Consider the following 144179-nt stretch of genomic DNA (forward strand, 5'->3'; position numbering starts at 1 on the left):
TTCAAGGTCAGGTAGATGAGGTGGAGCGGCTGACTTTGTACAGTGTCTATGCACATTCAGAGATCAATTCTCAACTATCAATCACCCAATCAACACATCCTCCCTTCTTATCCTAGACAGATCCCCTCTTTTGCAACTGAAATCCATAATGCATTACAAATGCATTCCCAACATTCAGACTGCAATGCAAAGTTTGAAATAAACCCTTGTGATAGTTCATGGATATTTTGGTACCACTTTACAATATGGCTCCCTTTATAAAGGTTTATAAATTGTTTATAATAAGGTTGTAAATACTTTGTAGGTCATTAATAAGCCATTATAAATGAGTTATAAGACCGTTTTCGAACATCGATGTGGGCTCACTATTTAGGAAGATCCCAATTTTGGCAACCCAATGTCTATCCCTTAACTAGCTATGCTAGCCCATTGCACACTCCCTACTATTCTTGTATCTGTTACTACCAGACCAGAAAAGATTAACCCTGCAGCCACTGCACTTGTCTGTATTTCCAGAGTTGATATAGAAATAAAGAAAAATATATTTAATTGTGCTTTCTTTGTGAGCTAGGTTAGTGACGTGACGACATAGGTCAGAAGGTAACAGACTGTCGCGCCTGCAGCAAATAGGGAGCTTGAGTTTTGAGTTTTGGGGGGGTGGTGACTCTCAGGGTTATTCTGCGGGGGGGCCTCACCGTGTTACGGTACTGGTTACTTTCACAGGTTCTCCCTATGTGTATGTGATTTGTGTATGTTGTGTCTGGATGCTACTGGATGTCCTTAAATTTCCCTTGGGGTATCCATCCATCCAAGATCAAGTTACTGCCTACTACTCATTAATCTTATGAGTTACTAACGTTTATAACTGGCAAAGGGAGCCTTATTGACCATATATTAATCAGTTACTAACATTTATAACTGGCAAAAGGGAGCAATCAGTGACTGGCATGAGGGCTTGTATAAAGGCAGTCATGAAATAGTATGCCTATGTAATGGTAGCCAGCAGGTACAGTGCTATACAGTGAGTAAACGTCCCTCCTGACACCTTAAGAGACATGTCAGCAGACACAGAAACTGACGCTAGCTCCTACTGCTTTTAGCCTCCTTGCATTCCAATGACAACATTCTGCTATGCTACAACCTTTTGGCAAAACATTATGGATACCTGCTTCAAGTATATACCACACTGTTGCCAGAATTGTATGTATTGCCTAAACTGCTTATGAATGAGCGCACACACACACACACACACACACACACACACACACACACACACACACACACACACACACACACACACACACACACACACACACACACACAAACACATAGATGCAAGTGAATAGTGAATGTGTAACGTATTTATCTCTTATTCTATGAATAATTCATTTGTAATTCACACAACTCTCCTCATTACTGAGGGTCTACCAGGTCTGTCACATTCCTCCAACTCTACTCTCTCCTTAATTGCTGTTTTGTGTCAATGTCTGACAAGCCGGGTTTCGTTTCACCCAAATGTTTCCCACCATAGCTTATTTGAACACTTTTTTTCCTTTTCTGAGAACACCAAAATAAAGCATGGTCCTTTGATGGCAGCCGTATTACCTGATGAGTCACTCGCGCCCCCTGTAATCAAAGCCCATTGTTTGGGCGTCCCACTCCCTGCCGCCGTTGTGTGGCGCGCCGCGGCCAGCTGATGATGGCCTCATTAGCGTCCCAGACGCTTGTCGGATGGGGAGGCTCCTCGGGAAGAAGTAGGGCGGCAGACGGAACCACGCTGTCTGCGTGCCGGTATTTATCGTCACCCTCTCAGAGCATTAACTGATTAAATTGATTGACTGCTTCAAGGGTGCTCTCATTTAGGCTTTTCCTTTTATTTAATTTTTCTAAATTCCATCCCTTTTCTCTCTCTCTCTCGCTCTCTTTCTTTCTTACACACTGTCTGTAATCAGTTGCCGTGGAAACCACAGAGCGAACAGGCCTCCATCAGTGGCAGATCAGAGACTTGGACACATGTAGTCACAGTCCTTCGTGCCAGTAGCCATTAGACTTCACAACCAACACAATCAAACATAAGTTTTATATAATATTAATATAATTTGTCTATAATTTGCTATTTTGTCTATTTATTTTATCTATTTATTTTATTTCTTATTCAAATTATAAATATTTTTTATGGCAATGTATATAGATACTTGATTCCTATTCCCACTACCCTACTGCTTTGGCAATTGAATTTCCCGCACAGGATTAATACAAATGTATCCTATCACATCCTCCTGTCCTATGTACTTCAGCAATTAGGATTTCAGCAAACAGACAGACCTTTATGAAGCAGGGGATAAGAATAGTTTGTTGCGTTTGCAACTACATACATCTGAACACAAAATGATTTTGATAGGGATATAGTTTGACTCTGTTAGAACCTCAGTTGTTCATGAAGTTGTGGCACAGGGCACCAAAGGCATGCCGTCCATGCCATTAGTACTCATCTTTGAAATGATCAAGATCCTGAATGTCATATTGATGTGGTTGAAATGAAATGCACAAAGATCTACAACAGTGGTGGAATGTTTTGAAGACTTTTTTTTAAAACAATGCTGTTACAAGATATTGCCATGCATTCCGTGATTCAGCTTTTAATATTTGTAAACACATGCAAGCAAACAAGCAAACAAACACCATCCCTAATTAACTACATTTTTATAATGTGGACTACTGTGCGTTTAGTAAAGGTTAGCGAACAGTTATGTGGGCAGACTGTGTAATCTTTTGGTGGTGGAAGCAGCATAGTTAATTAGTGGTGACTATTTGGTGGTAAGTCTGCAATCGACAGTTTACATGTATAATCATCCAAAATTGCTCTTCCATTCTGGGTTAGATGGGGGGTGCTGTGTGTGTGTGTGTGTGTGTGTGTGTGTGTGTGTGTGTGTGTGTGTGTGTGTGTGTGTGTCAGCGTGTGTGCTGGGGTGTTGCTTCCTGTGCCCTTTTTGTGGAGGTCTGGTGGAGCTGCTGCGGCTCCTGTTTGTGTTTGCTGTTTGGAGCGCAGGTGGAGCCGCGGTGATTTAGGGGCTCATCTCTGCTGGGGAGCACATTTCTGCATCATCATCTGCTGGCCTCACTCAGCGCCCCCGGATCGATACTCCCATTGCCTTGCCGCTTCCACAAGATGGATCCCACCTATGATTTCTTTTCTTTTTTTATTGCGGTGGGAGTCTTTTCTTATTGCTTTCTTTCTTTCTCTCTATCTCTTGTTCTGGCTCACTTTTTTGTCTTTCTTTTCTTTTAAAACTTGTGTGATAGCAAGATTACATTTTTTTTTCTCCTGTGTTTCTCCATCTCCCCCACCCCTCCTCTCTCTCTCTCTCTCTCTCTCTCTGTTTCCCTCCTTCTCTTAGTTGCTCATTCTTTTCTCTCTCCTCTATCTGAGCCGAAACAAGATTACTCTGTTTTCTGTTTGCTGCCCATATAAGCCCCTACTCCTGCTTTGGTAGATATGTGCCTTGTCTTCAGCCCACTCCAGAGTCGTGCATCTCTCTGCCTCTCCTTTAAACATTTCCACCCAGATCACTTTTATCTTTCCATACATTTCTTTTTTTTGCTGCTGTTGCATTTAATGTGTCTCACATTGAGTTTGCATCTGCGTGTGTGTGTGCGTGTGTGTGTGTGTGTGTGTGTGTGTGTGTGTGTGTGTGTGTGTGTGTGTGTGTCTGTCTGTGTGTGTGTGTGTGTGTCTGTGTGTGTCTGTGTGTGTCTGTGTGTGTGTGTGTGTGTGTGTGTGTGTGTGTGTGTGTGTGTGTGTGTGTGTGTGTGTGTCTGTCTGTGTGTGTGTGTGTGTGTCTGTGTGTGTCTGTGTGTGTCTGTGTGTGTGTGTGTGTGTGTGTGTGTGTGTGTGTGTGTGTGTGTGTGTGTGTGTGTGTGTGTGTGTGTGTCTGTGTGTGTCTGTGTGTCTGTGTGTGTCTGTGTGTGTGAGTATGCGCATGTGCCCGCGTCTGTGTATATGATCTAGTATTAGTATCAGTTGAATTAGTTGTAGTTGTTGTGGTAGTACTAGGTCAAAGTAGCAGCAGATCATAGATAATATAAGTAGTCCTCAGAGTAGTATTACCGATTGGCTTAGTAGTACCAGAATTAGCAGCAGTTGTCATTGCAGTAGAAGCAATTACAGCACCAGCAGCAGTACTAGTAGGATGGTTCAGAATGATATCCTATACTTAAATGTAAAGGTCACTTTAGACACATTAAAATGCATGATATTCTCCACACAGCCATATGAGCAGTATGAACATCGGCTGATGAAGAAATGCTTATCGCTGGCTCACTCCATTCTCACCATTTTATTGCCAGAGACACCAAAGCTATCAGTCCTTAATGGGACTCTTTCCCCCGTCTCCCCAGCTATGATTCAGAGTGCAAGAATGTTTGTGCACTGCCATCAAGAGAGCATCAGAGTGGAAATAAACTAGGTTCATTGTGACTGCGGGCCTGCAGAGATCCCTCATGATATGATGATGATATGACATGGTGTCCTTTGCTGTCCTTCCCGCCTGGGATTGCTCGCAGCCATGCATAATTATAAACATTTGGTGGTGGGACTGTTTCAAGTGGTGCTGGGGGTGCCGTATATCACCTCCTAAAAATAACTGACCCTTAGTGGGTAGTTTCATATGACTATTCTGACAAGTATTCCCATTTAAGTGTGTTCCAGTCCACTTTGAGAAAACATACTAAATGTGTTCATGTGGGTCACTGACAAATGCAACAACTAGTTGTAGGTACAGTAGATATACTGTTAATACAAAATACAAACTTCCTTAGCCAGTGGAGTTTGGGAACAGTGAAGTGCTATTGAAATGAGGGATGTTTACACTTAACAGAACATAACAAATAGTTTTTGATGTCCTTTCAGTTCAGTGTTCGACAGGGTGAGGGGGGTGGATAATTTGGCTGTTTATCAAGTGTTTAACAGCGTCCTTTGGTTTTCATCCTTCATGAGAAGCACCATCTGTCCAAACTCAATTTGCCACCGCGCTCCCACTCTCTCCTCACAGTGGGCTTCGAGGACTCGCACAGAGCTCTGTTAAACCCAGCACAGCACACAGCACACATCTATGGAACATGTGAGCAATGCAAAACATCCATGGCCTGAGAGATCGAAGGGAAAAATGAGAGAGAGAGCGAAAGTGTGACAGAGAAATGGAGAGCTAGCATGTGCGCAATAGTGAGAGAGAGAGAGAGAGAGGGAGAGAGAGGGAGGGAGAGAGAGAGAAAGAGATGGAGAGTGTGCCTACTTGCCTCGGGACATTACATCCATAATGGGACGGAAACTTGCCACTGAGCCAAGAGACTTAACTCTGTGTGATACCTCGGCGTCGCCATGTCAGGAATATAAAGGAGGCCAGAGGCCGCTGGGATTTGGAGCAAGAGCATGACAGAGCCGCTCCCTCCCCTGCCGACACTCATGTGTTTTTCGTAATACTCCTAACCAGAGATATGGTGATGGTTAGTGTGGCCCAGAGTTGTAGATAGTTTTTTTGGGGTAACATTTTTTTCCCGCCGGCCTCTTTTTTGACCAGTGACCATCCTTCTTTGGGGATGTGGCAGCAATAGAACATGGAACTGCCACCATTAAACATGTTTATTTTTGGGGGCAGGAGAGTGGATGTCTGTTGGGAGGCTAATACTGGGCCACCTGGAGAGGTTCATCAACTAAATGTCCGTTGCGCTGACTAGGGATAGCCACAGACACAAATTTGACGCGTGTGGAATGTAACCTTGAAAACTCTTTGGGGGAAAGCAGTGTCTGTTGCCTGATTTATGGCATTGTAACAATAATCCACTTAAAAGCCCACAAACCCTACTTTTATCCCTCGAAGTGTCAAGTGCTCAGACAAACGGTCCATTGAACATTAGTGCTCCATTTTGTAACGGTTATAAATGTGTTATCTCACCCAAGATCAGGGGTCACTGCTGAAGTCAGTTTTACCTTTTCGGCCATCAATTTAATCTCTAGGTTTTTACAAGGAAACTATTTCTCACACGATTTCAGTGTTTAGAGAAGGAGAAACATGATGATAATTGGATTGGAAGTGTTTTTTCAAATTAGAGACTTTTTGATACTTGAGAGGTTTTGAGCATTGATAGCAGTAGAAGACAGATATCTCGGACTGAAAACTGCCACAGATAAAATGTATGATATGATATATAATAAATAATTTAATATAATATTTATAAATGTCATGTATCTCTGACAGGGCCCCACGCCTGTGAGTTACTTTTCTTTCTTTCTTTCTTTCTTCTAACTGAACCCTCCTGTCAAGTCGTCAAGTCTTGTCAAAGTGTTTATTTACATTTAAATCTATGTATTTGCTTTGGCTTTGGTTTCGATGATGACTCTCTTGTGCTTGTTTAGTGAATGCTGAACGGAAACATTCTGCAGCTTTTGAATGTTAACAGAGTGTAAAGATAAATATCCATAGGGTCAATTTTCTGTGCTTAAAAAGAGGCTTCACCTATCTTAGCCCTCTTCTCTCTATCTCTCAAAATATGATTCAAAATATATTTCTTTGCAGACTGCAAAACAAACGCAGAAATGTTTTTGCTCAGTTAGCAGTTAGATTTCTACAGAATGTTTCATATTTAAATAATATTGGAAATGTGGGTGGAGCTTGCCCCTGCAAACTTTGGGTTGATAATGACATTTGTCTCACAATTCACTTTCTTTAATTCTCTTATAATTCTCTAATCCTAATCTTATTAAATGATAATTGTGTAGGGCTTATGCTACATATATTTATTTATCTCCCTCTGGAACGAATTACTGTTTTCTGATTGGCTAATGGGGTGTACATTAAGTTCGTGGAACTGCACACCTTGGACGTAGTCCCAGTAGAAAAGTGAAATCGCCGTTCCATATCAATGCTCTTGAATGGTTACCATTGACAACCAACGTAACGTTTATTTTTTGACAGCTAGGATAATTTGAACCAAGATGGCGGCGTGTTGGGACAAGTTAGTGGGCAATGTTTTATGTCAATTAAGCTATCTACACGACTTTTTATATGTCTAAATTGACTCGGTTAGTTGTTTATGTTCTACACAAATGTTGCAGAGTATTGTAATTCTTAACTGAAAGTCTCGAATATTATTTGTAGGCGGCTGTTAGCGCTTAGAAAAAAAAAACATTGAAATAGATGGTAGCTCACACGGCTAACTAGCCGGCTCGATTGTGAGCCTTCGACCAAAATTACTAAACTTGACCTCCCTGTTGCTCTGTCCAACTTCACCATCAACGGAAACGTGGAGTTAAACTATAAATAGTAAAACCTTATGAACAATACCTGTGTCCGTGTGTCCGTTTACTTTACAGAGGTGAGCTCATGAGTGTCACTTTGCAGCAACGCCCGGGGAAACTAAAGGTCCAATTCCATGCACTACTTTCTCACTACTTTCTCTAACGGGAGCACTAGGCTTCAAATCAAGAATTCATCAGGTTATTTTGCATATTAAATGTCCTAAAGATAAAGTAAATTCTAAATAATAATAACAACAATAATAAAAACATTTTTGGATGTTGTAAACGGGAGATAAGCGGGATAACGGCCCTTCGAGCTGTGCAGCTCCGCGTCGTGGTGTTCTTTGCCCCACAGCGTCCATTAACTTCGTAGAACTGCACAGCTCGTCGGCCGTTATCCCTTACATATAACATTTATTATGACATTTATGTATGCAGTCATTTTTTATATAGACTTGTCAGGTGACATGATACATTATGGATACTTTATAAACATTTATAGATGTGTTTATAATGCTTTATGAATACTGGGTTTAAGTAAAGTGTTACCAGTGTGTTGCAGGTAGTATTCAAATTAAAGGTAGGTGGGAGACTTTTACAAACATATGTAGACCTTACCCTAACCTGCAGGAAAGGACACAATCATTAAGGAGATGCTGTGCCAGTTGTTGTGGAACCAGACATTTCTCAATCAAATGACTTGCAAAGACATATTTTACTCCTTTCTATAACTTAAGTACAGCCGACCCATAACTGTAGTGAATGTTCCAACACTGCCACTTATTTTGCGGTAGTTGGTGTCTCAATTGTTATCAGGCCATTTGCATTCTAGTCTGTCACCAAGGCTTAGAAACCTAGTGTGCAGGTACCTGTGTGAGAGAGACAGAGTTTGAGTGTGTGTGTCTGTGTGTGTGTGTGTGTGTGTGTTTGTGTGTGATTAAAGTAGGGAGATTAGGTGAGAGGTGCAGGAAGGGAATGTGTTCAGGAAAATGGTGTAGCGTCTAATCTCGGTAGAGTTCATTATTTTAGGGCTTTAATCTCCGCGACCCAGGCCATTCGTCAGCCTCACTGCATCACTGACCAGCGCAAAGCTCTTAAGACACTCACGACTCAATCCATATCTTTGTAAACACACTTACAGGCCGGAGAGTACATAGTGTCTGTGTGTGTGTGTGAATCTGTAACTGTGGACACCCTCTCTCTCTCTCTCTCTCTCTCTCTCTCTCTCTCTCTCTCTCTCTCTTTCTTACAAATACACAAACACACACACACACACACACACACAGAAATACATGGACAGCATAGCTACACATACAGACACAGTATTCTACTGTATTTTGTCTTCTCAACACTCAGAGAGGCTACCCAACACAATTGCTGTGATTCAAACCAGATGCTGCCCTCTGGCTAAAAATCGTATTTATCGAGGGGGAAGTACAGTATGACATTCTGACTGCGCTCTCAAGGGTCACATGACACTGACCTGAGAGCACCATCATTCAGGAAGAAATCTGCTCAGGGCTACACCACACGATGTAGCATAGTGACCTCAAGGCCAACTGCTTGACCTGATGACCTGGAATTGTTTAAGAAAAATGAAGCTGATGATTTATAGCCAGAGGTTACAAAGTCTTCATGAATGTCTGTCCGTGTTTGTTGCTGGATACAGAGTTTAGGCACCAGCTTGTCAAATACATTTTTGCTTGTGGATTTTCCGATTGGTGAGCTACAGCATATGGCCCTCTAGGCAGAATCCAGGCAGAACACATCTCTTCATAAGCATACGTTATTCAGTGCTTATAAATGTGCGATGAAGTACTTATGTAGGTACCGATTCAAATTATGTTTTAATGTAAAGGGTAATCCCACAGGGCATTTTGGGACGTGTAGCACGTGAAAAAGGCATGGCAAAGTGTAAGATGAAGTGACTGTGATAGGATGAGACAAAAGAAAAGTCTTAGTCCGCCTACACACAGAAATCACCCACCTTCCCTCCCTCACGTTGACCTACAGACAGAAATCAACCGCCCCCCTAAGTACACCTACTCAAAGAAATCAACCACCCTCCCTCACCTACGTACACTCACACACACACACACACACACACACACACACACACACACACACACACACACACACACACACACACACACACACACACACACACACACACACACAGACACGCGCACATTCCATAGTGTCTTGAGGCAAGAACTCGCTGCCCTAGAAATGACATGATAAAGCAATCAACGCTCCCACTTCAAAGTGAACAAGTTCAAAAGTTTTCTCTTCTTATCCAGTCTCCTGATCCTAATGCTCTTTTCTCTCGCACTCATCCTTGCACAGGTAAGACTTTAGTCCAAGTAAACGAGGCGTGTTGACATCTTGACGTCCCTGCCTCTCAGGTGATTGTGGGATTGCGTGTGGAGCCCAGGACTGCTGGCTCCTTGAGTAGTCATGAAACACTGAGAAGTGTGTGACAGGGCTTTGGGTCCTAATTAAAGGCGAGGTGTGAGAGGCCTGGCTGACTCTGTGGGGACTGGTATAATCAGACATCTTGCTCTCATGAACCAGACACACACTCACACACACACACACACACACACACAATACATACACACACCAAACTCACACACACACATACTAACACACACAAGCACAAGTATACATACACGCACAAAACACCTAGACACACACACACACACACACACACACAATCATGCGTACGCCCACCAAACACACACACACACAAACACGCACACACACATAAATAATAATAATAATGCATTTTATTTGTATAGCACACTTTCACAAACAAAGATGTCTCAAGGTGCTTAACAGGGTCACAATAGCAAATTAAAACAGTGCATTCAAAAACAATACAGAAAAATAAATAAAATAAAAAACAGAAACCAGGACTTTAGGAGAAGGCAGATATAAAAAGATGGGTTTTGAGGTGGGATTTAAAAGAAGTGATGGAGTCCAAAGCCCTAATGTTCTCCGGGAGCTTGTTCCAGAGTCGTGGCCCCAGCGAGGAGAAGGCACGATCTCCCATTCTGGACATATTTGTCCGGGGAACAGCAAGAAGGTTTGCTTGTCCGGACCTAAGAGTCCTTGGTGAGAGATGAGGGGTGAGGAGATCCTGGAGATAGGCCGGACCAGTGGTGTTTATGGCCTTGTGAACTAGAAGAAGGACTTTGAAATGTATTCTCTGGTTGATTGGAAGCCAGTGGAGGGAGTGGAGGACTGGGGTGATGTGCTCGGATCTCCGTGTCTTGGTGAGAACCCGGGCAGCACTGTTTTGAACATACTGCAGCCTCTGGATGGATTTTGCTGGAAGACCTGCCAGCAGAGAGTTGCAGTAGTCCAGACGGGAGCTGATGAATGCATGCACCAGCTTTTCTGCAGCATGTTTGGGAAGAGAGGGTCTCAGCCTTGAGATGTTTCTCAGGTGGTAAAATGAAGTTTGACAGATGGATTTGATGTGTGAATCAAAGGACAATGAAGAATCCAGCTTGACACCAAGGTTTGTGACGAGTGAGGAGAGAGGGGTGGGGTGGCCATTGCATGCAATGTGCATGTGTGTGTGTATATGTGTGTGGATAAGAGTGGTAAAGAATTTGGGGGACAACTGGTCTGTAGACTACAGAGGTTTGTTGTGATGGTAAGTGGCATTGGGACAATATTCTCTTGTTGGACACATTCATCCCAAAATAACATTAGCTTGGGAATTGTAACTGAAAACTATATATTATACTGATATTTCACCATCTTTTCACTGTTTAGAACGCATCACAGTTAGTTACCCTATATGAAGCATTGCACACAGTGCAGAGCCTTTAACATCAATAATTTGGCACAGTGTTCACCTGGGAGCATCCTTGCATAACAGATGTCAAGCAGGGGACACGATCCACAACTAACCCATCCAGAAGCTCTGTTCATAGACAAGGCAGGAGTGACGCACAACGATACTTAGAGTACCACCCAGAGCAGATGGATCTGTGCAGAAGGATGTAGAGATCAGTCTCTTCATACTGTTTACCTCTCACTCACTTCTGTGCGTGTGTGTTTGTGTGCATCCTTGAATGCGTGTGTATGTGTGTGTATCTGTGTGAATGTTGGTGCCGATTTGAGTGTCAGTGAAGTGCAGATAAGAGATTTAGGAGGGTGGACTTATCTCTGCCCTTGTCAGGTGTTTTGTTCAGGGAATTGCCTGAGTTTGTGAGAAGTGTGTGTGTACATGAATGTTAGTGCAGCAAAAGTCCAGTGTAAAGGGCAGAGAACGTGCAGAGAGTTGTGAGAGAACAAGAGAAACAAAAGAAAGAAAGCTAGTATTGAGAGACAGGCACAGAGAGAAAGAGACAATCCAATACAGAGCAAGATAAAGGGCTCTAATTTGATAGATGCTCACAGCGGGGATGCTACTGGATGTCCTAAAATTTCCCTCTGGATTAATAAAATATCCATCCATCCAAGATCAAGCTACTGCTTACTACTCATTACACAACAAATCACCCTTTATTAGTCAGTTACTAACATTTACAACTGGCAAAACGGAGCCTTATTGTAAAGTGTGAAACACATCATCATCTAGTAATCAGTTACAAACATTTACAACTGCCAAAATGGAGCCTTATTGTAACGTTTCATCTCTTGTCCTGTGGTTTAATCTCTAGTAACAGATACAAGAATGGTAGGGAGTGTGGAATTGGGCTAGTAGAGCAAGTTAAGGGATAGACAGTGGGTTGCCAAGATGGGGATCTTCCCAAATAGTGAGCCCGCATCGATGAAGAAAAACTGTGTTTATAACTCATTTATAAGGGCTTATTAATGACTTACAACCTAATTAATAACCTATTTATAAACCATTTATAAACCATTTATAATGGAGTCTAATTGTAAAGTGGTACCGACCGCTCTAATACAGCATAACGTCATGGCAACCAAGACAGGCCTAAAGTGAAAAGGAGCACAAATGGTAAAATTCTGTGAATTATTCATTTCTTATTCACTTTTCATTAAACACAGCATACTGAAACCAACATATATAATGACATTTAACAGCATGTCTGTTCAAGTTCAGTAATGTTGCTTGAATTAGGGGCACCATCCACATCAAGCAGTTTTTATATAAAATACAACTACAGTTATAATAGTGGAAGTGTCATGCGATAATTGCCATGATAACATTGGTAGCCTATAGGAATGATTATTTAACCAATGTCTACAATATGTAGAAGGCCAGAAACATAGAAAGCCTCGTCACAGTGAAAGAGTAGGAGAAAGAATGAGATTCATGTCCAGGACCTGCCTGCTTGGTGGAACTCCCTCTGTTTCCATGCAGTATTAATGGATGAACTAAGACACTCTCACTGATCTGACAGGCTCATGAGGCCCAGAGCAGCACTGGGCCACAGGAGACAGCTGGACAGCTATGCTGCTGTGTGTGAATGCAAGTGTGAGTGCGAGTGTGTGTGTGTATCAGTCTTATGTTTCAGTTTGGGTGTATGTGTGGTTGTGTAGATGAATGTGTGTTATACATCTACTCATGTTACTCAGAGGATATGTATTCATCCTTTTATATAAAACGCTACCCGGGCACAAACTATGTATGTATATATATATATATATATATATATATATATATATATATATATATATATATACAGTACTGTGCAAAAGTTTTAGGCAGGTGTGAAAAAATGCTATGAACTAAGAATGCTTTGAAAAATGTAAACAATTAATGTTTATTTTTGTATCATTTACATGGTAAGACTGAGCACAGCAACAAGACACAACATAGTTATACTGCATCAGCAGGGTCTCTCCCAGACAAAGATTTCAAAGCAGACAGGGGTTTCAAAATGTGCAGTTCAAGCTCTTTTGAAGAAGACGTTGAGGATCGTAGACGCAGTGGTCAGCCAAGGAAACTTAATGCAGCTGATGAAAAACCCATCAAGCTTATTTACCTTCGAAATCGGAAGATTTCAAGCAGTGGCATCAGCTCAGAACTGGCAGAAACCAATGGTACCCAGGTACAGACATTTACTGTCCGGGGAAGTCTGGCCAGAAGTGGTCTTCATGGAAGAGTTGCAGCCAAAAAGCTCTACCCCGACAAGGAAACAAGGCCAAGTGACTGAACTAAGCACGAAAACATAGAAACTGGGGTGCAGAAACATGGCAGAAGGTGCTCTGGACTGATGAGTCAAAATTAGAAATATTTGGCTGTAGAAGAAGACAGTTTGTTCGCCGAAGGGCTGGAGAGAGGTACAATAATGAGTGTCTGCAGGCAACAGTGAAGCATGGTAGAGGTTCCTTTCCAGTTTGGGGCTGCATTTCTGCAAGTGGAGTTGGAAATTTGGTCAGGATGAATGGAGTCTTCAATGCTGAGATACAGGCAGATACTAATCCATCATGTAATACCATCAGGGAGGCGTATGATTGGCACCAAATGTATTCTGCAGCAGGAACATAACCCCAAACATACAGCCAATGTCATTAACAACTATCTTCAGCTTAAAGAAGAACAGAAAGTCCTGCAAGTGATGGTATGACCCCCACAGAGCCCTGATCTCTACATCATCGAGTCTGTCTGGGTTTACATGAAGAGACAGAAGAATTTTAGGAAGCCTACATCCACAGAAGATCTGTGGTTAGTTTTCCAAGATGTTTGGAACAATTTACCAGCCGAGTTCCTTCAAAAACTGTGCGCAAGTGTATCTGGAAAATTGATGCTATTTTGAAGGCAAAGGGTGGTCACACCAAATTTTGATTTCATTTAGAATTTTCTTCTGTTCCTTCACTGCATTTTGTTAATTTATGAAGAATTGATGAAAATAAACTGTTAACACTGCCATTTTTGAAAGCATTCTTAGTTTACAGCATTTTTTCACACCTGCCTAAAACTTTTGCACAGTACTGTCTATATATATATAGTATAGTAGAATCCACTCTACAATATTGATGGAGCATTCACACACACTACAACTGTTTCACAATCACTATAATGATGCACAGTAAAGTTGCATAATGATGGTGAGCTCACAAGATGTAATTTTAGTATTGAGTGACCTTTCCAAACAACAATAATAATACACAAGTATCAAAGCTATAAGAAAGTGTCCAATACTTTTTCTCTTCATCTTTGTGCAAACAGCATGCTTTGTGAGTCAGGAATGGTGATAGATAAATAAGTTAGCTGAAATGTACGTATCGTGCATGGACAGTTTGCACAATTGTCCATCCGTAAGCCCTTTCACTGTGCATGTCGAGCTCTTGTTTGTCTTGTATAATGGATGGGTCGCTGGCTGATGTGGCTGCTGTCTGGCCGCCTCAGCTCAACTCTGACCAATCCCCCAGGAAAGGCTTAGGGGACAGCTGGGAGTCGGGGCTGGGATGCGCGACCATCTTTAGCAGCACAGACGCTACCCGGGCACAAACACACACACACACACACACACACACACACACACACACACACACACACACACACACAAACACACACACACACACACACACACACACACACGCACACACACACACACACACACACACACACACACACACACACACACACACGCCCACACACACTTCTTGGCAGTTGACAGCTTACTCTAACAATGCAGGTAATTGAGGAAGTCTGAGGGGGTGACAGGTTGAAATTCTCCAGCAGGGAAAGGTCTAATCAAATGTATAATTAAAGTTCAGTATTAATCATGCATGGAATTCAAGAACGAAACTACTTACCCTTTCTTAGTTTTGTTTAAATAAGACAATAATGACACTTTTTGTGGAATAAGCATGTCAGGGGTGATGGGCACTGCCTGCTGTGTAAGTGCAATGCTGTGAGGCTTAGTGGAGTTTCTAGGGGACAAATTGTTCACAGGGAGCTGAACACTGTGTCCATTGTGACAGACCACCAGTGGCCAAACTCTGACGATCTAACAGCAGTTGGCACATCCCAGAGTCTCCCACATTCTCCCACATTGTGCACCAAGCCGAGAAAGGGAAATACTCTATCATCTGCTCAGTTCTCTCTCTAGTTCTCTGTCTTCAGTTCTCTCTTGTGTTTTTAATCATTGCTTTTCACTTTCACTCAGACCAATCTAATGCAATCCCTACTAAGCTAAACGATTAGCTGCTTTATTTGCGTGCAGTAAACAATGGTGTATGTGTATAAGCCACCTCAGCTCACTCAACTGTTTCCCCAGAGCAGCTGATGAGGTGACGTCATTGGGTTAGGCACATGAGTGTGCACCTGGCCGTTTACTCACACTAAGCCAGGTCTGAATCTACAAGACACTGAATGCACTGGCACTCACATGCTGAAGTATAGGAAACGGATGCCATGTCTTCAAAGTAGTTCTTGCATATTATTAGTAGCCCCATATGATTAGTCTTTATTTCAAATGTTGTAAAAAATTACTTGTTTAAGGACAGATAAATGAGACGTTTGCTGTTTACTGAATTCCTTTTTAAATATGACAGTTTCAATAAGGCACAATTACTCACTGTGCTGTGCAATGAGATGTGTCTCTATGGAGCAGAAAATGAACAGATTGTTATATTAAGGCAAAACCTCTGCATAATTTTAAGGTCAGAGTGTGAATGATTTGGTGTTGATAAATAATAAATGACAACCACTCAGTCTGCCTGAAATAGTATGGTCATGAACTGGGGAGGGGGGAACGACGACAGAGAGACATCACCACAGAGGCCTAAAACATTCATTTATACAATGACAACCACTGTTTTTGAATTAACGACTTCTTAATCATAAATTTAATATACACCACTCAGATAAATCTATCTCTCTCTCTCTCCCTCAATTTATCTGCCTCTCTTCTCCTCTATCTCTCCCTCCCAACTTCACACCCGCACACACTGTGGATGTGGGTTAATTTAAAAGTTCAGTCTTACCACTGTATCAGAAGTGAAATGTCTGGCAGCAATCCGGGGCAAAGTGACATTTATGACATTTATTTTGTGCGATGACAGCATTTTTCTCCAAGGACATGGGCTAAACTTCAGTTCCACTTCCTCTCCCTCCCCCAACAGAGAGTTCCTACAATCCGTTGTAGTCAGCTGTTTTTCACTAGACTCTCAGTAATTAAATGGAGAAATAAAAAATCCCAAATGTTTGAAAAAAGTTGTAAATTTGCTGTAATTTTTCGAACATGACCTAATGTGCCCGCACCAATTAACTAATGCACTCATTTTTTTAACGGGGAAGCAGAGATCATAACTTCCATACTAAGACGTCAACTGTTTCATTTCTAGCCCATAATTTATTCAGGCTTGCTGCCGTTCAGTCAAATCTCACAACCTCTCATAAGGCTGGCGCTAAAGGTTTTCCATCACTCTAAATGCAGTGTATTCATTAAATCCATTTTTGACAGTCTAACTCGATGACAACATATCAAAAATCTGTCTAGCAGTAAGCACATTGCCCCCCAAACAAATAAATACAGGCTGGCAGCATGGCAGGGCAGCTTTGTTAATTAAATTTCACTTGTCCAATCAGAAATACTGATCTCCATCGATGGGGTCATAGGTTAAATCGGCACAGCAGTACATCTCCCCCTACAGTAATTTACAGTGAGTGGCGGGCTTCACTAAAGAACCGGCCAATTAGACCTTTGTCAATTCCCTCTCAGAGATTACTTTTGCACAGTTTTTAAGACGCCATTAATGGCAATAAAGGAAATTAAATTTGGGGACCGTTTACTGGGGCCTGGTAATTGCCACGGAATAGGAAGTGCTGATGGGATCTGCAGAGTTGGGTATACTAATGAAAGTGTATTGCACGTTGTGTCATTGTGTCAGACATGGCTCCTTCAGACTGTAACTGAATGGAATAAGTATCCATGTGGATAAGAGAGAAAGACCCTTAAGGCTGTATTCACTGGCTTTCTGAAATGTGTTTTCGGAGAGTTGGATTCAACAAAGAATCTAGTCAGGTGATCTGTAGGCCTATACTATATTAAAACATATCCATTGAAATATATACAGCGCTATGAGCCTGTAATGACATTATATAGAAGAAGACTAGAGAGTGAACAAAGGACGAGACCAAGGTCACAGAATCTCTTTGAGGTATTTTACCGTGTTGTCCATCTAGAGGAGTCAGTCTAATCTAACGTGGCACTGGAGGCTATTTTTTGCAACACAGATAGAATGAAATGAAAACACACATATACACACACTCACAGGAAAAGCTAAGCATCAGAAGTGATCACCCTCAGGAAAGGAGAGCGTGTGAAACTGGCAAAGCAAATCATACATTTATCCTTTGAGGTGATGACAGATTGAAACCTAGCCATGAACCACAGGAAAGGAAGTCTCAGATACCCTTAGCGACTCCATCTTGAAAACAGTCATACTTTAAAGGAATCCTGGTTAGAACAGCAGTCACAATTTTGGCAAAAGCTTGTTGATATTCCGTCAATGGAAAATGATCAAGGTTTGCAACAAATATTATGAAATAATATGATTTAGTGCAAAATCATGATATAATTATTTTGCCAAATGAAAAAGATTTAAATAAATGTAAAGAATGGTGGGGGACCTGTTCTTAACAGCCAATAAAATGTCATCTCTCACTTCTATGTTCCCTGAAGCAACATGCTGATTGACTGGAACTCTTTACACCTTGTTTTTCCCATTTACAGCACTAGGACTGTGTATGAACTGTGATTTTAGACGACTGTGAGGAACAGTTTTCTGGAGTTGACAAAAAATGTAGTACATTAGAAGCATGAACTCTACCGTTAGTTCAAACGGTAACATCCAGCAGGAAGAATATAATGTGACTAAGGATAGATGTTAAATAATTAATACTGACCTCTTGTTATACAATATGAGATGAATCTATATTACTACTGTTGTTTAAACTTTTACTAATACCAAATGGCATCTGTCATGTCGTGGTTAGATCTCATGTATGAAGGGATGTCCTATATGACAGCTGGTCACTGAGGTTATGACTTCTGTCAAAGCACATCTTGGTATTATGTCACAGTTCAGAACTAAATTTGGATATTGTCGTATGATCAATTCCATGCCTTTCTATTGTAATGAATACAATTTTGTGTTTGGTTTGCTGATGATATTGTGACAGTTGTGTGAGTGGTATAGTCTTACATCAAGTGTACTTATAAGAATGTATATAACAAAAGCATTATTAGCTTTTGGACAAAGTGCATTGCCTTACATGTAACTAAACCTCCATGTATATCTTGTAACAACATACACCAAACTACTTTTTACGCATAATGCAAAGTGTGTCCATGGTTCATTCTGCTTTGCATGCAAAGGACAAGACCCCGAAATGTGTGTGGCAGTGCTCACTGGACTTCATATCTGTAATTAATGAGTACAAATGGACAAATTGTCTGTGCTCTCAAAGTGTATGACTGAAACTTTGTAATAATGAAATGATTTAGGAGAAGTCAAAGTGCTGCCTCTGCACATTGCTCCTTATGAATCAATTTTCGGAAAATTTAAAAGCAAGCTGCAAGTTTCTACAAGAAAAAAGAAGAAGATTAAGCTCAGTTCAGAGGAGGATTTTCTCTGCTTTAAAGTATCTTCCATTTCATTGTCTCTGCAGTGGAGTGGTTTGTCAGCTACATTATATAAGCATCAGCATAGCACATCAAGCGATGTCTCTCTCTTCTTCCTCCAGCGCCAATCTGTTTGACCCAGCCATCACACACATTTGGACTTGAAAGATTGCAGTTTTGCCTTGAAGGTGCTTGCTTGAAGACGGGGTTAATCTTAAGAGGAAGTATTGGCATGCTGTGTTGTCACCCTTTGAAAAATGTAAATGTTCTGGTACACCACCGCTAGACTGGCGATGTTTTTAATCTCCATAGAAGACTTCATGCCCACCGGTTCTTCGCCTGTGCCGCTTCTGCAAGGGAAAGGATTGACCTCGACACGGGGTTTCAATGTTAGATCTGCGCTATATGCTGTGTTACTGGCCTGCAATCAGCTTGCAAGAGCTCCAGATTGACTGAATTCAGTGTCCATGGAGGAAACATCAAAGGCGTTAAGCGTTTGTGAAGCATGCATGTAGTAGTGCATGTGATGCAAAGACACCTGGCTTATGTCTTACAAAAATATTGTTTTTATTTCATGTAAACACATAGCTGAGTGGATTAGACAAATGCGTTTTTAGTATCCAGTTAGGTCTTTGACATATTTTTCAATATCTTATAGGATATCATTTTGATTGATGATATACATTTAGCATAAATTCCATAACATTATTGTTCCCATTGCACTGGCAGTAGCCATTGTGAGATGGAGCACTTAGCACTGTATGAATCTCAAGTAATAAACCCAGACAGATTTTTACTGCTTCCATCAGCAAAATGGGATATCCGTCTCTCATTGTCATTACAGGCTATTCAAATATTTACTGAGCGTTATCGCAGTGCATTTGGGCTAATCACTGAGCCATTCTTTTTGCAGGATTTACACAGATTGAAACTTATTGAGATTTCACACACTAGAGACTTACTGATATTCTCTAATTTGTGCATCACATGGCATTATGATCGAATATAAGTCCTCAGTGAACTGGCTGTGCTTACAGTCATGCTCAGACCTGGGCTGTGTTTCTCAAAAGCTTGGCTGCGCTACATCCATAATTCGATGAGAGTACGATCATTTTGAACACACACTCTCTCTCTCTCTCTCTATGAGGCTGTTCACACCTGAACGTCTTGGGTGATCCGATCTCAAGTGTGCAGTTCGAAGTACATCAGTTCGTACCTGGCATTAGAATGTGTCTACAAATATGGCTTGAGTGAACACTTGTGATCGGATCTCACTTTACTGCTTTTGTTGAAAATAAACACGTACATTATCTTTGTTTGCCAAGACAAAGTGCACAAGGGGCTGGATTACTGTTAATCTCAGTTTTTTTCTTCTTCTTGCAAAACTGCTGATGTGCTGCTTAGAATTTCATAAACTAGCTGTTTAGCTACGGATGGCTAATGTTAGATTAGGATGTGTTTTTTTCTTTTACTTTCTGATTCATTTTACATCGGACTTGGATTCAACAATGCAAAAAGACAATGCTGTATTTTTTTTTTTATTATTTTTACCTTACTGGAAACAAGAAAGCACATGAGGTAAACAGCAGGAGTACCTGTGTGGCTTTTGAGCGAGTCACAGCTATCAAGGTAAAACAGTTTTTGCCTGTCGTTGGCTACTGGAAACCAATGCTATCTTGCAATTGTTGTTCATATTGAATTGCCTTTCAATAGTGATAATGCGTGAGTTTGAGTACTTTCTCACTTGTACTTAATGCTGTCCTCCTGTGATCTGATCACCAAATATGCGTGTTAGTACCAGGTGTGAACAGGTCTATGTTATGATGGTCTAACCACAATAATGCTTTTAGAAAGGCAATGGTTATACCCTTCATTGATATGAAGTAAGATTCTTAAATGGCTGCTCTGCTCCTTCCTGTTATCAAACTGCTGTTTAGTTGTGCAATGTGGTAAAATATGTTGTTTTTTATGGCACCTCTGTGGTGGAGCCTAATTGAATGGTTGGTCTGGTTTAACATCGTCCTGCTTCACAGACAACCTGGCCTCAGTCAGATGGGTGTTTGGTTGCTGACACTTTGGTGATCAATCACTCATCCCAAAGATGGCTCCCTGGAGTGAAATATGGACAGAGCCAAATTAATTGTAAGGCTGTGTGTGTGTGTATATGTGTAAGACTGTAAGCATCTGTGTGTGTGTGTGTGTGTGTGTGTGTGTGTGTGTGTGTGTGTGTGTGTGTGTGTGTGTGTGTGTGTGTGTGTGTATGTGTGTGTACCTGTGTATATGCCTTCCTTACACTATGAGCATGTGTGTGTGTGTGTGTGTGTGTGTGTGTGTGTGTGTGTGTGTGTGTGTGTGTGTGTGTGTGTGTGTGTGTATTAGGTCTCTATTGCTTGTAGATTTATTGTTCTCTTCCATGTATGTTGCTTTGGATAAAAGTGTCTGCTAAATGACTAAATATAAATGTCAAGGTATGAGAGAGAGGGGGAGAGTGATAGTACGCATGGGTGTGTACCTGTCTGTCTGTGTGAGATTGGATGTAATACCCTATGTCTATGTATTCATCTGTGTGCGTGTGTGTGTGTGTGTGTGTGTGTGTGTGTGTGTGTGTGTGTGTGTGTGTGTGTGTGTGTGTGTGTGTGTGTGTGTGTGTGTGTGCATGTGTGTGTGCGCACATGTTCTGCACGCCTTAGCAGTGTCTGAAGCACTTTATGCTTCCGGGATGAGATGATTTTCTTTTCATTGTTGAATGTCACATAACTATTACTGGCCTCCATTCAAGTGACAGTTTACAAACTAGTACAAGTGGATGTATGTCTGTCTTCTTCAGGTGAATAAGTAAGATGAGTGCATATGATGATATTGAATTTCTCTATGATAAAAGGTTATTTGTATCTTTTTAAGGATTAAACCTTGTTACAATCTAGGATTTATTATGTGCGTGAGTTTGTGTGCACACACTTCAGAGAGAAAGAAACAGTTTGGTTAACCATGTCGCTTCCATCAAATCCATATCTCAAAAGAATGCCTTGCTATAGTTGCAAATAGAAAATGTGCATTTTGTCTGTTAACTTGTACTGTTGGCCCCCTATATTATTATTCCATTTGCGTAATGGATAAATGTTATGTATTTGCATTACAGGAATGAGTGCCGTCTGTGTGAAGTTAGGAGGTGCAAATGGCTTACGAGATTTGCATAATGGCTGTCCCTTTTGCTCTGTGGCTTATGGCTGGTGGCTTCCCCATTTCCTTATCCAACTTGTAATACCTATCAATCACAGGTGCAGGGAGGGGGAGTAGTTGCTTAAGCATCCAGGAATCTCTGTTGCCCTGTTGTTTCTGTTAAGGATAGAGAGAGAGAGAGAGAGAGAGAGAGAGAGAGAGAGAGAGAAAGGTGCAAAAGAGTGAGAGCGAGAGAAAGAGAGGCTGGGATAAGATTCTAGCTTAGAGGTGAATATGTGTGTTTGCGTGTGTGTGTTTGTGTGTGTGTGTGTGTGTGTGTGTGTGTGTGTGTGTGTGTGTGTGTGTGTGTGTGTGTGTGTGTGTGTGTGTGTTTTTGTGTTGGTGTATCTGGGATTGTGTGTTGGTGCATGTTCAGTGTCTTCAGAATTACTGGCTCGTATTTAGTTAATATGAGTGAACAAGGCTGATGAAAATTCCCCTTTACTGTATCAAATGTTGTCTTTACTCAGCACATATATTGTATTTAACGTATATATATATATATATATATGAGCCCATTACCAAAAGACACAAAGTCACAGGTGATCGCACAATACATTATATTCAGAAAAACATTTGTGTCATAACTATGAAAGCAGAAGATCATTTCATTTCAAAATATTTTGGCAATTTAGAGATAAAATGAGAAGATCAGTGGAAGCTCTAGCTTAGCTAATGCAATGTATTGGCATACCTGAGAAGAGAGATGGAAAAGTAGCTAACTTTGCCGTGCAGGGCTAGGCTAAAGCAATTAACTATGATGTAGTCATTCTAACCTAGCATCACAATATTTTACACTTTCCCAAGTTTGAATTGGGTGCCATTTGCCTACGATGAGCATACCATATTGTCCCATTACTGCACACCCCATTGTGGATTATTCCTTACGTAAGCTACTTTATTGAACCCCTCCTTTCTCAAACCCCTTGTTAAAACTTTCTTTCTGTACAATTCCAATCCTTCAATGAGCCAACACTGTACCCTGCTTATCCATATGTGAGGGGATTACACCGGGTTACAGAGCCACAACCTCCCTGAATTTAAATATGTTAATAGATGGTGTCACTAGTGTTTAAAAGAGGTTTCACCTTTCTTTGTTCTGCTCTCACCAATTTGAACAATGACATGTTATAATCGTTTCATTTAATTAATATCATGATTTAAACAGTCTAAAAACAACATTAATGCTATTTTGGGGGACTGAATCAAAGTTTTAGCTCTGTTCACAACATTTGCCCCATGTTTGCAATGCATGTGGCCTTCTGGGGGCGCTAGAGAGAGACTTTGCAAATACCTATTTGAAAGAATTCTATACAAGTAACACTGTGACAAATTCTATAGCTGTACTTAAATGCTTTGGTGAGTTATAAGATCAACTGAATCCTGGCTCCCAAGGGTAAAGGTGTTTCTTTTTATAAGGCTAATAGGAGGGTTCAAAGTAATATCAGATAATAATATTTTTTTAAGCCTTTTCAGTAGTCTTTGCAAATGGTGACAATGACTCTGGAGGCACTGTATGTGTATGTGTGTAGTATGTTTATACTGAATATATATATATACTGGTGGTGTATGCAAGTGTGTGTGTGCATTGGCATACTGGATGTTTGTGTCTGTGTCCGTGTGTATATGTGTGTGTGTGTGTGTGTGTGTGTGTGTGTGTGTGTGTGTGTGTGTGTGTGTGTGTGTGTGTGTGTGTGTGTGTGTGTGTGTGTGTGTGTGGGTGTGTGTGGGTGTGTGTGTGTGTGTGTGTGTGTGTGTGTGTGTGTTTGTTCATGTGTGTGTGTGTATGTGTGTTTGTGTGCCCCTAGCTGTATATCACCATTATCTGTGCATTATCTGTACATTATCTGTGCCTCTCTGTTTCCCATCCCTATTGTCCCTCTTCTGGTGTAAGTGAAATTGCATGAGAGTCGGACTGATATCTCTCTGGAGAGCCCAGACAGAAGGCTTAATGGACTCAGATAACTTACTAAAGGGTGGTAGCATGCTCAGTGGTACATTCTAAAAGTATTCAGTCCCCTTTAGTTTTTCACATTTTACGATGTTGCAACCTCATGCTGAAAATACTGGGGAAAAAAATCCTGAATCAATCTACACTTGTATCCCTGTATTGACTAAGCTAAAACTGGAATTAAAACTTTTTGGGAAATAAAATTAAAAAGAAAATGTATATCACATTGACATAAGTATTCAGATCCTTTACTCGGGACTTAGTTGAAGAACCTTTTGCAGTGATTACAGCCTCGAGTCTTCTTGGGAATGGTACGATGAGGTTTGGGCTTTTCTACCATTTATCTCTGTCTCTGCAGATCCTTTCCAGCTCTGTTAGTGGATAGCCATTTTCAGGTGTCTCCAGAGATGTTTGACAGGGTTCAAGTCAGGGCTCTGGCTGGGCCACTCAAAGATGTTCACAAATCATGTCCAATCAGTTGAATTTACCACAGGTGGATTCCAATCAAGGTGTGGAGACAGCTCAGACATCTTTGAGAAATGGGAGGTACCTGGGCAAAGGACCTGAAGACTTCTGTCAACGTGATATTTCAGTTTTTCCTTTTTAATACATTTCTAATGTTAATATTAAGTTGGTGCAGTGTCATTATGCGGTACTACGTAAATAAAGATTGTTCAAGGGGAAAAATGAATTTAAACAATCAAAGTATAATACAGACAGTATAATTGTGTCAAAAAAAGAGTGAATACTCTCTGAAAGCCCGGTATGTTTCATGACGCACAGGCGTTCATCTGGATCACAGCTGGATAATAGCCTGTGTGGATAATGAGTCGCATTTAAGCGTCTCTCGTTATACATAGAGAATGAATGACAAATACATGATTTACATACAACTGATGAGAGCTATTTCTGAGATGCTATGCTCATCTCACCTGAAAAAACCCCGTAGCTATATTCTCCCTCTGAACAAAAGGAGGTTATTAAAATAGCATTTGAATGGATTTTAAATGATACTACCTCAATTTGCCATCCTATTGAGAGCTGAGTCTCTTCAGCTTTGCAAGCCCTTTTTTGCGCTTGCATGGAGATTGTGAGAGTGAAAGGAAAGCCTGTGAATTGTGGTCAGAGAGAATGGCAAATCTCCCCGCGATAATTCAGTTTTCCGAAACATCACGAAGCCCTCTGAAGTCTCTCCCCACCCGGCCTAGATCAAATCACATCACAGAGTGACATGACAATTCCCCAGGAAGAAACCGGTTGCAAAAAGCAAATAAATACGGAGAATACAAGACAACAGCACACACAGACATGACAGGCTAACACACTTCTGTGAGTTTTAGACAAGTCCCAGACACCATGAAAGCATACAGAAAAAGAATGATTGACTGAATCTGAAATGACTTGTTTGTTCTCAGTCAGCAGACACATTGTGTATATGTTTATTTCAGTCTTTTGTTGTTGTGGTTTTTTGGATGGTGAGTGGAGTTAAAATGAGCCAGTGAGTTGAGAATGGGATGACAAGCTGCCTGTTATTGTTGTTTTTGTATGAATGTATGTATGAATGTGTGTGTGTGAGGGTGTGTGCCTGTGTGTGCACATTTGTAAGACTTAGAGAGAGAAGTAAAACATATATTATCACATTAAGCTACAGTAAGTGGGATCAGGTTGGATTGTGAGTTGCGTGCAAACACAGGCAAAAGCACTGTGTACAGTGAATAATGACTATTACCAATGGTGCTGCCATCCACATTTGAAAATCATTTGCTCCTGACACTGTGGACTTGAAAAGGCTGTTCTCATTTATTATTCATACTTAAGTCAATTGTTGTCTGCCATAGATACATGTTTTGTTTTAAACAAGCAGTTCAGCAAAACCCATTCCCTGTGATGATCAGTGATTGTATGGTAATTGACAATTGAATGAATGGGCTGACATCACCCATTTGGCAATGTAAAGCCTGAGATGCATTAATAAAACATGGCTTCCTTTGATACGCCAGTGATGTAAGGTTTTTGTTCCATGTGTCAGAGATTAAGTGCATCTTCACCGCCCGTGGGGGTGTTCTTAATGACTTCTTCTCTTTTCTCTTTTTTCTTCCTGATCATATTTGGACCAGCTCCAGATGGGCCTCACCTCTTAAAATCTCTTTTTATCTTCTGGCAGGAGGTGGGCAGCTGCTCCTCCGGTTGCAGACATTAAGAGTACCTAGAGGACACGTCAAAAGGGGGGGAAATGGTTCATGAGCAGGTTGTCTAACCTAGTATCCCCCAATATATTAAAAACAAGTAACCGCTGGTGCTGTAGGTTACAATGGCAGCAGACAGTTCTATTATTCAAAGTGGTTGTCCATGCATTACGTTTTGTTTATGTTTGTTTATTTTCCATCATTGCCCAATCTGTCCCAGTTCATACTATGTAAAGGCATTCTGATTTGCTTGCTGTCCCTGATTCTGGCAAAAAAAAAACATCTCTGTGCTGCTTAAAGAACTCAAAGTATTGTCCCTCAGCAAGACTTACAATACGTATAAGCAGGGATGTGAATGGCAGTTGCTCTGCCCTGGAAAAAAGGGGCAGCACGTTAATTTTTGTCACCGTCGCTGCCACGCCCCCGTCCCTTGAACGCATATTTTGCAAATATAATTTTCAACTCTCACTAACCGCCGCTGCCACGCCCCGTCCCCTGAACGCATATTTTGCCAGTATCATTTTCAACTCTCATTAACCGCCGCTGCCACGCCCCCCTCCGCTGGACGGGTATTCCGCGATTATTTTATCTAGGCAAACATGAAGTTCTGCAGCCGTAATAATATTTTTAAAATATGTATATTTCCTTCGGAGGGGCAACTTTAGTCGAGGAGGGCAGTTGCCCAAGCAACCTTAGACCCCTCCTGTGCACGTCCCTGGGTATAAGTCTGTCTGTGGAACAATAAGATGACTGCTCCGTTGGTTAACAAACATGTTTCCTTTATATTATTAACATCTATTTTATGTTTTCCATACTATTGATTTTAGTGTTTGATAACAGAGCCTATTCCCTTCTCATTTCTCTGCTCCGTAAACAGCCATGTCATACCATGTGGCACATAAATGGGATATCAGTTAAGTTTGCAACTCTCAGTCAGTGGCCCTTCAGCGCTTGTTGTGAGTTGTATCAATGTTGTTTATAACCCCATAATCAGATCATGAGTGTGCACATTCACAAGAATTGGCAAGACATCTTATGCTTTATTAGAGTCTGTCCTCTGTTAAAAAATAGATATTCCCTTGGGACTTACAATAAAATGTCTTCAAAAAAAATCAAAGAGCTACTCTTTCGCTTAGCAATTATTAGTCCCTTGGAGAAATTCAAAGGAGGGAAGCACCCAGCATCAGTCGTGGACCTAGGAAAGCACACACCTTTAAATGCACATCTTTGAAGAATGAGCTAAGGGAATGGGGAATTGCTGGAGGTAATATGCTTTAATACGGTAGAAGTCAGCTGGGAGAGTTTTAAATTGAAGCTCTTATTCACTTGATTATCCAAACCAAGTTACAGGAAACAGAAGAAGAAAAAAAAAGTCGGGAAGAAGGAGAAGAAAAAAGAAAATGTCTGTGCTGCCGCTGTGTCATTTAAGGCTTTGTTGTGTACCTGCTCGAGGACCAGAAGAAAAATCTATGTTCAAACTTCATTCTGACACAGCCTGTGGCGTCTGTGGGAAGAGAGTAAAAAAGATAGAAGAAGACAGCGCAGCTTTAAAGTTATTTTTTTCTTTTTTTAAACACTGCATTTCTTTCTTCCTTTAGCTGGCATAGAAAGAAAACAGCTATCAGGTGCACTGGGTAGCTTACGGTAGTATATAGGAATGCTCTCAAAACCTTGCATACTAATGTGAAACAATATAAATGATATGTAAAAATATTTGGGTTTTACTGTCAGTGGGCCCCTAGCTCTACTGAAGATAAAACCAAAGGTATGTACATTTTCCAGGGTATACAAGCTGATAACTATACTGTACCTACAGTGGAAGCCTCTTTAGATAAAATAAAGTATAATGAAGTCAGATCAGTAAATATCATGATATTGTTGTGAGACACTTTCTGTGAAGTCCAATACAGGGCAGATGGTAAGTGTGGATGACAACAAGACGTACTACTTCACACCTTGGACCCACTTCAACTAGGAGCATTATCATTAGTAGCAGTAGTTGTAGCTGTATTAGCCTAGTAGTCGTAGTTGTAGTAGTATTTGTCAGTGTTGGGAAACTTTCTACATGAAATAGTTCAGTTCATAGTTCACAAGTTTTAAAATGAAGTAGTTCAGTTCATAGTTCATAATTCAAAATTTTGAACTAAGTTCACAGCTCCAAAAACCATATTTGAGTTTGTGAAAAAGAGGACACTTCGTCACGGGGGAGGTGGCGTGGTAGTGTATATCATACAGATGACACCGCCCCCTCCCCCACGATGAAATTTTGACATATTTCACACACGCAGATCTCATGTGCTGTTGTAAACATTGCAACTAGTGTAAGCGGCAAGGCTCAGTGTTGCCAGACTGGAAATGGCAAGGTATCGTACCAAATGCTCAAAATGATCGGCTTTGAAGGATAATTATCGTGCATCTGGCAACACTGAGAGGGCGGACAACAAATTACAATTCTCTCTACAGTAAGAGCTCGCGCAAGAAAGTAGAACGTAAGGGAGATACCCTTTCCAAAACTTGTAAGGGCGTAAAACTATTTTGTGGGTGACCCAGAGAACCACAAATATCCAACGAGGCAAAATCCCGGACGTTTTGGGAATCCCTGCCGGAGGCATTTTTCTGGTCACCCTACACTAGTTTTAGTAGTAAAAGTAGTAATTATAGAACTTATAGTAGTAGTTGCAACAGAAGTGACAGTACTGATAACAGTAGGTAGTAATAGTGGAGGAAGATGATGCTCTGACGGCAGCGGTGGAAATCCCAGTGGTTCAGCAGCCTGTTCATTGACGTAGTGTGACAGCACTCGATGCCAAAACAGTCCCTGGAGCACAACATCATGTCATGTGAGTGCAATGAAAACATTTACTATGTTTTAGGGCTCCTTTAAACAACACCAACACCTCTCTCTTTCTCTATGTCTCTCTGTCACACACACACCATATCCAAAGCCTAAATAGCCTGTTATCATCTCTCATTCCTGAAATGTGTTATGGATAAGGATGGAGAGGCATTGCCTTACATTTTTTTGTTATTAATTCAGTGAATGGCCCTGGTTAACCAAGGGGACATACAGTATCCAAAAAGAACCCCAGTGGTATTAGACCCATTAGGAAACATTTGGGCTTTGATGTGGAACCACTTATTGATGAAAAGGTTTGGGAGTATAAAAAATGGTTCTCACAGACAACAAAAACGCATAACACTAGTCTTTCGGGAAAACGTCTCAGGAAAACGGGCAATAGTGTATCAGGGAAAAATGAGGAGCATTCACACATTACTGCTCAAGGAAAACGAATGCCGTTCTCGCTGAAAGAAAAATATTTGCTGACTTTCCAAAGTCAATAGCTAAGCCAGAGATTGAACAATTCGTTTGGCTTTGCATGTCTAAGTTGCTGAGACCTTCGTCAGTGGTTAACGGCAGGCTGACTTTAATCCACTCATTTTCACTCTGTCCATGGAACTGACATTTCCATCTGTCACATTTAAATTAGTCTGTTACCTTTTTCTATTTTCTTTTGTATTTTTCACTCTAAAGCATAATTTGATTTAAACTCAGCAACAACAAAAAGAGACACCACATATTGCACCAGACCCTATTTTTCTGTGTTAAAGAGCAATGCATACAGCACAGAAAGTTTCAGTTTGAAATGTACGTTACAAAGGGAAGCTTATGAATGCATTATGAATGCATTACGGTTATTTATGCGTGTGGGGATTTCCATATCCATCTGATATTCATAAATTATACACCCAAGCCATGTAGTATAAATCCTACTGTGTTTATGACATGCATAATTCCTATATTGAGACATCTGATTATAGAAGATGTATTAAAAATGAAAAATGAATGATTGTTAACTCACCATTAAAATTCATCCAAAAGTTCTTATTTCTTTGACACAACCCACTGTGCACTTACAACAAAAGTATTTACAATTTACAACCAAGGTCCATTTCCCTTATTCACTCTTGACCATGACCATTGATGAGGAGTTCCTTTGGCTTATGCAGTTCTCGGCAATGAAACACAGGACCTGGAGAAAGTTTTAATTGTTCTTAAGAGTCTCCAACTCTAACCTAGTTGTCATTACAGTCCAGTAATGAAAAGTTTTCTTGCATCATGTTATTTGCATTAGAGCATTTATGGTTGACAGTTTCACTTGAATCAATGTCATTTCCGAAGTTTTTTTTCCTGAATCTAGCACATTGTTTATTTAGTTTTGATTCAGGACTGTTATGAATGTTTTTGACGTGCTTAATCTCTACAAACCTTTCACTATTTGAAGGGATGCATTTTGTGTGTTCAAATAGCTGTGCAATCTGAAATATAGTATGTTCTGTGGTGGGTCCTTTGTAATAACATTGCCAAACCCCTATGGATTTTTTCATGACTCGTGTTTTGTCTCGGTTGTACCATTGTTAACATGGGAACATTGTAAGGGGTAATATACAGTCCGTTCGTCTTCCACTGCGATGTCCCGTCGTGAATTATTTTCTGATGGTTATTAGCCTACTATGCGGTTACCTTACAAAACGATAAAACATTACAACAATACAGCATTCCTCCAAAATATCTCTTTTAAACTGATTTTGTTGCCATTTCGTGGCCTCCTGAGAAAAGTACTTCACAAAAATAGAACTATAATGATTCAGGTGTTGCATAGCAACCTATTACCTCCTGACTTCAAGTTACACTGAATTTCCATTACAAAAGATAACTAACTGAACTAACTGACGGATTTGAATTAGAAGCACCATCCCGTTCCCATATCAGACGTTCGTGTGGAACTGTGGACTGTGTCCTGGCGTCATTTCTCATTGACCCTTGCATATAACCACAGACAGAACATATAGACCACAGACAAGTCTTCATGAGTGAGGCAATGTTCATTTTGTCAGTACATTTAAAAAACAGGTCACTATGTAATTGTGCCTTTTAATCAAGTCTAAAAGGTGTAAATGTAGGTCTTGAAATGCTGCATTTGTGATCATCTGTGGCTTCATAAACTATTCTTCAAGTCATTTCATTAACTCTGTGTTGTATTTGGTAAGCATGGGTAGTAGAAATAACAAAACAAATCCAGACTGAGGGAAAACAAATGGAACTGTGCAGGTTCCTACAGAGCAATAAATCTGTCAGTAAAATTTGATACAGAAACAAGTTTTACTTTCAAAAAACATTCTTGCACCACTTACAGAACAGTACATACAATGTTTCACAACAGACCCTTTTCCCACTTCTAGTGGGAAATTCAATACACTCCAAGCCCTGTATGCTTGTCTCCAAAGCACTCAGTCATGATGGTTTTGTCTCATTTTCAGGTTTGATCATTTCATAGCCGGTGGTTTTTCTACATTCGCTTTCAGAACAGATGCACGTATTGCATGTACAGATGTCTTTATTTCTACCATGGCAGCTATGTGGTCAGCCATTGACAGCCACTTCTTCATTACCTGAGGAGTATGTTGAAGTTTGGCATCACTGCTGGCAATGATCGTTTCTACACTGTTGCCATTCACTGCTACATGGTCAGATGACTGTTTTTTTTATGTTTTTTCTTTCCAACCATTACCCTGAACTGTTTACAAGCCATCTTCAAGTGAGCTCAAGTGCTGTGGTATGAGAAAGTGCTCCAAGTGCACTGTAGTGTGTCTCCAGAAGAATAGTGCACTGCGTCTCCAAACGCACTTCACCCCATTAGTGTGTTTACATCAGGAGATACATTTTAATCAGGACCACTCAATGTACCCCCAAACCAAGACCCAAAGTGTTTTATAAAGCAAAAACATCCTATTGAAGCAAACACAAATACAGGCTAGTGTTGAGTGAAATAATAAAGAATATAGACCATTAATGGTAATGGTGACAAGGGTGGACATGCAGTAGAACAATTTAAATGACAAACGGCGGAGCTGGGGTGGTGGTGGGTCTTCATTTAACAAGAATGTGGAATGACTGTGGACTGGCTAAAATGGACCACCCAATCTCAGAGAGCGACTGTGGTTGGTGCTGGTGAATCAGTGGAGTGTCAGTGGATGATCTGTGCAGTAGGCAGACTACGGTGGCCAGTCTCCACGCTACACCTGATTTAGGAAAGGGTAAGTAATAGCAATTGTTTCTTTGTTAAGCATCCTATAACTCAAATATTTCTATTCAAATGAACCATTTCAAAGAAACCTGTTTATACTAATAAGCACATATGGAAATATGAAAAACAATAAATTAGTAATTACTAAGACCCTTCAAAGACATTATTGGTGTCTGAATTTCAATAATTGATGTGATCAGTAATCATTCAAGTCTGAACTATGAGAATTCCATAATTTATTCACCATTCCACATTTGTATTGACTGGGGAACTATTGATATGCCCTTAGTTATATATTCAATATATCAGGTGGCGCTCAGAATATAAGATTAACTCATATACATATGCATCTTACTATGAGCTTTATTGCATTACGTACAGCTGCACTTTGAAAATATTTAGGCTGGTCAAGGGTTGAAACATAGACCCTCTGCATTTGTAAATAAGAGAATCATTGCAGGCAACACATCACTACATACCAAGTATAGTATTTTTCTCTGGGACTATTTTGAGCTCCACTTAAAATTAAGGAATAACTGCCTGAGATAGTAAGCCTTAAATACTGTACATGCATATAGTAAATGAAAATGGATGTGATAATGGAAACCAGAACATTTCACAATTAGAGAGACATTTTGCTTTCAAAAACTGTGGCTTGGTGTTTTCTGGCATGGTGTGGTCTTCAAATCGGTTATTGTTTGCACACAAATGTGAATGTGCTTGTCTGTGTTTGTAGGTCAGTTCAGAATTGCAGCCTTCCCAAGCTGAGGCCAAGGCCACTGACACAGCAGAACACTGGACTTTATACATAACCCATTAGATTGGAGAGAAACAAAAAGTGTCTCCTCTATTGCTTACCCACTGATGCCCCCACTTAAGCTGCAAGGCCTCGTTGGGAGAAATTGTACATTAGATTTTCAGCATCGTTAAGCAGAACTGCGAGTTACATTGCACGTCTTCTTCATTTATTCAACCAAGTGGCAGAGCAGAGAGAAGCTCTTTGCAGAACATGTATGCAAATGATGAAACAACACTATATGCTTATGATGATATTCACATTACCATTTTGTGTATGTTGCAGGCTCATATTTGAACTGACAGGCAAGCCATCTGAAATATCCTTATCCTAAGTTTGGGGACATGCATAAAGGATTAGTTATTTTTAGATCAAAGTTGTGAATTGTGTCACCGCCAGTAAAGAGCAGTAGCAGCGCCTCTCTTTATTATCATGGTGCAACTTCCACTTTTCATTCCTTTCCAAATTCACTGCAAAACTTCACTTCTGGGTCTGTGATTACATGGTGCAGAGACTGACTAAACAGCTCTGAAAAAAGTTAGCTAATACAATTTCTGGCTCTAGCTTCCTTCATTCTGTGTTTTCCCAAAAGACATAATTGTTCCTGTGTTTGTTATAACACACACATAGATACAGACATACACACGCATACACACGTGCACACACACACAGGGTCAGATTTTTTTTGGGCTCTGGCCATTTTCATCTGGATCAGCCCAAATCTTCCCCAACACACGCACCACAATATCACCCTATTTATAACATACCGTATAGGCTAAGCAATGTTGGCTGCACATCTGTTGTGTCAGAACCATGGACCACGCTATTCTTGCATTTAAATGCTTTCTTTTCAAATACATTCTGGTTTTGATGGTATTTCCAGACCAAATGAGACACGTCTGGTTTTGGGTGCGCACAATCATTGCAGGCTCCGTATGATAACTCCCCTCTGGCCCAGCTCCGCACTGTCCCTACATGCAATATCACCTGCAAAGTTGTCAAGTCACTCGTCCTCGACAGCGGCCTCCTCTTCTTGCCCCTGCTCTCCTCTGGAATCAGCCTCTGTCCAGACTCTTTCCTCCTCCTCTTCATTAGGTGACAGGTGCTTCATTTCGTCTGGCAATGGCACTGGTAAGGATTTTTTTGAATACATTTGTTAACACTTAAAACATCTTGAGATCTTTTTCTCTCTGACCTTTTCCACTCCACCTCTTCTCTTTTTCTGACCTTTACCCATCTGTATTTTCAATTGCTTTCTTCTTAATTGCTTCTTTCTGTCTTGATTTTAGTTATGTCCTGCCTTTCCTCTGTCATTACATGGATGGACAGATTCACTGAAGGGGGGGGGGGGGGGGTGACGACGGTAGAACTTGCCTTACAGTGGGTAACCTATTTGGGACCATGTAACCTCCAGTTAGTTGGGCTGATGTACTGTAACCGGCAGTTCAAATTTTTCTCCCACATTTTTTCCCCCACATTTCCCACACACTAGGTGGGCCAGCCCATCTGGCCTTGCCAGATTGCCCGTCTGAGCCTGCACACACACACACACACATACACACACACACACACACACACACACACACACACACACACGAACACAGCTAATTGAGGGTGTTTTCCTATTCCTGACAGTAGCTTGGAATAGTCAGGTCCAACACTGTTCACTATTCAATCACCTTCTCAGTCCAGTATACCAACACAAATTCAAAGGACATTCATATTCAAGGTTTTTTTCATTAGAACTAACATCAGGTAGCTGATGAAAAAATAAATAAATGTCGACAACAACTACATATTCTTTTATTTACTTCAATCCATTGGGAGAAGCCTGTATCTTTCCATCACCCCATTTCCTTTAACGCAGAACATCAAAGATGACAGATGAAATATATAAAAACTGAGGATGAGACAAAATAAAATACATACAGATGATATAAAAACAAACAATCTGGGCAATTTCTTGAATGCAGCTGTCAGCTTGCCGGCCAAATTGCCTCTGGCCTGCACCACTTTCGGCAGAGTTCAAGAATTTTCTCTGCTGCTAAAAAGTGCCTCGCTATTTATTGAAGTGTCAAAATATGTCTTTGTGGCAACCATTTGTCACTATTAAACTGCCAGTGACGGTGACGACATGTTTCATTTTGCCTGACACTTCAGGTGGAAAAAAATAATTCATAAGGCTTGCATTTGGCCTAGACTCTTTTCCATTCGCTTCTGTCACAAAACAGTCTAAGGACTTGTGGATTTGAATTTTGCCTTTTATGATGTCATGCCAAGATCATTGTGTCAAAGACATCCAGCATCAAAGTAAATAATAAATCTCTTGTCATTTCTTTTTCTGTACACCAAGTAACCTTAAGGTTTTCCTTCACCTTGTATTGGGTAGTGTGACGGCTGCCGCCGCTGCCACACATTCAGACCTTGCCAGCACGGTAGAGCCATTGGTACACCTGGCCTACTTCCTCCACACGTGATGGATTATCTTTAAGTTATTTCAGTTCATGCACGTTAATAGATATTTCCACTAGCATTTCCCATACTACCCGGTTTTATGTAGTTACAATAACCTCCATCTACGTGGCAGTACAAAGACACACAACATGTTTATTTCTGTTAATCATTCTGAGCTTTATTTAACATTTGAATGTATTAAGTTACAGTTCTTTATATTACGTTTGTTTCATTTACTTACAATGTTTTGAGTTATTTAAGTTACCGTGGCGTGGTGGGAGAATGGCGTGGCTTCCTGGATCCTCCAGCGGTCAAAGGGTTTCCTGTCGGCGTCCTGTCAGAATAAAAGTCCTCCGGAAGTCACCACCAGTCCAGACACGTCATGGGGGAGAGAGGATATTTAATTTGGTTAACAAAGATTAAGTTTATCCGTTGGTTATTGTTTATGTTTATTCTTATTTAAGAAAGATGATTTATTTACTTTTATTCTTATGTTGAACTGGCTGAAATTGTCATTGTTTGTTTCAAGATGTTGATGATGATTTTCTTTACCCCTTGTGGTGTTTATTGGTTTGGCCAGTCTGTATATAGGCTCCTCTGTTTGTTCATTCGAGAGGTCAGTCTTTTGTGTTTGGTTTGCTTATAAGTTGACAGTATGCTTTAGGTTCTGTTCAGTTGACCTCCTATGCCTAGCATTATATTTTCTTTTGTTTTGATATTTGTCTATATGATCTTGTTATTTAGAGAACATTATTTAATAAATCTCATTTTTGAAGCCCTACAAACTGCGTCACAAAAGCCTTACTGCCTGGTCCCTGACAGGTAGTAAGGATGTAATATCCATGTCTTCCCGTTAAGTGTGAGACTAGGGTAAGTCTTTCTGTACTGTTGGACTGTTGGGCTTCCTCACTGAACCTGAGCAATCATATGGTACTGTTAGGGTATGTTCCCTTTGACCGACTTGTGCTGTAGTTTAAAAGGTATACTTTCACAAACTCACTTCATCCACAAGGGGACATCAACTTGCTTCAGGGTTACCTGTAGGGCTAGCAAAATAAAGCCCTGGAACAAATTCAGTCCGGTTAAAATGTAATGCCTGTTCAATAATCATTGTGGAGACTACCTGTAGCTCACCTTTTGGCTGGATATTTGGTTCCTTTGTTTCCTGTTTTGTTGGTTGCTGGGATTTTCCAGGTTGTGAACTTCGTGGCAACAGGGAGGCGGAGCTCCACATGTGGGCTGTTCATTCAATCACCACCTGAGTTGGCCCAGGGCTGTGGAGTTAACCTGCTGTCCCCTTGTCCATTCATCCCCTTTGTTTCTTACATTCTTACACATCTATTGCAAACATTTAGGTTAGGGACTTCAGTTTGGGCAACTTGTGAGTCTTTTGTTGCCAACTTTGCTCCCAGACTGGAGCTCGTAACAGTACACTATGTAATATGAAAGTACAATTCTAAAAACAAAGTTACTCCATTCAGATCTTAAAATTCGACATTAGGCAAATGGCTATACAGTGTAGTAGTAAAAGTATACACACACAACTATGCTCTAGATCAGGGCCTCGTTTCCCGAACGCGCACTTAGCCTAAAAAGCACTTGAAATCGCTCGTAAGAGGATTCCTACGTTGCAGACGGGTTTCCCAACGCCACACTTAGCTTAAGTGTATCTTTCATTGAGAGGAATTCTACGTGTGGTCAGGACCAGTAGTAACTTCACACTTAGCGATGTAATCCACCAGGGGCGTCGTTCGACCGTCGTTCGGAAGAAACGGGAATTTAAAAAAAAAAACATGGCTACTTGAAGCGAGGAATATTTTACATGAATAAAGCTATCTACACAACTTTTTATATGTTTATAATGACTCGGTTTGATCGGAAATGTGCTACGCGACCAATGCAGAGTATTTAGGTCTTGACTGAAGCTTTCAAACAGTAGTTTGATGGCACATTTAGCGCTTATGCCACCACTCCATTGGCTTATATGGTAGCTTCTAGCTAGATGGTTGTATATTATGTAGATGAAATCCAAACAATGTTTCTGTGTATAGCACATCATGAGAATGTCATTGTTTCACCTGCCTATTCCCATCAAAATAGAAATAAAGAATATTGAGTATTTGAAAATAAAGATTAGGCTATACAAAACTAGTGCATAGCCCGTAGGAATTATGCATTCTGTAGTGTTAGCAGACGTAGGGCTGTTGGGTAGTGTAATGGCAAGACATATTTGCACTCCACGTAGGTACAGGTTACACTGAAGTATTATTGTGATGCATGTTTCCTTTTCATTAAGAAATGTGTTAATGGTAGCCTTTTTGGAGAGTTACCAACAAATAAAGTTTGAGATTATGTAGTGGATGCAGTTGAATATACTGTAGATGTCAACGTTGCTGTCTAAACTATTAACTAAATGTCATAAAGAAAGACATTATTTAAAATGAAGTTATGGTTGAAATAGGATCACTTCTTTATTGTAAGGGTAAGTGTAGGGCAAGAATGGTCATGCAGTTGGACTCAAATGTAGGTTAATTTTATTGAATGTATGTAGCCTACTGTACTGTATGACTTTGATGATGCTAGCTTTGACAGCCCACTCTCAGACAGATCGTAATAAATGTCCTTACAATGGGAACACAGTTTAAATAGGCTTCTCTGCTGGAGATGGCGTTACTATCCCCGCCCCGAATTTAGTGCACATTGCACGTTCGATGCATGCATAGGCTAGCTAATTTCACAGCAATTAACGTAAACAGGTTAACCTGACGTAAACAGCTCCTAAGAGCTACTTAAGAACTCGTGCACGTTGCGCTCGTGCACCTGACTTTAAGTTGATGGTTGGGAAACGCACGTAAATACAAAGTGCTACTTAGTGTACGATGTCGCGAAAATCCACGTAGGCCGTTAAGATACATCGTTATCGGGAAACGAGGCCCTGACCTTTACCTATCTGTATGCCTCTGAGGACTTCGTTATTCTTTTTTTCCGCTTATGAATAAGAGACCTTGGTAAACAAGCAAGAGTCTAAACACAGCATCGACAGATGGGACTGCAGTCTCATGTATATCCCCAGCAGCTGTTCAAGAGGTTGTTATTTAGATGACCACGTTTCCACACTGAACTCAATGAGCATGAACAACTTGACATTCAGTCATGCTTTGTGGAACACCAGAGCAACCAGGAATTGGAAAGGGGAGTAGGAGTATGCTGCAAGATGAGCCATAATTAATGAGATTATTGTTGTGACCACACATTTGCTTGTGTTGCTGTGTGTGTGTGTACATGTTTGTATTTGTATATGCATGTGTTTCATGTGTCATGTGCATGTGTGTGCGTGAGCATGTATGTGCGTGTCCTAGTTTGCTTGCTCTTCACGCTCTGAAGTGACATTGGGTACTGGCGGCCAAGGCAACATCATTACCCTCACCATGCCCTTTGGGGAAGAAAGCAGAGGGGCTTATGCACAGACAGAATACACACAAACAGGCCTCAGCCCAATGATACTATACACTCCATCCCTCAAACATTCTCTGTGCCTCTGTCTGTCTTTCTCTCTCTCTCTCTCTCTCTCTCTCTCTCTCTCTCTCTCTCTCTCTCTCTCTCTCTCTGTCTCTCACACACACACACACACACACACACACACACACACACACACACACACACACACACACACACACACACACACACACACCACACCCACACACACACACACCTTCCTCTGTGTTTACATTGACCAGAGTGAATAACAGGGGACATCGTGTGTTCATGTCAATACAAGGCAGGTTCGGGTAACAGAGACAGGTAAAGAAAGCTAACTCAATAGTACTCCAACCAAAGGAAACGAACCATGGGCGGGGGTTCCTTTCTTCTGTGTTTTCCCTTTGTTGGTGTGCGGCAGTTTAGAAATTGTGTGGAACACTTTCAATTACCCAGAAACCTTGTTTGTTTTCCCCGCATTCCTCTCTCCTCATTTAAGACGTAGTGAGAGTAGACATAGAGGTTTTTTTCAAGGACGTTTTTTTTTTTTTTTTCACCTTAGGGGGCTTGAGTTTTACTAAATTTCCCTGCCTCCAAACCAAGGTCGAATACAGTGCCTGTGAGAGTTTTCCTGGAGAACAACCAGGAAACAGATAGGAGATGTAATGCTCTGACTGAAAGATCATTCTTTTTTTACCAAGATGGAGGTGGGATGTTTTGGGAGAGACTCAAACTCACACTCCTCCTCAGTAATATTGCTCACATACACCTCACTGTGTTGCTGACTGAAAACGTGGATGTAGAGGATGTACCCCGCCTACTCTTATTTGGTTTAGAGAGCGCAGGGATTACAAGCATTTTAGAGGAACATATGTAAGGAGAGGCAGAGCCGCAACCCGCAAGGAAATGAACGAGTGTGGTGTCCCTTTCAAACAGTGGTGGAGACAGGGAAATGAAACGACAAAGCTAAAATAAGAGATTACTCTTGATTTCACAGCTTGTGCCATTAAAAACATGCAACATTAAACAGGGTTTTTAGCTGATGGAACTTGCGGATTCATTGCAACCTCTTCCAACACATCCACCCCTGTTCCCCCTTCTTTGCCGGAAGCATACCCCAAGTACTACAAACACTTACATGAAATTATACTGGTGTGGTTCATTGACATGACAAGCACTGTACCATGTGCCTGTCACTTAATCAGGGCAGCAAGGGCTTGTGGGCACCCTCAGGCCATGTGGAAATGAGTTGTTGTTCCCCCCCCCCCACATAGTCCCGCCCCCCCCCCCCCCCCCCCCCACATGTGATCCCTCTAAATGTGAAAAAAATATTATCGGTCCAATAGTTTAATAGCAAGATTTTTGCATGTGAGTCGTAAAAAGCACTGTTCGATCTATCTCTATCCATCTATATATCTTTCTGGGCAATAAAAACAACTCTGGCGTTAAAAACAATAGGACTGATGTTTTGCCTGAATTTCTTCAATTCTTTTGAATAGGGGGCTTAATAACAACTGTTTTCAGGTACTGAGGAAATGTACCAGACATCAAGATACATTTTTAATCATAATCTGCCAAGTGGTGGAAAACGGACAACCGCGGTGCTACGAGAATCAGACTGGCCTTAAATTAGGTTACTAATTATGCAAAGGTGGATGTTATTGATGTGGGTCACGTTGATTGGCTGTTGAAGGTGTTTTTGTTGCTGTCGAAAGGAATTGTGGGGCATTATCAAGTAGGTTGCTTTCCCGAGGTAGAACAGCTGCAGAGAACACTCTCCACTGGGTCGCCATTGGACTAACCCTTCAAAATGCTGGGTCAAACTAGTCCTTCCAAAGGGGTTAACATGGCTTTTTTAACCAAGCGATTGGATAAATTGGGTTAATTTATGATTATAATACGGGTAGATGAAATCAGGAATTCTGATTGGTTGAGAGTGAGTCACAGGGTGTACTGTATTGAGCCATTATGTACTGTACCACCAGTTTACATTTACCTGAGCGTTCCATATCAGTGCACACTCAAAATAACGGTAGATTCGAAATCGAACCAAGATGGCGATGTCTCGGGAGCCTGTTAGTGGGAAATATTGTATGTGAATTAAGCTATCTACACCTTTTTATAAGTCTTCATTGACTCGGTTAGTTGTTTATACGCAAAAAAACTTGGTACCACTTTACAATAAGGGTCCCTTTATAAAGGTTTATAAATGGTTTTCAATTAGGTTATTAATTCGTTTGTAAACCCTTTATAGGTCATTAATAAGCCACTATAAATTAGTTATAACACCGTTTACAAACATCGATGCAGGCTCACTATTTAGGAAGATCCCCATCTTGGCAACCCACTGTCTATCCCTTAACTGGCTATAGTAGCCCATTGCATACTCCCTACCATTCTTGTATCTGTTACTACCAAACCCGTAGATATTACTCCCACAGCCCCCACATCGTGCCCCCCCCCCCCCCTTCTCTTGCAAAAAAGGAAAAGAAAAAAAGCAAAGTACCGTTTATTCCAATGATCCCCAAATAGGCAAGAAAGAGAGGATATACTCCATTAACTGGCCACAGGCTCCTTACAGAAATCCTCCAGTTATTCTTTTGTTTGGCACACACACTGGCTACTCCACCTGCTCGGGAAAGTCTCACAGGTGTCCCACACGTGCACTTCCTTCCTGTTTCCTCAGGTGTGCTTTTTATGAAAACTTTTTTTTTATGAGTCCCACCTCCTTTTAGAATCAGTAAAAATCCAGATAGCAATTATGCACAGGGAAGTAAATTAAGAATACAATTATACAGGGACATAAATAAAGACTACAATATCGCTGTTTACCAGTAACTTATAAGTAGAGTAGATTTCCCAAAAGACTTCATCAAGCCTCTCTCACTACTACCGCAACAGTTTAACGTACACTTTGCTAATTAACTGGGGTATGTGTGAGGGTGTGAACTACGTCCTACTTAAACTGTGGCGCTGCAACAAATTAAGTAAAGTCACCAGATGATGACTAAAAATAGTGACTGATGTTGACTGCACTGAAAAGATGATTTGAACAGTGTGGCTAGTCCCTCTCAGTCTTGCAGCACTCAAGTGAAATTTGAGGGAGCTGACTCAAGGGTGACTACCATGAGGGTAGTGACACCGCTTGCTTGATCAAATGATTGTGTGCAGATGATTTGATTATTAAATGTCTCACAGCAGCCTCATCATTCCCCCTGTGGTGGGAGTGCAGGTTGATCAGTCCACCTCCACAAATCACACTGGGGCTCATTTTCCTAGAGGACAAAGCGAGGCACTATTTGTGTTTCCTTATTTACCTGCTTATTTATGTCGAGCAGGCAGGCCCTGACCATGGCCTTTAGACGACTCCCGCCATTACTTTGTTCCCTTCATGCGCTGGAGGACTCCAGTCCCGTTGCAGGTCAGTGGAGCGTGACATCATAAGATTGTTACAGAACATTGAGTGTAGCTCATTTCTTGCCTCAGTGCACTAGGTTAGTAAACCCTAATGCCATAAAGGCTCCAAGCTTTGAGGGAAGCGCTTGTCATTTTTTTTTATTTTACTCATAGTGTACATTGAGATTATTTTATTTATTTTACGTTTTTTGGTTCCCTTGGGGGGCTGTGGGTGGGTGGGGGTGTTGCACATTAGTAATAGACTTAGTGAGCACCACACAGAGACAATCCTTTTAGCATGAACCGTATGTTGTTCCCACAGAAACAACACTGGTCTCTGCTGACAGGGTGCTTGTATATGTTATTTGTGAAAAGAAATAGGATTAGGCGGGCGTGTTGTTTGTCCTACTTAGTTTAGCAGTGTGCATTTTTGTGTTTGTTTGTATTTATTTATTTATCTATGAATTTATTTTATCCCTGTCCTGCTTTTGGGTGGTCCAGAAGAAGCTGCAAATTTGACTCATTTGAATTTCACTTCTTTTATTTAATGTTTAGGGAACGTGATGTTACCCTAATATCCATAATTGCTCTTTTTACATGAAGATGTTTTAAATTGTTCATTTGACCTGGGCAGAAAAAAGCTAAAAGCAAAAACAAACATACAAAAAACACACACAGAATCTTGAGGCCCAATAGGGTCACAGCACTATCTATGATGTCACACTGAAAAACATTATCAGGAACAAGGAACAATCAGTCTAAGGGTGTTACCTGCTGTCTCTCCTCATTCTGGCACAATCAGTTCATATTCCTATGCAGAATCACTGCGCATAAATGAAGACAGAACTGGGCATTGGGAAGGACATGATCGATCGAGTGCCACGCAATATAAAATTTAACGAGAAAACATCAAAAACATTAGTTTGCTCATCTGACCTTCGGCAGCCTTCTGGCATGCCTTGCATTTCAGTGACACATCAGGGGTATATGGTCAATTCCACCTCCCAAGCCTCACAGACATTGGAATTCAATGCAGGGGTGGTAAACTACATTGATTTCACATCCCATGGATGGCTATTACATCAAGGCTGGCACCAACTTTAATTTTGCATGCCATTTTTTTAGGAGATATTAAATAGATCTGTGCCTCTTCTTGGTGACAATTGTAGATTTCGATCACCGTGTTAAAAATGATTTAAGATAAATTGATGGAATGCGTCTCCAAATGAGTACCGTTTCAAGGTCACGGTCCAGATCAAGGTGAATATCATTCCATTTTAAGGATTTTTTTATTCCCTTTCCTCCCCTTTTATTCATTGTCCCTTGCGCTGTCCAAGGCAATGCCTCAAACTGTGGTCCAGATACAAATGAACCTCCTAGGGCACAATTTACTCTTGTGTGCCTTGAATAACATGCCAAAGTCATAGTATTGTCTTGTGTGCTCACTGTCAAGTTCAGGTTCCTCTTAGTCTAAAAATCTCAGATGAGACCAAAAAGAAGTACTGAGTATGTGGATGCCCAGTCGCCTTCCCCACAGTCAGGTTATTCTGCAACTGGCAACCCCACACCCAGGAAGTGAGGAAAAGCGCCTGGTTTGGCATCTGGCACAGCTGAAATCCCTATTCACTGAAGCACAGTGGAAGCCCTGCAGTCACCCCTCTTATTTTTTTCATGTTTTTTTTTTCCTGCCAGGATAAAGGCCATCTCTGTGGTTCATCTGCACTATCTCTCCACCCCCTCAACAACCCATTCTCTGTACATCAATTTGAGCAAGCGCATTGCAAGATGGAGGGGAGGGGAAAAAAATGACTTGATCAGACAAAACCCGATCTGTCCATATTTTTTTTCCAATTTTTTTTCCCTTTCCCTTTATGTCACCCTTAAAGATGGATGAACATGAATGTACTGCGACTGAAAGGGCTATTCAAATTCCAGGCCTCCTTGGTGCACTGGTCTATTTCAGCCCTACAGACAAAAAAAAAAAGCCACCACTTCATTACTGGGAGGTCTAACTGCATATTGGTTAAATATTTATGGCGGACCCATTAACACATCATATAGTCCAAAGTCCCCATATTAACCTCTCATTAAAAGGGGGGGACAACAGTACAGAGGATCTAATGGAGCTGTAATTAAATTAGCATTTCAACCTTCAGGGGAATTGTAGAGTGAGGAAGAAATGTGTGGTAGTGTGGTCTGTGTGTGTGTGTTGGTGTGTGTGTGTGTGTGTGTGTGTGTGTGTGTGTGTGTGTGTCTTTGTGTGTGTGTGTGTGTGTGTGTGTCTGTGTGTGTCTGTGTGTGTGGGTTGGGGGGTAGGGGTGTGTGGGTGTGGGTTAGTTAAGTGATAAATATGGCCTGAAAAGCCACCGTCTAGCCATTTCCATTTTTTTTGTAGGCTTCAATCACCTCTATAAGTGGCTGTAGTTACAGGGTGTTATCTCCAGATGGAAAGCAGTTTACGTACATGAACTTTAATGGGATGTGATTATGCACTTTGAGACAGGGAAATGTCATCGTTATGCTTTTTGCAGTCACTTACACTCACATGGCCAGGCGAAAGGAAAATGAATGCCAAACTTAATCTATTCATCCCAATGCCCCATGAGCAAGTAAATATGGGGCAGTAACACGGAGCTGATTCCTAATTCAATCTGAATGTCTGAGATAGGAGTAGGTCATAAATAGATTATTCCAAATTACCAAGGGACTTGGATTAACCACCTCATAACAGCCAATCATTTGGAGGATTATCCAATACTGTTATCATAAATAACAAGATTCTGTCATCTTGCCCTATTTATAAAGTTTCCCTCTGCCTGTGTGTGTGTGTGTGTGTGTGTGTGTGTGTGTGTGTGTGTGTGTCTTTGTGTGCGAGAGAAAGAGAGAGAGAGTGAGTAATTTAAAGGAAGTGCTTCCGCAGAGCCATAAACGTACAATTTTATTATTCGAGTATTCGAACAAAAAACATAATTAGCTTTCTACCGCTGTACAAGAACTCCTGCGCAGTATTGACCTATAACGCGGCATTGAACTGTGTGAAACTCCCATTAAAGTTTTGAAGCTGAATTCTCCTACAAGCTCCTGGTAAATAATTCACTTTCAAAAGAACATAGTTTCTATTGCGGTTGATACATCTCTCTGCGGGTGCAATCAGATGGAAACTTATAAAAAGTAAAAGCAGGCGCAGAGCAATGAGAAATGTACTCATTAAATCCTCACAGGGCGATAATTCAATCTGTGAACTCCCAGGTCCCAGGGCAAGCACCGACACAGTCTGTGCAATCATTATGCAATTAACACACAGCCATTGCTATTAATGTCAAATCGTCAGAATCCATCCAGAGGAAGTCACTGACATGATTAAACTTAATAGAGAGGTTCTGGGACAATTCATGGGGTCAATTTGCAGAGGCAATCCATGGGGTTAATCTGTTAATTGGACAACTAATTTGAAACCACTCAGGACAGCTCATGTGACAATTAGCATACGACAATTGTGCAACGTATTGCTCAAGAGCTGATTGTATTGCTCAGCGGGTGCCGGTGGCCAGAATGGCCAAATAATTAGTAAGGCAAAGTTTTTACAGTACCCATATATCACAGAGAATTCTGGCTCTCTGCTGTGCAATGCAACTGTAATGGGCAGAAGGAGGTTTTGCCTCTGCAATACCCTCTCTTGGCTCAAAGCACTAAGGTCTGGGTGTTTCTAGCCAAGACACCAAAGGTAAATATAAGGGCCAGTAAGCAGTCAATGAAACCTGCCATTGATTACATTTGACCTGGGAATATGCCTGTGGTAAGGCGCCATTGCACAAACATGAGAGGCAATATTGTTCCTCCCGCTCGTGATATCTGCGCTCATGCCGTCTCTCCCCATCTTGCTGGTCCCTCCTCTGCTTTTTCCATTTTATAGTTGTTGAAATGTCAACATTGATTTTTGTCTGGCAAAGCACCATAGGGATATAGCATGGGGTGTATGTGTGTGTGTGTGTGTGTGTGTGTGTGTGTGTGTGTGTGTGTGTGTGTGTGTGTGTGTGTGTGTGTGTGTGTGTGTGTGTGTGTGTGTGTGTGTGTGTGTGTGTGTGTGTGTGTGTGTGTGTGTGTGTTTGGCTTTAGGGCCGAGAATGTATTCATGACCTGGAAGAGAAAGGCATGGTGGATGTGTGGGATGGGTTGCATTCCCATAGTTATCAATAATGGTTTGGGAAGAGAGATGAGACCGGGATAGGGGTATTTCAGAGGACCGAGAGAGAGAGCGGGATGGAGAGAGAATTGTGTTTGGTCTGGCGCGCAGGGAAGCACTGTATTTGTTGTGTGAAAAGAGATCCTGTTGGGCTTGAACCTGAATCGATTGTTCAATGCAAAAGAGGCAGAGTTGTTCATTTGTTGTCTTTGGCTGCTGAGTAACTCAGCCCGACGAGGCAGAAGAAATTAGATTCCCTTTCTCATCCTAAAACACTCATCCAGAGAAGATAAAGTTTCAAGCTGAACCAGTCAAGGGCCTATTCAGATACAGAGCACTTCAAGTAAACGACTTTGCTTTTGAAAGTGGTGGTTACTTAGGAGAAGGAGGTGGGGGTGTAAAAAGAAGGTGTAATTGTGTGCACTGACAAAAGAGGGTCGAGGGCTGAGGTTTCTCATTTGTTTTAATCTTGTCCACAGATGGGAAGGAATGGTTATAAACCAGGGGAGGTAAGCCTGCAATTTAACAGTATGGGAGAGAAGCAGACAATAAAGGTTCCATTTTAAACCTCACAGAGGAACCCCTAATACAGGTATTTTAGAGAACCAAATTCAACAAGTGGAACTGTCAAAGTCAACTGCTGTGAGGCACACTTGGCTACGTCTAATTGCCAGCTATTCTCCTTTAGCTGAGAATGAACCTTACTTTGACTCAATTATGGGGTAGAGACAGAGGAAGAAAAGAGGTTGGGTTGCAGAAATGTCAGGCCAGACGTGTTCTTGAACAAAAGGGAAAACAGTATGTTTTCTGTCTAAAGGTATTTACAGTCTGTTTGTGCGTGTGCACGGTGTAACAAAACCATGTAACACCGTAATGTCTTTTGTCAAAAACATAAATGCTTTAGCATTTATATTGTGCTCTCATTGAAGAGAGCACATTATTCCCTTAACAGATAAACATAAACGGATGATTCCTTTCTTGCACTGAATTGACTGTTGTGCTTTTTAAAAGGCTGAATGCAGTTCTCACTTTTTGAACATAACAAAACAAATTTCATAGACAAAAGTAACTCTGTCCACATAATTGATGGCCAAGGCCAATATTTATACTTCTGTGGCATAAAATATACAATGCACTATACTACGATCATTGTGTGCCATTAAATGTTATTCCACATACAGTAACAGTTCTGCTATAATACAGAAAGTATGATGTGAACGGGAGAGCTTTGGTCCAATACAGAAAGCCGTCCATCCACGAAAGCAAAGGCTGCTTCAATTTTGATAGATGAATCCATTTTTACTTCGGATGGCAACTGCCATCCACTGCCATACAGTCATGAGAGTATATCATTCTCACAACTATCATCCATATAAAGTGCTGAGATTATATCATGTCCTTAACTGCCATTCACAGATTGTGCTGAGAGTTTTAGTTTTAATTGAAGTATTACTGCATTTGCTTCTTTTTTTTCTTCTTTTAAGTATCTTTCAATGCCATACACTGTAATTATTTCCTCTGAAGAACTCGAATAGATTGATATAATTTCACTGGTGTAGGCTCCGTGAAAGGATGATTACGTCCCCCTCCTTATTTGTCACCTCTGCGTTATCTGTACAGCTGGGATTTAATTAAAGTGTCTATTGAAATATTTAGGGAGATGGATGAGTGTGTCTATAGCCTGTCGCAGCCCAGTGTAATTACCGTCGCCTGGCATCTTTATGTATCTTTTGTGCGCACTCATTTTTTTCCTTCTAGGACTGGCTTCCAAGGAAGCCTTGGACGCAGATTATAAAAATCATTCACACCACACATCCCATTTGCTTGCTGGAGAGAAGAGGGGAGAGGTAGGGCCAGTGAGAAGAGTTATTACGCTTTGGAGTTTAAAGGTTGGGGTCTAAAGGGGTTTTTGCTGTTGTTGTTTGAGCGGATAGTAAGTGAGTAAATGATGACATAAATTATCAAGCTCATTTTCACAGTTCACCTCCGCATTTCCCCTCTGTGGATGAAACAGCTCATTTAAACGTGCCTGTATATCTTACTACAGCATAAGTTAGGGTTTGAGTGAAGGCTTACAACAGTGGCATGGACCATAACCTCCGGGGGTTTGCAGGCACCGACATGCTATCCCACACGTGTGCAGATGCGTACACATATGATCTAAAGATGTCCGCGTTCCCCAGAGAGTTTAATGCGGTGATGAAAGCCTGGGGATCACATGTGGGCATGCATATGCATTCATGCATGTTTAACCGCGTTACCAACAGGATCTGTCTTTGAGGGTGGCATGCATTTGAATCTGTGCAACAAATCACCGTAATCCCGATCCTCAAGCAATGCACTCCTAGCAAGTGTGTGCCTGTGACAGTCAGAAGTTGTATATGTGTGTGTGTGTGTGTGTGTGTGTGTCTCTGTGTGTGTGTGTGTGTGTGTGTGGTTTGTGGCTGTGTGTGTGTGTGTGTGTGTCACTCTCTGTGTAATGTTAAATCCCTGAGAGAGACATGGAAGGGTGTAGGTGTTGGGAAATGGGGGGGGGGGGGGGGGGGGGTGGGGGGGCTGTAAAGGGAGGGTTGTATTTGCGGTTGTGAGTGTGTGTTTGTGTGTGTGTGTGTGTGTGTGTGTGTGTGTGTGTGTGTGTGTGTGCGTGTGTGTGCGCGCGTGTGTGTAGGGGGTTGGTTTGTTGAAAATGCCAGGTTGCCGTTCACAGTAGATTAATGAGTCGTAGGAATGATGTCTCTTATCACGACGCCGCACATGTTGAGCAAACACGGGCAGAGCAGTTTCCTTCCTTTCGTTCCCCCCGCAACTCTCTTCTGCTTTTTTCCCCCTTATTCTCCACACACACACACACTCACACACAAACACACACACACACACACACACAAACTCCTCTGTTCCTCCCTGTCTGACTCAGCCTCCACTTTCTCTTTCTCTCATCTATTTTCTTTCATCACTCCCTCTTTCCCACCACTGTTACCTGTCCTATCGGGGCCGGTATTTTCTCCGGCAGTTTCCACCTTCCCAAACCAACCGCCTCCTCACAGTCAGGATGAACCTCAATGAAAAATTCAGTTGGGCATTTTCGTTTGTATATAGTCAAATAGTGGCTATAATACTGTACATATGTCTGTGTAACAAGTTGCATTTAGCTTTATTTCAACATGCACTCTCTCTCATCTCTATCTAGATGGTTCATACAGCACATATCCATGTTGTTTATAACTGTCTCTTTTAATATTTACACAGAAGTCATACATTGTTAGTGGAGATGTATAAATGCATCGTAATGTAACCCACAATCTTATTCCCATGGAGACATGAGGCCTGGCCTGAGGAATTGAGCCTAGCAAAGGCAGCAGGGTTCTGCGATGTTTAATCCTGTGCTCCACTGAAGACAGACTGGGCTTTGTATTGGAGACGATGGGTACCCAGAAGGGCTGAAACAATAACATGTTTTTTTTGCCATGCCTTGTGAGCTCCCTCCTCCCTCCACCTCTTGTATCTTACTTTAGGACCGAGGCTCCTCAGCTGGGGCAGTATTGATAACGCGGTCGCTCGCCACCCCCGTCCCGCTCAACATCTGGAGTCAGAATCATTGCCGTTTATTGAATTCCATGATGGGATTTTTTTTTAGGTTTTCACAGCTGTTGGAGATTTATTGGACATCAATCATGTCACTTGTCCTCTTGATCTCTGTCTCTGTCTCTTTCTATTGCTGTCTTTCTGGGTGTCTTCATTATTCCTTAGCAAAGTACAATTTGTACATGAAAGCACTGTCATCCCACAACCCCAGTGATAATTTACTTTAGGTGGGTCAATGCTTCATAAATCTCAATTCATTTTAAGTTTTTGATTGAGGGATGATTTTTGAAATCAACGGAAAGTCATCCCCCTGTAGTGTACACACAGGCATCCATGCATGTTTTGGCATACTTTTACCATACACATGCCAGACCACATCATAGCGTTCAGCCTCCGAACACATCACCTAAAATTCAATTACGGCTCCTCCAGACAGTCCCTGAGCTCCCCGAAGCAGTCCTGTCTTGATGAAATGTCCGTTTGGATTACTGACCCAGCTGATATCACTGAGTGTCAGGGAGTGAGACAGAAACCCAGGGGGCTGTGTGGGAATGGGGGATCAAATGGAAGTGAGGAGAGTCCATCATCTTAAAACAGCTGCCCTCTGTCCTGCCTGTTTTTTTGTTTTGTTTTTCAGGTTGCTCACCTGATAGGACTAGACAGGTGAGTGGATCACAGGGGGAGTTTTTTTGCATGGTGCAAAGTAGTAACTTATGTTTCTTTCTGACAGGTTTGTATAACTCATGGTCATATGGTTTGTATAACGCAACACTGAGAATGTGACACTGAAAACAACAAATGTTTATGCAGAGTACATCATTGCACTCACTGCTGGTCACACTGCATCACTGCATCCATTTTTTTAAACTAAATGCAAATTATAAACAATGCATACAAACATTTTGGGCTGAGAGAATTAATCTAGTGAATATTTTGCATAATTCAGTTCAGACAGGAGGGGAAAAGATAATTTTGTAACTGCCAACACAATACAATGCAGATTGGCACACATGTGTTAATGACTCCTTAAGCAATTATCAAACATGCATATAACCTCCCTAAACAGCGCCACTGAACAGATAACAATTAGTGCCTATATGCAATCCATGGTGTTCCTCTGTGGACATGCATCTCCAAGCCTAGGAAGAGCTCTCATCTAGGCTGTATTCCATTACTCTCTCCTAGTAAGTAACAGTGTGAAGTGTTTGCTGAAGATGAAACGATACTTTGAAGATGATTTTCCTCTCATCCCCTGGTTATCTTTATTGCAGTGCTTCTGTGAAGTGAACAGAGAGAGAGAGAGAGAGAGAGAGAAAGAGAGAGAGATAGAGGAAGAGGGAGAGAGGATGCATGAGAAAGGAATAGAGAGATGAAGAATGAGTGGGAGTAATTGAGAGATAGACAGGTGTAGAAAGGGAGAGAGAAAACACAGGGAGGGAGAAACTAATGAAATGAAATAAAAAATGTTTCAATTTAGGATGTAATAAATCTTTTTTAATGACAGGGTGAAGTGGAGATTTTAATCTCGGCACACGATAACGGTGTAGTTCGGTACGAGTACCTGGGCCATCATCCGTCTAAGAGATGATGTGGATCAGAAGGACGGCATTTCCCTCGAGATTCAGATCAAATTACCCTCTGCTTTTGCATTAAACCACAACACACGTCTTCTCTAACACTCCTCTACTATTCTGGACTGATTATATATTCATACAGTTAACCCCCCCCCCCCCCCCCTCTCTCCCTCACATTGTGTGTGTGGGTGGGTGTGAGTTAACTTTAACTCTCCAAACAGACACTGGCTTATCCATTCGAATCAATTATTATTGCATTATTATTATACATTATTGAATTGCAAATGCTTGCACAATGAATGTCAAACTTGAATTCAATAATGCACACAGAGCCTCACACACACACACACACACACATGCACGCAGACAGTCATACAGCCACACATACACATACACACACACACACACACACGCATGTATGCACGCATACAGTCATAGAGCCACACACAAACATTCTCTCTCCCTCTATTTCTCTTTCTATTTTTCTTTCTCTTTCCCCCACACCTGCCCCTTCGTCTGCACCCCAGTGAAACCCCATAATCCAAACATAAGTCTTCCACAACCTACCTTTTCCCTCCTGTCTCCTCACACAGATTCTCCCCTGTGGAATATATCTGATGCATTTTGCAAACAAATCCATTGCTGGCCATAGGCATCATCTCAGGGACGTCATTAACCTGCCCAAGGCTGCCACTGATGAAAGACACCCGGCAGCAATCAGGCGCTGATCAATCTCAGGCTCCGTGCCACACTCTGCCTGAGCTCCTTGGTTAGAGCGAGAAAACACATTAAAGAAGGGATGATTGTTGGGGAAGAGCATTCCCTATGAATTCAGCTGTCCACAACAGATGCTTCATCGTGACAACAATTGGTTCAGGTGAGGGTGTATATCCTGACCCCATCGTCAGGTAATAAAGTGTGTCGAGGGCCAGATTATACAAAGAGAGACCGGAGGGCTGTACTACTGTGGGAGTTTAACCTACCCAGATTGAACTCGTGGGAAGTTAGGGTTGACAAACCCTGATTGCGGAGGGTAGTGTTAAACGGAGCTATGATTAAGATGATTAAGAAGTTGGCATTAGCTATATTGGGCCAAGTTTTCTAATATTATTGCTGAGGTCTTCTAGAATAGAATCATATTTTCCATTTGTGCATCAATGTTTTTAGTTAAGCAAAATGTACAAAAACATCAATGAAAGACAGACAACTTAGAAAAGTCTAAAAGGCCTTGGACCTTAGAGTGTTAAGGACACTATCAGAATGTTATCAGAATGCCCCTTGACATGCCTGACTGTGACAATAAAATGCTGGACAAACTGCGAATAATAAAAAAAAATTGCTATATTTCTTTGTCCCTCCTTTGATCGATATGTTTCTTCAATATATAATCTTTTTATTTTCATTTCCAAAAAAGGAGACAATGAATGATGAATGAAGAGAGGAGAATAAATACACTTTTTGGGGGGAGGGGGGATTTATTGTTGGAAAAAAAGAAGCAACAAACACTGTTAAAATTGTTATCTGCATGTAGGCCTAGCCTATGCATATTCAAATTAGATCAAGTACATTGATATTGCAAATGACCCATGATCGCATACAAATCCTTTTACATCTCTTGAGTGCTCAAATGGCCAGGGAACACAAACAAATACATGCAGCAGTTTATTATGAGCAAGTACCACGTTGCAAACAGTTTTCTGCTGGCAAAATTAATTCTCTGTTGGCAAAATAACACAATCCAATGTAGGCTGCATGTTCAACGGTGAGTGCATTACTCTGGCAAGTGGGTTTGGAGACATCTGGTCCTAGAAGCTGCCACATATATCACATTCACTCAGAGGAGAATTGCGATCTTTCATATAGAACATGGGGATAAGATAATTTGGGAAAAGGATTTTGACAGTCTTTAAACACTCTCACCCTTCTGTGTGAGTCGCTCTCAATCCTTGCACCAATGTTCGTTGGGTCTTCCAAGACTGTGGGCGAAGGGATGGTGCTTATATTGGGTAACATCGAGTTAAAACGCATCCTCCTTTCAAAATATGGGTTAATCGGGATGTTACACCCTACGTCACAAAGTTACTCCTGAAGTTACCTGCGTATGACAGTTACTTCGCTTCGTAGTGCAGCCCTCTGGACTCCGTATGTCTGCCTTGTGTTTTTGCTTTAAGCTCACACTGAACAGGCACTGAGCCTGTGAACTATGTACATGGTTCACTGATTCTCACATTCCAAGTGTCACTATGAAACAGCTACCTTGGAATGAGGAGAGATATCTTGTTGAAGTAATGGCCTGGCGCTGATTACACACATGTGGACATCAAGGTGCATTACATTGGGCATGGCCTCTAAGTGACCTTGTGTGCTAATATGATCTATATTTGAAAATATCGAGCACATTTACAGCAAAAATAAAGTTTTGACATGCTGCTCTGTTCTCTCCTGCGGGAGTAACCTTGATTGTGTGAGAGTTTATATTACAAGCCAGGTCTTTAAGGACACCCATCGCTAATGAAAAATGTGAAGTACAAATATTTATCTTCACCGGTACTTTTCAACAAGGTCATTTCCACACAGCTGTTGGAAACTGGAAACCTGAGAGTGGTCACCAGAAGAACATTCGGTGGTGCAGGCAGCCCATGAAGCCTCTAGCATTCTACAGTTACAGAATGTATCTGAAGCCAGTCTGTCAGCGTTTTTGAAACCTGTTTCCTCATTGTATGCGGGAAGGTACTACCTTGTTCGTGAAGGCAGGTGAAACAAGATACTCTACATCACATCTAGACATAAATGAGATGTAAATCAGAGTGTGTGTGTGTGTTTGTTGTTGATGTGGGAGCTGTGGGAGTGAGGATGCCAAGACCAGTGTGGATATTTGAGAGCAAGAAGTTGGAATAGTAAACACTCTAAACACGTCAGCACCTTTAGAGCCCTGTCTGCAACGTCTGTTTTGCCTGTAGGGAGTTTGACCTGAAGGTCATAATTGCTCACTCAGTACACAGATGAAATGCATGATGAGGGGGTATAACTGCCTCCAGAAACAGATATTAAAAAGATTAGCCCAATTAGCCTCCAAATTCAATTTACATCTACGCAAGTAGAAGTATGCGGGTGTGTGGGTGAGGGTGAAAGTGTGAGGGATAGACTGTGCGTGCATACATAGACACAAGGACAGAGACAGACTGAAAGAGAGAGAGAGAGAGAGAGAAAGATAGAGAGGGAGAAAGAAAGGTGCAGCGAAGGTCAAGGCAGTAACCCATGTGACACACGCTGGTTTGACAGACCAGCGAGGGCGCTCAGCAGTATTGATCCCAAAAGCCCTGAACAGACAGATTGTATTAGCTCCATTTTTATCTATCAACAGTGGCTCAGTTACCACACATCAGCACATTTACACAGAGAGGTGTTTGTCTTTGACTATATTACACGTACTGTCGGCAGGAGGCCGGGGAAGAAGGCCTTGAGAAAGAAAAATCATTACAGCGGGTATCTTACATTACCATAATAAGCTGCACTCCCTCTCTCTCTTACTATCCCTCTTTCTTTTGCTCTGTCCATCTCTCTCTCGCCTTTTCTCCTTCTTATTCTCCTCCGCATTTTTGTGGGCGGAAAAAACATTTACCCAACTACAAATCTTTGATACAGTTTTGAGTAGCGTAAAATGTTTACGCTGTATAAGTCCCAAAGGGAAATGATGCAACATAGATGATAAACACTGAACTGACTGTATACTTAATTAGAGGGGTGTGAAAGTTGTAAGAAACAAGTTACTAAACTCTCAGAGAAGGTGAAGAGGGTTTTTTTGTCTAGTTTCTGCCCTGCAAATGTAACAAATGCAGATACATGGAATGAAAAAAAACATGACAGGGTTTCTGCAACTCCACTTTTTGAATTTGATACTTGTAGTATTTCCTAACAACAGTGGATTTATTGCACAGGCAAAGTCTTCAGTGCAGAATTGATCAAACCTAGACCCTGCTAGCCTTCATATATTTATAAACTCTCAGAAGCACCCTCCTTTTTCAAACCTGTTTGAATAGAAATCACACACTTTTTCTTCATTCTTTCTGTTGCTTTTTTTTTTTATTTACCCCCTGGTCAAGACTGTCCCTGAAATATGGCTATCTGGATAAATTCATCAATTTCATTTGTAGGCTGTTTCCCTCAGCTATTCCCGGATAGATGAATGCTGCTGTCATATTCACCCTTGCAGGAATCTGCCAAAAAGAGTTCCATACCCCAGGGACTCTGACACACAGAGAAAGAAAGAGAGGGAGAGAATGAGAGAGAGAGAAAATGAGATAGAAAGAGAGAGGGAGAGAGATGTTGTCCCTGGAGACCTACCATAGGCCACTGAGCGCTGTCTCCATTGCCTCTGGTTAAACCGTAAAGCAGAATAAGAAGATGATGAAGGATTATTTTATTCATTTATTTATTTGATTATTTAATCTTCCCCTTTAAAAAGCTGATGCAGGCCTCTCCCTTGTTTTACAGGATTGGCTCAATGCTCCTGAGCAATAGAAATAGTAACTGGGGGTTGATGGAGCAAAGCTTTGTCAGATGCAGTGATGGATTGATGGTTTCAGTTTGAGATATGGAGCACTGCAAGCACATTACCTTTTATTTCAAAGAAAAAGAGATCAGGGGTGGTTCCCCAGATATGGTGTCTCTTAGCATTTGATGAATACTCAAAAGGTATACCTTTCTAAAGTAAACATTTCTACCAACCCATCTCCTAAGACAAACCAACCTTGTTTCTAGAACGATTACTCTCCTTCACACAGGTCAAAGCATTTGTGAGACGAGTATGAGTCAGATTGGAGCGAAGGTGATCATTATTAGAAAGAACATCAACATGAAATACTATGCGAGTCAAAATAGAAAAGTTCCCAAATGAGGTTAAATTGCTAAAATATTTCTATTCATAACGGTTTAAAAATTGTAATACAGACACAACATGTGTAGGCTCTAAATTTGTATTTGTTTTAGTTATGTATGTACAAATATTTTGTGGATTTCAATTATTTTCAATAAAACCATTAAAAGTAGGCATTACCCCTCTATGGAACATCTAGATAAATAAAACACATCTTCAGGTATGTCTTATGAATGGCTTTACGAGGGCTCTGAGAAACACGCCCCAGATACATTTAAGGATCACAACACATGAAACCAGTCACCTCTGCCTAGGACTTTAAAAGTACATTCCAGAGTGCATTACGATCATATAACAACCGCCCCCTTGGACATCGTTTTGAATCATATACAGTAGTGATCTGCATAGCTTGGATGCCTCCCTAACAGGGTGTTGATGACTTTTAAACAGTGGAGGGTAATGTTGCACAGCCAAACAACATCCCGTCCATCTTCATGGCAGTCTCAACGCTGACCTTGGACACACGACTCAAGTTTCATGGTGATTAGGTCCATTAAGAGTCCGTGAAGCTTAGGTGATTAAAGCATTACAGCCGAGCTCCGTGTTTGACATTGACTGTTGATACATTTGTTATGTCAAGTGATGGGGGAACGACAATATGACTGTGTTTCTCTTGCAATATTCCTGTATTTGTGTACGTGTGTGTTTCTGTGTGTGTGTGTGTATTTATACGTGTGTGTGTGTGGTGTCTGTATGCTTGTGTGTGTGTGTGTTTTTGTTTGTTTATATGCATGTATCTATGACTGTGTGAGTGAATGTTCATGTGAGCTAATGTACAAGTGTGTGGGTGCGTCTGTGTGGGTAGGACTACAAGTGAGCTCGTGTGAGTCTGTGTATACATGTGTGCACACTCAGGGCAGTTCAATTTTGACCTGTCCCACAGTGCATCCAATCCATTATTGATCTGTACCAAAGTTCAATACCGTGATGGTCTGCTGCACGTCATTTGCTCTGAGGACCTTAACCTTGCCTCGAACCTTGATCCTTTCCTTTACCATAACCCCAACCTTGAGGATACGGAATGGCCTTAGTTTCCAAATGAGAGCACAAGAAGATGTATTGTTTTCGTGATGGTCTGCCAAAATATTGAGTTACTACCACATCCATCACACGTAAAGTTGGGCGAAATCATTTGTTGGTAATTTCTGTAGACAGATTGACCGTATTAGCGTATTATAAATGCTACGTATTAGAAATGCTCCTTACACTTTCCCATTTATATTTTACCATATTTAATCTAAGGAACAATTTAACACACCTTTTATCAGTTTAATGCTAGAGCCAGGTTGCAATTTGCCAGGGGGGAAAGGAGGGATTACCCCCCCTCTGGTCTATACATCCCTTCCTCTGCTGAATTAATTCTATCCCTGGTGAGGACAAAATGTATTCCCCACCTAGTGGTTATAAATGCTACCTCACCAATAGGCCATATAAAATACCTAAACATTTTTTTTTTCAGTCTATAGTGCAAACAACAACACATCTGATAATTTATAGGTATTTTACAAGACCTCGCAACTAAAATGTGTTATCCTTTCCAGTGATTTACTGGACCTTAGTGTCCATATAGGCTCTTGCCCTGTTGCGATTTGGGAAAAAATCAGATGGGGATGCTTTTGAAACGTTTTTTAATCATGTAAATAAATCACAAACACCACTGGGCTATATAAAGTCGGCTATGAAGTCTATTAGGCTGTGTGTTGCAGCTGTTAAGGCATGTGTTTGCTTAAATAGCTACCATAAAGGACAGGTGTGCATTGCAAGTGCTAGCCAGCTGCTTGTTTATGTAATTACTATGAGATTTTTTTCTCCACTGAGTTTGCTGAACTGACGGATCATAAGAGTGCTTTCTTTTGGCCCTCCGCAAATTCTTAACAGGTAGTTCGCTAGACAGCAACTTGAATAAATCAAGCCTATCGATTTGGTTACAGCAGATGCCAGACAGTCACTTTTGAAGAATTCACTTTTGAACAGAAAAAAAGGAATCTGCCCCATGCTTCACACTAATGTGTTAAAAGGTATATTTTACTGTTTGACTTGTCCTGCCCTGTAGTCACATTCTCAGTTATAAAATGAAATAATGGTAATACTCAGTTGTGAATATGTCCTATAAAGGGTACTGATTCCATGATGAAGGTTACATATTATGTTATTATATGTTATATTATATGTTATTATTATATTGTTAATTAGATATTTACTTAATTATAATGAATTGTCACTTGATTATCATTTATAAGATTAAAAAAAGAATAAAGTTTTTAAATCTATTGACAGTAGTTACCATTTATAAGCACATGTGCTATGCATGAATTCATCATTTACAACATTTGTAAGGGTCTTATTAACTATTTGTAAGTAGTATGCAATAACACTGAAATATGCTCTACTAAGATTTGTCCTTGAAGATTTGGGAAACCTCAATCAATGCCTTTCACTTGTAATATATGGGATGTAACACATGTGATGTGAATATGTCCCTTTACCTTTCATTCAAGGAGGTCTTGGAACCTCAGTGAGTTTAAGTGAGATATTTCTACAAATATTCTTCAATGTGATCTTTCAGTGTTTGATTACTGAAAGAAATTACATTTAAAATCCCATTTTCATTTACTGTCATACCAGTGAAATAGTGCCTATTATGTTACCAATAAGGTTTTTAAGTATTATGATGGACATATAAAAGATAAAAGATCTGAATTCAGCTTTCTCCCTAGCAGAGAGAGTGCAGGACAGTTAGGGCTGCTAGGTTATGTGAGGTCACATCCTCTGGATGATGGGGTCATTTCAAGTATGTTGACTTTTCAAGTAAATGTTCTGTTAGAGAGCCTAGTGCTAGTTGTTGTCAAGGCAACCTAGCAGGTATAGGTAAACATGTTTATCGGCATGCTCTTTCTGGTTTCCTATGTTCTGGGAATAATGTTGTTCTGGGTCTTTATCAAATCAAGGAATGTCACAACACTGTGATAGTATTATGCTATGGATGCCAGAGTGTTCTGGGAAGAGTTGAGATAGTAAGGTTTTCTCTAAAAGTTAACCAAACCAAGTTTTAGCCAGTTACAATTAAGATGAGATGTTTGTTCACAAGCTTTGAGTTTCAAGATGATGCTGAGATTACGTTGTTCATTGTTCGTTGCATGACTGGTATGACAGCACCTGTAGGCAGTTAATATCTACAATATTTTATTCTGTTTGCTGAGATGTGCTTTTAGAAAAGCCTGAGGGGATGGATTTTCCTTGCTTAGTTGCTAAAGACCTCTGTCCTATAATCATCTTCTGACTCCCGCATCGAGCGATTCCTGTCATAACTTCAACTTTGACCAGTACCTGCTGACAATTGCTATGGTCAGATGACATTTCAGTTTATTTTTTCAGTTTTGCATTACCATCATTTTGCTAGGAAAAGCATATTCTAAAACCTTTTGAGCTTTAATATTACCTGTCTTTTGGATGGACAGAATTGGTGCCAGAAGAATTTCACAAAAGGCACTTAATAGCAACTGACGGAGAAGTAAATTCAGATGTCCACAGTCAAACATGTCTGTCTTGGTTGAGCAACATTCCTCTCAAAATCGCATAGCAATTTGACAATTCCTTCACAGGCAAAACAAAGGCCTCTGTGTATCACTCTCTCTATGATCTATAGAGGTGGCTGGCAGAGGTTGCATATCGACAAATACAGTATACCCCACTCCTGGGGTGTGCATGGCAAGGAACCGTTCACTGTCACACAAAACACCCAGGGGAAAACAAGGGAAGTCCAATCCATTGACGTAAAAGTTACCTATCTCTGTGGCTTGGGTTTTGTCACCCCTGGCAGAAATAGGGCAACATCTTCCTCAGATAAAGGTCCTTGATTGGGACGTCAATCATCTGAGTGATTGTGCAGGTCAGCCCAAGGTCAAGCTTCCATCTGGCTCTCGTGCTGTGGGGCAATCTGTCATCCAAGTGACTTTTAAATGTGAGACTAGGTGACATGTTACTGCTCACATGTTACAAACCACACATGGGGGGACATTGCATTTCCATGTGTGTATGTGTGTGTGTGTGTGTGTGTGTGTGTGTGGGGGGGGGGGGGGGGGGGTGTAAATGAGGAGGGGGACACAAAATATGCCACCTGATGTACTTGTATTAAATGAATATGGAGGAAACCCTTGTTACAATGATCTTTACAAGATCATTGTATGGTAAACAACGTAAGGGGTTAGCATGCTCAAATGGTTTAAATACATTACAAAGTCATTACATATGTGTCACTGTTCAGTAGCGCTACAAGAACATACATCAATACAAGTAAATGCTTTGCACAACATTCACCCACATGTTTATGGAGCAAACAGTCTTATTCCATTGCCAATGTGTGTTATTCTTCTGAGTGGTGGAAGTAAAGAAACATGTTTGACACATATGCCGTCTGGAGGTCAGCCACCAGTGAACCACAGACACGCCGACCAGGCTGATGTGTGTGGGGGTGGGATCTGGGAGAGCAGGCAGCGGACTAAACCACTGTAAGGCAGTCCCCCCGGGAATTCAGCCTTTGCAACAATATGGTTAATACCTAAGAGCACATTGAGATAATTTAGACTAGACCCCCTGTCCCTAATGAAAATAGGGTAGAACAGCTCCAACTTTACTTTTTCTAAAAGCACATTAAAGTGCTTTCTTTAAAGCAAGATACATAAAAAGTACCCGCAGTCCACATTCTTTAAAGCACATTTATCATGATGCTCAATTATTGATCCCGTCATTAGCTTCTTATTCACAACCTTTATATCATTCCCTAAGTAATCCCTTTCTTTTTCATAGCGTAAATTCAGTCAAACTTCTTGTCAAAAAAAGTAATATGCTGCTAGACAACACCTGAATCTTTAAAGTTCTATTAGTGTGAAGATATTTTCTTTTTTTTCAGCAGAACCACAAAATTGCAACTTTCCATTACAACTATCCCTTACATACCACTGGAGTCCACTTTTATGTGCAGCAACTTGCCATACAGGATCTGCTAGCTGAAAGATAATACAGATATTTGCCAAACAGCTTAGATTAGTTTGAACATCAGTATGTCCTCTTCTTAGAGCTGGTTTGGTATACTGTCTCTTCAGTCTTGATTACGGTGATATGTGCTATTTTGATTAACCTTCTGACCCAAGACAGAAGCCTGAGTTGTCTTCTACACAGCCTTAAGGACCTTACAATTCTTCAGAAGAAAGGAGGCGTCTCCTTGATGTCTTTGCTAAAGCTTAAGGGTTAGCCTCTTTCAGCCCAGCACCCAACTGGGGCACAGGGAGCATATCTCTGCTGACTGTAGGCGTCTCAGGTCTGCTTTCCCGCAGATACTTAATAAAAGGCTATGCATTTGATCAGAGAACACTGAGCTCTTATTCTTAATGCTACTCTGACATCGTTTGATCTTCCTGTCTCTTCAGCCCCACAGTGAACCCTCTTTATCTGAGGTTGAATAAGGATACTTCCATGGCATCCAAGTTAATCCACTTGTGAAGTAATTACACTGATAGTCTATGTAGCTTTGGCATTACATAGACTTGACAAAGGAAAGGGCTCACAATGACTATAAACTGCTTTGAGTCTTCATATGCTTGAATAATAATGCATAATAATAATGATGAATTTCAATTGGTCAGTTTCAGCAACCCCATACCTTAACCAGATGCTGTCCTCAGGGTCGGTGATGTTGAAGTATTAAAAATTGCCCTGATAGAAATTGTAAATAGATTTTGTTATTATAATTTGTTCAGGTGTTAAAAAATGTATTGAATGGTCATGGTTTAAAGCAAGACACATATGTCCACAGTCATCCAGGCGTAAGAGGCGTTCAAGACAACATTTAGAAAATCAATACCATGATGCATCCGTATGGTGCAGTACTACTCATAGTGACTGATACATGAATGTAGACAAAGATAATAATGTATTGATAAATCTATATAACACAGTGTTCATTTGAAGACTCCAGTGCCTATGCTCAGATATTAGACAAAAAAATGCCTCATTTTACATCAAAAAAAGGTCTCTGGGTCTATGACAGAAAGATACTGTTGAGTCTGAGCTTGTACCCATCACTCAAGTCCAGGCATCGGGGAAGAGGCATATGGTGGGATTGTTTTTTTCTACTACACCTGATGCCATTAAATCCAAGGCTATTGCATCTGTGGCTGTTTGGACTGATGTCCAATTGTATGAGACCTCAGACTTGACAGTATTGTTCCTGAGACCTAAAGCCTTGTGTTCTGTGCAATGAAGCCATTTTATCGGATTCCTGAAAACTGACGGAGGCCGAAAGATGGGAGGCTGAAGGCCGAATAGGTCCGCCATAACTGCAAAGCAATCTAAAGCATGCCAAACACATAGTATTCAGTGAAACACTTGCAGATGTAGTTGCTTTCATGAAGCATAAACTTAACAATTTTTTAAAAGTTACACGCCCTCAGAAATGTATTGCGCTGAACACTATACAGTATTGTCGGAGATGCTTGCATGTCAGATAATCTGTCTTTAATAAAATTTAAAAATCTGAAATAACTGCTCATGGTCTATGAAAATAAATTCAACTTATTTCTCCTCACAGCTCTCTAGCGGTCTGTTCTGCTAGCGTGCTCCAAATGAGCTCAGATGTTCACACACAGTCCTGTCTCTGTAAATGGGACACATACAAAGCGGCTCAGACTGAGCCATACACTATTCCAGCATATCAACCTCTTGCTTTTGGAGCATGAAGGGTAGCGGTGTCATTTGATTGGCTGCTGAGATCCAACATCAACAGCATTTTGCCAGATTTGCGGATTGTACCTTTAAGTAATTTATCTTCTGGATGTTTGAATGTGTTGTATTGCCAAACCTGGCTCAGACTCTCTTTACAGAGATCTGATTGTGAGGTTGTGCTTTATATCAGTGTCTTATTTATGCGTTTTGATTAAACTATTGATGCTCTGCTCTTTCACAGTTGGGATGCGTTTGCAGATGCATATTAGTTGTGTACGGATAATTGGACTCTCTAGGGGGGATCGCTCGCTTGCTGCACTTTCTCTTACTCAGCTTGTTTGATGAGTCAAGAAGGAAACAAAAAAGACCTAACAGGATCTTAAAATAATCCCTGAAAACAGGAGACGCAAGCATTTCTGACACCCCCTCAAACCCTGGACTCAACACCATCAATTAAACGGGAGGGGTTTGTGTGCAATTTTCACCTCATGCAAGTGTGGGTGATCTTCAGACAGATTTTTTACCAGAGTTAAAATGGCAACCTCCAGCTTGATATTTGATTTAATTCACTGGCTTTGCATCTTTTTTTCATTGAAGTATTTCATGTTAATTTGATTGGTGTTTGTTTTGTAATGTTTCTTATTGTAAAGCAGAGCATAAACCATATTCCATTGTCTTGTCAAAGTCGCTTCTCTTCAAATCCTTTCTTGTACTGCATATGAACCAGACTAAAATTGCAAATGGTATTCTACAACTCTAATTAAGAATCTGAGTCTAACGAGGTGAGCTCTAGCAGAATGAGGTCAGAAGAGGCAAATGAGGTCAGAAGTTGTTGGTCTCACCTGGATAGGTATTAGGGTCACATTCTTCCAGCTTGCCACTGACAATTTCAATTACCAGCCCCACCATTGTGCTCGCCGACTTGCTCACAGCATCTTTGGCTCGGAGCCCAAACGGTGCCTTTTCAGAGCGCACGCACAAATAAATGTCCCCAGATCCCTCACAAACACCACCTGCCAAGGTGATTGGGAGAAGTGCCAAATAAAAAATCTACCCAATTGTGGCAAACTGGGCGCTGTGCTGTGCTGGCGAGCAGCTGTTGTAAATAGGATATTAAAAACATGGCAAACTGGCTGTAACCTCTGTGTGCCATTAACATTACACAGGTATGACTCTGGAGAGGCGCTCTGATAGAGAGAGAGAGAGAGAAAGAGAGTGGGAGAAGGCATGTGAAAGACAGATTGATAGGGAGGAGAGAGACGGAGTGAGAGAGGGTACGTGTTTGTGTGTTTGTGTGTGTGCGTTAGCATATTTGTATTTGCGTGCATGCGTGTGTGTGTGTTTGAGTGCGTGCGTGTCCTTGCGTGTGTGTGTGTGTGTGCCTCTGTGTGTCTCTATAGAGAGCCAGCTAATTAGCATTCCACATTGGTGAGTGTGCTTGTCCTCGCTCTCATGTCCCTCTCCTCTGCCCTTCTGGAGAGAAGATTTAAATAGCTGCCTATTTATAATCACTACCAACGTGCTACTGCAGACACTGCAAATAAAGCACAAGACAAATAAAATATAAATACATACATTTCAAATGTAGAAAAATGAACATAGAGGATTATATAGATTGGAAATGAAAGGTTTGTATTGCAGGTCATCACGATAGAGGTGTCTTAAGCAGCGCTCCACGTCATCCAAAAAGGGGAAGGACAGAAGGAAGGGAGAGATGGAGGGAGGAAGAGAGAGAAAGAGGGCAGAAAAAAAGAGAGAGGTCAGTTATGAATATATTAAACTTATCTCTGATGGTGAAATTAATGTAATTTTATGGCATGGCTAGGAGGGTGTCCAACGGCAGTGACTTGCATACCCAGAAGCGGACATGTTTGAAGAGAATTAAGATAATTAAATGTTTCACGCTAACCATACCAATGTATATCCAATCTCCCGCTGATTGGGAAGGTCATTCTTTGTTAAATTAAACTTGATGAGAGAAAGAGAGAGAAAGAGCAGTGGCTAGAGAAAGGGTGAGATATGCTAATGTGTGTGTGTGTGTGTGTGTGTGTGTGTGTGTGTGTGTGTGTGTGTGTGTGTGTGTGTGTGTGTGTGTGTGTGTGTGTGTGCGTGTGTGTATGTGTGTGTGCGTGTGTGCGTGTGTGCGTGTGAATGTGCGTGTGTGTGTGTGTGTGTGTGCATTTATACACTTGTGTTTGCTTTAGACAGAAGCCAAAGGACTTGTCCATGAATTGCATGTAAATAATCAGAAACGCAGATCATTGTATTTGAGGTATAGTTATACATTTTCACACACAATACAATCACATATCAACAAGTTAAAGCCACCAGCAGGTCAAATTATCTTCCCTTACTTTTGTATCTCTTGATTAAGATCACATAATTTGAGAACAAACATAGATATTATCACTCTTATTTTACCTCTCATGTATCTCTGTACCGCTCTAACCATAGTTTTATAGTTTTAGGTATTTCTTGTTCACGTAGCCATGTGCTTCTTGTTGACTTTCTTGGTTGTCATGTGATTTTGTTTCCCCTGTTTCTATCTCCGCCTCTATCCCTTGTGTCACTGTTCTTGCCCCTCTTGTTACTTCCTGATTCCTTGGTTCTTGTTAATTGATCCCTGTCCACCTGTTTCTCGTTACCTTGTTAGTCCTGTTATTTAAGCCCCTGTGCTTTTTCAGTTTCTGGTCTGTCAATGTTTGTATTCCTACTGTTCTTAGCTGCTCCCTGAAATCCTGTTTTCTATTTGTGACTGAAAGTTAGCCTTGTTATTTAGTAAAGTTTCCCGTTTGTTATTTAATCTTGCCTTGAGTTGTGCACTTGGGTTCAGCACTAAAGCAGATGTTATACCTATGTCCAGGTCAACAATTTATCCAACCATTTGTCAGGTGGTAATTGCATTTAAGTCAGTGAGTCTTTCTCCCTGCTCTCCAAAATCAGTGACTCCTGTGACTTCATTGAGAAAGCCTCTGGGGCTGCAGCTCTGTGCAATGCATTGTGGGTACTAATTGGATTAGCATCTCATTAAGCACAGCTCTGAGCCGTGAATTGCAGGAGACAGCAACACAGCCGCCGCGAACCCACAAGTCTGTCAAGAGTGCGATCTTGCTTATTTGTCTGGCTTGTTTACTTCATCAACAAGCCTCGGCCTGCGAGTACCACTACAGAACAAAACAGTGGGATGTGATCATGGTTCAGGGGAGACTTTCATGGCTTACGTGTCTTTCAATTGAAGCACTTAGGTGTTGATATTACAGCTGTTTGATGCAGCATATGTTATCCAGATGGTGGCACACATCAATTGCTGGCAAATTGTTGAGGTAAACTACAACACTATGTGGGCAAGGCAGACTCAGTAATGGGTATAAACATTACAACATGACAAAAGTAAATACTAGTGGACTGAATTGTTTTTGTATTATTTTAATTGGTTCCTTGATTAGAGCCAGGATATTTGAACCAGTAGTTAAGCAACATTAGGTTCCTGATAAAGTCATATAAAAGTCAGCGCATAACCCTGCTGAGTTCTGTGTTGTTTTTCTACTGCTACTTTTTCTTTTTTTTTTTTTCCTCTCTAACCCTTAACTACACATCCTCAGTCCTACTGGGAAAAATGATTGATGGCCTGAAAACCCACCACCAATCCACAGGCAGCACGACTTGTTCACCGTCTTCCCCTTGCCAAACAGAACTGGGCCACTCCTCAGTCCCTGGCCGAGCGCTCTGTCTCCTCCATCATAAATCTGTGGGCAGCAGCAGGAGCCATATGCTTTCCTCGGGCCCCAGACAAAGCTCCTACAGCAGGCAGGCTTCCCTCCCAGCATCTCCCTGATGGATTTACATACCCACTCACTCAACAGGCCTCATATCTCACCCTCTATCTCCACTGCGCTGCCCCATGAGAGCATGGCCTCTGGCCCAGTCTCACTGTTTCTCACAGGGGGGTGCTAAGTGCCTGCATCAGCCACTAATGGTGTTTGTATGACACGTGTGTCATGCGTGTATTTGGGATAAAGACTGGTTGATGGGGGTGGCATTTCGTTTCCATCCCCACTCTTCATTTCATAATCATCAAATTTAGCGACTGGAGAGAACAGTTATGTAGTGTTAATGTAGTGGCAATGTGCCCCCTCCTCCACAATTAATTATACAGTGTTACAGTGTACAATGTAAACTGTCATCTGGCCTGGTGAGTAGTAATGAACAAGTTCATATTCCCTCTATATACAGTATATATATAAATATACTAGTTATTGGTATGGGTTTACATTTGAAATGTAGGGTACATATGAGTGCAAAGAACAGAAGTACACATTGACAATTTATATGCCATACATTACCTCATGGTTCAATTATAATGTGACAAGAGCACTGTACAGAGCTCTTTCTTTGCTGTTGACACGGCCATCGTTCTAATCCCTGAAACTGTCAAACAGTGCTTAAGTGGCTTTGGACAATATACTTCAACAGACCTAACTGACAGTGTTTGGCTCTAGAGAGCTTTGGGCCAGTCTCACAGACTTTGCAATTTCACAAAAACAAAATGGGACATGGAGCAAGCACATGGTTCTTAATCGAGACAAGCAATATAAATCACTGAAGACAACAGTTAATAATAAGTGATTTAAATCAGTCACATCTGTCTCAAAACAGCATTATCAATGACCTGCATGACCTTTGACCTCAGTTATAATTGGCCATGGAAAAGAAGCTTACAGTTTTTTACAATTGCTAAAACACTAAAACCCACTGGCTGAACAAATTTCTTAGTTGCCTGAACTCATGAAGCTAATTGGGCAGTCTGTTGTTAATACCTTAAACTATTTCTCATAGTAAAACACAATTTACAGGTCTCACTTAGACTTTTCAGCAAAACTCTAAACACATTCTCAGTCTTAAAACACATTCTGCACTCTAATTCACATTTCATCCATACTGGTAAACACAAGTGGCAACAATCAAATACAAATAGAGAACAAATGTCATTGATTGAACACAACCACTCAAAATTGATTTAACTTGTATCAAATGATGTGACACAACCAATATGAGCCAGTTTAGGGAGCAAACAGGTTGTTGAAGGTGGGAAGGAGAAAGTCTGAGAATGAATAGAAGAAACAATGTGAGGGGAGGAGGACAAGTAAACACCAAGTTGACTCCTTTGATTTGTGTCCCTTCTGTGGTAGTGTATATTGTAGTAGGCCTACAGTGCATTGTAGGCTGTATAAGGACAAAACGTAAACAAGTTGTATGGCCCTGAACATTGTGCTTTCTATTTGGTACAGTAACAGTACTGATTGCTCAATAGATTTTGACTGGTTGCAGGTTCATATCAATGAAGAACAAGTGAAAGATGCAGGGTACAGTACTATGGGGTACAAGAAGGAGAAAGAACCAACACAAATTAGAGCAAAGCAAAGTAGTCATTTGTGATACATTTGTATAGCTACTATGAGAGAGTACATGTTTTCATTCATCAAAGGTCAATGATAGATAATTATGAAATTTGTTTTGAGGTAAAAACATTTTTTTTTACTTCTCCCTGAGAACTAGGCCTATGTGTTTTGAACAGTGTGTTTTCAATTTTTTGGTGTATTGTTTACTGACTGATTGAAAGTGTATATAATTTTGAACACTTTGTTTATGATTTGACCGCAGTGTTTGATTTTGAGCACAGGTAAAACTGTTTTGAGGCGAAAGTTTCATTTTGCAAGAGGATTCAGAGGTTTTGTAAATAGTGCTTGAAGATGAGGTTTTGTGTTTAGAGTTTAGAGAAAATGAGTGACTGTTTCAAGAATGTGTTTTAGCAATTGTAAAAAACTGTAATGCAGTTTTCCTGCTTATTTTATATTCTCAGAAAGGTATCCTAAAGACACAGAGAGACAGAGAGAGAGAGAAAAAGAGAGAAAAAGAGAGAGAGAGAGAGAGAGAGAGAGAGAGAGAGAGAGATGAGAATGAGAGAGAGAGAGATGAGAATGAGAGAGCTATACACCATCCAGTTTCTCATCTCTGTTGGACTACAGAACTCTCTGGCAATGTCATTCCTGTATTCTTGCACCTGTGGAGAAAGGTGATAATTACACAAACATCTTTAGCATTATTCTTTGTGCTATTGTGTAGGTGGCTTTGGGTAAAAGAACATGTAGAAGGAATGAATGAATGCAAATGTAATGCTTTCCTTAACTCTGGGGGTGGACACTTTGAAAAACCTTTTCATCTGTCAGAAACTGGAGAAATGACTCAATGCCTATTGAAATCACATCAAGCCAGGCTTGCCTTTTCTTTTATATAAAAGCCGTCACTTACATACACTTATACAGTGATTTACATAGTGAACAGTAACAACAGGGTGACTGACACATGTTTATAGACAACTGACAACAGTGCCCAAGTTGAATTAGATATAAATGCTGCGAGTTGTATGAAATACCCTGGGTATTTATTAAAGCATGTGAACTGCCTTATACTTTAAGTCTTCACATGTCTCAGCCTTCCAGCTGAAAGTTTTCTGCAATTCAACACTTTGTCGGCTACCCCAGAACATCCACATATACCAAATACATCACAGATGGCAAAGTCCTAACAGAGAACTCAACCATGGGAAGAATGACTAATACAAAATATATATAAACAGAGAGAACACAAGCCTCTTCAGCAAGCCATCACAAAATGACACATCTGAATCATGTTTCACTGCTAACTGGGATGATTCATGCAATCTGTACTGTCCTTTCGCATAACACTTTGTTCATGAAGATGTCACAGAAGTGGATCAGAAGTGCAAAAGATGAGCTACATTGTGTCATGTCATGCTGATTCAACTTGGTGTCTCTTAATTTTTTCCGCGGCTGTATATAAATCTTACACATTTTAAATTCTGCGTGGCCTCCCTTTTATGTTTCGTGCATTGTGCCGTACACGTAACAACACACCCATAGACACAGTAGACAGACACACATCACAGTAATGATGAGGTCATGTTTAGACAGCTCAAACACTCATATAAACATTTACACAAACTGAGTCATAAACACATAAGCATGCCTACTATGAGGCACACACACACACTAAAGGGGCTGATCAGTTGTCAGAAAGTCAAGATTACCACAATTTGAGATTCAGTCTTCATCTCCAGATGTAATCTCTGACTCGGTCCAGTCCTACGTAGATGAGGGTCAGGTGCATTTCATAGTCAGACGCTGTTTCACTCCAAATCACAGTCTCATTTTCGCTCTCTATACGCTAATTCCGTTAACTACCGCGGAAGCACGAACAGGCTAAATCTAATTCATTTTCAGGCCTCTTTCAGGCTGATCATGGAATGCGGCTCTGTGATTCACACAGATGTGGCCCTATCTTCTGTCTGAGTCAAACATAATTACGTCTTTTAAAACATCCCTCATCAGGGCTGCCTTAACCCTTTTAAAACACCCCTCATCACGGCTCCCTTAGCAATGTAAGGCATTTAGGGCCAACTGTGGGCGTTTGAGTGGGATCGACTTTTTTTACCTTTTTTGGAGGTAAATGGTACACTTCCGGTGCTCACTGAAGATCTATGTGATTGCTTTAAGAACGGGGCAATGTATGCTTATACCCAGCAGGCTTGAGGGTTTGTTCTACATAGCTTCTGTTCAGCTATGCAAAATGCATATAGAATGTACAGAAATGGCATTTTCCTGTCTGGCAAATTTACGATTAGTGGGGCTTTAAGGAAAGTGCTTGCTTGCTGCCTCCCTTCAGGAGGAGGTAAAGAAAATAGCTGACTGCTGTTTTTGAAACTACAGTCTCTGTTGACTTTCTGATGTAGCAGCAGTCCATGTTGTGTGCCTCCCATGGCAAGTATGAGAAATTTCCTTTTCAGTCTTTCTTGAAAGGGCCATCAAGCATTACAGCGTCATAGTGCTTCCAGTAGGTGGTTCCCACGTCACTGCAGGCCACTCTCTCTACCTCTATTCTCTATAAATAAATATGTGTGAAAGTGTCTTGAGGTGTCAGATGTTTGTACCTTTTAGCTGTAGTCAGTGCCATTTGCTGGCTGGTGTTTGACAGTTAGAACGCTTTATTTGCAGATGGTAATAGCTTGGGTGAGCTGTCACATCTTTGAGCCAGACTGAAAAGACTCAAATCTAGAGTCAGGTCTGATAAAATAGAACAGTGAACAGGCAGATAGTCAATCCAAAATGTATCTAATCTAAACTTATCTAGAGTTAGAGTTAGCAGGAGCTACCCACAAGGTACAAATTAAAAAAACTGGACATGTTACACAAGTTATGGTTGCAGTGAACAACGCATTTTCAGAGAGTTCAGAGGAATTGTTTCCAATATAAAGGTAATAGTTATAGTTACAGTAAACAAGAACTATCCACAATCCAGATGTTCATGACTGCATTCTCATGTATGACAATACCGTTCACAACTGTTTATTCACTGCTCTTATTTGTGTGCATGCATGCAGGTGAGTGAAAATCAGTCAGAATGTTACTTGTTAGAACAATGAGTGAATGACTGAATGAATTAACTATGTTATTGAATGTGATAATTGAGTGTGAGACTAACACTAGGAAACCAGCGGAAAACAAATTCAAAGAACATCAGCCATTAAGCAAATTCCTGTGACGCTGGGAAACCAACACAGTCCGAGAGACACTGACAGAGCACCATCATCCACATGTCCCTCCCAATGGCCCACATCCCCGCCCGTCCAATCAGCTGACAGAGGCCACTGATTGTCCAAGTGTTTGGGAGTAATTAAATTCTCGTTCGGGTGCTAAACCAGTGCATTAATCAGTCCTGAACTCCTTTCAACCCCTCCACTGGGTGACACATTAGCATGTGAAGGTTAACAGGGTGTCTTCATTAGCGGTAATTAATCCTGGATGATGAGTCACCAGATTTCACTCGTTCCCTTCCACACTCTCTGTCTGCCCTCGGGCTGTGCTAAATAACAGCCGCCACACTATTCCCTTCCTGGCTCAACGTCAGGACTTATGTGTGTGTGGATGTCTGGAAGGTGATGCTCAAGGAGATCGGCATGAGTGCTTTTCTCACATAGAGTCTCACACTCATACACACACAGACTGACACAGATTGGCAGATAGACATACAGGCGCATGCACACACACTGACACAAACACCCACATACGCACACACACATACAAGCTAGCAAGCAAGCACCCAAGTATGCACAGGCATGCACACAGACAAACACACACCGCATGGAGTATGGGGTAGAATAAGTGTTCAGCAGAACGGTGGGGATGGGTGCATGTGGGCCGAGGGTTTCTACAAGTAGATTGGGTGGAGAGACTACAGCAGCGTCCCACAGCGAAGATAGTCTAGACATGGAGAGGAAGCAAGAGACATAGTAAGTGGGTAGAGTTTGGCTGTCAATATGCGTAGATGAGGAGAAATGGTGATGAGGAGCAATGTTTTAACACATGCTTTAGCATTTGGATCACGCTATAAGAGAGAGAAAAAATGTGTTAGTACACATCAACTTGATTAACAGATAAGGAGATTAATTTAGGTAGGTAATTAACAGTAGGTAATGTGGCCACTTAATCAGTATCAATATACACAATAGCAATAGGATATAGAAAGAGAGGGAGCGAGAGAGGCTGCTTGGCCATGTGTATGGGAATTTTATTAGCATTTAATGTTGTTATGTTATGTTTAGTTATTGTTGGCTGACATGGTGCATGTTGATTATAGTTAGGATGGCAGGGATGGCAGGATACACAACAGTGCCCAACTGGCTGGTGACAGCCGCAACACTCGTCGTATGCTTTACCCGGGATCTGTAAAATAACAATTATAGTAAAATTATAGTTACTAATCAAAATGTTGGTGCTTACAAAGGGGCTACATCGAAATATGTTATTTTTGGTAAAAAGCTTTACATCTTGTATGTAGAATATAACATTAATTCTGTTGCTTTGCATCTTTTCACCATTTAGACAGGCTCCGTTCAAATGGCAGTATGCTCTAAAATGTTTGGTTCTCGTTTGAATTTGTACCGCCTCTCATCTGTCAATCGAAAAGTGATAAATGTAATATATTATATATAAATACTTTGTTTTAACTAAGTTATTTGAATAGTTACATTACTTGGTACATTTTTATGCTAACTAATAATATGCAAGCTATAACATTTTAAAAGTATCCTCCCCAACCCAGAATGCGACGTATGAGATTTTATTAAATATTTCTGTTACACTTGCTCTGACAACTTCAAAAAAGTTTTTGACCCACAGCTCCACCCTTGATTAGAAGAGTGTCTTTCTTTAATCTGCATAACACAGCAGATGGAAATGTGCACAGATTTGCATTTCTTTAGCCAAATTGTCATAAATGCGCTTAAAATATGCGTATAAACTGGATGGAAACCCAACATGCTTTGTAACACACAAGATGTTGACACACACAGGCTGTAGATAAAATATGGAGAAGTCTGCATAATTTACAGTAGTATACCTTTGCCTGAAGTGTATGGTTGCATGTTTTGTATATACATTTGTGGCATAACTTTCTCTTTCTCTCTCTCTCTCTCACACACACACACACACACACACTCACACACTTCCTTTGACTATCCCTCTTTTTTTCTCCTTTCTCTTTCTACCTCTCCTCAACATTATAGCCATGCTTGCTCTTGCACTCAAACAGAGGCTGGTTGTAAGCTGCAGGCTACTTGTGCTTTGCATTCTTAAAGCATCGATTGGGGAAAGGGCAGACCCATATCTATAAATCACCCGCCCAAGACAGAGCTGCCACCACCGCGCTTTCCCAGGGACCCGCGCTCTCAGCATCATACGCAGATGGAAAAAAGAGAAAAAGAAAAAGAATTACCCCCCACCCCCCCCCCCCCCCCCCCCCCTACTCCCACAGCCCTCTGGTGTCCTGCACAGCAAAAAACAAAAAATTACCTTCAGAGAGCAAAGTCTTTCTTCACTGCCTCTCTTGTGCGCTGACATGATTACCACCAACACCACCTTTATTTTCTACTTCCCCAGCACTTGAGCACACTCACAGCCAAACAAAGACTGCAGGCCAAAACCATTTGTCTCCTTGGCTCGAGGAACTCGTTAATTTATTTCCCTGGGCCTGATAGAGCCCTTTGGATAAAATTAAGAAGCTGTTGGGACTTGTGGCTGGAGTGATTTGTTTACAGTGGGTTTGCCTGTAAGGGGGTTTGTTTCAGCAACTTGGTGGTCTAGGATATGATGGCACCATATCCTGCACTATATTTGGAGTGACAGGGAGTATAGGCATACCTAGAGGGTGGTAAAAATAAGGCTTGAACTGAAGTATTTTGGAACTGATGACAAAGGAGACCACATGCAGTCTCTGGATCCCTAATGACTTCAAACTGCCCATCTCTGTGATGAGATAAGATAGCACAGGGACTGGCAATGGCAGGTCACCCTTCTGTCTATATAGGGCTGAGGTATACAAATAGCAGCAGTACACAATTTCCCCAGCCATTTGTCTCTGTGATTTGAAAGGATGAAAACAGCACATTAAAATAGTTTATTTATTTATAACTAATTTTAGCACCCCTTGTTGAAACCCCACAGACTTTGACTCTAAAGTGATTCTAACTTCATGAAGGGAACTGTATGTAAGACTGACTAGCTGTGGGCTAGTGAGCTAAACGATTTCTTACTGCCCACCTACCAAGTAGTCTAGGGTAGTATATAATATATATATATATATATATATACTGTATATATATCTGTGTCAATGACAGCCGTCTCAACAAGGTCACCTAAGATTCCTACCTCTTACTTCGTATCAGTAATACCATCCATGAAATCACTGGGTCCAGCTGGTTCAGATCTCTCGACCTCTGCATCGGCTATTGGCAAGCTGAGCTGATGCCAGCAGCGTGCCCGAAGACCGCCCCTTTCCAGGGGCTCTGGCATTTCTGAGTGCTCCAGTTTGGGCTGTGCAATGGGCCAGCCACATTCGAGCGCCTGATGGAGAGAGTTCTGGCTGGTGCTCCTTGGAGCCACTGTGTGGTTCACCTCAATGACCTCATCCTGCATGCAGCTGTCTTCCGGACTGCCCTGGCTAATATGAAAGAAGTCTTTCCCGGCCATCCGCTCAGCTGGCCTGTGGCTACATCTGAAAGATGCCCCTTGTTCTGGAGAGAGTCCGTGTTGTCAGCGTAGCAGGCATGTCCACCGATCCAGCAAAAGTGGCAGCAGTGAGTGACCAGTTCCCCTGTGATGTCAGAGAGTTAGGGAACTTCCTGGGACTGGCACCTTACCCCTACGCTAAGTTCAAGACTTTGCTACAATAGCTAGCTTACTTCATCGACTGTCTCAAAAAGGCAGCCGTTCCAGTAGGGAGGAGGCTGCACTGCTGCATTCGACTGGCTCTGGGCGGCACTCATGCCCGAGTGGGGGAGGGTGTACGACTGCCCTGGACAGCCATCTTAGCCTTGGACCCCAAGACAAAGGCTATCCATTACCAGTGGCCTGACTTTACCATGCAGAAGGGGCTACTGTATTGATGCTGGAAGGCTCCTGGGGTTCAACACGACAACCTGCTACTACTGGTGCCAACCTGCCTGCGTGCCCAAGTCCTCCAGCCGGTCCATGCTTGGCATTCGGCATTGTAAGAGCACCCAAAATTTTACCAATGACGGAAAACACCAGGATGGAAGATTATACGTAGATGTCGAAACCTTATGGGACAGTTAAGCATTAGAGTGGTAAATAAAGTAGAAACACTGGGAATCCGTCCATTGTGTTGGACCTTAATCAGTAACTGGTTTAATCTGGAACCTTCCACGTTCCTACAGATGTTGTTCTCCAATCCTGAAGAGCACACCTTTCTGTTCACCGGCTTTTCCCGGTGAAGACCTACCCTCTTCTTATCTAGTCGCTGCTCAGAAGGGCAGGCCTTTGCTCTCACTTGGCATACAATCCTACGTCAACAACAGCCTAAGATATCTTGTTAGCCAGGTATGGAGACAGAAGATTTCCTTCGGTGGGGCAACTTCAGCCGAGGAGGGCAAACTGGCAGTTGCCAGAGCAACCTTAGCCCCCTCCTGTGCACGTACCTGCTCACTACCTGGCTAAGCTTATAATACCTTTACCATGGTTAATATACTTGATCTGTCTTGTTCACCGAACATAACTGTTGATATTGTCATAGTTAGTTGGTAGTTGGCTTTGCCATACCATCCAAGGGTTATCATTAGTATGTCTTCTCAGACACATAGGGTGGTCTATTTAGTGTTGGACAAGAATGAATGGTGCCAACCTTAAGAGTTTCAAATTGATAATGTAATTTATTTTCTGAGACTGATATATTTAATGAGACTGATTTGTGGGTGATCTTTATTTTGACCACTGTGGAGGACACTACCCTTTGTGTGGCGCCCCTTGGGAGTTCAACTTAATTGATCTGCCGTTGTGTTGAGTTGTTGTTGAGTTGCTGAAATCCCCCCCCCCCCCTCCAAAAATCACTCAGGACTCTGAAACAAACTGTCTCTGCACCTATCACTTTTTATCACTTATCACTTTTACCTCTTTTAACTTGCACTGCTAATCCGTTTATCTGTATGTTCTATTTAGTGATATGTTATGTTAAGTTATGTAATGTCTTGTCTGTATACTGTATACTGCTCTAAGTAATGTTTATCTGTTGTTTATCTGTTGTGCCTGTGCACTTTATATGTTTCACTGTGGGGAGAGTGGAAAACGTTCTTTCGACTGCTTTGTATGTTCACATGTGAAGTAGTTGACAATAAAAGCTACTTTGACTTTGACTTTGATGCCTGTCCAGTCAGGTGAGACTACTAACATATTAGTGCTGTTGTCAGGATAGTACCAATGTGTCTTGGTGACCCTCAGGAAGGCCCTATGACTGTTTATACACAACTGCACCCGCATTTACCCGGTGCCTGCTCACAAAGTGAGCAGGTAAGGTACATTATTTTGGTGCTCCCATGTGAGGATGGTACTCATTGTACCTACAATATTGTGGGAAACACAATTGATCTAACTCCATTCAATTATTTGATTACCTACAATATTACCAAAACAGTATATACGCCAATTGTTCTTAAATCTTAATTAATGTAATGGCTTGGCAAAGAAGGAGGTGATGAATGACTGATGATGAACTGCATCTGCAGAGTGATGGACTAGTTGAACGATTTAATTGCACTCTGGCAAATCAGCTAGCGATTCTGACCAACTGCTGTGCTGACAGTGAGACTGGGACCAACATCTGCCCCTGGGCCTACCAAACGACAGTGCAGGGGTCTATGAAGTGCACTCTGCAGCCCTCATGCGTGGGAGAGAACTGCTAACCCTCCAGAGCTAGAGATGGATGGTGAGTCTGGGCTGGACTATTTTCACAATCTGCAATTCAGGCTGTGTGAAGCGCACAAGTTGGCAAGGCGGCCACTGCACAAGGCTGGGGCTCGACAGATATTAGTGGGGAAGACTTCTCTGTGGAGAACAGGTATGGGTATACTATCCTGAGAGTGACCCCGAAGCTGGCGAGTCAGTGGCTCGGATCATGTCCTTGTTGTAACTAAACTGTCTTATTACACGGCTCTTCTTAATGCTGTAGAATGCTCCATTCACTTGAATGGGGCTTCCCAACGTTCTGCGGTCAACTATTTTCCGATAACTGACCGTTGCTATGCACTTAATGACCGCTGTCAAGGAAAGTGGCCTTTTTGCCTCTGATTCACATCTTTCGTAGCACTCCGCAAGTAGTACAGTAACTTATCAAGGGAGTTTCAGCGGACGGTTGAGCAGCTGTGTTCTAAAGAATGCTCAACTGTCTTTGAAGTTCAACGTCTTTGGCAAACTATTTCTCTGCTTTTTAACACTACGTATAGTAACAAAAACAAATACATTGTAAAAAGACACACTGTGTTAAGTTATTTTTTTAGTTTTAGCCGTATAATAAGCGGGATAATGTATAGAACATCGGTCATTGTCGGGAAAATAAGCCCCTTCACCACAACCAGATGGCTCCATACTGGCCCCTGGATTGCTTCAATCTGAATGAAAGACATCTAGACGTTAGTGTCTCCATCAACATCGACTTCTGCTTATTTGTATAATTATGTTACATTATTATACATTAACTTAGTCGAGGGAAATATACCACTGTAGTACTTCATATGAGCAGAGCTTTTGATCTGATAAGCTAACCATAAATGTGAACCCTATGCTGTCTAAATCCTGTTTAGACAGGCACCATTGAGGTACTCCGACAAGCCTTGACATTTTTATATTTACCCCCCATCTAAAAACTTTGCTCCCTGCGTGATGCACATTATTTTATTTAGCACAAACTCAGCAACAATAATCTGAGAGCAATGAGAATGTCATTATCATAATAATCGGTTAAATGAACTGTAAACACTCAAAACCCTATTTCCAAAGTTTTTCTTTTTCAAAGCTGCTGAGATATTGTAAAAAAAAAAAAAAAAAAAAACTAACTAAGAGTTTATGGCGAAGACTGTAGAGGTGTCAACATTGTAGACACAAGTGTTAACTACACAGAGGTTATTAAAGCATATTCAGTTTCATATAGTTTGATCGCTAAACCTTTTTAAGTTTAAAGTGACACTGTTTCTTTTGAAAGTCAGTGCCCAGTATCATGCATATTGATGAGCTAGGAGTAAGTCACAGGTAAGCCCTACTCCCCACTGTCAAAGGTAATGGCCAATCTGTCTGGAATGACATTGTGGCTCTCTCTGCCCCCTACATAATCATTTAGCAAAGTCAGTGCAAATTGCAAGAATAGCAGAGCAGGTAAAGGCCTTCTACAGTTTATTGAAAATGCTACGGTCCAAATCCAAACATGCAATGGACCAAATTTTAGTGTATAGAAGATGCAACACAGGAGCGGTTATTTTTTCACACGGTCCCAGTGCCTCTACCTCCACACAGAGCCTTCCAACCTCCAGCATGTGGTCAGAGCTGTAGTTTCCTTTCCCTGCTCTTGAAACCCGTCCCTTCGCTGAGCAGACGGCATTGGGCAGATGTAGAAGTATGTGCCGCCATGCAAGAGGAGCCGCGGTGGTGACATATTGATTTGTGAGTACAGAGCCAGTGGTGTCAGGCCTCATAGTGAGCTGTCAGCGAGTTCACTGGAGGACTGACATGGCTTCTCTTTCTCCCGATGGCTCCCGACATGAAAATACAACCGTAACTATCAGCGCTACAGCACTCTGCCATGAATGCTAAAGCACTCCAAGCTTTGAAAGTTTTGGGGGGCCGCATTTGGGGGGAAAATTAAAAAGTTGGAGGACTTCCTTGCTTTTTTTTTTTTAATTAGCTCTAGCAGTGTTCATTGTGAGACGATTCTCATTCATGAGCAGATGAAAAAGATCATTTGATAGGATTTTTATCAGTTGAAATGTACTTCATGACTGACCCAAAGACATAGTAATATAAGAAATAATTTATAATTTGATATATTATTACACTAGATTTACTAGGGATATGATTATATCTCCATGATATAGATTGATCTTTGAAGTGAAAGCCTTGACATATTTCAGATTTACTCAGACAGCCTGTTCATAAATCCTAATAAAATTGCCTTCATTCCATGATTAAAATAAATAACATCTTGGAATCTCATTAGGAAGAATACACTCAGTTAGCAAACTGATGTGTCTATCCAGATGATATGTGGTTGCAGATTTGAACATACCTATGGGGTATGGTCACCTGTCAGGTTTGAGCTTGTCAATAACACAAGAGTCTACAGATATACATATCACCCCAATTAAATACATTGAGTTCAGTTGAGAAGATGATCATGTTCAGACAACTACCTCCTTGTTCCTCTTCATCACGGTCAATGAATCAAGACCCATTGCGGTTATTAATGGCAAACTAGTTGATCAGGTTGCAGTTATGACACTGCAAGTGTTAAATACAATTCTGAGATGACACCGGCTCCCATTGCTAAGACTGTAGCGTCTGTGAATCATAAAGAAATGCAGGGTTAGGGAGCACTGTGGCGAAAACAGTAGCCCCGTCCATATTCGGGCTTGATGCCCATGGAGGACACAGGTTCGAATCCGGCCTGATGTCTTTTATCCTGTCCACTCCCTACCTGTTCTCTCTCTAATTTCTTGTCCCACTCTTCACTGAACTAACAATTAAAGACAAAAAAAGCCCAAAAATAAATGTTTGAAAAAAAAAAACGAAAAAAATACAGAGTTTACGACAGAGGGCCTGATTTACTAACATACGACAGCTGCTTAATCTGCGTTCGCAAATTAAGGCACGGTGTTTTTGCGCATTTTCCGTTATTTATCAAACCACATCTGCGCTGGGCACTGTGTGCTTACTCCACCCTTTAAAGGACCTGATTTACTAACATTGATTTGCGAACGCAGCTTAATCTGCGCCTTTGCCAGGCTCACATTAACGCACGGTGTGTCCCCGCATTTTCCGTGATATTTATCAAGCCAGATCCTGGGCAATCATTATTTAGCGCACCGTTAAAAGACGGGAGAAATTGCCTGCAAGTTACTGCCCACCATGGAGATTCGAGGAAGAAAAAACTAAGGTTCAGCGGAGAGGAGATAGATATATTGGATCACGTTTGCTCAATTATTGAACCTGATTCAATGGGTTATATTGTTGTTTTGCCCGCCATCACCTACAGCGAGATGTTTAATAGAACACGATTATAAATAATATGCTATTGGTGGCATTAATGCATAAACTGTCTATTATAACAATATAGGTGTGTACATGGCGAGATTAATACGTTCTGGGACATGGGTTCACTACAATATATCCCCACTGAAACAAATACATTTACCAAGTAGTCAGGCCTCTCCAAAATCACCGTTGCTCAATCATGAATAGATGGCACTATTCCGGAAGATAAAAATGTCATGGACAGACCACTACCACGTAAGTAATGGTCATGTTGGCATCACATATGACCTGGACATTCATTGAATATGTGTGCTTTCTGTTTCGGTAAACGTGTTCGTGGATTGAAGGTGGGACTGTTTGCATGTTGGTGCAAGCAATGGTTCCAATTACGTTCGGAAAGTTTGCGATTTAAAAAAAAGTCCTGTTTGATGTCTCTAATTTCAGCTATGGCAGTGGGGAAATGTATTGACCAGCGCACCGTAGCAATGCGTCGAGTACCTGGGTGAATATTTGGCTGAGTGAAGGCTGAGATATGACATCTGCTGATGCTATAACTGTTTGAAATGATCCGATGCCAAAATTTGTAATGTTGTCCTGAGTTTAACAACTGATGGAATGGAATGTGATCTCCGGTTGGAGGCTTCGATGTCTCTGATCTGGTTCAGAAGTATTGCGTGGCTGGTTAACCTGTACCGTCTAATGATTTGTGGATCGCTTAACTGAAAAAGTGTTATACGAGTTGAAAAAAATATTTCTGTGCGCTGTCTCTGTATATATCTTCGCCTTGCTCTTATAACTGGTGCAATATCAATGTTTTCAGACTCAATGGAAAATGCGCTTCCTGGTTAAGACGTGCTTTTAGGAGGCAGAGAATTACCCCGCAAATTGAGACGTGCGCTCGACAGGCAGTTTAAGTAAATACCAGGCAATACATCATTAGGCGCACTTACCTTCTCTCCTCCCATTAAATTGCGCTCCATGCCCACGTTCCACCCAGGTTTCCACCTACGTTTCCGTGCCCTCCCCTGTTCACACCCACAGGCGTTAATATGCGCTGTGCCCCCTTAGTAAATACCGTTTTATGTTTACGACCGCTATTTTACGCCAGAAATGGGAGCAATCCTGTTAGTAAATCAGGCCCAGAGTATTTCAATGGATGTTGGGTTCAAAGACTGAGTTCATGAATAGTGGAGAATGCCCCTCTTGGAAGCCTACTTAACCATAATGATATGAGGAGAAATCAGAGAGGAAAACGGATCATATGTAACTACTTAGTGGATAGAAAGACAAGTTATGCAACTGAAACCCTACCAAACAACAGCTCAACATGAGACCACTTTGAAAAAAATGAAGGGGAGAGAGGATTTCTAGAAGAAGTTAAAATGTAGGTGGCCACATGAGATTTTATAGGTAAGCAAGACATACGTACAAAAAGACACATGTATAAATGAGTGGAGAAGAACTTTTGTTTACAAGAAAAGACTATGTATTTTGTTATTAGACTCTGTACACAAGGCTATATACCCAACAAATGGTGCAAGAGACAAATCCATTTTAAAGGAATGAGAATGAGAGTTTTTTTGTTCTTATGCACACATGTACGTACATAAAACATCTTATCCATATGTGCACTTCAGTATCTTCAAACACAAACACATATTTATACTGTGCATCCCACGTGGAGTCTCATCTCCTCTCAAAACCCATCGCAACAATAATCAAAACTGATTTATTTTCTACCTGTTTTCATGCCTGACCCAGTTTCGAAGGCTAGAACCTCTTCTGAAAAGCTCTGCGGGGCGATGATTACGATGTCAACATCTACAGGTATTAAAAGAGGACCACTTTTTTGTGTGGAGGGCTGTCAATTTCCACCTTCTGCTACCCTCTGCAGGGTGAGTACATTTCTGGGTTACATGCTGAGAGAAAAAAATGTAGTGCTTTTGAAATCTGCTTATAAATATGAGCAATTCAATGATTTGTTGGAGAGGGCAAAAGGGAGAAAATAAATACTCGAACGGCCTATTTGGTTAGAGATTGGAGTCCTTTGCCCCTGCATTCTTCTTGAGATGTATTAAGTGATGCCATTTTGTTAAGGGCCCATGTGCATGCTTTTGATAACAGATGCTTTCAAATGGCCAGCCATCAGTCTTCGGAATGTGGTTATGATGGCTTGGATTTTTCTCCTTTTCTCCTTACATTTCATATACTTCATGTTTAATTGGATTTTGTTCCAGACAAAAAAAAAAAGCCAGATGCGACTTGTTGTTGGCTTGGCATTTATTAGCTATCGCCACGCTGAAGTGGGACTATCGATTTCTTGGGCGGATAGATGGATGATCTTCAGTGGGCCCGTGTTGACATCAGACATATTGAACACATTCTAGATGCAGTAGAATAGGATTCTCCATCATTTATACAATTGCCTACGTGTTACTGCACCTCAAGGTTGATGTCCAATCTTAAGGCTTTTGTTTCGCTCTCTCTCCTCACAAACACAAAATTCCCTGAAATACCCTTTACAACAAATACCCCCTCTGGAGAGAGTGTGTTGTATTCACACAGAATTCTTATACTTTTGCACTTTCCATTTTGTGCAGCACTGTCATTAAAATGTCCCCTTTGTCACTCTTTAGACTTATGTAACTTCTGACTTTGCTGTCCAAGGCTGGTTAATCTCATTCCTGGAAGCCTTCTTTCCGGGGCCGGTCCCCGTGTAATTAAATAATGAACATGGTAATTAATACAGAGTTGGAACCCCAAGGTGAGCTCCTCTGCCCAGCCTTCTGAACTCTATTCTGGTCTTCCCATCACATGGGACAGACTCCTGTTATCTCATTCTTTTTGTGCAGTGGGTTGAGAAGGAGGCGGACATGGACGAGGCTACCCCTCAGGCCTGGCTTAGCTTTGCCTCTCTCATCCAGGCCAGATCACCAGGGACCGCAGGGCTACTTTTACAAGGCCCCTGTAACACATCCATGCAAGGCAGTCATTACCCATCTCCGTTTGTGGTGGAGGGGGGTGCTTTAGAGTAATTGCACCTAATACAGAAATGAGAAGGCATTATTAAATGGTGTTAAACATTAAGTACATTTAGTAATGCTTAAATTGCATTTATGACCATGCCTTCTGTTCAGCCTGTCTGCCTCCCACATTCAGGGAAGGTCTTTGGGAACTTTGCAACCCCTTCTGCAAACTTTTGTGTCCTCACGACTTTTAGAAATATATTTTGTTTGATTTACCCTCAAAAATGTAACCGTGCCAACAGACAGATGGTCGTTTGTTTATGTTCAAACAGTAATGCTTATCATATTCTAGGGTATGCAATAGTGCAAAATTCAAAGGTTAAAGCCAACCTATTATGCTTTTCCGTTTTCACCCTTTCCCTTAGTGTGTTGTATAGATTTCTGTGCATGTTAATGGTCTGCAAATTTGCAAAGCCCAAAGTACACACCAGAGGGATTAGCTGTCTCCCAAAGAAACTACTTTTCTCAGCTACCAGTAATGCCCTTTTCCATTGTAACAAGATGATGCATACCCATAACACAATCCTTATTGCCCACCTAGCTGAAAAATCAGAGCATAGACTAGGCTTGTTGGGAGGCAACAAAAAGACAGCTGTTACATTTCATGTAGATGGCGACAAATAGATATACAGTATGAGAAAAATTATGTTTTTGGAACATTAAAGCATTTAAATCTATTCTAGTGTACATTGAACTATGATCATTGAATTTGAGCATAATAGTTTTTCTTTAAAGTGTGTATAGAGTTGCCATTGTCGCGGGCTGTTTTTTCACGATAACCTTGTCTCTTACCGTTTTACAAAGACTTGAATAGTATGCCTTACTAGTTACACTACACTTTTCCCAAACCATCTCTTGAGAGTCCCCTAAGTGTAACCTTAGGTGTAACGTATACCTTGATTTGTGTCATTTACGATGTTTTAAGCACGTGTGAGATGTGTAAGATGGGCATGACTCAGACTGGACTGGGCTGAACAGCTGGTCAATATTAGACATCAACAACAACAAGAAATGATGAGTCCAAATAAAAAATGGTTCAAAAAAGGATGGCTGTAGGCTATATGTTACTCAAATATTTGTATTTGCAAAGGAGTAATGACTAAGTATTTTTTTTATTTAATGAAGCACATAATATATTGGTCTTACATAGCAGTCAGTGCATAAGTCCAGACACAACGTCTTTAGGCTCTTAAACGTTTGTTTTATCTGAAAACTGTGTCAACGTTTAGCTAAGAGTAGTTCAGACCAATCTTACAAAAGTATCTCTTTCAGAATGTATATTTATCAATGGACGATCTGGGAAACACCCCGAAACGTGAAGGTATAGCTTAAGGTATAACGAATAACGTAGCGTTGGGAAGGCTTTGTGAAACCCTGACCAGGTCAGATAGAACGTTTGTAAACAAATGGCCTATTTGCATTGGTTTATAGATGCCTTATGGCTAAATCATTTGTACACTTAATTTAAACACTGAATACTCCTAAAAGAGCCTGGAGTTAAAATGTTTCTTAAATAACTGTAATACATGATGAACACTCTTTAAGCTAAAATAACAAGCCTAACATAACTGTAAATCCTTCATTGAGAACACATGCTTCATTGAGAACACTGAACATATGCTTGCCACAATAAAACATGAAAAAGAAAATCAGCCTCTAGTTATGTTCCCGGCATGCAAACAATGTCTTGAAAGATTCTATTTTTTATTTCAAGTGTCTGGAATGAATATCTGGGCACGTCTTTGATTATCAGTGACCTTTCCATGCTTGCCTAACGTTGCCCTTTAAAGCAGCATCACAGAGGATAATTTTATTTTTTTATTATCACAGAACTAAAGGCCTGGTTTCAACTACGGAAACAAGTGTTTCCTCTGACATTTTTTATTTGCCTAAGTTGAAAGGAGCAGGGATAGAAAGTGAAACAGGGGGAGAGAGGAAGAGGAGGGGAGAGATATGGTATAGAGTTCCTAGTCATGCTTTTGAAAATAGAGGCTGTCTTTAAACATTTTACTTCAAAGTGTCTGCCACTTCTTCTAGCCGCTGGTGATGGTGCTTACCTTTAATTCAGTGACATTTTGGCAGGGGGGGGCTCTTTGAGGTGGGGTTTATTTCGATAAAAAAAAATCCCTTTTTAACTAGAGGCAATCTGCATGTTCTCCCTTACTCTTTCATCTTTTCTTCTTTGGTGTACTGTGAAATTGAAGACAGAGTGTTGGTAGGTAATTTGAAATGTTCTCACAGCAATATGTGACTACCATATAAATAATATTGGTATGTATGCGTCTATTTGTGTTTGTGGAAATGTTTGTCTTTTCGTGTGGTGTGAGTTGCTTTACCTATAATGTGTTTGTGTGTGTGTGTGTGTGTGTGTGTGTGTGTGTGTGTGTGTGTGTGTGTGTGTGTGTGTGTGTGTGTGTGTGTGTGTGTGTGTGTGTGTTTGTGTGTGTGTGTGAGTGTGTGTGTGTGTAGATAAACACTCAAATGCTTTTATTTTAAGAAGCACATGAAGTTATGAAACACCACTACTATTGTAGTGTATTGTTCATTTCCCCCACTCTCAGTAAAGCTTAGTGAAAACAAACTATGGCTCTATGTCATCTGAGCTGTCTATATGTCCCTCCTATTTCACCATCAGTTTACAGTAATAAATATCTACCTAGTAGTATAGGTGAAATTTTCTACAATCTTCCTTCACATTAAATTCCTCAGAAGGAGGCTAAATTGTGCTCTTGGGTAAATTAAGAAGGTGTGTTGTGCTTCATTAATATTCGCCATCTGCATAATCAATAAATCTTCTTTCGGATGAAGGAGCAATCACCCCTGTGCTCTCTTGAAAAGCCTTGTCTCTTCATCTGCAATTAAGTGATTGCCAGCAAAAAAAAAACGGCCTCTTGTTCTTTACTCTGGGGGAAGACAGCCTGAAGCCATACCTTGTCATTAGGTGAATATGACACAGTTCCCTCCTATTCGCATCTTCACGTGTAAACAGGGGCGTCACCTTTGTGTCACCATAACGACACATCCCTTGTTTGTTCTTGTGATTATTCCACACGCTGTGGCTGCCGGGTGTATAGCAGAACACGGTGCCAAGCATCCACTCTCATGTGCCCATATGTATTGAATTAGTGTTTCAATTAAGAAATACAACCAAACTTACCTCAGGTACCAATGTGACAACATCTCCGAACACATTTAACTGGCTTATAGGACGTAATACTGTAAAATGGTCTGAAGGTCTTCTTAAAGAAAAGTGCCATTAATAAGTCCTCAAAACCAACATACCTTTTCAGGTAACTGTAGTGTGCAAAAAGTGTGACATATTTCAGTGTTGTGTTGTTCACCGCTCTGCTTCTGGAGTTCACTGTTTTTCTTCTATGGAAGGGAAACTGTGATGTATTGATCTGTCGGTTCCATGTATTTTTTTGACAGGCTGTTTTGTCAGGTAAACTATTGTTATGCAGTGGTCACATTCCAGTAGGAAGCCAAGCCACAAATGCCTTCTCACAGTCTCTCTCTTTGTCTCTCTCTCTCTCTCTCACCCTATGTCTTTCTCTTTGTTTTTAAACGGTTTAGCTTTGTTATTGAACAGGGATTGCAAATATATACAGGTTTCTCCTCAGCTAATTAAGTTTACTGTAAGCCAACAAGCTGTGTCAGTGCCGTCCTTCCCAGACCTCTTAACTTGCTTCTGTCCAGGCCCTATGTTTCATTAACATTTATTAGGATTTATTGCCAATGTGATAAAACAAAGCATTATTTCACCAGCATTCACAATAGACAGGAGAGAAAATAAATCCATACAGGAGAACACAAAACTTTTCTTTTTTTAAGCAGATTTAATATCAAGATTGTATTCAAATTTATGAAATGCCTTTCACAATTCTATGAAGAACACAAATAAGTCACTTGAATCAATGTTCTACAAATCTTCAAGAGACATTTTATGAACAAAAGAATTGCGGAGAACAAGAGAAAAAAAGGACCTTTGTTAGTCTCAGTGGTGGCTTCCTTTTTTCCTTCAGGTTTACAGAAGGGCTAATTTATTCCTCCCCCCTCTTTCAGGACTTTCAGTGACTCATTATTGCCCTGTGAGTCTCAAATACAGAAGGCACCTTTATCATTGCGCAACAGCAGTAGTGTTACTTTTGGGGTATTTTTAACAGTGTTTTATGTTGTCACTTCTAAACGCTGCAGACACTGAAACACCTAGCTCATCCTGAACATCACTTTCCTCTCTTCTGGCATGTCATCCTGCGGGACTATGGCTGACTACCCACTCCCAATGTGTGTGTCTTATCCCTATACCTCTTTCCTATTTCAGGCAGTCTCTCTCCCTCTCTCTCTTTTTCTCTTTCTCTCTCTTTGTGTGTGTTCCTGGCAGCTTGCTCTAAATGCAGGAATCTGGAGACTGTATTATCATCACTTCAGACACTTCAGTTTCCCATTCATCTATTATGACTAATGCCATGACAAATGCAGAGGACAGGGGAAGAGGGATAACATTCAAGGCAGCGTCCCAGGGTATTGATTCTTGCCTGTCAGCCTTGATGGAGGTGCTTTGATGAGAAATTGCTTTTTAATGGGTTTCTATGAATGTACATTGTCATAGCAGCGACTTGGGAAGCATGAGCATATATTGGGCCAGACAAGTAATGGAAGATAAACGGGAAGGTGTGGGTAAAATATGAACTGCTCCTTCAGTGTGAAATTACACTATGACCATTTCCTATGGCCGTCAGGCTGTTTATTTGCTTGTTATTTTGGGGTTTGTCTACTTTTTTAAAACAGAAAAAAGGGCTTATGCTAAGGAAATTTTGCTACAAACCCTCATTTTTTTGCTTTAAATAGTCTTTCATTTGCCTTTCAAATAACTCTTCAGTATTCCGCCTCTCCTCTACTCTCCCCTTGCACTGTTCCTCTCCTCCCCCTTTGGAATTCCCAACAATTTATTTTTTGCCACGGGAAGCTGAAGGAGACAGAGCCAACCCAGGTGTACCTGACGGCACAGACACTCTCTCTGTCCTGTCCTCAGCCCAGCTTGCCTTATTAAAGCTCCGCTGTCTCCCAAGAGGACTTTGCTCTGGGGGTTACAGGTATAAAAGCAGCAAAAGGTTGTACAATTACCCGTTCTGACCCAGCCCAGAGAACAGTGTCAGGGGCCAGGGGCCCACGGACCAGAGGAGGGAACGTAATTGACTGTGACAGGTTACAACCGGGAACAGTCAAGGTCCCTAATATGCATAGAATCTGTTGGGATGTACATTAAAAAGAATTATGAGTATTAGACATATGAGACTTCATGTTAGGCTTGTTAAACACAAACCGGGACCCAAACTAGAGGAGGTTGGGAGAGGGGTACAGTGCACTGATATTTTGAACACTGGCACAATTTGAGTTGATAACTAACTGTTAATTCTGGGAACAATATAAACTCTTTACATTTAAAATTAGCATTTTACATTGTCTGTAACTCTGACAATACAGTCATAGCATATGGTGAGAGGGTGGACTTCAGTTGCACAGTTTAACACGCAATTATTGGGCAGGAGTAATTCTGCTAAAAGATGTCATCAGGTTAGAGCTGATGACATCTTTTAGCAGAATTACTCCTGCCCAATAAATTGCGTGTTAAACTGTGTAGCTGAAGAATACGGGCAAGTTTGAAAACTCACGACAGTCCTTGGAGAGCAGACAGTTCTGCACAGCAGGGGGACTCAACAAATGAAGATGCCACGGTTTCCAGTTAATTCATTTGTTTATTTATTTTGCTTTTCTATAGTGTTGAAAGCCACACAGGGCCTATATTTGTAAACAGTGCTGTTATCTTTCAGGTCTGCCAGAGAAGCACCATTGCAGTGGGTGTTTGGCCTGAATAGGCCTTTGTCAGTGTCGAGCCAGCCAGGCTTGGGTTGCTGAGCTCAGCTCTGGCACCTCACCTTGATCCCACACTGTCTGCAGGTCTGTTCTTGATTAAAGTTCCACGTTGCAGCAATTTCTTTACCCCTGCTTGGCAAGGCAATGGCAACATGACAGAAAGATGAAAATGCGAAAAGTGATTTTCATTTCAGCATTTGCATCTCTTATATTTACATAAGCTTTTCAGCAGCGTTTATCATTCACCCTACTGGACTTAAAGTGCAGGTAAGGTAAGTGTGTCTGTATGTTCAGGTCAGTATGTTTCTCTGTAATGATCTGACTAGCTTGCAGATTGTAGTGAAGATGCAAGAGTCAGGCTTTCAGGTCTCTATGTCATTTATTGATTGCACAGGACCTCCAGCTTCAGACTGATACAGAAGAGGGGAAAGGCTCAGGCATGCTATGCCCAGACGCATGTCAAGGGTGACACATTCACTAACACGTAAGGAAACTACATCAGGGCATTACACATAACCCACATGACTCCAAATCACTAACACATTGACATTAGAACACTCTAAATGGAACATTATGCACAGCATTGAGAATTCACATGAATATAAACACACTTGCTAAACTCTGTGAGCACACAAATCCATCTGCATTGTACATAGCCCTAACCAAGCCCATCAATTGCCCCCAGTGATCCAGGTTTGCGACACAAAGTCCTTTAAATGCTAGTGAAGCTCTCGCTGACGCTGAGAGCACCCATTAGGTGCCTAAGCTGGCTGTGGAGAAGTATAAGTCTTTGTGCCCCTCTCTGGACAAGCCAGGGGCTGATAGGGCCCGAGCCAGTCTCAGTGGAGAACCACCACTCGATACCATCCGACCAGCTGCACCCATTACACAACAGCAGACAGTCTAGCTAACACAGTACATGGCTCATTCGCCTAGGAGAGACCCCCTTTTTGGGGGACAATTAAATGGTATGCCAGCTTCTGTAGAGCCCCAGCCTTGGTCAGAGACCGCTTGGCCAGCTCATGAACCTCACAAAGCTGTTCACACGATGTGTTGTACAGGTGGAACACAGGATATGTTTTAACCGTTGGGTCTCATCTAAGGCAACCAGAGAGCTGGGGGACTGAGGCAGATAGGATCCCTATCGATCAGCTATGCCGCTCTGGATGCAAGCCCTCGGACAAAGGCTTGGAGCATCAGCTCTTCCTGCTCATGGCTATCATTGATTCAGGGGTAGCCAGGCCTTCCTTCTCACTCCTTTACATCAATCAGGTTTTAGCCTTTAATTTAAAGTCATAGATATATGATTAAGGTGGGGCATATTGTAGTCTACTTTCATATTATTATTATAATCATTGTAATTATGCAATAAACTCACCAGTGACATTAGTTTCTTGTAAAGAAAAGATGCACAGCGATCTTTTATCTGGGCAAACTTTTCTGTGAACAATCCGTTAATGAATTTTTAAATCGATAACATGGCAAGTGTATCTGTTGCCACATGGTATTGCATGTAATGGTCTTTTTCAACATTTTCAACATTAAAAAGTCTTTCTTACTCAGCAGTTGTCAGCATAGCAAATAGGATTTTTAGCAGTGCCATGTTTTTCTCTTGAGCTGCTCTAGATTGAAGGAGCATTTGTTGTTCTTTCCAGACTAAACGATGTTGAAATCATCTGACTTGTGTGGTCCCAAACATTTCATCTCTCATTTTTACCCGAATAGCAAGGTATTTTATAGTTGACTTGATTAATTATACTGCCTTGCTATTATACTCTGATGACTAAGAATGTCTAGCTGTGTAGCAACCCTGATACTGTGAACAAGGTTTACTGAATGTCTTGTTGTATGTCATTCTGTTATTTAGTATTGGCTGTGGGGCCAACATCCTCATGCACCACAGCTCATTATTGAAAGTGTGTTGAACATTTGCACAGTGTTTTCAACTGTTAACCTGTCTAAAAAATATGCTAGGGGCAGTCTCCATGCTCACCAAAGGAAGACTGCTAGTACTGACCTTTACCCAACAGTTCCAAATATCTTCAAGGAATGTATCAGATAGCACTAATAAACAAGCAACAATGTTATTTCTGTGAGGTTAATATGTGTAGGTAAATAATAATGTATAGCAGTTTGAAAATATTAAATACAAACTAACATAAAGCCTACTGCATCCAAATCAGCCATAGGCCATATGTTATATTAGTGTACTTAGTTTACTGACTATTTCCTCACCAGCTTACCATCTTGCTCTTCATCCTCAAATTCCTTCTTCGAGGATATCCAAAGGCACTCTTGATCTGGCAGCATGCAACTCACAATTGCAAATTGCAAACAGCAGGTTTATATTGGACGTCTTGAGTAGGCCTAATATATTGACACGTTATGCAACAAACAAATCTGAATACAATTTAATATTATAATTATTTCAATCAATCATTTAAACAACATTTTGTAACCATTTTATCTTAAAATAACAGCTTCAAAATCCTTTTTGTAGTACATTGACTTGAAAAACGGAGAATGGCGTCTGTGCCACTGCCACAGTATGCCACAGTATGCCACAGTATGCACTCTGTAACTTTGGTGAACAGGGCGCAACACTTTTCGCAAGAACTACGTAATGCTTTATGGCACCAACTCACCCAACAAATAGATCTTTTGCTATCTATAAGATGAAGCTAGCGCAAGATACTATGTATGGACACCATGGCAGAGGTGACGAAGAAACTGGGGAAGACGTTGTCCGAGGAAGCGAGGAAGAGAAAAAGAGAGTTAACGAGCAAGAGACCGAACAAACTAACAGAACTAAAAGAGACTAAAAGTCAGATGTTGAGTTGGCCTTCTTTTTGTTGGACTAGTCAGTAATACCTTATTAGCTACCTTGCTATGTAATTTTACGCTTGCTTGATGTTTGGCTGTGTTAGGAAAGTTGTTGACTCACTAGCATCCCTGCCCATGTTATTTATGAAAGAATGCAACGTAGGCTGTACCCTTATCTGCGTCATCCCTGTCTCACAGAGATGTGTAGTTTGCCCAGATGCCAAAAGTCATGGACCTCAGTCCTGTCTCAGGCAAGCATCCAGTCTATCCAAATCAACTCATCTCACGCCAAAAAGTTTGATCAGTCTCTGTCAATCTCATGCCAAATAAGCCTTGAAAGTTTGCAACCTTTCAAACCTTAGCTTACAAATGCACTGTCCAATGTATATTGTGCACAATATCAGCCTTTGTCATGTTGCGACTAAAACGGGCATCATTTCAGCCAATCAGCTGTGAATGGAGTTCAAGAGGCAGCTGTGACATCACCTGATATCACCAAATTAGGTGATTTTTCAGCACTTCTTAACAGGAACAACATATTTTAAGTACTATTTAACAGCAGGGCACATGCATTCATGTTACGTACTTGTTTGACAAACCCACAAAAAAAAAAACATTTATGAACATCTGTAGAATCTATTGTAGAGAAAAAACTTGTAACTGCTAAGATTCATCGTTCATCGAAACCTGGCCCAGTTTAGCAGACACAAACAAAAAGGCCAATAACAACATAGCACACATAGTGCAACATGGTGAACATAACTAAATGTCAGCATATATAGCTTGTAGGAACACTTTCATCTAAGTCTGGAATTGTTCAAATATGGAAAATAAATTAAATTTAAACAAAATATAACAATACTAATACATCAGAGAATGCTGACCTTACCATTCGACCAAGATGGTGTTCTTATTTTTCAATTAAATTTAAATGTGATGATTGCTCCAAATAATCCACCCTCTTTTGCTGTCTCTGGACCTGACTACACGCATTAATTACTACTAACTGATCAATACTCTTAAGAATCAACAATAGGTGATTGATGGATGAAGAATTGAGATGGACCAAAGATATTTTGTTCGCTGGTTTGCATTGCATGCTCAGACTACTGATGCCTGCAAAGAGGAAAGTCAGACAGACATGTGAAAGACTCAATTACAGAAGAGGGACTGAATCACTCCTGTGGGACCGTGTCTGCTCTTCAGGAGTCTGGAGTGGGTGACAATTAATGGTGTTTCAGTTCTGTAAATTATTCCCTGTTACAAAAACATACCCACCACAGATATGGGAGTATTTCCATCCCTCCTTGCAGTGCACATATCAGGGAAGTGTGATGAAATGGCCTACCTAGTTCTATTGGTTGTATGAACTAAATTGCATTTAAATTCTTGCTTAGGCATGGCATGGTGGTAAAAGGGTATGATGTATTTCCAAAAAACATCATGAGCTTTTACTTACAGTAGGCATTGAAGCGGAGGCAGATTAGGCTTGTGCTGAGGGCTACTATAGAGGGCTTTTACAGATGAGGATCAACCCAGAGGATGACTTAATTCCCACAAAGTCCAGGAAATCAATCCGGGCATTTATTTCAGATTTAGTTGAATTAATAGGACTTAATCAAGCGTTTAATTAAAAATCCAAATGCAATGGTACCTTGACTCATCCAAAAGGATTTTTCATCCTCCTCCATGGCCGGGTAGAGTTATGAGAAGGCGTTCTGTCGTCAGCCATAAATTATTCATTATGGATTCCTCCAATAAGGCCTGTAGTCAAATTTGGATTGATCCGACAGTAATTTGTTCCACTAGCACAGACTCCTCTCCCTAAACGGCACCAAAACAGCTCTCAGTCTGCTATGATTGCGATAGAGCATTGCATGTATATATTTATATTTAGTTGTTGTATTTGACTGAATTTGTTTCCTTTTGAGATTTGACTTCCACAGGCTCTTTGCCACACTCAACTCAAAAGAGCTCTTATGTTATTTTGTTTTATCTTATCTTATCCTTTCTCATCAAAATGGCTCTTATCTGGTATGGCAAGGTATTACGTTTTTTTGTTGGCTTGATTCATTGTATTGCCTTGCTCTTAGAAGTGGCTTGCATGACTGCATGACAACTACCTATTTTTAATTACAAATTAATTTGTGCAAAATTAATCTAAATCCACAGTTTCTAATCATTTTTTCTCAAATGCTATGGGCAATACATATACAGAGGAAGATGGTTCATTTTCCATTACTGACATTACATGGCTATTTTTTCACTTTCACAAAATGAAATGTTTGCACCAATAGATAAGAAAAGGAGAGAGAGAAAGAGAGAGCAAGAAGCAATAGCAAGAGTCACTGCAGAATCATAGGATGGAAAAAAGGGTCAAGTCTGCTGTTGAATTGACATACTAATCATCCCCATCTGAATAAGTGTTGGTGGCTCTAATGAATGTTTTATTCTGTGTGTTAAAGAGCCGTTGCAGTTGCCTGGTGTCTCTGCTGAGGCCTGGGGTTCTTGGCTAATCAGCAGTTCCTCCACCCCTGAGAGACCGTCAGGCTGACTCAGGGCACTCAGTCGCGGGGTCAGCCCACAAACGCTCCATTCACTGAGGATGGAATTGGGCTGACCAGATGGCCGCAGGTTTTTTTTGGCGGTCGTCCCTGAATTTATTTATTTATTTTGCTTTTTTTGTTGCAGGTATAGAACATAGGCAAAGGCTTTCTAAGGACAGTTAAAGACGGATACAACTACAGCTGTCACTGACACTGATACAAGACTGACGCTTACCCAGCATGTGACATTACAGACACGTTTACAATATTACATAATATAAAACAGAGATTTTACAGTTGGTAGTTAAGTGTGATTATTTGTCACGTTTATGAGGTGCCTTTATGAGTGTGACAGAATGCCTATTTTTGTCTTATAACAAGTCAATGAAAAGCATCAGAAATCCATAAAGCAGAGTTAGTGTATTAATCATGTCTCCTGGTACATTCATTGTTCACAAGGAGACCAGCCGTACTAGTTCATGAATATTACTGCCTTCGGCTGATTTTAAGTTGGTATTGCATGGGTCTAGTCACTAAAGAATTTGGGCACCCCTGGTCTAGTGTGTTTCAGTTATGGCTTGTGCACTTCTTGATGTGTTCTCATTTTATGCTTTAATTTTATGAATCTGAGCTCTTACTGTCATTTCGTGCCCTGTAATTTAAAAATAAAGACAGACAAACAAACTCAACTCACTCACGACACTGTTAGTCAGCAGATGCAAGCTTAATTCATGTTTGTGTTAACTACAACTACCCTGCATTCATCTCAAGCCTTACATAGCATTGTTGGTATGTAGGCCTATTCGCCGTCATAATGTCATTATCAGAAACAATATATGTTTATTTATCAAACCTGTCCATAATGTGAATATGTTTATGTTAACATTGATTCACCTATGTCTTTTTTACATTTCAGTTTTACACTTTCTATCGTCAATAAACCTGTGGACTTTGAGCTATCTTCAGAGTCTTGATCTTAGGAAGAGTTTAGCTGGCTGTCAGTGTATTAGAGCCAACATACCGAAGACGGCACACACACTTGAAATGACAAGTGTTGTCATGGTTACGCCACTCCTGCCCAGCAAGCTACCTGCAGTGCCATGGCAACCGAACGTCAGGAGTTTTCAAATGTATCCACGTCAGGGAGCGTTTTTGAAAAGCATCGTTTTCAGTGTTGGAATACGCTGTTTTAGTGTGGAGGGAAGGGCTAAATGCAGAAATATTTATGCGTTCCAATATTTACCCGGGTTAATGTGGACAGTGCCGCACTAGTAGATACATTGATTAATAGATGGCTAAAAAAAAAAAAAAAAAAATTATTTATAGGCCTACAGTTACAATTTATAATATAAATGTATGCTGGGCTGTGCATTTTTAAGTTGCCTTCATTTTTGGCATAGTTGTCACATCTTGTTGAATTTTTGTTTGTTGACACTACAGTAAATGTGTATTTACAGTCTGTCTGATGTTGTAGGGTTAATCTTGAAGGTATTTACTCTAGTTCTAGAACATATTTTGAGCTTCGAGTTCTTGTAAAACTACTTTGATGGACTGATGGAAATAAGAACAAGGAGCAAAGAAATTCTGTTAGATGTTGTCATATGAGGTGTATCATTGCTGGTATTGCTGGTTGAAACTGTAAAAAAAAAACTGTACACACTGTAAACCTGAACAAGTTCAGAGAACTCAAAACTTTGGATGTAACTGATTACATAAGAAAATTTGAGTACATATATATTTTTTTTTAAGTAAACTTAACTCAAAAATGATACATCGGCTATTCTGATTTTTTATGTTATCATTTTCATAATTTTTGAGTCCTCTGAACTCATATTATTCCAAAATCGTAAAGGATTTAGCCTCGTCCGATATATGTGTTTCTCTGGGTCTTTCTCAAACTAGTTATTATGCCCTCACAAGTTTTTGAAAGGATATCTTCCTTAGGTTCCAAGTTCTTGCGCAAGCTCTTACTGTAGAGAGAACTGTCATTGGTCGACCGCCTTCCCAGTGTTGCCACTGCATTTACATTTACATCTGTGATTTAGCAGACGCTTTTATCCAAAGCGATTGACAAGGAATTTTGCATTCATAGATCATGAGCAGTTTAGGGGTTCTCACTTATACACTTGGTAAGGAGGAGTGGGGAATCGAACTAGCAACCTTCCAACCTCTGGATTACTAAACGACTCCTCTACCTTAAGGCTGAATCCCATTTCACCCCCTACCCCTTCGCCTTTCCCCTTCCCCTCCGTTTTGCGCGTTCATGTGGAGGGGTAGGGCTGTCCCAATTCATGTTAAGACAGAGGGGTAGGGGAGAGGGGAAGGGCTTTCCACCCCTCCAAACGGAGATTTTCCGAGGGCACACTTCAAACGGAGGGGTAAGACTGATTTCCCTCAATGCATTGCGAACCCGTGATCATTAAAAAAGAAACATCGCGCGAGTCCATTTAAAAATGTCGGAAACAGCAGGGAAAGCATCACAAAAATGAAAGTATTTTCTTTGTAATTCATGATTTTAAAACTTGTTTGATGAAATGTTGTATTTACAGTCTGTCTGTAAATTTGTGTAAATAACAGCTGCAGGCGCCATGTTTGTTTATGTCTGGTGAGTGACAGCTGTCGCTCTCCGGTAACGTAACAGCTTACGCAGCTTACTGATGACGTACGTAAGTGTAGAAGGGCTATCCCAATTCGTAAGGCTAGAGTTTAAACCCCTTCGACTACCCCTACGTTATGGCTCTGTTTGAAAAAGCGAGGGCAAAGGGGTAGGGGTAAGGGTAGGGGTGGAGATTAGAAATGGGATTGGGCCTAACTCTGCTGTGTCCGTCTCTCATCGCAAGAGCTTTGCAATGGTGTTCTCAACGACGTTGATGACGTCAGATACTATTTTTTTTTTAGTTATCAGGCAATGTTAACTCAAACAAATACATTCCTATACAATTAAAATGTCTGCACTAATACATTTTAAGTTGGGTCAACTAAATACCAGGTTTTAAGTAATGAATACGTAATGTTAATGAGTTAGTAGAACTGTCTGGGTTTACAGTGCACAGGTAGGATATGGACTAATACGAAACAACTACTATTGTTACTTTTAATACCATTATTTAAAACATTTGAACATGCTTAGGGCTCAACACTGCAAGGCAAGTTGCAAGGGAGCGTAAGGGAGAGAGGGAGGGTGATGGGGCCAGACAGCAAAATAACTCTCTGAAATGTCACTGTTTATTGTCCCCCCCTGCAATGAAATGGGATTTTTGCCCCTGAATGTGTGCCGGAGAGAAGTAGTCCTACCAACAAGTCAGTTTTAACATAATTAACATAATGCAAGTGTGGCAAGTGGGATAATGCACTTTGAGGTGTAACAGCCGATTCGCATCACGGACACATTACCTAATAGGTCTTTGTCCATGATTTGCCCAAAGCACAGCTTCTTATTACATTATAAATACATTATTTATTACACTGCAATACACTAGGTATGAGAACTATCATACAACTACAAGATAATGAACTTACACAATCATGACCAGAAATTTGCAATTTGAGTTCTTACAAGATTAGTTATTTCAAAGACGGGACAACTTTTAGAGGGACAAATTATTGAGGTCTGGATTAATTTGCTTTACATCATTCACATATAAAAGGTCTATACAGAATGTTTTGCCATTGTCCAATTAATCCAACTTATGTATGTTCCCTTCTATTGTAAGTACATATACCTATTTCAAAATAAATCTTTGCGGTCAAAATAATAATAATAATCATTAGTGACATGGAAGACAGAGATTCTGTTATATAAAGTTGCTTTTTCCTTTGAAGGTACCCTGTGGCACTGGCCCTTTCAAACAGTAATCTGACCTAAATGCACATGGCTATCTCATCCAAAACTGGTAAAAGAAATGACAGTTCAGGTGAAATTTACTATTGTAACCCATCTCTGCTCTAATGACTTAAAGTAATTATTTTGTTTTTGAATGCCCAATAAAGAGGAAAAGAGGACGTAAAGGCCGGAAAGGATGCCCGGTGTGTTTCTTGATTGATTTTAACAGTCATCTGTTAGCTTGTGTTCTATGAGCAGGACAGCGTTATCACTTTAGCAGTATTTCATGCTTGCTTCCTGTGCAAACTAGGAAATAAACTCTGACAAATCAATGGTAATGAAACTGATCTATGAGCAGTCTGAAAAGTGGTATATAGAGGGACGGGATTATGTTATCTTCTTCACTGTGATATCTTCTTGAAAATGCAGTTTGTGAAGAAAATAGTGCTTTTAAAGAGAATACAAATGGTAAATTTGTGTGTTTTTCTGTAAATATCCACATTCAACCCAATTACACAAACACGCTTGCCTTCCCATATCTCCCTGTGGCTGTGAGGCAGTCTTAACTAAAAGTTATAGTTATATTCATGTGTAACATCTGTATACATCTGTATGCATGTAGTGTGAGACATGACTTGCAACTAGAGGTAAATACTTGTTTTGAGCTGAACTGCAGAAATGTCTTTAGCCTAAATTATCAGCCTAAAGTAGTTGTGATTGCTGCTGAACCTTTTTTTCACCGATATTTGGTCAACGATATCGTAAACTTAGACTTCATCAATCCGCATGACACTTTGCACGACTGAAGCCCCACATGGCTGATACAGATACATATTAAGTCTGTCTCACTGTAGAGCGCTGTGATAAGCCAATGACAAGACAGAACCAAAAAGTTGAAAAAAGGTTCCGTTTTGAAGAAAAATAATCAACCCACATGAAATGTTACGAATACAATAAACAAAATAGTGTTTTGTTTCTAAAATATAAAAAAGTTAAATCAATAAATTGCCACAAAGGCCTGATGTATAAAACAAGTGTAAATTACTCTTTTCTTCTTTTCTTTTTTTGTATTCTGTCGAAAGGTCCAAAAAACAGACATTTTGTAAAGTTTGTTAAGTTTGTTATGCCCATTTATATAGATTTTCAATACAGTTTTGCATTTCCTATTTTCACTTAATTCTTGCTCATTCTTTTGATTTATGTGGTCATTTGCACAGACGCACCACCAGGGACGTGCACAGGAGTGGGCTAAGGTTGCTAGGGCAACTGCCCGTTTGCCCTCCTCAACTGAAGTTGCCCCTCTGAAGGAAATATATACATTTGCAATCAGGGGACGGGGGCGTGGCAGCGGTGGTTACTGAGAGTTAAATATGATATTGGCAAAATTTGCGATCAGATGACGGGGGCGTGGCAGTGGTTAGTTAGAGTTTTAAATTTTATTGGCAAAATTTGCAATCAAATGACGGGGGCATTGCAGCGGCTGTTAGTGAGAGTTTAAAATTGTATTGGCAAAATTTGCGATCAGGGGATGCGGGCGTGGCATCAGCGGTGACAAAAATGATGTGTTGCCCCAAACAACTGCGCTTCAAAATGCCTGTGTACGTCCCTGCCCCACACTATGCGGTACATCTAATTATGATGACAATCACAGAAACTGCTCCATGTTTACCTTGAGGTCCCATTAGATATGCTATGAAAAATAACACACAGATTGTGTACAACATGGAGATAAGGTGCCTGACTTATTTATTTCTCAAGTGCATAGACCAAAAAGTCCCAAAAGTAATTTTTATTAACATGTCCCTCGTGTAAATTCCCATGTTCTGACAACATCACGACTGATGTGTGAATTGCTCCACCCTTTCATCACACTGTCTTTCCAGAGATAAGTTGCTAAATAGTGTGTGTCCTATTATGGTAATTTGCATAACTATTCACACATAGCAAATCAAAATTGAACGTCCTTCATGCATGTGCACTGCCTGCTTGTCTCTGTTCCTATCTACACGCACAAATGTTTCAAAAACCCATAGAGAAAATAAATAAATAAACTAGAAAATGCATTTCCTGAAGGAAATACCAGTGCATGAAATGCAAAAGTTAGGAAAGGAAGAAGAAAAGAAAGAAGAGTGAAAGAAGGAAAGAAGAAAGGAAAGAAGAGTGGAAGAAGGAAAGAAGAAAGGATAGAAGAGTGAAGAAAGGAGAGAAGAGAGGATGAAGGAAAGAAGAGTGAAAGAAGGAAAGAAGAAAAGAAAGAAGAGTGAAGAAAGGAAAGAAGAGTGGAAGAAGAAAAGAAAGAAGAGTGAAGAAAGGAAAGAAGAGTGAAAGAAGGAAATAATAGTTGAAGAATGAAAGAAGAAAAGGAAAGAAGAGTGAAGGAAGGAAAGAAGAAAGGAGAGTGAAGAAAGGAAAGAAAAGTGAAAGAAGGAAAGAAGAGTGGAAGAAGGAAAGATGAGTGGAAGAAGGAAAGAAGAGTGAAAGAGAAAAAGAGAGTGAAAATATTGAAAAAAGGAGATACAAATGGAGTGAAGAAGAGAGATTGAGTGTGAGAGAAAGTAGACTGAGAGGGATAGAGAGAAAGATGGAGAGATGGAGAAAAAAAAAGTAGAGAATGGAAGGTGTCTTAATGTTCCTAGTTACAGTTAAATTGAGAGGGACAGAGAAGAGGTTCCTTTGATTTGGCGCAGCTGTCAGTGAAGCACAGGTGCAAGCCAGTTTAAAGACCCTATTATGATGTCATAATGGCCCAATGTAAGTCAATGGGAAAATTTAGATTCGTTTTTATTTAATATCTTAAAAAGTATAAAGTTTAGAAAAGTGAAAAATACATAGCATAAGTGTACTTTACAAGACATACGCGACAAAGTTTGAATGAAGTTTCTACGTTAAGCGGTTCGGGCTGAATTAATCGCAGAAAAAGGTAACAAGAATAAGAAGAAGAAGAAGAAGAAGAAGAAGAAGCCTAGGAATAACAATACAGGGCATTTCATGCACTGTAATAAATAAATATATATATATATATATATATATATATATATACATACTGTATATATATACATATATATAGTATATATCATTTTGATAGCAGACTGCAAAACCTTTGAATGAGTATTTACCATGAGAAGCATCATATAAAATGCACCATCTGATTATTTATCTTTTATATCACAGTAATTACTCCAGAAACAGTGTCCTGTCCCTATAGTAGCTTGACACATAAAGCTTCTGAAAGTAAAATAGCAAAATCTACATAAAACTCCCCATGATGTATCATGAACAGGCCTTGTAACGACGCTTGTCAAACGATGTTCCCTGGTGGCTAAAGTATGTTTGCTGTTGATATAACAATTCACTCTGCATAGGAGCCATAAACCCACTCACATCCATATACATTTAGCAGGGGGAGATTTGTTTTGTAGCGTTGGCATCTGCCCCGCAACTGGATCACAGCATCAGCAAAGGGAAGCACTGGCATGAAAAATGTAGGCAGCATGCTAATAAATGCAAATCAGAGAGGATTTTTGCAGGATGCAGCCAACACCACACACACCCCCCTCCCCCCACCCCCCCTAGCCCACTACACCACCACCACCTCCACCAAAAAAAGTGACATTCAATTGCGGCTGTGCTTTCATTGCAACACACATCCTTGATGAAAAACTAGGTCTACTACAAAAGTAGTGTTGCTTTGACAAAAAAGCCTCAACCCACAATAGTACATCCGCGGCTTGGTGCAAAATGAGCGTCCCCTTTTTTTCCCTTCCATCAATAATTAATAATTAACGCTCCCTAATAGTCCGCAGGGAGAAGTACCATCTCAAATCCCTTTAGAGAAGCTTATACCTTTGTAGAAATAGGAGCGCAAGAGATCCGGTGCTCTCTGCTGGAGAAGGTATCAGTTATGTAAGTCTGCAGCTTCAGTCTGCGGCAACTAAGAGGCATTTATGTTGGTAGAGATAAGCCATATCTCGTTTGTGGTTACTCCGTGCGTATTTCATTTTATTGGCTTTTATCTCGGCTCCTCTGTTTCTAGTCATGCCTCTGATAGGGCCCATCCTGGTACCATGGTTGTTTGTTCACTGTGTTATCAAGCTTGTTGGTGTCAGAGTGTCTACATGTCTGAGTTTGTCTCTTTTTCTTTGCAAACATGGGTGGCATCTGTGTGTTTGTGTGTGTGTGTGTGTGTGTGTGTGTGTGTGTGTGTGTGTGTGTGTGTGTGTGTGTGTCTGTGTGTGTGTGTGTGTGTGTGCCCTTCTCCCCCTCGTCTTTGGCGAACAGTTTCCTGTGGTGATGCGCAATCCAGGCACGACAATATCTGTGGAACTTTATCTTCACAGGTGGGTGTCACACTTCCAGGTGCAGCTTTCATAACACTGTTATAAAAAAAGCAAACAAACAAAAAGAAACATCCCAGCGGTACTATCACACATGACAGCTCTTTGACAAGTCGGAGTTGAGAGATTAACCTTGGGGGAGGCAAATCTATTTACACTCAGAGGCATCACAGGGCTACAGAGGAACACATCTCAATAATCCAATCAAGACCTCCAAATTGTTCATATAGCATACCACGCATACCATGTGTGTTTATGTTCATGGAGCCTATTAAAGGTTATTATATATTATAAATTAGTCAACTGGAGTCTCTGTCAGTTCTCTGTCAGTGTTGCAGCTGCATATGCACGGTTAATTAATTTGGGACATTACAGCCTAATCAGAATATACACGACTAACAGCTGATATGTATTTACCAACCAATTTAAGCATAGATCTGTTGGCTGAGACTTCACTGCAGAGCAAAAGAGCAGGATATTTGTCAGGCAATTGGAATTTGACATGCCTTAAGTTTAAGTTGCACTGAGCACAAAGCCAAATGCGAAACACATGTGACCAGTTGCCACATCAGAGTAATTTGAAATGCACTAAAAATGTCCCCTATTAGACTAAAACACAAACATGATTTAGATTTTCACTGGGGTTTTACTATTCAAATAAATCCAAACGTGCAGATCCTTAACACTCTAAGGTCCAAGGCCTTTTAGACTTTTCTAAGTTGTCTGACATGCCTTGATGTTTTTGTACATTTTGCTTAACTAAAAACATTGATGCACAAATGGAATATATGATTCTATTCTAGAAGACCTCAGCAATAATATTAGAAAAGGGTTCAATGTTTCCGTGGTTGTTCTTTTTATGTCTCTAAGACGAAAACTCAAAAATAAAAATATCCCGGACGAGGGATATAGACCTTTTAGTGTTAAGCCATTTTACACTTTGAAGAATCTCAAATAAAACAGAATATACTTTAAAAGACAACCCAAAATATAACCAAAATGACCTAATATTCTTCGGTCATATGGTGTTAACTATCATGCCCACAACCAGCTGAGTTGAAACATTCACTCCTTTCACTTTAGAGACCCTGGGAAACAAAAAATGGTTTCCCTGGCAACAGACAGTACACCATCTCTCGCTTTGATGATCTGCTCCAACAAGCTGTTGCAAGCTGGAGTTTCAACACACAAACCCTGATAGCCTGTGCTGTAGGGGCCTTATGAATTGACCACGATGAGGCGAGGCCAGGTGTGACTGTCCAGCTTTTGCCAGATAAGGATGAATTCCCCATCTTCTACCTGAATGAGTCATAACTCCATACTTTGGCTTTCTTCATCATTAGGCTACCATCATACCATCATGGCAATTGTAAACACATTTTTAAGGAAGTTCACTATCTTTTAACTTCATGGGTAACGGGAGGATATAGTTCTTATCAACTGCAAAAATATACCCTTAATCAAAACAGTCTACATTCTACAGTCGAGACAAGCTCTCTGATCACATTTACAATTTTGTACACCCCCCAATAAAAACATTTAAAGATTATTCCCATTTCCCGATGATCAAATATTACTGCAGTGTGGAATGTAGTTGGTTTAACAATGTAAGAGTCTAGGCTTTAAATATATTTTTGTTCCTTAGGCCTTTTACAAAAACCTAGTAAGTGAGAATGGAGAGTCGGCTGGTAATTTTTGAAAAGTATATCCCAACTTGACCCTGAGGCACAGCAGTCTTGTATCATCCTATAGGAATTGTATTATTTAAGAATGACGGGCGGACTTTACATTGTCCCACTTATTATTTGCTAAAACGATACGAAAAAAAAAATATATATTTATCTTAATATTTCTTTCGAATGATTCTATTTCAGTTTCATCTAAAACTTTCAGTGGAAAAAAATTGTTATTCACACAAATAGCTGCAGGTGCATTAACTGCTGACTTCAAAATACACTGAACCTCTGTTATGTTAAGTGAACATCATTTCCACTTGCGGAATGATGTGAGAGATGTGAATTAGAAGCACAAAACCTGTTGCCAGGTGGCAGCATTATTCATTTTCAGCAATTATTATCAAGAAATATTGGACCTCTGAATGTTGTGATGGCCAATTTAATTCAATGCAACAATCTAGAGCATTCTGAACAGCTGTTTTATAATATGCTTTACTATATAGGCTTCATTAGATTATTTGTATTACTTCATGTTCTATTCCTTAGAGTGGGCATGGCTAAGAGCAGCCCCTCTAAACTGTTGCTCTTCTTCTGAAGGATTATATCATGTAACAAACTCTTTATTTCAACCGTGTAGGAAACTTGGCATGAAGGCAGTCATTCCAGGACTTTGAAGTAACAGAAAAATATGATGTGGCTGCAGATAGTCTTCCACATGACTTTCTACTGTGACATAGTTGATTCATAGTTGATATGTCTGGGTTGGCAAACATTTATGTAATTTACTGAAATGTATCTGCATATCCATTCACATTTATAGACCTATCAAGTTCAAGTTTTCCTTGTCAACATATCCCAAAGAGTTGTTTGACATAGAGTAAAGAGGTAAGACAGGAAACTATTAAATTGACACACAGGATCTGAACATGTTTATACATCTTTACTACTTTGGTCACAAACGATATCTAAGAAGCTTCATTTCTTTAACAAACATACTTTGACAAACAATATTACACTCAACACAGATATCAGAAGATGAAAAAGAGGTTATTTGCAAATTAAAAATTAGCTAATTTTGTGCATAAAATTGTAAAATGTCTCTGTTTAAACATGTGTTATGTTATCTATGTTCTATTGTGAATAAAATATTGGCTCATGTGATTTGAAAGTAATTTAGTATTTATTTTACTTATTTAAAAAACGTCCCAACTTTTCCGGAATTCGGGTTGTATGTTAGGGATAACGGCCGACGAGCTGTACAGTTCTACAAAGATAATGGACGCTGCGGGGCAAAGAACTCCACGTCGCGCAGCATTATCTTTGTAGAACTGTACAGTTCGGAGGCCGTTATCCCGTTTATCTCCCGTTTACAACATCCAAAAATGTTTTTATTATTATTATTTAGAATTTCCTTTATCTTTAGGAAACTTAATATGCATAATAACCTGATGAATTCTTGATTTGAAGCCTAGTGCTCCCGTTAGAGAAAGTGGTGAGAAAGTAGTGCGTGGAACTGGTCTTATCATATGACCTTTAGTTTCCCCGGGCATTGCTGCAAAGTGACACTCATGAGCTGTCCTCTGTAAACGGACACAGGTGTTGTTCATAAGGTTTTACTATTTAAAGTTGAACTCCACGTTTCCGTTGATGGTGAAGTTGGACAGAGCAACAGGGAGGTCAAGTTTGGTAATTTTGGTCGAAGGCTCACAATCGACAGCAAGGCGTTGAGGAGCAGGCGAGTTAGCCGTGTGAGCTAAATGTGTTTCAATGGGTTTTTTGTCTAAGCGGTAGCAGCTGCCTACAAATAATATTCGAGACTTTTAGTTAAGACTTACAATACTCTGCAACATTCGGGTAGCACATAAACAACTAACCGAGTCAATTTAGACATATAAAAGGTCGTGTAGATAGCTTAATTCACATGAAACATTTCCCACTAACTTCTCCCAACACGCCGCCATCTATGTTCGAATTATCCTAGCTGTCAAAAAATAAATGTTACGTTGGTTGTCAATGGTAACCATTCAAGAGCATTGATATGGAACGGCGATTTAACTTTTCTACTGGGACTACGTCCAAGGTGTCCATCTATACGAACTTATTGTACACCCCATTAGCCAATCAGAAAACAGTATTTCGTTCCAGAGGGAGATAATACTCTTTAATGCACTGCTGAAGTAAATTCTGAAATTGTTATAAATTATTTTCCGATTGTCTCTTTCAAACTAGACTCAAGTGATCATGATCAGTGTCAACAGAGTTTTCTGAAGCTGCCTCATTTCTGCCAAGCGGATCGCATGAATGCAAAGTCCTTCTGTCTTTTCACCCTTTTAACAGAGGCGTGTGGGTCTATTCAGTAAAATGAATCGCTTTGTGAGATGAGATTCCCATTCAGTGGAAGAAAAAAGGTTGAGCACTGAAGGTTAGAGTGAGTGTGTGCACGGAAAATGAAAGACCTACTGTATATGTACAAAACAAATCGATAGCTTTTTTTGTTTGTGCCCCAGCAAAAAAATGGCTTTTCTATGCCATAGCCTCTAACCTTGAATTGGAATATGGTGACACAAAGGCAGAATGAGTTGAAGATATTTAGGTTGTTAAAAGTAAAATGTTTGGTAGACGTTAAGGTTAGTTAGACAAGGTCATGTTTGGCACTTCTTTCTTTCTTCAAAAGTTTGGATGGTGGTATAGTAAAAGCTAAATATAGAGCATATGAATAAAGTGTTTATCCAACATTACGCCATTTTACATGCAAGATGTATCATCAGATGATGTGTTCAAGGTAACAACAGAACAAACCATGTTGTACTGAGGGCAAGCTTCCTCTGAAGGGTACCTACATGGCTCAGTGATTTGATAATGGAGTGATTATGCTTTTCATTCCATCTCTCTCTCCTCTGTGTCTCTCTCTCTCACTGTCTTTCTCTCACAGCTGTTTCTCTTTCTCTCTCTCTTGCTGTCTTTCTCTCTCTCTCCTGCTGTCTTTCTTTCTCTCTCTCTCTCTCTCTCTCCTGCTGCCTCTCTTCCTCTCTCTCTCCTGCTGTCTCTCTTTCTCTCTCTCTCTCCTGCTCTCTCTCTCTCTCTCTCTCTCTCTCTCTTATCACTTTGTGCCGTGTACCCTCACTGGATGTGACATTTTCTTTGGCCAGATAAGGTCCAAAGAACCAACACTTTTAATTACATTTGGAGAAACCAAGCAAAGGCATAAAAATCTTATCTGAGTAATGGTAATTATATTCCCACTGTCTCTTCTCCCCACTGTGGCTGGCCCATTTGATGAATATTTTCCATAATAGATGGCGAACAATAACGACCAGAATCTATTGACCTATTCATACCGCCACCTTCCATTGTTTGTCTGTTCGACACTATGAAACATCTTTACGGTTCGTTTTAATGTTAACTTTCTCAAGCCATTTGATACCATATTGGATACCGTTTGGGTTTGTCAATGGCTGTCTGGACAAGAAAAGCTTGATATTAAGCCAGATATTGACTGCATTTGATGAAGTTCTTTTGGAGCGATTCTTGTTTCCCTGTTCTGTTGTAGACTTCTTAATAACATATGTATGAGTCGCTGTCAAAGAATATGCATCAAATTCTCACCACACACACTTCATGAGCTGCCTTTATTGTGTGTTTACTCAAGACGCCTGCTAATTTCTTTCTTAAAATATCACTTTTAGCTGCACACACACCTGCTAATCAACAGTTTCAGTTGTCATGCCATACAGCTCCTTGACAACCACTGATTTTATAGTGACTTGTCAAGCAAAGGATTTCAAGTGCTTAGGTCATCCCTGACATGCCATTGGCATGTTGTAATGAGGGCGGCGGGTCCATAAGGGAGAGCAGGGAGGAAATCAAGCCTGCAAAAAGCTGTCCAGGGTGTCTTAGGGCCATTGGCACATAGATACATCATGGGTCATGGACAAAGAGGAGATTCAGATAAGGGCAAGTCTGGTAGACGTATGGAGAAAGGCTGTTCACTGTCAGCTTCAAAATCCTCCCTCTCACACACCTTTATTTTACAAGGAACTGAGATCAGACATCTCTTTTACAAGAGAAACCTGCTTCCAAGATAGCAGACGTACAAACGTATTGCAACCTATACAAAAATGAATTAATTAAACACCAAAAAAACATTTACAGTACATTGTAAAATATGATAACAAAATCAATACTCTTGTCTGGGCTATTCAGGTGTCATTGCTCTGCTTCCTTACAGTAATAACTTGGCAAATACCAGCCAATCATCATGCGTGGGTATTCCTTATAAAGGCAGGTAGCTGTTGTCTACATCTACGTAATCTAAGACAGCAGGCCTGGGTGGAGTTTAGCAGCTTGACTGCTAAAGCTGCTTCTGTGGTTCACACTGCAAGAACAGTTTTCCATCTTTGCTTGTAGCTGCATGATCTTTTCATGATTATTTCTCCCTGTGAGAATATGAATTCCCCCTCTCCTCACCGTGGCAAGAAGGGATGGTGCCCTTTAAAACTCTTTGACTCTGGGCTTCCCTGCATCCATGGTTCGATCTAATTAAGCCAAAGTTGCTGTGCCCTAATAAAAGGGTGCCTCATTTTCAAGAGAGAGACTTTGCCAAGAGAGGCATTTGACAGCACGTAGACAGAACTTTGGGGAGCAACAGGTGTTCTGCTTTCCCTGTTTACCGGTGTGAGGTGAAACAGTACGTGTCTAGATGTGTGGACACTGTTAGCTTTGTTTTGTTTCCTTGTTTTGTATGCCTTGTTCTGTGTGCCTTGTCTGTGTGCCTTGTCTCTGTGTTTTGTTTGGTGTATGTAGGTATTTTGTTTCTACGGCCAGTTGATGTACTTAGTTTCAGGTAAGTCTCTGTGCCTAGGTTTGGGGCCTGGCTTGGGCCGAACAGGTGCCTGTGATTGGGCCTAAGTTAGGAAAGGTGCCCAGGGTGCAGAGTACTGCAGTACCTTTGTATGTTGATTGGTTTGTTGTATGGTTGGGCACATGTCTCCGGCTGCTAGAGCCCTTGTAAATAAATATATCTATTTTGGTACCACTTTACAATAAGACTCCATTATAAATGGTTTATAAATGGTTTATAAACAGGTTATTAATTAGGTTGTAAACACTTTGTAAGTCATTAATAAGCCCTTAAAAATGAGTTATAAACACAGTTTTTATACATCGATGCAGGCTCACTATTTCGGAAGATCCACATCTTGGCAACCCACTGTCTATCCTATAACTTGCTCTACTAGCCCAATTGCACACTCCCTGCCATTCTTGTATCTGTTACTAGAGATTAAACCCCATGACGGGGGTCCCACAACGTGCACCCCCCCCCCCCCCCCCCCCCCCCCCAAAAAAAAACTTTACAATAAAGCTCCATTTTGCCAGTTATAAATGTTTGTAACTGATAACTAGATGATGATGTGTTTCACACTTTAAAATAAGGCTCCGTTTTGCCAGTTATAAATGTTAGTAACTGATTAATAGAGGGTGATTTGTTGTGTAATGAGAAGTAGGAAGTAACTTGATTTTAGATGGATGGATACTTTATTAATCCAGAGGGAAATTTTAGGGCATCCAGTAGCATCCAGACACAACATCCATTTTTTTTTTTCAATTTAAATTTGAAGTACATGGGATGCACACTATGGTCATATCTGGTTTTCCAGAGCTGATATAGAACAAAAAAAATATTGAATTGTGCTTTCTTTGTTAGCTAGTGACGTGACGCCATAGGTCAGAAGGTCACAGAGAAGCGCGCCCACGGCAAATAGGGAGCTTGAGTTTTATATCTTGCCTATATGGGGGGGGGGGGGGGGGGGGGAATTTCCGGCTGGATTAATAAATTATCCATCCATCCAAGATCAAGCTACTGCTTACTACTCATTACACAACAAATCACACTTTCTTAATCAGTTACTAACATTTATAACTGGCAAAACGGAGCCTTATTGTAAAGTGTGAAACACATCATCATCTAGTAATCAGTTACAAACATTTATAACTGGCAAAATGGAGCTTTATTGTAAAGTTGTTGGTTTTTTTTTTGGGGGGGGGGGGGGGGGGGCACGTTGTGAGACCCCCCCTTCTGGGGTTTAATCTCTAGTCACAGATACAAGAATGGCAGGGAGTGTGCAATTGGGCTAGTAGAGCAAGTTATAGGATAGACAGTGGGTTGCCAAGATGGGGATCTTCCCAAATAGTGAGCCCGCATCGACAAATAAAAACTGTGTTTATAACGCATTTTTAAGGGCTTATTAATGATTTACAAAGGGTTTACAACCTAGTTAATAACCTGTTTATAAACCATTTATAAACCATTTATAATGGAGTCTTATTGTAAAGTGGTACCTATATTTTGTATCAAAGCTGCCATCTCCTGTGCTGTGTTTGTCTCCACATCTTTACCAAGTCCAGTTGCCACATCCCAATAACGTGGGGTGACCGGCGGTCGGTCCCTCGCACTCCGGTTGTAGTATTAGTTGCTTACTATATCTGCTAGCTTGCAAAGAGTGCTAACATAATTGCTGTAAGTCCCTCTTAGTCTGGGCTGTTTTAGTGGTGTGCATGCGAATGAGTTTTGTGAGTGGGGTGTATCTGATATATTTAGCAAGACTGATTAAGCCCCCGCTCTGAACACCACCCCTGTCCCTCCCTGATTTATTTTTTGCAGTTTATGTGATTTTTGCGGTTTATGGCTCTTTGACTATTGTTAGCATTATTTCACTATTTTTGTTAATAAAATAGTCTTAATAGCTTGAATCATGTCTTCTGCTTCCTAGTATAACTGACCTGAATGTCTTTTAGGTTAATGGTGCTTGTTTGAAGTAAAACATTTCCCGGTGAAATTTCCAGGTTGACACAGTTTACACCGATCGTTTACACAGGTTAATGCCCTACAATACAACCATTTGCCAGACACAGGAACAGTAATTGTACAGCAGCCAGCTCAGCTCAAAAGCTAGATTAAAAATCAGTTCAAATGTTTTTATCAAGTAAAAACTGTTTTAGCTGAAAGTTTACCTGGGATTCAAGTATTTTAGCCAAGACTGAGAGTTTGGAGATCGGACAATAGCCTAGTTGTTCAACTCAGAGGGTTCTCTACCTTTAAGTAAGGGGAGAACATAGGCAGCCTTCCCAATTTTAGGTATGGAGTTGGGCAAAAGTCTCAAGGTAAAAATATGAGTAATAGGCTCAGCAATAATATCTGGCACCATCTTTAAGAGATAAGGATCCATATTTACTGGACCTGCAGACTTTTTGCGATCAATGTCTTTCAAAGCTTTATAGGCTTTGACCACGTGAAATAAAATCAAACAAATCCAGATTCCTATCAGTTGCAGTAGCGGCACAAAATGGTGCAGATGCATTTACATTTAAGATGTCAAATAAAGACCCAGCACAAATAAAATATTTGTATATTAATATATTAAAATCTGGGTTTCTGATCATTAAGGTACACTTGTTCCTTAGAGTTTAAAACATATTCCAATGAGCAGAGGAGTTTGAAAATCTAGTTTGGGTCAATGAATTATTTCTTAAACAAATTAGCTCTGAAAGACTGTCCAAAAACCAGGGATTTTCTCTCCCGCTGATCCTAAACTGTTCAATGGGAACACGTTCATTAGAAAGACACAGGGAGATTAAATTAGAATATTCCCATGTCAGTTCAACATCCAAAATCAAAGTTACTCTGGTTAAATCACTAGAATACAAATCAAGCAGGAAAGCCTGCTCTTCAGAACTTTTAAAACATCTTGTAAAAATGAAACAGGGTTTTTACCTTGGTTTCTTTTCTATTTCTGACACAGACAATTGCACAATGACCACTGACATCATTGCTAAATATGCCAATTGAAGTGTATTTATGTGTTGCACTTGTCACTTTACATGCACTGTCACTGTCACTTCCAACTTGCTGTTTGCACTAGCAGTAATACCATATCAAAAATATTGCACTATCTGTAACTTCCTCACTGTATTGTATGTAGGTTAGTATAGGTTAATAGGCTAGCATAGTCTATTCTATGTGTATTATATGCTATATGTATATATGTTAGTATTAAATGTATAGGCTGTTATATGTATATACTGTATGTTAGTATTAAATGTAGGTTGTTATATGTTTAGCATATGTATTGTATATTCATTTTGTAAATTTAGTAAGGATACCAGGTTAGTATATGTTTATTACGTGTCATTAATGTTCAGAGTACTTGTACGTCATGTTTTGTTCTGTTATACTATGTTATGTTATGTTATGGTAGGTTCTTTGGGCGGTGCCTTGTCTTAAGAATTTCAGTGCCCTGTCTGACCCTGTGTCATTGTGTGCATCTGACAAATAAAATACTTGTAACTTGTAAGGAGGCACATGGTTCTTTAAAAAAAATGTTATTCAATTAGAATGCAAAGATGTCCAGTAAGAGAACATTTCCTCAAGCCAAGGTCTCAAGCACATAATGTCTAACTTATCCACATTAATGTAGATAGGAGCCTAGTATGATAGGAGCTTGAAATAGCTTTGCCAAGATGGCTGCAGAAAGACAAACATTGCCTAGAAGGACTTTGGTGTATTTCACTCACTTAATCAAGTTGCAATGCTTATCAGAATCCACAGATTTGACTAGTTGAGTACCATCACGTCAGATGATTTAAAACTTTCCTGGGCCACTAAAGGCAAAAAAAGCTGTGCTGCAGTTAAAATAGAAACACTCTGTCAATAACTAATGAAGCTCAATCATTTATTTAGTATTAGTTATATGTCTGGGTCCAGATAGGACAGCATCTGGGTCCAAACCTGGATCACGGACTGCCCTTTAGTGACTTCGGCTTTAAAACAATCTTAGGTCTCTGAAAACCAGTTCTATTTCAGATCACCCATGAGGATGAATTCAGTCATTTAATTCATATAAACAATCTGACATAAATCAGAGAACATAATTTGAAACAGAGAGGAGTCTATAACAGCCAACCACAGTGATATGAGAATCCTCAAACTCTTTATCTTTAGTAATAAATAGGAACCTCACCTCCTCAACCTACACGATCAGTTCTGCAGACTTTGTAATCATAGATACAATTTAAGTATCAGTTACCAATTACCAAGTTTTGGATATAACCATTATGTCAGTTTTTGTTGTATCTGCCCTGATCTTGATCACGACCATTTTAGGGACTAGGCTTTTAAATGCATAAAACCAAGGCCTGCTCTGATTTTGAAATCTGAGGGAGAAGGTAAACATTGGTGGTAAGTACAGGATTCAGGAAAAGCATTTTCATACATCGCAGTTTTATTTTGACAGCAAATGATTGGCTTGTTGCCTACAAACTGTGAGAAAGGGTCCTCTGAGATGAAGAAATAATCTGAATTCTGAAGATCTGGAGCTTGTTTACTTGCATTTGAGCAAAGTAAATATTGATGAAGTGGAATTATTGACTGATGATCTGACTCAAAATAACGTGTAGAAGAAACTGAGAGTTTGGGGTGTAAAACGGTGAACTCATTCTCCCTGTTGTACCAATTTAGTTCAGTTAGTCCAGGATTGCACTGAATAAATATCAGGAATATGAAAAAAAATACTTGATGTCATACTGATTTGTTGAGGGCAGACCAAGAAGCAATACAGGATCTCAAACTGAGCTGTGGAGATGGTCAGGCCAGAAGAAACACAATCATTCCAGCTCACCCAGGGTCTACAGCTATTCACTGTCCATGTGCACTTAGAGGATCCATAGAGTGCTTCTTTGTCCTTAAGTCCTATACTCTGGCAGGTGGATTCCAGACAGGCTTAGGCCTCAAGTAGTCTGGAGTGAGAGTTCTGTGACAATTCAATAACATCTAATAAAGATGTATCAGAATCAGAATCAGAAACAGATTTATTGTCAAGTGGGTATACGCCTACCTGAAGTTTGTTCTGGTGTATGGGTGCATACAGTAAACATAAAAACCTACACACACAATAAGAACTACACATAACATAAAACATAGAAACACACTAAGTACTACACATAAGATAAGTACTACAGAACACAGTGTGGATACAGATGTATAAAAAAAGAGTGTATATGAAAAAGTAAAGTGGAAGGTAAAATGCAAAAAATGCAGGGCAGGAGAGCAAAAGTGAATGTGCAATGTGCAGTGTGCAATGTAAAGAAATTAAATGAAAAGTGAGTTAACATAACTCAGACTTGGGGTGTGGGGGCGGAACAAGAGTCCAAGTCAGGTGGGGATCCCGGGCCTTGTTAATAAAGCCAACTGCAGCCGGGAAGAAGCTGGTTTTGTGGCGTGAGGTTTTAGTCCAGATGGGCCGCAGCCTCCTGCTGGAGGGGAGGACCTCGAAGAGTTTGTGACTTAGGTTGGAGGGATCGGCCGCAATCTTACCAGCCCGTCTCAGGGTCCTAGATTGCAGCCAATCACCTTCTCAACAGTGTGGATAATACGCTGCAGTCTGCCCTTGTCATTGGCAGTGGCAGAAGCGTACCAGATGGTGATGGAGGAGGCAAGGATGGACTCGATGATGCAGGTGTAGAAGTGCACCATCATTGTCTTTGGCAGGTTGAACTTCTTCAGCTGCCGCAGGAAGTACATCCTCTGTTGAGCTCCTTTTGTGAGGGAGCTGATGTTCAGCTCCCGCTTGAGGTCCTGGGAGATGATGGAGCCCAGGAAGCGGAAAGACTCCGCAGTGTCGACTGGGGAGTCGTTCAGGGTGAATGGGGTGGGTGGGGCTGCGTTCCTTCTAAAGTTTACAACCATCTCCACTGTTTTCAGAGCATTTAGCTCCAGGTTGTTCTTACCACACCAGGTCACCAGATGGTCAATCTCCCACCTGTATACAGACTCGTCCCCACCAGAGATGAGTCCAATGAGGGTGGTGTCGTCCGCAAACTTAAGGAGTTTGACCGACTGCTGACTGGGAATGCAGCTATTGGTATACAGGGAGAAGAATAGAGGGGAAAGAACGCAGCCCTGAGGGAAACCGGTTCTTATGGTCCGGGAGTCAGAGACATGCTTCCCCAGCCTCACGTGTTGTCAGACAGGAAGTCTGGGATCCACCTGCAGGTGGAGTCAGGCACGTTCAGCTGGGAGAGCTTGTCCTGAGGCAGAGCCGGAATGATTGTGCTAAAGGCAGAGCTGAAGTCTACAAACAGGATCCTGGCGTAGGTTCCTGAGGAGTTGGATGTATCATCCAGAGATCCAAAACTGAGTGGAAGATGAGATTCTTAAAAGGTACTTTTAAGAAGGAAATGCCAAAAAATATCACACATAACAAAAGAATCAGACCTCACGTACTAACACACAAACAAAGGACTGATTTGGCTATCTCTAATTTCACCACTTCTGTTATCACAAACACATAAAGAGCCAGTGGGCACCGTAATCCAAATGAAATAAATTATAGCTTCAAGTCAACAGAAAAAGTATGCACTGGTTTATTTGAAAATGTCCTCCCTAGCCTTCTTTCCATCATTTCAATAGTACATTCTAAAGTATGAAATGATATATATGACAAGTTGGGTACCCATGAGTTGATCCCTGCATTCTAACTTTCAGCGCATTCAATCTTTTGATACATAATGCGACTGCTTATTAGTCTGCTGATTTGTTCTCACAAATTTAACTTTATTAATTATGGTGTGGAGACACCTTGCTTGAATCAGTGGTGTTGGAAATGGGTGAAGCCTAGAATTAAATCTGAAGTGATTACTGCAACCTTTAATTAATCAACAGCAACGGTAGATTTTTTTCATAACATCTTAAAAAATAGCAACCTGACTGTTTCAGTGTTCAACTAAGCCAATGAGTGATGATAGAGCCCCACAATGAATGAAGAATCAAAAAAATATGAAGAGATAAAAAAATAGGAAACTAATGTGGTATGCACCTTAAATATAAAGTGCCATGTTTCTTTTTTTTGCTCACATCTGGGTCTTATCAGACAAGACTTTTAAAGCTCTTCGCCTTCCATTTGTTGGTTAATATTTGCCTTATGTGTACTTCATGAGCATTTAAGAGTTTGGATGGTAAACAGAGTGTTTTTAATTAATTCCCTGGCTGTCTTTATCCAGTTTAATTAAACTCAGGTTGGGTTAATCTGTTGTGGATTTGAGAAGATTTTTTATGCTTAATTAGAAATATTGACAGTATCTGGCCCAAAGCTGTGGCTAATATGAATCACTCTCTCTCTCTCTCTCTCTCTCTCTCTCTCTCTCTCTCTCTCTCTCTCTCTTTCTCTCCTTTTCTCTCATTCTTTCTCTCTCCCTCCCTAACAAACACAAACACACACACACCCAACCACCACCAGTGTATCACATAAATAAATGTTCTCACATTCTCAGTCAGCAGGTATAGCATGGACATGTGTCTGAACGAGAAGGAAACCCAGGCAGAAATCTCCTCTCCTCAAGGATTTCATACTTCACTGCTGTCTCCGAGTCAGCAATCTCTCACCTGTGTCGTCTCACAGGCCTTGACTCCAGTAGTGTCTCATTTGTCACGAGCATAACTAAAATCTACTAGGAGGGTTACGATACATCAGTGGGGATCAATACGCTGACCCAAACGTCAACAATACAGCATGATGTACACCCCAGAAATGCAGAGCCTTACCTATGTATGCTAGACTATGTGCCAGACTGTATGCATGCATGTCTGTGTGTGTCTGTGTGTGTGTGTGTGTGTATGTGTGTGTGTGTGTGTGTGTGTGTGTGTGTGTGTGTGTGTGTGTGTGTGTGTGTGTGTTACAGTCCCCATTATAGGGACACTACACACTAATACACTCTTTGTTCATTTATATAGTATGTATGCTCTTAGCATATATACGAATGGTAAACTTCCTCACTGTATTGGACTGTGCTCAGTCTCATTAGTCTGGATGATGTAAATTCCAAACGCTTGACCAAACGCTTATGACTGACCAGTCCACGACTATGTTCAGTGTCCTTATGACAGTGTCCTTTCAGAAGTAGTAGGTACTATGAACTTCCCATGTAAGTAAATCTTACATTCCTATCCCTGACCCTAAACCCTAACTGCAAGTATATCATATAACAGCATTCACTGACGCGCAACAGTACATTGTATTTTATCATTTAATGAACCATTTAACACAGAGTGCCTAAGGATTTCTGACATAAAGCTGGGCTGCCTATCTCCCTGTCCTAAAGCAAAGCACACAGAGCTATCTGAGTCTCCACAGGCTTATCTCTGCGCTTCAGAGGGACAGAGACCTAGAATCGTCTACCCTGGTCACCTCATAGAGCTGCAAAGCCATTGCAGCAGGAGTCTTATATAGGGAGGCAAGGTTCTTACCTACAAGGTCAGCTTAAGGTGGTGACTAAACGATAGTAAACGCTGTACGCATTCATATGCAGTTATGATGAATGATGAGTTCTATATGCCAGTGCTCTATAACTGATTTGTGTTTCATGTTATAATGACTGTAAATGGAAAGATCATTGTCAGTTCTTCAAAGTCACAGAGGTGCTGTAATAGAAACGGTTATGTCGAGTAAAAACACAGATTGATAATCTGTTCTGTAAAGTGTGATATTTGTTTATGTGAGGTTAGAGTAATCAAGAAAGCATGTGTGAGCTTCAATAATGTTTTCTCTTAAATCACACTTTACATTGACTGTAGCCATCTGTGGACAGTCAATAGTAATAAAGGGAACACCTCTGGTTTGCCTATCCTTAATCAAATATATATATCCCCTCCAAGCAGGAAAGTTTGATCGTTTTTGTTTTTGATCGTAATCATCAAATTGGAATAAAGCAGTGTCAGGCACAATCATTCTTCAAAGTTGCAATTGCAGCCTACAAAATGGCAGACAGGCAGGATTTGGATATTATCTATTCATGTTGAATTGAATTGCCCACCCTACATCCGAATTCCCACCCCAGGATGCCATCCTGGTAACCACGAGGACATTGTTAATCTTTTGTCAGCCTAGGTGTACATTATGTGCACTAGATTATGATTCGCCTTTGTAACATAGATTATTGAATAATGCGCCGGTAATTTTCGAATTTGTCTGGTAAAACAAATTATTTCCGGCAAGAAAAAATCCTAGTGGAAACCCAGAATCAGTTATGTAATGATCAGGCACTAATGTTTTCCCATTAAAAGATCACATTTTAATTATTTTCCAATTAGAGCTCTAAGTTGCCATTAGTCTGAGCCTAAAACCACACAAACTGTCAGTGCAAAAATAACACATGCCTTTCATAAATGAACATATTGTTAATCTCAATCTTTGCAGAACTTTATGGTTTCAAAATATTTGAATGTTTAATCTTGTACCTAGTTATGTCAACATTTTTCACAAAAAAAAAATGTAATTGTCATGTATGTAAAAGTAAGCATAGCTCAGATGGCTAAAGTCTAGTAGGACAGAATGCGCTAACTGTATGAACTGATTATGGTATTTCCTTTAAGATGCTGAACATATTTTACCAAGGTTGTGGACCTGTAGAACAAAGAGTTTCCTCTATGCACACACACTTACACATAGACAAGTATGGAATATATGTAGGGACACACACACCCACACATGCAAACAGACACACAGACACTCGCTCCTGTGGAGTGTTTGAGAAGCTTCTGAGGATGAGACATGCCAGGACAGTGAGGACTTTATGCTTGTCTACTTTGGAGATTAAGACCTTATTGTCTTTCTGACAGTTTGTCTCAGAGCCAAATGGGATCGTCCATCTTACTGAAAGAACGTTTCATCCAGAGTGACTGAGGCCCATTTTGCACTCAAAATCAGAGAAAGACTTGACAAGAACACTTCCCACTGAGCCAAGACCTTCAGGAGAATAAATTAAAAAAATGAAATACATCTGCAGTCCAAGGCTAAGGGATCTGTAATGTGGCGTAATACACTTGGATTTCAGAGTGTGTGTGTCTACACCACCTCTGCCATAGAGAGGACTTTCACTTCACTTTCACTTTGAGTAATGAAACCACATAAACCAATTCAGTCAAATAGGAATCAGAGAATAAACACAAAGTTAAAAACCTAGCCGATTGGCTCAAACCAGTGTTGAAAATTAAGGGTTTTGTGTATGAGGTGCAATATTTGATCATTCGTGGCACTCATGTGGTAGTTCATAATGCAGTTTTCTTATGACATTGTAATTATAACAACAGAAACAAACCTACATGTCACTGCAGCAGTAGCAGCCCAATGGTAATCTGTGTATTAACATGTGCTGTAAGCTTCTGTGGATGTTTTGTTTGTAGTGTCGTGATGCATGGTTGAATTGCTTTGAGTGATGTTCTCAGCTGTCTGAGGTCAGTGAGAATGGTAAAGGAATGGTGTTGTGATCAGTGGTGTATTTCCTACTGTTTTTTTGTATTTCTCATCAGTTTGACCATTTTTTATTCTGCTTGGGATATTTGTCCCCTTTCATTTTAGTTGTAAGTAAATGTTCCTGTCTATGTATCTGTGTGTCATATACACACACACACACACAGTATATGCAGTACAGCACACATGTGTTTGTGTGTTGGGGTGTCCATGAATAACTTCTGACGTGGCTATGATGGTGGAAGGTTCACATGGTTCAATAAAGAGCCATTTGATTGCTGGAGCAAACGGCCTGCCACCACCAGCAAGGCCTGACAGCTCTGCACTCTCAATCATCCTTGACTTGATTCCTGGGTCATTCCATTCCATCACTTTCCACATCTGAACCAATCACCACAATAGAGATATCAAACAGAGCATTAGAGACTGTAACGGAACAGGATGCTGAGGACTTGCTGTACATGGGACTTTTATTTTTTAGTTGTGACCCTGGTATTTATTTTTTTAAATAGACAAGTTGTCAGTAGTCAGATTGAAAGTCTATGCATCTAGTAAAAAATGATAGACTTCTCCACCAAAACTTTCATCAACCCAAAAAATAGATGGACCAAAGAGTGATTTATATTTATGGGCCAATTTTATGAATGGTGTTTTTCTCTTGGCTAATCGCTCAATGATCAGGTGCTCCAAATTAAACACCAAATCACGAAGGGGGATTATTAAAGAGGCTTTTAAATGTTAGACACTTGTGATTAAATGATTATTAAAAAGTGCAGACTTCCGTGGGGGCTTGCATCATGGGTGTTTAATGTAGTTGTCTGGACAGTTGGCAAAATGGAAGCATTGCAAAACCTCAAGTTTGCTCAAGAGGGAATAGAAGAACATCGTCGCCGCAGATGGGGATTCAGAATATTCTCCGAAAAGGGCAATCTGCCTAAAGAATTTAGTGATGTAAATTATGCAATGCAATAAAGGATTTTAAAAGAATAATTTCACTGACTTGAACCTTTTAGTTTGTAAAGTCATAACATGTATGAATAATGACATTTTAAATGTCTAACATCCCAACAGCAGTCTAGGCTTCAGACTGCACTCAGACAACATGTTGTAAGGTCTGGTTCACCCAATAGAAGAGAGCCCATGCAGCAGATGATGAATTTTAAACACTGATCATTGTGCGATAAGCTAAGTTAGACATGGACAACTAAACCGGTGATGATTATTGTTATGAATTTGCACTCATCATGCCATGTTTAATACATGTTCAAGGCTTAGATGTTTATCAGAAAAAACACAGAATAAAATATGGCCTGTGTTTGGGGCGCACTTGGCTCTATCTGTCTGTGTGTCCATCTGTCTCTTTCTCTCTGTGTTTGTTTGATGCCCTTTTTGGCAAAAACAGCAACAGGTCACATCAAACCATCAAAACAAAGAACTGAAAAGGTAGCAGTCATGATGCCTCTAACACACAGCCGTAGGATGTTAATTATTTGGGGATTCATACACCTCAAAATGAGCTAAACAAGACTGTAGTTTGTAGCAACTAAAGTGTATTTGATAACGGTTTCACTTTACAAAATATCCATAAATCTGAAGGTCAGCTTAAGTCAAATGCTTTTGTCTACCTTTGAATGCTTTGTTTACCAATTCATTTCTATCAACCTCTTTCATGGGTAAGAAAGGTGTTTTGTGAAGGTTCTCATTTTTTCACACTAGGTTGATGTTGACAGCATGTTTTCTGTCAGTTGAGTTTCCATATATGCATCTATCAATAGCCGTCTTTCATTGGTTTCAACATAGTGCATGGTAAGACTCATGGTTGTAACCTAGTTATACATATAACCTAGTTTCTCCCTGAAATTTCCAGCCTATGCAGAATCATCTAAATATTCTGATAGGTAAATTGGTGTATTTTGGTTGATGAATACATTTTTGTTTTGGTCAATAGGTTTGGAAATCCTGAAACAATATTACTCTTCAAGATGATTTTTTAAAATTTGTTCTTCTGCTATTCCATATACAAGTGAACGAACAGCTAACAAACAGTGGCTTGGTGATCAGTGGCTAAGTAATGCAAATCTCACATAATTGAAATGGCTAAGAATAAACACATTCCAAGAAAGAAAATAAAACTGTGTGGAACGATGATATATTTATGAACTCTGCTTCATCATGTCATCAATAAATTTACAATGAACCGTACAATCACGCAGTGGTTTCATATTAATCTTCCTTCTCACTTCCCCCGAACCACCCACAGTATAGTACAATCTTTTTTATTTTATTCCAAAAAATCTGTCGATGAGCATGTCAGTAATTGGTATTTATTGAAGTGCGTTTCGCTTGGCTCTTATGGGGTCAGTAGCCTATGCAAGTTGAGCAAGCCAGAGACACAAACAGTAAACAGTGCTTCCACACCATTCACAAAAAAACTCTCCCTCACCTCGAAGTCGCCCTGCAATGTCCACCACTTGACTTGAGTTCAGTGTTGGAATGTTAATACGAGAGTTATATCTAGTGCATTTACTGATGCTGTTAGTGAAGCAGATACACTATTCTTGAAACATTTAAAACATTTTGAAACAACAAAGTCTTTTTTTTAAGTCTTTCTTTAAGTTGATCATCCATCTTATTTATATGGCTCTCCCCCATTTTTTGACTGTAGGAACTGGATCTTCACACTGGAGATTCTTGGGTAGGGTTATAATAAGGCCACATGAGAAATTGCACACTATATTACACACTAACAATTAGGTTTCCACAGAATGGTGTTCTTTTTCTATCCTCTTGGTGTTTATACTTTTTTTTTAACATGGTGGGTGAGAATATTCAAAATGGCTGCCCAAGTCTGACTTTCATGAACACCTCTGATATAAACTTTGTGTTTCCTTTTATATCAAGATTTGTTCCCAAAGCTCCTGACCTAAAATCAATATCTTTTCAACCTTAACATGTTCCTTAAAGACAGTATATAATATTAACATTTGTACAAGAAGGAAAAAAGTTTCTATAGTCACAGAAAAGAAAAGCAAAATTATACATCCATGGGTGGCTGTATGAATCCTTCACCCACTTTTTTCTAACAAGGACAGCTTAACAAGTGAGGTTCAGTTTTTTACATGGTTTCCCTTTGATCTTTATAGATTTTTAATTATGTTCTTCCCTCTTTTTCCTTTAAATAATCTGTTGACACAATACAGCAATAAAATGGAGCGTCTAGGCCCGTCATAAAGTCCCCTCTCTGTCAAGTTCAAAAAAATACATTTGCTTTTCAAAAAGACCACACAAAAAAATCAATGATTATCCTCTTGTAGCTCTGGAATAACAATAAATTACTTAATTAAAAAAAAGTAAGAAACTTAAAGAAGCTTGATGAACACGGGGAAGCCTTGGTGTTGATCCAGGGGGGAAATCCACTTGTGACTCAGGCAGAAGTGTTGGTAAAATAAAGATTCCGAAAGTCAACTGACTGTAAAAAAAAAAAAAAAAGCAGGGTATAGAGAAATGAAGAGGTTGATGATGAGGAACTGAGACTTGGAGGTGTACCTGTTCCGGCAGTTTGGGAGGCAGAATACTGTATTGGAGGAGTACGCTAGCGAGACACCATAAGTCTGTCAGTTAGAGGTCTGCTAGGCAGCAGAGGCCCAATGCTCTCTCTTTCTCTCTCTCTCTCTTTCTCAGAGTCGATAAAACCCAAGGCCTCCTTCCACTTTGGAATCTATGAGATGGCATGGACAACAGCCATTCTTTGCTTATCCTCTCCTTCCTTCATTCACACAGTCATTCATTCATGCATTCATTCATTCAATCCTTCACTCAGTTCTCAGTTTTGCTTGCTCTCGCTCTCCCAACATCTCATTCTCTCCTTCTCTTTCTTGTTCATACTCTTCTTGTGTCGCTTTCACTCTCCTTTCAAATCACTCACATTGTTCTCTCTCTTCCTCCACTCACTCTTTTATCTCTCTCTTTCTCTCTCTCTCTCTCTCTCATTCTTTCAGCGATACTGGCAGGGCTGCAGCAAGTCTTCGATATGTAACACAAGGGCTTTCTCACAGACTGTCAGTCTGTCAGTCTGTCTGCCTCTCTCCATCCATCATCTTGGTCATTGAAAGAAAGAGAGGAAGGAAGGAAGCTGAGGCAGCACACAGGAGATAAAGAGTTTGTTTGGTGTCTGATGGTCCCTCTTGGGAGGGTGAGATGTGGGAGGTTGGGTGGGAGTAGGTTTGGAGTTGGAGGTGGGGGTGGGCAGGGGTTGGGTGCTTCATTCTGCCATATCCTTTCGCTGCTGCCTGGCCCATACAAAACATTCCCTGGTCCTTGTTTAAGTGTTTGTTTGTTTGTTTGTTTTTTACAGAGTGAGGATTCCCAGCAGAGGGGTGAGGCAGGTGATCAACAGCCAGGTATGGGCTCTGAGGCCTACAGAGTGGTTCTCTGGGTCCATCCTGGGTTTTGGTGGCTCCTGTTGCAGAAAAAAAGAGGTGTTTAACCCTAGGATAACAGTCACAACATACAGAAACAATAGAATCAATGTCCCATTGAATGATTGGAATTGACAATGAATGAATAGAATGCTGACTTGAGGCTACAGAATATTTTGTCTGCTCCATGCCACCTGAGCACCTCTGGGGTGAAACTCAGGTGGATGTTTGCCTTAAGGCAGCAATGTAGGCTCAGCAGAAGCTTGAATAAAGCCTGATAGGCACAGCTGTGGTTAGGCTTTGGAAAGCTTCTTGTGGTCTTGTCAAATTCAAACATGCCGTCAGATTCCTCAGGCAGACTGGATGTCCCAGAAATATGTGGGAACCCTACTGAAACACATAAACAAGCAAACACGTTTAGTCTCACCTCGCTTCCACAGGCTGGATTGCATATTTCTCCATACTCCTGTGGATGACAAAACAGAAAAGATCTTTTTAGCCATAATGTTGTAGACACATGTATGTGTTTGTCTGTGTTTAAGACACACAATCCTAAAAACAAATGTCCATCCCTCTCTGTCATTACGATCTGATGATAATTTGAATACACAGGCATGATGCTATCATGAGCCTGATGTAGACTCAACACTGATTAAATGGCTAATTTAGAATTCTTTACATTGTTTAAACTTTTATATGTGTTATTTAGTATTACAATAAACAGTATTTACACAAAATGTGACATTCTGATTCTTTACATACACATACATATAATGCATCAATTATTGTCAACAAATAATATGTTGCTGTGCATGACATTACATTACAATTGTTAATGCTGATGTTAATGGTTTGATCATGTTTACCAGTTGAAGGGAAGGTAAATAGTAGTTAAATCCCCCATGAGTTCAACAACCTAATTCATTAGCTTTGTCACACAATGTTTGAGTGCAGAGATTTAAGATTCACTATGAGACTATGAAAAGGGACATTACTGAGATGTAAAGACAAAATGATGGATAGTCCTGGCATAATGACCTTGAGAGCAGTGGTTATGAGGTCATTCTGGCTTATAAGACCAAAGATTTCAATCATGTCATTCTGGTGTGTCATTAAGTGCTCATGTGGTTAGCAATGAGTCAGGAAAGGAGACTGCACACAGAATACCACTCCACTGTCAGACCTCCAATTTTGATGAATTGCGTTTCCTTGCTTGATGTGATCAAAACGATGACATAAACCTCTCACTCTCATAGTCTAGCCTTACTGGAATCCATCATTGTGACTTACTAAAACGGAGAGGGGAGGAGTGAGGCAGGCTGGAAAAACATTTCCGATATTTACGCCTTTTCTGCCTGTTCATTGGATTATTCAAACACAGTACAACGCTAATTCTTCCAGAAGGTTCTTTTGTTATTGCCCATGCCTCCATCGGAAGCGGTTTGATGAATTACTCAGATTTGCCTGTTCATAAGCAGTTGGTTGGGTGATAAAAGAGGTATGAATTCATTTCATGACTTCTCTCCTCTCAGCCCCTCCCTACGGACCACCCCCGTTTTTCTCGAATCAGGACTCCCACCGCCTTTCTCCATAAGTCAAACAAAATTAGGCACAGCCTCCTCTGTTTTCCTATTCATTATAGCGTTATTCAGTCCAAAACGGCTCAATCAATCAAACATTGTGTCAACCGAATCCTGGACTATACGCTTTTTCTCCTCTTTTAAAAATACCAATATCCGTACATCAACAGTTACTCAGTATAAGGTGTTTCATATATTACCCTCTGTGCTGTCCAGCAAACAAATCCCTGCAGGAACTTAAGCCACATGATTAAATGAGCTGCAGATAAAGCTGTAAAATGGTAATATAACTCCCAAGCCAGCAGGGTGGAGGTGTACACAGTACTCAGCCTCGTTTACGGCAAGGGTCCCCAGAAGAACTCTAATGGCTAATGACTCGAGTTTCAGAAATCGGCAAGGACCGTTATCTAATCAGACAAGGTAACCGAGGGCTAAGAGCTGCCGGGGAAACGGCTCCGCCCCGCTCTCTTTTGTGTCCTACTCTCGTGAACTACATGCACTGACCCTGCCTTAAGGTCTCTGCATAGGCTGTGTGTTATCGCGCAGGGGGACCTTCCTGACCTGTTGGCTTTGCGTCTAATTAAAACATGTAAACTTGTAGCTGCAATGATGAAGGGGAATTGAAACATGGTGCGCATGGATGGATGAATGAATGAAACATGCCCATAACTGTCATCAAAAGCAGAGCAATAAATATGTTTTGACTGGATGAAATCACAGGGAACTGCACACATCCCACATGATGTTCTTGTGTGTGTGTGTGTGTGTGTGTGTGTGTGTGTGTGTGTGTGTGTGTGTGTGTGTGTGTGTGTGTGTGTGTGTGTGCGCGCGTGTGTGTGGGGTGTGTGTTTGTGTCCGTGTTCCTTCTAAAAATAACCCAGCAATGATTTGCTTTTCGTCCTTTATGGTACAAAGCCTTGTATGGTCTTTAAAGAACTTTATGGTTCTAATTTAGGTTTATGTTTTAATAAGTTATAATTGCGGCAAAAGATTTACGCAGCATGCTCACACATCTATTTTTCAGTAGTTCTTAATGTTTTTGCTCTTGCAGGCTGGCTTTGATGAATGCGGTTTACTGAGTAGCGCTGAGGTGAGTGGGTGCCTGCAGAACGCCACTGAAATCCAATTCATTAAGGCAGGCAGCCATGTGTGGAGACAGCCTGTTGACATGCGTCCAGATCACTGTCCAGACAGAGCCTGGACTGTTATCACTCAGAGGGACTCTCACACATAAACATGAAAGACAAACATACACCTGTACTACGCACACACACACAAACACACACACCCGTGCGCACACACACACACACACACACAAACACACACACACACACTCAAAGCAATATGTAGGGATATGCCAATGCTGTACACAACACACACACAGCTGGCCACTATAGACACAAACACTTTACAAACACACTGGTTCAATATCTTGCTCTCCTGAATATGCACCACTAGTTATTATACACACATTTTCAGACACACACACACACACACACATTTAATCTCACATCACCATTGAATGTATTTAATATATTTATATATTTAATATATTTCCCCTCCAGCTTGACCCCACATAAATATTCCAGAACTGATGTACTAAAATGTTTGCAACCGAATCAAACAGCCATCTTGAGGATTTTTTGTTAAGACGACAGAACCAAGCACTTACACACTGACCTACTTATCTCAGCCATCCTCTCCTAACTCAATTACAGTGCATTTCTCTTATTTAAAAAAGATTAAATCATGTCAAGACATGCCTCTCCCACTTACATTAGAGTCTTGCAGATGGGCCAAGCTAGAATAAATTAATTCCAACATATAAAGACGAAATCAGATAATGTCAGTAATTGTTGAACTGGAGAGATGCTACGCTAATGCAAACTTCTAGCTCTTAGCATGCTCACCCTCATCCTGCTCGCATTTGAGGCTTCAAGAACATTCTGGTGAAACACTGGCTTAAAAAATGCCATGATAATATGTAATGCATTTCTGGAGCCCTGTAGAACCTGATAATGTAATAATTTCCTGATAACGTAATAACCCTGATAATGTAATAAAAAATCCCTCATAAGTCCCTAAAAGATGTAATAGAACCTGATAATGTAATAATATCCCAATAATGTAATAAAGTGCATTTCCCAATAATGTAACAATCGCCATACCAATAATGTTATAAAATGTTACATTAATTGGAAGTTATTACATTATCAGGTTAGCCTAAATTTTGCAGAACCTGATAATGTAATACATTCCTGATAATGTAAAAACTTTGGTCAGTGCTGAAATGTTGGGACACCAGTTATTCAGACCAAGTAGTACTGCTGTGTAGACAACCACCCATATCTATGGGCAAGGTTCACAAACACATCCATCTCAAAACACAAAATAAGTGCAAATGAGCCAATAACTTGATATGTTGGATATGAGTAATGGAAGGTGGAAAATGGAAAGGATGAGTCTTGATGTCTTTAGCCATTGTGTTTTCCACTGAAAGGACAAGCCAACAGAGGATCCATTCAAACTGCCTTGTCATGTGCAAAGTCAAGGGAAAGTAGAGGAAATGCGTGTTGCATGATGTTTTGCAGTATATAGTGTAATTTTTAAGGGACATTGCCACACAAAATCAAAAGAGAATTTGATATAAATCAAATAGCGAAATGTCAGCTATTGATGATCAATGAGGACTTAGAAACTCAATGTTCTATGTGCCCATTAGCTGCCGGTCTATAACATACCAAAATCTTCTTATTTTTTCTCTATTAGTTGATTACCACTGAATATCCCTTTCACCATTGTAAAAATTGTGCATTCGCAATCATATAAAATATATACTGTATCTGCTAATAGTGAAGCAGCAGGTCTCTGGACAGCTTCACTGTTTGGACCTCTGAAACTGGAGACCTGATGCTACAGCACCAACCAAAGTTATTACAATATCAGGTAATTATTACATTATCAGGTTCTGCAAAAATTATTGGGAAATGCACTTTATTACATTATCGGGGTATTATTACATTATCAGGTTTTATTACATCTTTTGGGGACTTATGAAGGAATTTGTATTACATTATCGGGAGTTATTACATTATCGGGAAATTATTACATTATCAGGTTCTACAAGCCCTCTGTGGTAGTCAAAAGATAATTTGGGTATTTGCATACTCATGTATTTTGTTTAGAAATGGTTATATTTTGTGGATACACTTTGTAGTGCATCCGTTGGATACCTTAAGTAAAATCACTTTGAGATTTGTGGATTATCGCTCACCCTTTTAAAGGGGCTTGATATGGAAAAATATGGGCAACAAAGTGTCTGAATGTCACCCCACCATTGGCATTTGTCCTGTCTGTCCTTCTCCACCTTCCAAGTCTTAATAGTCTTTTTTCAGACTCTGTTTCAGCATTTATGCCGCACTGTACACCATCTGATTGAACAGACTTGACCTTCAAAGGCATGTGAACACCATATGTTATTCCTTATGTTACAGTTCTAAGAAAACACATCGACCTTAAAAGTATGTTTGCAGAAGAATTGCCGTGATGCCTGGAAAGGCATGTGAAAGCAGGTACCTTACTCATATCATTGAGTAAAGATGTTGTATTATTACCATACTATTACTATGGTAGTCTGTCAATAATCAACTATTTCAGTAGATATCGATAGCTACCAATACAGCAAATGATGCCTTGGGGAATAATCAATCAGACAGTTCTTCAGTAAGTTAATCAGCAATAATTGACCTCCGGAGGCCTTTAACAACCAATCAGAATCGAGTGTTCCTTAGTTATGTAATAATAGTCAATAATATTAGTTCTACAGTTACCCTGGTGTTGTTCAGATGTTACCTACATGTGCATTGTAATAGGCAGTGAATGTGCTTGTGTGTGTGTGTGTGGGGAGTTGTACCATACATAGGCCTGGATTTTTCCCTCCTCAATGTTCAAATCTCAGTTGTGGCTTTGGTCAGAGTCTTTATATGCTTTAAAGATTATGATATCACTGTTGACCACATGTCTTTTTCCTCAAAGGGAGTTTCCTTTCAAAGAAAACAACGGCAAGGAAGGGATCTCCCTGAGTAAGCTATATCCCTTTACCTCAAAACCGTCCTTTAAATCTGAACAAAGTCAACCTAGATAGAAGAACCTCCTGCATGTGTTACTCAAGCTAAACACAGGACACCCGCTGTCTATTTTCCCCCCCGTCCCTTTCCATCTCTCTGTGGCAAGAAGAGATACGTTAAGGCTCTACTCTCAATAAATCTCTGATGCAAGTTTGACAAGTTTTAATTGCCAAGCATTGTCAGAGGAAAATGCGAAGGCTCGGCCATGTTTCCCTTAGGCACATGCTAATTATAAACTCCCTGCTTGAGTAATCATATGTCCTGGGTTCTCTAATTACCATTTTTACAATAAATTGAGCATTGCACTGAGGAGGCTGGGACGTGCACAGCATAGCACACACAAACACACACACACACACACACACACACACACACACATAAACACACACACACACACACACAAAGGCATGTGCATACACACACAAACAGCAAGGAGGAGAGTTACACACGCGCATACACACACAGAATCAATATTGACATGCAGTTTGGAGGATCCTTTGGGAGAGCATGGGGACACACACTCATCTCGGCTCCCGACCAGTGCGTCATTCTCGGGAAGCCTTGCTCACTCGCTCGTTGTATGGTTAATTAGCAGCCCATCAGTGTCTCAGGAGAGTTGTTCACAAGGCAGGGAAATGACACGGTATAACAGATGACCATTCAATAAGCCGTGGAACCAGAGCGCAAGACAGGAAGGCGTTCAGGTACACGGCGTCACCCAATTTATTTTTCCTCTCTGTTAGCAGCTTGGCCATGTCTCTGTCTCTGCCTCTGCTGTGCTCGGCTGGATTTGCATTTTTACACGCCGGGCATTTTTTCACCCTCCAGTGTTTAATTTAATTTTTTCTTTTACCCTCCTTTTCACTCCATTTTACACACACACACACACACACACACACACACACACACAAACACACACACATACACACACACACACACACACACACACACACACACACACACACACACCACACACACACACACACACACACACACACACACACACACACAAACACACACACACACACACACACACACACTGCATTGCACATTCAATGTGCTTTCAAAACTTTCATGACTACATGCACAGTTGCTGGTCGCTTCATAATTTGTCAAAAGGGAGTCGCAACTAAACTCTGCATGAAACATGTCAGAAGTCATAAATCACGCTTTTGTCTCAAAATGGTGTTGTGTATTAGGAGCCTAACATGGGTCCACATTTATGTCCAAACCCAAAACAGACAAGGCTTTAATCACTTTAGGAGGTGATTTGAACATGACCTTACCAAAGAACACACACATACATATAACGGTTGACCATTCAATAAGCGCAAGACATGAAGGCATTCAGGTACACGCCGTCACCCAATTTATTTTCCTCTCTGTGATTAGCTTGGCCTGTGTCTCTGTCTCTGCTGTGTTCGGCTAGATTTGCATTTGTCACGCCTGCCACGCTTTTACCCTCCAGTGTTTCTTTTTTTCTTTTACCCTTCTTTATACTCCATTTTACACACACAGACACACACACAGACACATACACACACACGCACACAGACACATACACATTTAAAGTGCTTTCAAAACATTCATGACTATATGCACAGGTGTTGGTCCGTTGATAATTTGTCGCATCTTCGACATGAAACGTGTCAGAAGTCATAAAAAACACTTTTGTTTGAACAATTTTCAAAATGGTGTTGTGGATTAGAACTCTACATGGGTCCACGTTTTCATCCAAACCCAAAACCGACAAGGCTTTTTACACTTTAGGAGGTGATTTGAACATGACCTTACCAAGGAAACACACAAATACCCACACGATCACGAACACAACGATCTTACAGGCTCGGCCAAGTCACGCACTGACATTTAAGTGTAATTATCTCGAAACAAAGGCGCATGGCAGATTTTCAGAATCCAGGTGATTTAAATAGTTCTACCTTGCTGAGTCCTGTATGAGGTGCCTCGTGTGATTGGTGTGTGCATGCCTGTGTGCTTCAAAGCAACACAAACACAAACTAGTAATGGAAGAAAGTGAGCAAGAATGAAGATTTAAAATGCTTTTCAATGGTGATCTGTATGCATTCGACTGGGCTATCTGACCATAACTGGTATGCCGCGTTGAATTGAAATCAGCTTAAGAATAAATAAATAAATGCCATTCATATGAATCAACTCACCAGGTCATTGCAAGTTGGAAAAGCACAGGGGTCATCGTCTGGCTTCTTCTCTTTTGCGTACTGGGTTGTCTTGGTAACGCCCACGCTCACCTCCTGGTCCGGTTTCAAGGTCGTGGGTGGTACGGTGGCAGGTTTAGGCCGGTCGGTACCATAACCAAATGCCTCGATGGCATTTCCTGAGAGGGCAAAAAAGGGAAAGATGTTGTTAGACAGGTGTCTATGTGCTCTTACTGCATAGGGCCCAGTAAGCCATGTTTTGACAGAAAAAAATACCCACACTCTTACTTAATGCCCCGCCATTATTTCATTGTGACATTCCAAGCCACAAGCTTCAGAGGAGCCGATAAAGAGGCATAATGAAATGCACATGCTGGCTTAAGTCTGACTGGTTGATCTGTTGCCCTGCGCCTTTAAGCCTCTGGATGTGCTCACACCGAAATGTACTCAAACCAGGGTCTGCCCGTTCTTGGCCTTGTCCCGAGTCAGGAATAGTTGCAGCCCCTTATCTGGTGTACATCTGTTACATCAATCTGGTTAGCCTTGATCTTGATCTGCCCTCACTGTCAGAGCTCACTTGACCTTTCAAATCCCCTTATGAAGCTTCGACGACTGGTCACACAATGCAATCATAGCTTGCAAATTGCATCTAAAACCGCTTGCTCAAAGTCACAGTTTATTATTCTTTATGGCTCAAAATGCAACACAAGAAGACTACACCAGTATCTTATGTTCACTCACAATGGGCTGGTTGAGAGTCTTAGATGAGTGTTGACTCTTGGATATGAGTTTTAATCCTGTACGATACTTTGTTCAAAGACGTTATTAAAGTTGCGAGGATGTCCTTGAGAGAGATTCTGTCTAGTCCTCAGTGGTGGCGGCCACACTGAAAAGGGATCATTATGCAAATGTGGCATTGTTGCCGAAGCTGATTGGTGCTCCAGCCTTTCAGAAAGGGAGACACTTGATGGGTTTAATCCCTCATTCGAATATATTAAGCATTGACCTCAACAAACTTCATGACATTAAAAAGTTCAGACTTCAAGCTCTGCCTTCACCACAATGTTCTTGGCAAGGAACTAGCATCGGAACAAGAGAAAACAGGGAAAGACTTAAAGAAAGGCCGGGACTTAAAGGACGGAAGAGTGGAGGGGACTTAGAGTCAACCATGAAAAGACCTTTACATGAAGAGACTTGAAGTAGAATGGATTATACACTATAAACATACATAATATATAACCACTTTTGAAGATGATACTATTGCAATAATATTCCCTTCATTGTTACTGGTGTCTATTAAATGGGCTTGTGATGTGAGCCAGTGTCACATCATAACAGGCAGAAGCGACACCATGTTACTCTGCCATTTTTGCTGTGTAGAATGTACATCTTTTCAGATGTATTCTGACTCATTGGTATTTCTGTAACATTCAGCTTTTCTTTTAGGTCTTTAGGTACAAAAAAATGTATTTTAACACTGCACTTAACATGAAAAAAAGACAAATCTTGGTCATCTATATTTCCTCAGCAATGTGTGAAAACTGAACAAACAATGACAAACGGAAGCTGTGCCATTTTGGATTTCATTGTACCACTGACAGGCCCCATAAGAAGCCCAATCAGAAGGCCAGGGATGTTGCCTGGTTTGTATTACTTTGGAGGTTTCAGAGTAAAGCTGATATTTTAAAAACTAAAATAAACTCTCCTTCTCTCTCTCTTCTACACTCTTGTTCTCTTTCAAACACACACACACACACAAAAACAAATGGCCTGAAAGAGAACGTGAAACAGTTTGTATTTTACAGCATCCTTCCTTTTACTCAGTTCTCAAATGACAAATGTCTCATGACAGCGGCATCTACAGGATAACGTGGTTTCCCATACGCCCTGCCTGTTTATGCACACTCAGCCAAAAGAAACAAAATGAATTATAATGCCAAAAAACAATGCCACAATCTATTGAGATTGTCTCCCGGCTTCATAGAGGCAAAGAAACATATTCCAATGAAGTTGGCCTTATGTTCTTTAAACGACTCAGTAAGCTGAGAGACAGAGAGCCTGAGAGTGAGAGAGAGAGAGATAGAGAGAGAGAGGGAGGAATAGAAAGGGTGGCATGGAAGCAAAGGAACCGGATTGAACTGGAGAAAAAATGCTGAGATCTGGAGAGTGTCTCACTCCGACCGATCTTTCAAAACAGCCTGTAAAGAATTGCACTGGTTTATGTCTTCGGTCTACACATGATGACGAAGACCCCTTTGTTGAATGAAGCACAGGCACAAAAAACGGCAGAAGAAAAGCCAAGGCACACGCACATGTCCTCGAGGTTTGCTGCAGTGATTCAGGCGAGTGGTTAGAGTGCCTCAAAGCTGCACAGCCGTGATTTTATCACCTTGTGGAGAAGAGATCCATGGAGACGACTGACAGAACTAGTGCTTCAGAACTTCACATGTCTATCTCTATTCCAGTCTCCCTCACTCTATCTTTCTGTCTTGTTTTTCTCTCTTTTTTTATCTTTCCCCTTTGTTGTCTGGTTTATTTTATCTGGTCACCTTAACTCTTTATACTATTCTCTCAGACTTATCAAAATGAGCAGGCAATCTGTTTCCTTCTGTTTGAGGCTTTGTGTGCACTGTCCTTCACTTACGGAGGCAGGTGTTCTCTCTGAAGTCCTGCAGAAACCTCTCGCACTCTTCTTCTTGGTTCCCGCTGCCACGACACGAGCACCAGGGCGAGATGGTAAAGTTAGTGGGAGTGGAGTCCATGTAGTTGGGGGTCATGTCAGTTCCTGTGTACAAAGAAACACACAGACAGAGAGAGGAACAGTAAACAAACAAAACAGGACACGTTTTGACACATCTCAAACGTTCTTTCTGTCTATCACATGGTCAATCTATAACATGTGCTTTCTGAAGCATCTTGAGAATGTGTGTGAATTTCATGCATCATTTTCAAGTCACATGCATTGCAAATGCATCTGCTTGCATTTGTTGCACTATTATGATACAGGTGCCATGTAATCCGATGTCTGATTACATGTTGTTATGATTCTCATGTGTGTGGAAACCCTGCATCTTTCCACTCACCAATGAGGCCGACATATGCGGCAAGGCAGGCCTGGTAGTCTTCATTAGGACAGCTGTTGGACAACTGTTGGACTGGTGTCATTTGACAGTTTTTGTGGAAGTCCGCCAGTCTGGACCTTCACACAAACATAAATCAGAGGATAGTAAGTACATCCTAAACATTCTTCTTATTACACATTTTTCCCAACTGGATCAACCGATCGTTGTATCTGAAGCATAATGTTAAAGAAATACAAGTCTGAAGGATTATGCATATGTCAATATCTCCTGGGGTGCCCGAGGCCCAGTACAGAGCAATGTCTACGTAAAAGTGTCACAGTCTTTGGCTTTGGATTTTTAGTTCACAGAACGGAGAATTTACGAGTGTCTGAAATGTAAAATTCCTGCCTGTGTAGAACAAAAATGCTGTGTCACACGTGTGTCTGTTTGTTTGTGTGTGTGTGTGTGTGTGTGTGTGTGTGTGTGTGTGTGTGTGTGTGTAAAAGATCGTGTTTGGGAGATCAGACTGTGTGTGTGTGTGTGTGTGTGTGTCGGCATGTTTATGCCCGCAGAGTCCAGTGGCTTATCCAGTCGAGGCATAGTTGAGCGAGTGTGTGCACAGAGGCAACCCTGTCTTCACGGATCACTGCTACCTCCGAAGATGGACTGAATCACCATCTCTGTTTTCCTCTCTCTGCCCTTTTTTTCACCTAGGGTTTTACCTCTTTTCTGTCTTGCACCCCCACCCCCACCTCCTCCTCCCCTCTCTCTCTCCTTCCTTGTCCACTCTTTCTCTCTTTCCACTTGGGTACACTCTCCGTCTTCATAAAAAAGCTGCATATGTTTCTGCCTTTACTGCCTTCTCCTTCTACTTTCTCCTCTCCCTCTTCTCTCTCTCTCTATTACTTATGTATGGTCCAATGCCCTGACCTCCCCATGTCTGCAGTTCAAAGGGAATTTCTAGAGGCGTTTGCCCACTGAGACTTCCCTCCGTGGGCAGCCTGACCAGTGAGAGGGTCTAAAGCCTCGGCCTTTACGTCACAGCTCAGAAGCAGGTGTTTTTCTCTTCCTCTCTTTCTCGTTCTACCTCTCTCTCTTCCTGCTGTGTGTTGCTTCTTCCTGTGGCAATTTAGGGAGATGCTCCCAGCCCATCTAATCATTGCATAGCAACAACAAACGCCTCACACATCCTCCATTCCCGCCTGCACGACTCCGTCCTCTTTTCCCCCCATCCCTGTTTTATGGTGTGATCGTCCGTCTCTCTCTCCTGTCGATGCCCCTCGTCCCCCTCGGCCATGTGCATGTGTGTGCTGCAGTTGGGCCTCACATGCGTTTTCTAAAATCCTGGGATGAGTCCTCCTGTCACTCTTTCTTACTGCTATCTTCTTTTTTTTTTTTTTGTACTTGTTTGATTTTTTATGTCTTTTTTTTCAATTCACCAGGCATATTTCTCCGTGCCAAGACATCTGCTTCCGAACAGCACACAAAACTCCCCGTGTACACACAACAAGCGCTCATCCAACCTCCCACACGTGAAGAACACACCTCAGCAATCAATATCATGTGCAAACACAACACTCTCCCACCCTTTCTCTTTCTCTCATGCACACATACTCCCTGGTGTGTATTGTACAAGCATGGAAACACTTTTTAATTCTAAACTTCAGCACTATGGGCTAGCCCGTCATAAGTTCCAGTGTCCACGCCATAGCTTAGTTTCTGGCACACACACACACACACACACACACACACACACACACACACACACACACACACACTCTCTGTCTTTCTCTTTCTTGCTTTCTGTTTGTCTTCTCATTTTTTTATTCTGAGTGGCAAATGACGGGCTGTCAGAACTGCTATCTCTGTCCTGCACTGTTCTCCCGTGACTAATGGATGTGTCCTGCAGTCGCAACTCACTCTGAGCGAAGGCACATTATGTGTGGACAGTGCTCTTTCTACCTATTCTTTTTCCTCTCTCTCTCTCACTCACTCTTTTATTCCCTTTCTCCCAGAGATAAAACACTTTGTGGCGTGAATGTTCTTTTCCCCACTCTCCACACTGGTATTTATCTCTTTTTGGGTGGAATCATTTTGGACCCAGACTGTGGGTCCAAAATCCCCATTAAGGCAGTGCAGTGTCTTGTTTTTTATTTGGGCTGGGGCTAGCGATGGGCACTCACCTACAATAACAAAATAAGTTACCTACTATATCTATGATTATAAGTAAGTCTATAAGTCTGACAAGTCAAGCTAATTACGAAGGTGTGGATCAAGCTGAACATTTCCTCAACATGTACAGTAAGAGCATTGAAAAGCAGGTCCATGGCTACAGCTCCACAATAAAAGGATGACAGGCTTACTAAATATGACTACATACACTATTAACTGTGTTATCGATATTGACTTGTTATACATTTGTAAGTTACCTGACAAAATAACATTTGTTTTCCCTGAGGTGGCTATTATTGCGGGTTTGCTGTTAAGTTCATGGAGGGCTATCATGTAAGTTCAGGACTCTCACTTGCCTCCTGCTCTCTCAATCTGAGGTGAACCTCTGCAGATGTGTTCTTCTGCTCTCAGTGCAGCAGGAACCTTTCTTTGCTCTCTGCTGAACATACAGTCAAGAGGTCACCATGGTAAGGGCGTGACTTTCCCCTTAAAAAACAGAGCTTATGATGCATTTAATGCGCACCTTTTGTGAGGTCATAGACTTACAGGAGGAAAGGTTCTGAAAAAAAATATTTAATGACGCAAACATACACATTGAATCTGTGTGTACAGATTCCGAGGAACCATTTGGAACGAGGAAAGAGGAACAATTTCTGCTAACACGTGAGACAGGGACCTCACATATTTGAACTCCTCAAAAGCAAATATGTAAAACAATATGTGAGGCCACAAAGCTGTACCCTTTTCCAATAATAATAATACAAAAAAAACATATTCAAAAAAGATTAGCGAAGAATGGGTTATTTTGCAGCAAAATGTTGGACAAAAATAGGGTAAGGGGAAGGGAGAGGGACAAACAGAGCTGCCCGTTCTGCCCTCATCCCCATGCCAGTGCCAGCAGATACCCGTGGCCAGTCTCTCTGAAAGGCCAGTGCACACCTCCACCACTGCCAGGGCTCGCTGGCCTTTGCATGGCTGATGAAGCAGAAACACATCTCAGCCTGTTCCAGGCATATCCCTGGACAGACCGAACAGCTGCCCTTAACAAAGCAGTCCTCTACTCTAAAAAAACCCCCAAACAATTACAATAGGGGCTTCCATGTGCAAATTCTTCCACATCATAGCTGCACGCTCCCACTCCCAGCGTAGCTCCAATTATGAGATTTGCCTCTTACAATTCTCACTTGGTAGATTTCAACATTGTGAAATAATGATGGGAAACTAACAACACTCTTGCAACTAAAAGAAAATAAAAGAAGTAGGAGACACGAGAGAGAGAGAGAGAGAGAGAGAGAGAGAGAGAGAGAGAGAGAGAGAGAGAGCAGAGAGCAGAGAACAGAGACTCAACACCACTCAAACCATCACACAAAATCAAAAAGAGCGCACTCAAGTTCACTCTTGGACAATCATTAGAACGAGACACGTAGTACTTCACCAGATGACTGACACACCAATTTCTCCCAATTATCTGTCCTTCAGCGATTCCCATTAGGCGCCTCGTTCTAATACTCCTCCACAGGTGGGGCATAATGAAAAATAATAAGGCTTGTCCATAACCATGCTACTCACAACCTCCTACCTTCACACACACACACACCCACACACACACTTTCACTTGCACTGATACAAATCACCTGTGTCAAACAACAATGACTACCTTGCCTGTGTTCACATCTTCCTTTCTTTGTTTCAGTTCTTCATCCTTTCTTTCTTTTTTTCTCTTTCTTTCTTCTGCTCTTTACTTTCTACTCAGCGGCACACTCACACCTGGTCCTTTCATGCTCCCCTTGTCACTCTACCCTCCTCCCAAGAAATGCATAGTTGCCATCACAGATTACATCATCGCCATTGTTTTACTCGATGGCTAACGAGATGAACAGAGGCTCAAGGGGTGACTTGTATTACCTTGCGGGCGATGGAAAAGACAGCGAGCAGGACGGTAGGGGGGTGTTGTTCCGCAATAGCAAGCTGTGCAGGTTTTTCGTCTTATTAATAACATCCCTCTCCTCATCCCTCTCCCTGCATAAGAGTTTTTAATTAGCCTCATGTGCAAGACCCCTGTCTGATTTACATGGCTAATAACAGATTTTCTGCTCATGCAGCGGGACTGTGCTGGGCCTCGAGATGGAAATGCAGACAGTGCCTGTGAACAGACCTTGTCAGAGCACCGAATGGTTAAAGCTGGTAATCCACATTAAGTAGCCAAATCCTGAGCATTTGTACTATGTGGCGTTGTGGAAAAACACGGAGGGCCAGAGTGGGGTTAAGTCTTATTTGCCTCTGTTTACATCTGAACGTCTTGATGGTTGATGGAGCCCAGAATCATTAAACTCACTCATGTCTGCCTTCTCAGACTGACATAGTTAGAGAACCTTTGCAGACATTGTGGACATTCAGCCCTCAAAGATCATCCCAATGGCTTCTATTTTTTTCGGAGGACAAGAAAGACAGAAAAGAAAGCAACCGTGGTCCCATCTCTTTCAGAATCTGATGAATCGGGGCCATCCAGATGAATTAAGACCACAGGCACTTCACTGGACTCTAATTACATCTGTCTGTGGCCCATTGCCCATTAAATGAGGCAGGAAACTGATTTCTTATTTGTTTACTGGCTCCATTTAAGATCACATCTTTACCATCTGTACTTTTAAGAGTTGCATTTTTTTCAATCTTGTATTTACATTTTGATCTCCTCAAGGATTACTTTTATGGAAGCGTAAACTACAGAAGGACGCACTTGTGAAAGTAGACGGGTCACAGGGAGGCTAGCTGTTCGCACAGAGCTTAAAGGAAAATAACAAATGGGTGAAAATGAAAGCCTGAAACAAGCGCTGCCTCTTTGCTTTTCAAAACGAGGACTATATAACTGCTGCAATTTGCCGCTCACTTGAGATTTAGAAAAGGTTGTCGGGGACTGTTTGTACAAAGAGCGCTGCGGCGTCGGGGATGAAGCCCATTCTGCGGCTCTCCACGGCTCTCCCATTATACCTGCGCTGGTCACACGCTGTTAAAATTACATGCTGTCTCCCACTCAGCCATTTTTATGGACACTCTGTTCTGAGGAGAGCCATGGCGTAAGAGCCCCTGGAAAGCACATTCACCTGGAACAAGCGAAATATGATGTGTATGGCACTGTCGTTTAGTGTGAGAGTGGGTGAAAAATGCCATTGTTTCTTTTTGTGCTTTTTTTATATTAGGAAGGAACTAATTAAATACTTTTCACTGACGTGTTTTTCAGTCAATCTTACTGACTTATTAAAGACTTTTCACAAAACATTTTTCATTTAATTAATATTCATTTATGGTGATCAAGGAAGATATGGCTTTCAGCCGTTTGGTTCGATTCGAACTTGATCTACTTGGATTATACCCATGGAGCAACACATAAGATACAGTATTACAAAAGACAAAACAAAGCTAAATAAAAGTCCATGCTTGCTTCACCCAGCATAAACATTGTGAAGAAAAAAAACAGTAAAATCGTTCCTCAAACTTAATGAGCTACTGAAGACAGGATAGAAAAAACACAAAATCAATTTTCGCTTTCAAGTCCAAGGTTGCAGAATGAGTTTCTGTTTATCCTTCATATCAACTCGTACCAGCGTACTTCCTGTGGGCATCGTGCTAGAAACCAGAAACACGCACAACACAGTATTAGTTGTTTCCCCCTTCTTTCTGCCAGCTGCCATTTCAGCATGCCTTCCCCAATGCAGCTTCAATACTGCTCACTGGCCTGAAACATCTTCATTTAAATCCTGTCGCCCCTGCAAAGTGTGAGTCACAGTGACACACAAGAGACACTGGCAGACACTTCCTTCATCTGAATCCATTCATTGGGACACAATTATACGTGACATTCCAAGGCTGTCCTCAAATTTGTTGCCTTTTTACCCCCCATGAGCCCTAGACACTGCAAAGCCATGTATGGGTAGGGTGGGTTACTGCTTGAGGTACTGGAATGAGTGCAATGGCTACCACGTGGTGTTTTGTGTGTGCCATGCTTCCTGCTGTTTCCTGTCTTACTTAGATCCTGCTCTTCCTGGTTCCTCTGAGTACTGATCTTCTCATCAGCGTCAGCTGATTGAAAATTGGCCCTGTGAATCACTCATGTGTTCATGCTCCGGTGCCCGCCTGGTTTTCTGATTCAGACTCTGCTTCTGAATTCAACTTTGGCAATGATCCTGAATCTCAATTTTCTTGGAATTTTGCCCTTGTGGATTTTGGACTGTTTTTCTGTCTGGTCTGTGAGTGCCTAAAGTTAGTGCTTAGTTTATTTTTTCTTGCTACTGTATGTTCTCAGTCCTTGGACTTCTAGTTTCTTGTTCCCTGTGTTGGATTTCTGGAGATTACGAAGTGTGGTCTGACCTGGCCTAATGATTTTCTGCTAGACTGTCTGTATAGAAAGACTTATCAAAACTCCAGCCTCGTTTTCCTCAATCTCTGTTTATTACGTCTGCTTTTGGGTCCAAGTTCCCGTCTCTTGCCTCACTGGCCATGACACGTATATGTTAACCCCAGTTTTAAAATATTTCCTGTAAGATAGATCACTGATGCAAAGCTCCAATGCTTCTTTTTCCCACACAAGTAGGCTGCATTATTTACAAACATGCAGAGAAATGTCAGCTGTTAACAAATAGCAACTTTTCAACAGTACACTTGATTCAACAGATTTATGTTTGTTTTGTTTCTTTTTATTTAAGCTTTATCACTTTTATATTAGCATCTAAATATTCCTTTAAATTAGCTGACAACTGTTTGAACTTTGTCCACTTCTGGTTTCCATGTGAATACAAAATACATATTAAATCACCTGAGCAGCGTTAATAGTCCAGAGACAGATATAAATAATGGACTCACTGCATACCCCTGATTGTGACCACTGATGTCTATCTATAGTGAATAGCACTGTTGCCTGAGGGTAAACTGGGGTTAGCCAGAGGCTATGTCAGCCCAATTGGCACACCAAAGCTAGCTCTTTGAGATGTAAAGATGGCTTGAAGTGTCTGAGTTGTGTCTAGATTTGTGCTGTTCACCACAACATTCACAGACCCCACGGTAATTGCCCAGGCTCGTGGCTGTTTCATCAATTGTTAATGTAAATGCTAGCCTTAGAACATATGGCAAGCCCTCAGGCAAGTAAGTGAGGTTGTTTTGCACACATGTATTTATTTATTTTCCCCAAAAACTGGAAAAATAAGCAAAATAGTCATGAGACAATGGAAAAAGGTAAAGTCTTACAAAGTTAAAATGGACCCACTATGAAAATATTTTAATTAGGAGTTATTCTCAATTTGGATGCCCTCAAAAGTCGATGTAGTCACTTGGCAAACTCCTGAAGTGCCACACCCTTGTGTGTGTTTGTTCCAGTTTCATCTCTTCCATGATTAATTATTGATCACATCTGACCTGAAAACATCTAAGCCATCTCTAAACAGAAGATCAGTAGAGCTGGGATGCCTGAAGAGTCAACTGAGTTTAGAATTGTATTCTTTTTAACAAGGCAACATCCACTGGTTGTCTGATGCACGTCAATGCCAAAGTAAAGAGCATGGTTCAATTCCATAGGCTTGATTTTTAATTCAATCCATGTCTTTTTTTCCATCTTCAACTTCGCAACTATGGCACTGTGGGTTAAAAACATGACTCTTCTTTCCTTGGCAACCGTTGCCTAGTAAACAAAACAAATTGACATTACACTATATAGCAAGTAGTTGGTTAATAATGACGATGACTCAGTGGTCCAGTAATAACGATCTAGCCACTGAAATTGGAATTCTGTGTTTCTGCCATTGTTCTGCTTTAAATCGCTAAATAAGTAATGTTTTCATCGTTTTGACGGTAACACTGTCAATAGATGTTTCTGAACATCAGGTGCATTCTATGACACGCCAGCGCAGATGGATGTTGGCCTTCATGAGTCCTTTATGCTGCATGCAGTGTAGTTGTGTATTAATTATTGACGAAATTTGACCTGAAAACATCTAATGCCTTCTCTTAAGAGAAGATCAGTAGAGCCTCAACAACAGTACTATATGCTGCATGCAGTTTTGTATCTGTGGAAACAAAGCCTTCAGTGGAAACTCAGCTATTGACTGACAGAGTTCAAAAGTGTGAGGTTCCTCAATTCATCCAATTCAAATCTACATTTTCCAATGAAA

The sequence above is a fragment of the Sprattus sprattus genome (genome assembly GCF_963457725.1).
Source record: "Sprattus sprattus genome assembly, chromosome: 15".
NCBI lineage: Eukaryota > Metazoa > Chordata > Actinopteri > Clupeiformes > Clupeidae > Sprattus > Sprattus sprattus.